The 122,255-nt window shown below is 41.2% G+C and overlaps 3 protein-coding genes across 5 annotated transcripts; 2 read left to right on the top strand and 1 right to left on the bottom strand.

The window, feature by feature from the left end:
• Nucleotides 1–37,113: 37,113 nt before the first annotated feature.
• On the top strand, nt 37,114–46,495 carry LOC101431935 (acidic mammalian chitinase). Its single transcript, XM_023582969.2, has 10 exons — nt 37,114–37,168; nt 37,738–37,939; nt 39,107–39,163; nt 40,309–40,474; nt 42,741–42,865; nt 43,652–43,775; nt 44,068–44,253; nt 44,776–44,895; nt 44,978–45,119; nt 46,082–46,495. Exons 2-10 carry the CDS (start codon nt 37,863–37,865, stop codon nt 46,387–46,389), a joined length of 1,305 nt encoding a protein of 434 aa, XP_023438737.1. The 5' UTR covers nt 37,114–37,168; nt 37,738–37,862; the 3' UTR covers nt 46,390–46,495.
• Nucleotides 46,496–50,733: 4,238 nt separating this feature from the next.
• On the top strand, nt 50,734–81,942 carry CIMAP3 (ciliary microtubule associated protein 3). Of its 3 annotated transcripts, none has more exons than XM_058303052.1 (6): nt 50,734–50,932; nt 75,356–75,498; nt 76,614–76,709; nt 77,421–77,548; nt 80,547–80,664; nt 81,702–81,942. In XM_058303052.1, exons 1-6 carry the CDS (start codon nt 50,752–50,754, stop codon nt 81,768–81,770), a joined length of 735 nt encoding a protein of 244 aa, XP_058159035.1. In that variant the 5' UTR covers nt 50,734–50,751; the 3' UTR covers nt 81,771–81,942. The 3 variants fall into 3 exon arrangements, with proteins under 3 accessions (XP_058159035.1, XP_058159036.1, XP_004473107.1); XM_004473050.4 differs by lacking the exon at nt 50,734–50,932 and adding an exon at nt 75,017–75,140; XM_058303053.1 differs by lacking the exon at nt 76,614–76,709.
• A 1,775-nt stretch (nt 81,943–83,717) lies between these two features.
• On the bottom strand, nt 83,718–100,692 carry LOC101437822 (acidic mammalian chitinase-like; the record flags this gene model as incomplete). Its single annotated transcript, XM_058302949.1, has 11 exons — nt 83,718–84,091; nt 85,410–85,548; nt 86,575–86,691; nt 87,409–87,591; nt 87,757–87,880; nt 88,507–88,631; nt 88,901–89,066; nt 93,645–93,701; nt 94,063–94,267; nt 95,272–95,301; nt 100,674–100,692. Coding segments are annotated over 11 exons (1,539 nt in total), but the record flags the coding sequence as incomplete, so codon positions are not given.
• Between the last annotated feature and the right edge of the window lie 21,563 nt (nt 100,693–122,255).

Below are 122,255 nucleotides of genomic sequence, written 5' to 3'. Positions count from 1 at the left end.
CTCTCCTTTTGGGGCACACTCCTTGCGTATGGGGCTTCCCTATGCGGGGGACACCCTTGCATGGCACAGCACTCCTTGCACGCATCAGCACTGTGTGTGGGCCAGCTCATCACATGGGTCAGGAGGCTGGGTTTGAACCTTGGACCTCTCATGTGGTAAATGGATGCCCTATCCTTCGGGCCAAATCCACTTCCCTGGAGATACTTTATGAAAGTAAGAGAGGAAGTGGTTTGAGCAGGAGTTTGAAGAAGCAGGAAAAATGGTGAGATGGAAGGATGTGGTGCTAAGTGCAGGCAAAACCGAGTGAACAGCCGGTATACAAGTATGAAGGTTGCTTGCATCAGAGGTCTTAGTTTTTGACAAGAAATTATACTCTGGCTAATTTAATCAAATAAGAAATTTATTAAAAGATATTTGTTAGCTCACAGAATGTCTGGGAGGGCAGAGAATTGGAAACAATGGCTGTCTTTACATCTAGTTAAAACACTACTGAGTTGACTGTCTGGAACCCCTGGCTATCAGGCCTGATGGCAGATGCTCAGCACTGCTGCCCTGGAGACAAGTTGTCTCCATCATTGTACTTCCTAGGCGTGGCTTCCTTAAATGCCGCCAATTCCTCCCGTGGCTTATTTTGAAATCCAAGACTCACATGGAAAGGCAAAATCTGGGTCAAAGGCCTGCTGCCTCCAAGCTGTGGGGGAGACAGGAAATGTGGGTTTTCTGACTTCATAAAGGGGAAATTATCAAAAGATAGGGAGGGCGTGCAAAGAGTTGGAGGACCACAAATGACAAACGCTGACTATGGTAATAAAAGGATTGGAGTTGGTGGGTGTATTTCAGGTAAACGGCCCTTTCTGACTCTCGCAGAACTGAAAAACCTTCTCAGCCTAGGGAGTAGAACTCTTCCCAGAAGGGAGATTAATCCCGAGGATCGCAGATCTGGTGAGACGCTGACCCCACTGTGGCTGCCGTGGTTTTGCACCAAGGAGCCTCCCCGATGGGAATAAAGTCATTAGGAAGGATGTAGAAGACGGCCTGTTTTTTAAATTTTGCCCATGTTTACCACCAACATCTCATCTCATATAATCAGCAATGGTCCATATCATTGAAATAGCTTTACCTTAGGGGTTTTGAAGATAAGAAAGATCTATTGAAATCTGGGTCAATTTAACCATTATTATCGCCCCCCCCCCTCCTTCTTTGGTAATTTTCACTGTTTTCCCTTCATCCTTGATGTACTGCAGTTCAACTATTTTAGTTTATGTCTAGCTCTATTTATGTTTATCTTCATTTTGCTTGGTACTCAATATCTACCTTCGATCTGAGGTCTCATCTCTTTTTCCAACTTGTCTTTATTGCTTCCTAAATTTAAACTTTAGTTTTGATCAAAATAATGCAATTATGTAATTATAAAGTCAAGTCATAATGCATGGTTACAAAATGAAAACAGCAGTTCCCTGGAGAATTAAACATATCAGCTATATTACTTGTGTTTATTAATATTATGTAGCAATAAACCATTATATGTACAAGTGAAAGAATAACCAGAGAGAAATAATGTTTAAATCATAGTGAAAATGTTCTTTTTAACAAAAAAAAAGTACATACTTAATTGCATTTGAATTTAAGCCAGAAATATGAAACAAAATAAGAGTAGAGTATTTGCTGAATTTCATATACTTTTTTCAACAGGATTTATTCAATACTTTTTTTAAAATTCATTTTTCTAAATATATTACATTCAAAAATTATGAGGTCCCTTCACCCCCACTCCCCCCACCCCACCACTCCCCCCACAGCAACACTCTCCCCCATCATCATGACACATCCATTGCATTTGGTGAGTACATCTCTGGGCATCACTGCACCTCATGGTCAATGGTTTACATAATAGCCCATACTCTCCCATGTTCCATCCAGTGGGCCATGGGAGGATATACAATGTCCAGTAATTGTCCCTTCAGCACCACCCAGGACAACTCCAAGTCCCAAAAATGCCTCCACATCTCATCTCTTCCTCCCATTCCCTGCACCCAGCAGCAACCATGGTCACTTTTTCCACACCAATGCCACATTTTCTCGATTACTAACCACAATAGTTCATACCTAGAATATCAGTAGGTCCACTCTAATCCTTACTGTATTCCTCCTTCCTGTGGACCTTGGCTTGGTTGTGTCCATTCCACATCTATGTCAAGAGGGGGCTTAGATTCCACATGGATACTGAATGCAATCCTCCTGCTTTCAGTTGTAGGCACTCTAGGTTCCATGGTGTGGTGGTTGACATTCTTCAACTCCATGTTAGCTGAGTGGAGTAAGTCCAATAAACCAGAGTGTAGGAGCTGAAGTCTGTTGAGGCTCAGGGCCTGGCTATGATATCATCAGTCCAGAGATTCAGATCCCCTAGATACATCTTAAACCCCAGCACCAACTACAATTCCAGTAAAGTAGCAGCAAAGGCATGTGAAAAGAGATCAACTCTGAGTCTAGCTCCATCATGCAGAAACACCAACTCCAGAGAAGGGCCAACTGACATGGCAGTGAACTCCATCTGCCATGACCATAAAACCTGTGGGTCTCTTTAGCCCTGAAAAGAACTAATACCTGGGGTTGTATCTACTTTATCTGTCTCTGAGACTCTGCTCTGGTGTGCATAAGGGCAATCCTTCTGACAACCTCCAGACTCTTTTTTAGAGACTCATAGCCATATAAACTAATTTGTCCTTTCCATTTCCCCCTTACTTTAGGTGAAACAGCACTTTTAACTCCTGTTATTATATGTAGACAGGGATATTCTGTTGGTCCACGTTGAACCTTTAATTCAAGGTCATTTTCTAGTTATGTCATCAGCTGGTACTTGGTAGTGATCCCTCGGCACCAGGGAGGCTCATCCCCGGGTGTCATGTCCCATGCTGGGGGGAAGGCAATGAATTTACATGCTGAGTTTGGCTTCAAGACTGGCCACATTTGAGCAACACGGAGGCTCTCAGGGGGTAACTCTTAGGAACACTGCTGCTCTAGGCCTTGTTCTTATTTCAGGTGTATAGGCTCACAAGCATAGTCATTAGTATCACGGGCTCACTGTTGGACCCTCATTCCTTCCTGGTCCTTGCCGTTGGACCCGGGGGACTGCTGCTGCTCCCCTATAGACCATGACAAAGCCCCCCCAGCCAGGAACCCAGTACCCCCCCAGCTGTTGTTTTTAATTGTTTCCACTATGAGTATATCCAAACATTCCCATGCACCCTGGACACATTCCCTGTATAACTCCCTGTCAACCATATGTCCCCTGTTAATAACATCCCATACCAGAATTCCTCCACTGCCATTGTTGAAGCACTCTGTGATCCAAAACTTCCTGAAAATTGAAGCCCAATATAATGTCAGGTTCCCTTACTAGTAAAATGTAATATAGCGATGCATTTAAAGGTTAGATATAGAATACATATTGATTTGGAAAAATTCTACATCTTATCTTTTTCTTTTCTTGTTTCCTAATTATTGAGCTTCTCTTCACAAGAGCCCTAGATCACAGTAATTCGTATATACAATATACAGTACTCCCACATATCCATATAAAACCTTTTCTCTTCCACAGCGATAATCTTTTAACTTATTCATATCATATTTACTGAAACTGACTTACAGATATTGAGAAAATAGCTTTCAAACAAGGTAACATTTTGTTTACATTGTGGTTTATACTTTAGGCTATACAGTTTTCTAAAGTTTTAGTTATCCTATGTTTTACATTATGGTTTACATTATTAGTCTGTCAGCCCCTATATGTTTTTGGTGTAATATTACATGTTTTATATCCATCCTTGTGTACTCTTATGAAACACTTCTATTGCTCTCATAGTTATGTTGGTTCCATCTATTCAATATCTATTTCCCCCTCCCTTGGGGCCCACAGTGACAGTCAATCTTCATTTCTTGAGGAGCCATGTTCAGAGATAATTGCAATAGTGTTGAGGGCTTGACTTGCTCAACTGCCCTAATGCCCTGGGAGCCACCATTTCTCTTGAGAGATACAGTTCCCTCTATTTGATGGCATTAGTCCTCCCCAGGATGTGGATCTACCTTCACTCTCATTATATGGGTCTCTACCCAATGGTATAACCCACTCTGGCAAAATGAGCATTCCCATATTCCCTAGGAGTCTGTCCTACATTAGATTATCCCCTTTAAGTATCTTAAACAGGTAACTTTCCTAATTATATTTTGAAAAGGTTTTCTCAGCATTATACTCTCAACCAACACCTGACAATCTCCTAGGTTCATATGTTGCCCCACCTTCCCCCCAATTTCTTGGGCAATATTACCCATCTGCCCATCCCTAGCCCCCCTCAATCCCACAAAGCCCCACTCAAAGGTAACCCTATGCCCCCATTTTATCCCTTCCTTGTACATATACTTACCTCCAGCTTATCATAGATTTCACCCATGTAGATGTCAGCTTACATCCTTCCTCTACCCCCTGATTTCCTGTAAGCCTATCTTACAGTCTCTAGCTCTCTGAGGCAGCTTGATTTACTTATTTTATATCATTGAGGTCATGTAGTATTTGTCCTTCAATGCCTGAGTTGCTTCACTCAACATAAGGTTCTCAAGATTCATCCATGTTATTACATGTGTTTGTAGTGTATTTGTTCTTAAAGCAGAGTAATATTCCATTGTATGTATATACCACATTGGATCCACTCATCTGTTGATGGGCATTTGGGTTGATTCCAACTTTTGGCGACAGTGAACAATGCTGCTATGAACATTGGTGTGCATATATCAGTTTGTGTCCTTGCTTTCAGTTCTGCTGGGTATATACCCAGCAGTGGAATTGCTGGGTCATATGGCAAATCAATGGTTAGTTTTTTGAGAAACCGCCAAACTGTCCTCCAGAATGGTTGGATCCTTTTGCATTCCCACCAGCAGTGGATGAGTGTTCCCATTTCTTCACATCCTCTCCAGTATTTGTATTCTTCTGTTTTTTCATAGCTGCCAATCTTATGGGAGTAAGATGGTATCTCATTGTAGTTTTGATTTGCATTTCCCTGATAGCTAAAGATTTGGAGCATTTTTTCATGTGCTTTTTAGCCATTTGTATTTCTTCTTTGGAGAAGTGTTGTTTAAATCGTTTTCCTATTTTTCAAATGGGTTGTTTATCTTTTTATTTTCAAGATACAGGAGTTCTTTATATATGCAAGTCATAAGTCTCTTACTGGATATATGGTTGTCAAATATTTCCTCCCATTGTGTAGGCTCCCTTTTTATTTTCTTGACAAACTCCTTTGAGGTGCAGAAGGCTTTAATTTTGAGGAAATTCCATTTATCTATTTGTTCTTTTGCTGCTCATGCTTTTGGTGTGATGTTCATGAAGCCATTTCCTATTACAAGGTCTAGTAGATGTTTCCCTACACTGTTTTCCAAAGTCTTCATGGTCTTGGCTCTTATATTTGATTCATCTTGAGTTGATCATTGTATAAGGTGTGAGATGGTAATCCTCTTTCATTCTTCTACATATGGATATCCAGTTCTCCAGGCACCATTTGTTGAATTCTCTCCCAGTTGAGAGGGTTTGATGGCTTTATCGAATATTATATGGCTATATATATGAGGTTCTACATCAGAACTTTCAATTCAATTCCATTGGTCTGTGTGTCTCTCCTTATGCCAATACCATGCTGTTTTCATTACTGTAGCTTTGTAGTATGTTTTGAAGTCCGGTAGTGTGATTCCTCCAATTTCGTTTTTCTTTTTCAATATGTGTTTAGCTATTCGGGGCCTCTTTCCTTTCCAAATAAATTTCATAGTTAGTTTTTCTAGTTCCTTAAAGAAGGCTGTGTTGATTTTTATTGGGATTGCATTGAATGTGTAGATCAGTTTTGGTAGGACAGACATCTTAATAATATTTAGTCTTCCTATCCATGAGCAGGGAATATTCTTCCAGTTATTTAGGTCTTATTTGATTTCCTTGAACAGTCTTGTATAGTTCTCGGTGTATAAGTTTTTTACATCTTTAGTGAAATTTATTCCTAATTATTTGATTTTTTAATTTACTATTGTGAATGGTATTTGTTTCTTGATTTCCTCCTGATCTTGCTCATTATTGGTGTACAGAAATGCTACTGATTTTTGCAAATTGATCTTATAACCTGTGACTTTACTGAACTCATCTATGAGTTCTAGGAGCTTTGTTGTAGACCTCTCAGGGTTTTCTATGTATAGGATCATGTCATCGGCAAATAATGAAATTTTGACTTCTTCCTTTCCAATTTGAATGCCTTTTATATCTGGTTCTTGCCTCGATGCTCGAGCAAGTACTTCTAAGACAATGGTAAATAGAAGAGGAGAGAGTGGACATCCTTGTCTTGTTCCTGACTTTAGAGGGAAGGATTTTAGGATTTCTCCATTATAAACTATGTTCGTTGTGAGTTTTTCATATATACTCTATCATGTTAAAAAAATTTCCTTGTTTTCCGATCTTTTGGAGTGTTTTTATCAAGAAAGGGTGCTGTATTTTGTCAAATGCTTTTTCTGCATCTATTGATATAATCATGTGATTTTTTTTCCTTCGATCTGTTTATATGGTGTATTACATTGATTGATTTTCTTATGTTGAACCATCCTTGCATACCTGGAATGAATCCTACTTGGTCTTGGTGTATAATTTGTTTAATGTGTTGTTGCATACGATTAGCAAGTATTTTGTTAAGTATTTTTGTGTCTAGGTTCATTAGAGAAATTGGTCTGTAATTTTCCTTTCTTGTGGTGTCTTTGTTTGGCTTTGGTACTAGGATAATGTTGGCATCATAGAAGGAGTTAGGCAATGTTCCTTCTCTTTTGATTTTTTGGAATAGTTTCAGCAGGATTGGTGTTAGTTCTTTCTGGAATGTTTTGTAGAATTCACCTGTGAAGCCGTCTGGCCCTGGGCTCTTCTTAGTTGGGAAGTTTTTAATGACAGATCCTATCTCTTTACTTGTGATTGGTTTGTTGAGATCATCAATTTCTTCTTTCATCAATATGGGCTGCTTATGTGTTTCTAGGAATTTGTCCATTTCCTCTGAATTGTCATTTTTGCTGGAATATAGTTTTTCAAAGTATCCTGTTATGATAGTCTTTATTTCTGTGGGGTCAGTGGTGATATCTCCTTTCTCATTTCTTATTTTGTGTATTTGTATCTTCTCTCTTTTTTTCTTTGTTAGTCTCACTAAAGGTTTGTCAATTTTGTTGATCTTCTCAAAAAACCAGCTCTTGGTCTTGTTTATCTTTTCAAGTGCCTTCTTATTTTCTATTTCATTTAGTTCTGCTCTTATCTTTGTTATTTCCTTCCTTCTTCTTCCTGTGGGATTACTTTGTTGTTTTTTTTCTAATTCCTCCAAATGTGCAGTTAGTTCTTCAATTTTTGCTCTTTCTTCTTTTTTGATGTATGAATTTATGGCTATAAATTTCCCTCTCAGTAGTGCTTTTGCTGCATCCCATAAATTTTGATATGTTGTATTATCGTTATCATTTGTTTCAAGGTAGTTATTGATTTCTTTTGAGATTTCCTCTTTGACCCACTGTTTTTCTAAGAGTGTGCTGTTTAATTTCCATATCTTGGTGTGAAATCTGGGCCTCTGGCCCTTGCAGATTTCCAGCTTCACTCCACTGTGGATACTATTTTGCATGATTTCGATCTTTCTGAATTCATTAAGCCTTTCTTTGTGGCCTAGACTATGGTCTATCTTGGAGAATGATCCATGTGCACTTGAGGAAAATGTATATCCTGCTGTATTCGGGTGTAATGATCTGTATATGTCTATTAGATCCAGATCCTCTAATATACTGTTCAAATATTTTGTTTCTTTAGTGATTCTCTTTTGAGATGTTCTGTCCAGAGTTGATAGTGGTGTATTAAAATCTCCCACTGTAATTGTAGATGCATCTATTCTTTCACTTAATTTTTCCAGTGTTTGCCTCACATATTTAGAGGCGCCCTTGTTAGGAGCATACATATTTATGACTGTTCGCTCTTCTTGAGAGATTGTCCCTTTAACTAATATGTAGTATCCTTCTTTGCCTCTCACAATTGTTTCACATTTAAAGTCTGTTTTGTCTGATATTAATATAGCTACTCTTGCCTTTTTTGGTTATTGTTTGCTTGTAAGATTGTTTTCCAACCATTCACTTTCAGCCTCCATGAATCTGTGGGTCTAAGATGTGTCTCTTGTAGACAGCATATAGATGGGTCATATTTCCTTATCCACTATCCCAGTCTGAATCTTTTGATAGGTCAGTTTAATCTGTTGACATTCAGTGTTATTACTTTCAAGGAATTATTTATGTTAGCCATATCTTGATTGGACTTGTGTTTGTCATTTTTTTTTTCCTTCTCTCTTTGTCTTTTTTGTTGCTCTTACGCTCTCCTACAACTCTGCCTGTCCTGTTTTTTCCTTTTTTCCTGCAGAACTCCCTTTAGAATTTCTTGAAGGGGAGGTTTCTTGTTGGCATACTCTTTCAATTTCTGTTTATCTGTGAATATTTTGAACTCTCCATCATTTTTGAATGCTAGTTTAACTGGATAGAGTATTCTTAGTTGGAAATTTTTTTTCTTTTAGTACCTTGACTATATCATACCACTGCCTTCTTGCCTCCATGGTTTCAGATGAGAAATCAGCACTTAATCTTATGGAGCTTCCCTTGTATGTGATGGTTTTCTTTTCTTTTGCTGCTTTTAGAATTTTCTCTTTGTCTTGAGCGTTGGATAATTTGACAAGTATATGTCTTGGGGTGGGCCTGTTGGAGTTTATGACGATTGGGGTGCGTTGTGCTTGTTGGATATGTACATCTATCTCTTTCAGTAGATTTGGGAAGTTTTCAGCCATTATTTCCTGCAACACTCCTTCTGACCCCTTTCCCTTCTCTTCTCCTTCTGGGATGCCTATAATATGTATGTTTCAGCGTTTTGCATTGTCATTCAGGTCCCTAAGTCCTAGCTGGATTTTCTCTATCTTTTTATCGATCAATTCTATATCTGATTGATTTCCGACATACTGTCTTCCACATCGCTAATTCTCTCCTCTGCCTCTTCTAATCTGCTGTTATTTGCTGCGAGTGTATTTTTGATTTCTTGAACTGTGGTGTTCATTCCCATCATATCTGTTATCTTTTTGTGTATGTCTGCAATTTCCTGTCCAAGTGTTTTCTTCATATTGTTAAACTCTTCCTTTACTTCATGAAGTTTGTCTCTGATATATGTTCTGAGATCTTTAATTACTTGTGTGAAGTTCTGCTCCCCTTCCTGGTTTTTAGTTTGTTCATTGGATTCAGCCATGTTTTCCTGATTACTGGTTTGGTTTGTAGTTTTTTGTTGCTGTCTGGTCATCATTTTATCTTGATGGGTTTAATCAGTTCCTTAGCTTCTTTGTCTAGTCTTGGGGATTAATTAGCTGTTGTTCTTGCGTAAGTGTTACATCTTCTCTTTGTCACTTTGCTCTTCTTATTCTAATTTCTTGTTGCTGGCTGAGTTCACTTTGAAGGAAAATATTAGGGCCAGGGAAAGGCAATTGTGTAAAAAAGGAAAATGTGTAAAGTAATATTGGTAATAAATGTTAACAGAGCAACAGTATGAGATCTGGGAGGATGGATATTAGATTCATGTAAGTTGTGTAGAGTTATAGCAGTAATTAGAGTACCTATAATGAGGTAGTCGGCTGAATATGGGAGGAATATGGTATGAATTAAAAAGCCAGTGTTTTCATGAGAGAGGGAAAGAGAAAAGAAAGACAATAGTATCAAGAGTGGATAAAAGATAGAAAACAAAACAAAGGTATTAGTAATTAAAAGTTAGACAATTTGGGGATCAAAGAAAGGGAGGTGGAATATAGGAGAGACAGTAGATAATGGAGGATATCAAGATGTGGGGGAAAGGGGATAGTGTAGGTGGCCAAAATCAATTCACACAGAAATGAGGCAATGGAGGATGAGGAAACTCAGCAAGTGTGAGGTGTTCCCTGCAGCACCTATTGTATAATTAAGATAAAATAAAATAAGAAGAAAAAGATGGAAAAGAGGAAAAAAAAGAGAAGAAAGAAAGAAAGAAAAAAGGGGGGGTGGGTAAAGAAAAGGGAGGGAAGCAAGTAAGGAAAAGAAAAGAAGGAGGAGAACAACAACAACAGCAACAGCAAAAAAACCCTAAATAAATGAAAAAAAGACCTTGGGGGATACAAGGGGAGAATAGACTAGGAGATAATGCAATATTAGCAACCAGGACAATAAAAAAGAAAAGAGAAAAAGGAAAGAGGAAAAAAAATGCAAACGTTGAGGGCTAGTACAATCAAGGACCTCAGATGGACCTTAGGGCATGGTGGATTCAGGGATGGGAAGTCTATGCTATTGCAGACTCAAGAGGTGTGCATCTCTGGGGTGTGGGCCACCAGGGTTTAGGGGACACAGACCTGGCAACCTCAAATCAGGTTAACAGGGAACCTGGGAGCACCGCAGTGCAACACAGCCTTCAGGGATCCCCGCAGCTGGGTGCCAGCCCTATGCTGGGGGGGGGGGGGGGGGAGGGGGGAGTCACATCCGCAAACTCTGACCTCTGTGTCAGAAACCCAAAATTGCCCCTCTCACTAGAGTCTCTTCTGTCGCTGTATCACCAATTTGCCTTCAGGACACCTCCTGCCCTGCTGTCCCCTGAAACAGCCTGCTGGGGGCGCCTCTATATTGCAACCAATTTAAGGATGCTGCAGATCAGCAGCCAGGTCTAGGGGGCGGGGCTCTAGCCGGAAGCGCTGATATCAGTATTAGAAACCCAAAATCTCACACCTCGCAAAAGATTCACCTAATCGGCTGCCAGACCCGTCCCACCCTACAAGCCCCCAAAACAGCCTTCTGGTGACACTTCTTTATTGCGAGCGATTTAAGGACGCTCCAGATCGGCAGCCAGGCCTAGGGGGCGGGGTTCTAGCTGGAAGCGCTGATATTCGTGTCAGAAATCCAAAATTCCATGCCTCGCAAAAAACTCCGTCTGTCTCACCAAATCGGTTTCCGAAGGCCTCCTGCCCTGCAAGCCCCTGAATAGCCTGCCCAGGGCTTATGAATTCCCCACCACTGCAGAGCCTCCAGAAATCACTGCTGCAGTGCTGCGGTGCCGCCCGCCCAAGGCGGGAGCGTCCTGCTCGCAGCCCCTATCTCTGTGTAAGAGAGCCTCAGTTTTACCTTTTACATGAATCTTCTCTGTTACCGTCCCACCAAATCGATGTCCAGACACCTCCTGCCCTGCAAAATCCCGAAACAGCCTGGTCCTGAAGAATTTCCAACACTGCCCCTATTCAGTACTTATTGAGCACATTTCTATATTCCAGGCACCGGTCTATATATTTGGACATAGCAGTAAAGGAAACAGAGAAAGATCCCCACCCACATGCAACTTATATTTTAACACAGGGAGACAGATATTAAGTAATAAATATAATAAATAATAAGTCATCAAGCATGTTGGAAGATGAAAAGTATTATGGAAAAATGTAGAGAGAGTAAGGAGGCCCAGGGGTTGCCAGTTGAAGTTTTAAGTGAGGAGACCCATGAGAGGACGTGAGCAGGACAAGTTTCATAAGCATTTAAATCTGCACTTTCTTACCTGCTCTGCTGCTGACATTTTGGAATTCATAGTAACTTTCAGTCAGGGGGAAACACTGGGCCTTGCATTATCATTTTGCAGTAGGCCCTGCAAATTACAAGAGCAAATACATGAAGGAAGTGAAAATGTCAGCTGTGTGGCTATCTGGGGAACAGAGTTACTGGCGGAGTGTCACATCAGTGCTAAGGTCCTGAGGAAGGAGAATTTCTGGCATATTAGAGGAAGAGCAAAGAGGCCAGCATGGTTGGAGAAGAGGAAGTCAAAGTGTAGGTGTGGTGGGGGAAGTTACAGGAGAGTTGATCCTGAGGGGACAGATTGTTTAGGGGGCAGGCAGGCACAATAGTTGAAGACTGTATGGACCCCCAAAAAATCACATTTTTGAAACTGGTCCATTCCTGTGGGTGTGAACCTATTATAGGTGGGACGTTTTTATTCAATTACTTCAGTAGAGCATGGTCCAGGGTGGGCCTTAGTCCTCCTGCTGGAGTCCTTTAAAAATGGGTGAATACAGAGAAAGAAGGCAGAAACAGAGAGAACCCCCCCCCCCAGAAGCTGAAGTAGAAGGCCCCGGGACCCAGAAGCCAAAAACAACGAGGCCTGGAGGAGAGAAGAGAGACGGGTGGATGCTGCCAGGTACCCTGTGCCTTGCCATATGAGAGAGGAATCTAGACCTCCAGCAGCCGGTCCTCAGGGAGAAGAGCATCGCCTGGTGAAGCCTTGATTGGGACACTTTCGCAGCCTCAGAACTGTAAGCTTATAAGTTAATAAATCCCCGTCATAAAAGCCAACCCATGTATTAGCTTGATATATTATCTTGGCAACCTTTAGCTAACTACAACAGCAGGGGTTGGCAAATTGTTTTCAGAAAGGGCCAAAGAGTAAATATTTTAGGTTTTGTGGACCTCACAGTCTCTACTGCAATTATTCAACCCCACCATTTACTCTGACAGCATCCAGAAACAATAAGTAAACAAGTAAGCGTAGCTGTGTTCCAATAAAACTTTATTTTACACGGAAAACTGAATTTCATACTATTTCACACGTAATGAAATATTGTTCTTCTTTTGATTTTTTTCACTCATTTAAAAATGTTAAATCCTTTCTTAGATCGTAGACTATGCAAAAACAACTGGTGGGTCGGGTTTGACCCATGGGCCACGCTTAGCTGATTCCTGGTTTAGGGCCTTGTAGGGCTTTATAAGGACTTTTGCTTTTACTCTAAAAGAATAAGAAGACTTTGAAGGGAGCAGATGTAGCTGAAGTGGTTGAGTACCTGCTTCTGATGTATGAGGTCCTGGGTTTGATCCCTGGTACCTCCAAAAGACAAACAAACAAGCAAAACAAATGAAAAAGTCGACCCTCTTTGGGGAACAGTCCCCAAAGTCAATGGTTGACTGCCTGCTTCCCATGTACAAGATCCTGGGTTTAATCCTAGTACTTCCTAAAAAAAAAAAAAAGGAACACTTTGGACATTTTCAATTGGATGACTAATTTGATTTGATTTGGCTTCTATTTTATTATTTTTCATTTTTTATAGATTTATTTATTTACTCCCCCCCTTGTGGCTTGTTCCTTTCCTTTGCTGTCTCTTCTCTGTGTCCATTCACTGCGTGTTGTTTCTGTATCTGCTTGTCTCCCTTTTGTTATGTCATCTTGCTATGCCAGCTCTTTGTAGTGCATGGGCCGTCAGCTCTCCATGGTGCACGGGCCAGCTTTGCCTTCACAAGGAGGCCCCAGGATGCGAACCCAGGGCCTCCCATATGGTAGACAGGAGCCCAACTGATTGAGCCACAGCTCTTCCATGGCTTATATTTTAAAATGATGAGTGTGGCTGGTTTGTTGAGAATGCAGTTAGGAGGTCATTGTAGTGGCCCAGGAAAGAAAGGATGGCAACAAGAGATGGTCAGAAGTGAATGAATTTAGGCTGTATTTTTAAGAGAATCTTAAGCTAGCAGGATTTCTTTATGGATTGTATATGGAGTGTGGGAAAGAACAAAGAGAAGACAAGGATAATTTCAACATTTTGGCCCAAGAAGCTGAAAATACAAAGTTGCCACCAATTGAAAGGGGGAAAGCCATAGTTAGAGTGATTTTGGGGGGAGAATTAGGATTTCAGTTTTGGACATGTTGATTTTAAGGTGTCTATTGATTTCTAAGTGGAGCTGTTTTATGTCGGACATAAAAATTTTTAGAGATAGTTTTATATGGTTGGTATTTAAAGCCAAAAACAGGATAAAATCACTGAGGAAATAAGTATAGAATAGGAAAACAAAGAGTCCAAGGGCTGGGCCCTGGACATTCCAACATTCAGAGGTTGAGGAGAAGAGTAGAAACAAGTAATGAAGACAAAGAAGGAGGGATGAGTGAGATGGAAAGAAAATCAAGAGGGTCCAGTGTCCTGAGAGCCAAGAAAGAAAGATATCAAAGAGGAAAAAGTGATCACCTGTGTCAAATACAGTTGAAAAGTCAGGTAAGATGAGGACATTAGATTTAGCAACAAATAGGTTATCAGTGACCTTGAAAAGAGTGCTCTTAGTACACAGACTACTGATGAAAGTCCAACTGGAGTAGGTTTATGAGAAAATGGAAGGAAAGAATTGAAGATGGTAAGAATACACAACCTTTTCTATGACTATGCCTCAAAGGAAAGCAAAGAAATAGGGTTAAGAAAAAATATTAAGGCAAATAGAATCTGGATTTATGCCTTTATTTTTTTTGGCAATTGATTTTTTTTCAAGATTTATTTGTTTATTTTATTTATTCCCCACATCCTGATGGTTCCCTCATCTGCCTGCTCTTTGTTTTGCTTGCTGGGTCTGCTCATCTTCTTCAGGAGGCACTGGGAACTGAACCTGGGACCTCCCACATGGGAGGCAAGTGCCCCACGGCCTGAGCCACAGCTGTGACATCTCCAGGTTGTGGTACCCAGCTCATTGTGGTGTCTAGCTCATTGCGGCAAGTTATGGCATCCAGTTTATTGCAATGGGTTGTGGCAGGTGCAGCATCTGCTTGTCTTCTTTAGGAGGCACCAGGACCAAACCTAGGACCTCTCATGTGATAGGTGGGCACCCAACTGGTTGAACCACATCTACTTCCCTATATATTTTTAATAAGAGGTACCAGAGATAGAACCCAGAACCTCATACACACAAAACAAATGCTCAACCAACTAGCTATACTTGCTGTGCTCCAATTGACTTTTTAAAAACAAATCAATTATACTGATACATATTAATAAAACATATAATTCATCTAAAGGGTATAATCTGTGGTATTTGGTATAATCACATACCAAATAGTTGTGCATTCATTGCGTCAGTCATTATTACAGCACTTTCATTATTTCAATAATAATATACAAAAAACAGACAAACAAGAAAATTCTTCACCTTTCATCTCTTTCTGTTTCCCCTGCTGTACATAGCTGCTATTTCTGGCTATTCTCACACAATTATTTATTTATTTTTTAAGCAATTTCTTTGAAGTGTATTCACATACCATACGAAGTATTCAAATTGTACAATCAATGTCTTTTAGTATAATCACAGTGTTGTGCATTCATCACCACAAAAAATTTTAGAACCATTTCATTACTCTGGAAAGAAAAACTCCACACCTGTTAGTATGACTTCCACAGACCTACATAACCACTAATCTAATTTCATCTTTATAAATTGATTTACATTTACAATTTATATAAATGGAATCATACAATATGTTGCAAAATATACTTAGTTCATAGTAACACAATCATACAGTATTTGTCCTTTTGTGTCTTTACGACTTCATTTCTTCTTACAGTTGCATAATATTCCATTGAATGAATAAACCATGGTTTGTTTATCCATTCATTGGTTGATGGACACCCGGGTTGTTTACAACTTTTGGCAATTGTGAATAATGCCACTATGAACTGTGGTGGACAGATGTCTGTTTGTGTAACTCCTCTCAGTTCTTCTGGGTATATACCCAGTAGTGGTATTGCAGGGTCATGTGGCAAATCTATATTCAACTTCTTTAAGAACTCCCAAACAGTCCTCCACAATGGCTGTACCATTCTACATTCCCACCAACAGTGAATAAGTGTTCCTATCTCTCCACATCCTCTCCAACACTTGTAGTTCTCTGTCATTTTAATAGTGGTCATTCTGAAAAGTGTGAAATGATATCTCGTTGTAGTTTTCACTTGCATTTCCTTAATCATTAGTGATGTTCAACATTTTCTCAAGTGTTTTTTGCAATTTGGATTTCTTCTTTGAACAAATGTATATTCAAGTCTTTTGTCCATTTTTTAATGGGGTCATTCGTATTTTCATTGTTAAGTTCTAACATGTCTTTCTATATAACGGATATTAAACCCAATCAAACATGTGATTACCAAATATCTTTTCACATTGAGTTGGCTGCCTTTTCACCCTAGTGCTTAATTTTGAGGAGGTCCATTTACCTGTTTTTTCTTCTGTTGTGCATGCTTTGGGTATAAGATCCAAGAAACCACCACCTACCACAAGGTCTTTAAGATGTTTCTCTGCATTTTCTTCTATTCGTTTTATGGTCTTGGCTTTTATATTTAGGTCATTGATCCCTTTTCAGTTGATTCGTGTTTAAGGAGTGAGATAGGGGTCCTCTTTCATTCTCTTGGTTATAGAATCCAGTTCTCCCAGCATCATCTGTTGAAGAGACAGTTTTCCCCTATTAACATGGACTTGGTATGTTTGTCAAAAGCCAGTTGGCCGTAGAGGTGAGGTTTATTTCTGGACTCTCAGTTCTATTCTACTGGTCAATGTGTCTATCTTTATGCCAGCACCATAAAGAGTATCTTTATGCTGTTTTGACCACTGAAGCTTCGTAATATGTTTCAAGGTCAGGCAGTGAAATTCCTCCCATATAGTTAGAATGTCCTGCTTAGCAGCTTGGAGAAAAATTTCAGCCCTGGGAAACCTGTACAATCCTTTGCTAAAGTTATCCAAGGAGTAAATGAGCCATATGTAGAGTTTGTAGCTAGGCTATAAGATATTATTCAAAAAACTATAGAAATTTTGGATGCTATAGACTTGATTTTATTAACTCTTGCATTCAATCAAGCAAATAGTGAATGCAAAAAAGCTATTAGACCCATTAAGGCAGCAGGAGGGTCAATACAAAACTGTATTAAAGCTTGCCAGGACATAGGTTCCACCACCCACCAGATGGCAATATTAGCTGCAGCAATAAGGGGCAATCAGAGACCCCAGACTAAAAGAGGAAGTTGTTTTAAATGTGGGAAATATGGTCATTTTCAAAGGGATTGCAGAGCAAACTTCGCTCAACCACAAAATAATGGGGGAGGAAAACCCCCTCTAAACTGTGGCCTATATGTCAAAAGGTCTTTCATTGGGCTAATGAATGTAAATCTAGATTTCATAAAAATGGCTCTCCCATTTCACCGTCAGGAAACTGCTTTGCGGGTCTAGCTCAAGGCCCTCAGACAAACAACATGAGCCTACAGGAAAGATACCCAGTCAGCAATGGCCAGCAGCATGCATCCCAGTTTCTGAATTAAGGGCTGCTACTCGAGGGAGCGCTGCTGTTGATTTACCTTCTACAGAAACTAAACTTATTACTCCTGCTATGGGTATGCAAACTATATTTACAGGTGTAAAAGGCCCATTACCCCCTGGAACTGCTGGCTTAATTGTAGGTACGAGTAGTTTAACTATGAAAGGACTGCTAGTACAAATTAGCATTATAGACAGTGATTATAAGGAAGAAATTAAGGTTATGGTGCAAGCTGTTAATCAAGTACAAGTTATTTTGGGGCAATGTATAGCTCAATTATTACTCCTGCCCTATTACAAACCATGCACTCTTCCTTCTGCTAGAAATGGGGGGTTTAGGTCTATGGGGAATGAAATTTATTGGCAAACTTTTGTAGGCAATGATCGGCCTGAAGTTACTATTACTATTGATGGAAAGTGTTTTTGGGATTAATAGACACAGGAGCTGATGTGTCCATCCTTGCTAAACAATATTGGCCTCAATCATGGACATTACAAAAAGTCCCAACAGTTTTACTGGCATTGGCACTATGACAGATATTTATCAGAGTACCTCTATTTTTGATGTATTAGGACCTGATGGGCAAAAACCTACACTACAACCTTATGTGGCTGATATTGGACTTAATTTATGGGGCCGTGATTTACTTAGTCAGTGGGGAGCTTTTGTTCATATTCCTACATTATCTGAGCAGGCAAAAGCTTTATTTATGGATATGCAGTATAACCCTAACATACATCAACAAGAGGATCGTAGAGGACTTGGTTCTGTTACACTGGGACAGGATTCAGAGATGCAAAATTTAACATAGGGGCCATTGCAATAAAGGGCATTACTATTCCCATAACCTGGCTTACAGAAGCACCAGTGTGGGTTGATCAATGGCCCCTACCTGTGGAAAAACTCAATGCCCTTCATAGTTTAGTAAAAGAACAATTATCTCAGAAACATATTGATCCCTCAAATAGTCCTTGTAATTCTCCAGTGTTTGTAATAAAAAAGGAATCTGGAAAATGGTGAATGGTAACTGATCTAAGAGGTGTTACGAAGGTTATGAGCCCTATGGGGGCACTGCAACCAAGGGTTCCACAGCCCTCTATGATTCCTAAGAATTGGTCTTTGATTATTATAGATTTGAAAGACTGTTTCTTTACTATTTCTTTGCAGCATTCTGATAAAGAGAAATTCACATTTTCTGTTCCTGCTATAAATAATCAATCCCCTATGGAGAGATATCAGTGGTGTGGGTTGGCTCAGGGCATGATGAACAGTCCTATCAGGAGTCAATTATTTGTTCATCAGCCTCTACAGGTGCTAAGAAAAAGGTTTAAGCAAATGTTATTCAAACAAAAAGGGGGAGATGATGGCATTATAGTACCAAAGGACCAATTGGCAAAAGCTTTATTCACTTTAAATTTCCTTAATGTATATGATTCAATAATACCTGCTGAACAGCATTATGCATTGAATAAGAATAAAGAAAAGGTATTGCGTGACTCAGCTAAATATCAGCCAATATATTGGAAAGATGTACAAATTAACACTTGGCAAAAGGAAAAGGTTAAAGTATGGGGGGGAGGATATGCTCTTGTCATTACAGAAGACGGGGAACAAATTTGACTGCCAGCTCGACGGATTAAACCACGGATAGAGAAGAAAGAGAATTTTGACGATGATTTCTCCTCTTCTGGTCATGTTAAAGGTAACTCTGGGTCATGCTGGTGAAAATCACACTTATTGGGCATGTATTCCTAACCCACCTCTAGTACGTGCTCTAACATGGAGAGACCCATCATTTCCTGTATTTTTGAATAAAACACATGTGTTTCCTGGACCTATAGATGACAGACTACCCTTAAAACCTGATGAAGAAGGGAAGGAAATACATAATCTTATCCTTCCTTTTTATCATAGACCATTATGTATTAGAAAATGTCCCCCTTGCATGCAAAAAAAAATCGGACTATGGTTACCATGAAAAATAATGGTACAAAATTATTAATAACTTTGTTTCCTTCATATAATTCTTCAGTAACTAAAAAGCAAAATTATAATTGTCCACCCCAAAAACCTGAAAAGAAAAAGGGATGACAGGAATGCCGTATAGAAAGAAGATCTGTCGTTTTTAATGATTTCTATGGAATAGTGTGGGAAAGTGCTCCTATGGAGATCCCCAAAAAATATAATGGCAAATTTATATGGTATGGACTTAACAACAAGGATCAATGAGTTAGTAATATGCAATATCCTTTTTCAGAACCTCTATTCTTGGGTGAACAAGTGGTATATACTAACAATTTTACTATTTGGAAATGTAAAGGAAAATGGTTACCAACCCCTTGGATTAATGACACCTATAATCTTAATATACATAAAAACTTGTGGAAAGTATTTCTTGGAATTGCCCCTACTTATGAATGGATTGGTAATTACAGTCAAGAGGTCAATATCTACAATTAAATCAAACCTATCAATTGAAAGCATGTGTCAGGGATCCTTTCGTATTCATTACTGGAAAAGTAACCATAAAAGATAATGCCTTGTTTTATTTTATTTTTAATTTTTATTTATTTATTTATTTTAATTCATTTTTTAAAATATTACATTAAAAAATATGAGATCCCCATGTACCCCCCACCCCCCTCACCCTACTTCTCCCCCCATAGCAACATTCTCCTCCATCATCATGACACATTCATTGCATTTGGTGAATACATCTCTGAGCATAGTTGCACCTCATGGTCAATGGTCCACATCATAGCCCACACTCTCCCATGTTCCATCCAGTGGGCCATGGGAGGACCTACAATGTCCAGTAATTGTCCCTGCAGCACCACCCAGGACAACTCCAAGTCCCAAAAATGCCTCCACATCTCATCTCTTCCTCCCATTCCCCACACCCAGCAGCCACCATGGCCACTTTTTCCATACCGATGCCACATTTTCTTCCATTACTAACCACAATAGTTCATGAATAGAATATCAGTAAGTCCACTCTAATCCATATTCTATTCCTCCATCCTGTGGACCTTGGATTGGTTGTGTCCATTCCACATCTATATCAAGAGGGGGCTTAGATTTCACATGGATGCTGGGTGCAATCCTCCTGCTTTCAGTTGTAGGCACTCTTGGCTCCATGGTGTGGTGGTTGACATTCTTCAACTCCATGTTAGCTGAGTAGGGTAAGTCCAATAAACCAGAGTGTAGAAGCTGAAGTCTGTTGAGGCTCAGGGTCTGGCTATCATATGGTCAGTCCAGAGATTCAGATCCCCTGGGTATATCTTAAACCCCAGCACCAACTACAATTCTGGTAAAGTAACAGGAAAGGCTTGTGAAAAGAGATCACATCTGAGTCCAGCTCCATCACGCAGAAACACCAACTCCAGAGAAGGGCCAACTGACATTGCAGTGAACTCTATCTGCATCTGCCATGACCATAAAACCTGTGGGTCTCTGTAGCCCTCAGAAGAACCAATACCTGGGGTTGTATCTACTTTATCTGTCTCTGGGACTCTGCTGAGGGCAACCCCTCTGATAACCTCCTGGCTCTTTTTTAGAGACTCGTAGCCATATAAACTCATTTGTCCTTTCCATTTCCCCCTTGATTTAGGTAAAAAAACATTTTTAACTCCTGTTATTATACGTAGACAGGGATATTCTGTTGGTCCACGTTGAACCTTTTATTTAAGGTCATTTTCTAGTTACATCATCAGCTGGTATTTGGTAGTGATCCCTCGGCACCAGGGAGGCTCATCCCTGGGAGTCATGTCCCACACTAGGGGGAAGGCAATGAATTTACATGCTGAGTTTGGCTTCAAGACTGGCCACATTTGAGCAACACGGAGGCTCTCAGGGGGTAACTCTTAGGAACACTGCTGCTCTAGGCCTTGTTCTTATTTCAGGTGCACAGGCTCACAAGCACAGCATTTGTATCAGGGGGCTCATTGTTGGACCTTCCTTCATTTTTGGTCTTTGCCATTGCACTTGGGGGATTGTTGCTGTTCCTTTAGGGACTGTGATAGAGCTCCCCTGGCTAGAATCTCAGCACTCCCCCAGTTGTTGTTTTTAATTGTTTTCATTATGAAAATATCCAAACATTTTTATGTACCCTGGATATATGCCCTGCCATATAGAACTCCCTGCCAACCATGTGTCCTCTTCAATAACATCTCACACTAGTATTCCTTCACTGCCATTTTTGAACCTCTCTGAGATCCAAAACTTCCTAAAAAGTGAAGCCCAATGTATTGCCAGGTTCCCTTAATAGTAAAATGGAATATAGCGATGAGCTTAAAGGTTAGATATAGAATACATATTAATTTGGAAAAATTCTACACCCTCTCTTTTTCTTTTCTTGTTTTATAAGAATGGTACCTTGTATATATGTCTGTCAGAAAGTGTGTTGCAGGATGGAGACACTGTCACAATAGCCAGAAGACGATGAGGCATATGGATTCCTGTCCAAATGAACTGAATATGGCAGTCATCACCTGGAAGTCAGCTATTAATCCATATGGCGCAAGAAATCATGAAATGGACAAAAACATTTATTGGACTCCTAATAATTAGTATAATGGGACTAATTGGAATCATTACAACTGCTGCCACTGCTGCTGTTGCCTTGCATGAGACTGTTCAGACTCAACAATACGTGCATGATTGGCATAAAAATGAGCACAAATAATCGGGTTAATGATTTAGAATCTGCTGTTTCACATATTGGAGATCAATTGTATAATTTAAATTTGTTAAGGGGGTTGAAATGTGATTGGAATGAAAGCACCTTTTGTATTACTCCTCTTGCCTATAATTCATCTGATACAGAATGGGGAAAAATTAAGAATCATTTGCTAGGCCATAAAAGTAATATCTCTCTGGAAATAATGGCATTACAAAGAAAAATATTAGAAATGTCTCAAAATCAAATTCATGTAGCCAATGATAAGGATATTTTCTCAGATATGATTTCACATATTACAAAATTTAAACCAGTTAATTGGTGGAAATCACAGCATTTCCTGTCAGCTTTAGGAATAGGGTTAATCATATTTGTTCTGTTGCTCATGATTCTTGGCTGTGCCGGTCAGTGCTTTTGAAGAAAATTGCAAAGTGTAACAGCCATGGGACATGTGAATAATCTGGTGCTAGCAAAAGCACTTCAATAATTTCCCCAAGTCGAATAGCTTGGCCAGTAGTCAATGATGGGTAAGACTCTCAGAGGAGGGCAACCTAAGACAGGCACAGTCACCTCGACAAAAAAAGGGGGAAACTGAGGCACAGTGGCCTCTCAAGGAGAGACGTGCTGTCTCCATGGCTATGCTTGCAATCTAAGGAATGTGATAATTAAGAGTTCCCAGCAAACAGGATGAAGCTGTGAAAGGCTGAAAGAAAAGATGAGCAGATAACATTTGTGTAGTAAATAGAACACTTATCTTTGTACCTTGAGATAAGATTGTTTTAATTCCTTATACTATGAGTACTGTTGATGGTTAACTGCATGTTGCTGCTTCTACCCATGTGGACTGGGGTATATACAGACCCCTTGTGAACAATAAAGTTGTCTGAGGAGTCATTACTCACAGACCCCCTGATCCCCATGTCTAGAGGCCACTGTGCCTCAGTTTCCAACAGGCTATAAATTTCCCTCTCAAGACTGCTTTCTCTGTATCCCATAAGTTTTGATAAGTTGTGTTCTTGCTTTCATTTGTCTCAATATATTTACTGATTTCACTTGCAATTTCTTCTTTGACCCACTGATTATTGGGAGTGTGTTATTTAGCCTCCACACATTTGTGAATTTACCTCTTTCCTGTCTATTATTGATTTCTAGTTTCATTCCATTGTGATCTGTGAAGGTGCTTTGTATAATTTCAAATTTTTTGTATTTATTAAGATCTGCTTTGTGATCTAACATGTTGTTTCTCCTGGAGAAAGATCCATGGGCTCTTGAGAAGAATATATAATCTGCTGAATTTGGGTGCAACATTCTGTATATGTCTATTAGGTCTAACTCATATATCATATTGTTTAAATTCTCTGCTTCCTTGTTGATCTTCTGTCTAGTTGTTCTGTCTAATGATGTGTGTGATATACTGAAGTCAATTATTGTAGAGATGTTTATTTCTCCCTTCAGTTTTGCCAGAGTTTGTCTCATGTATGTTGGTGCACCCTGGTTAGGTGCATAGATATTTATGACAGTTATATTTTCCTGGTGGATTAACACCTTTATTAATATATAATGGTCTTCTGTATCACCTAACTTTTTTTTATTTAAAGTCTATCTTGCCTGATATTATATAGCTACCCCTGCTCTTTTTGGTTACTCTTTGCAAGGAGTATCTTTTTCCAACCTTTCACTTTCAGCCAGTTTGTATCCTTGGGTCTAAGGTGAGTCTCTTGTAAGTAGCATATGGATGGCTCATCTTTTTAAATCCATACTGTCAGTCTGTATCTTCTTTTTTTTTTTTTTTTTTTTTTTTTTTTAAGTACTGGACCTGGGAATTGAAACCCTGACCTCCTATGTGGGAACCTGGCCCTTAACCACTGAACCACATCAGCTCCCCTGATTTGGTTCCCTCATTCGTTTGCTTGTTGTTTGTTTTTAGGAGGTGCTGGCAACCAAACTTGAGACTTTCCATGTGGGGAGCAAGTACCTAACTGCTTGAGCCATGTCCTCTCCCCAGCCTGTATCTTTCATTTGTTTTATTTTTATTTATGTGTCTCCCCACCCTCCACCCCCAGTTGTCTGCTCTCTGTGTCCATTCACTGTGTGTTCTTCTGTGTCAGCTTGCATCCTTGTCAGGGGGCACCAGGAATCTGTGTCTCTTTTTGTTGCATCTTCTTGCTGCATCAGCTCTCCATGTGTGCAGTGCCACTCCTGGGAGGATAGCACTTCCTTCATGTGGGGTGGCTCTCCCTGCAAGGTGCACTCCTTACATGTGTGGCTCCCCTACACAGGGGATACCACTGCATGGCACAGCACTCCTTGTGCATGGCAGCGCTGCACATGGGCCAGCTCACCATGTGGGCCAGAAGGCCCCAGGTACTGAACCCTGAACTTTCCATATGGTAGGTGGATGCTCTATCAGTTCAGCCACATCCGCTTCCCCCATCCCCTATCTTTTAATTGGGGAGCTTAATCCATTCATATTCAGTGATAGTGCTGTAAATGCATTATTTACTTCCACCATTTTATTCATTGGTTTTCATATGTCATATTATTTTCATCTGTCTTTTTACTTTTGATTATCCTTTCTGTTAATCTTTCTTCTAAACTATCCTCCAAGCCTCTCTCTTCTTACTTTTTCTTTCAGGCTCTTAGACTTCCTTTAATATTTGCTGCAAAGGTGGGTTCTTTTTTATGAACTCACTTATTTTCTGTTTGTGACTATTTTAAACTCACCTTCATATTTGAAGGAAAATTTCACTGGATAAAGAATTCTTGATTGGCAGCTTTTCTCTTTCAGAATCCTAATTGTATTACACCACTGCCTTCTCACCACCATGTCACCTCCATGGTTTCTGATGAGAAATCCTCACTAGTCTTACTGGGCACCCCTTGTATGTGATGGTTTCCTTCTCCTGGGGTTCTTTCATTTTCTCTTTATCTTTTATGTTTTATATTCTAAGTAGTGTGTGTCTTGGGGTAGATCTATTTGCAATTATTCTGTTTGGAGTATGCTGCACTTCTGGAACATGTAAGATCATTCATTTCTTGTGTGAGAGTTGGGATATTTTCAGCTATTATTTCCTCAAATACTCTTTCTGCCCCTTTTCCCTTCTCTTCTCCTTCTAGAAATCCCATGACATGTATGTTGTTGTGTTTCATGTTGTTCAACAACTTGAACCCCTGTTCAATTTTTTCCATTCTTTTATCTCTCTTCTTTTCTTTCTTAAATTTCAACTCTTCTCTCTTTGGTATCACTTATTGTTCCTTCTGTCATTTTGAGTCTTTAATGTGGTTTTTATCTCACCTATTGTGTCTTTCATTCCCTTGAGCTCTGTTACTTTTCTAATTTAGGTTTTCAAATTCTTCGTTGTGCTTGCTTGATATCTTCTCGATGTCATTTATCTCTTTAGCCATATTGTCTCTCAACTAATTAATTTGATTTTGGAAATTTGTGTACATCTTGTTAATTAGTTGTCTCAAATCCTGTGTCTCTTCTTGGGCTTTGGTATATTCCTTTTCTTGAGCCAATTATTTCATTTTCTTAGTGAGGCTCATAACGTCTAGGCACATGATCAGGATGGTGAGTTTACTCAGTCACTCAATTTCTCTCTCTTTTGTAAGGATTTAGTGGCAGAAGGTTGTGTGTTACTGCTGTTCCTTGATTCTAGGTTGAATTTAGTACTGTCCCTCTTAGTTGCCCTAAAGTGGGTTCTGGACCTAATAATGGGTTGCAGACCCACTTCCTTGGGGCCCTGGGGGAGGGAGGCTATTGAGACCAGTAAAAGTCTCTCTTACTTATTTACTTTTAATTTCCTCATGTGCATTTCCTTGGTCTGCCAGCAGATGACACACTTTGACAGCTATCTCAGTTCAATGCCTATTCAGAGTGCTTGCTGCAACATGGACTGGTAGAATGTAGCATAGGTTCCTACCTGGAAGCTAAGAGCTTCATAATTCAAACTGTCTCAGAAACAGTTCTCTAATCTTCACTGCCAACCCCTTCCTTTTCATGGGTAAGAAGTAATTCTCCTCCCCTCTGCATCCTCAACAATCAGTCACAGTTAGTAGAGAGGGAGATTGAGAGGGTCAATCTCTTTAGTCCTGTGCTGGCTCCCAAGGCAAACAATTGCCCAGCCCCATCCAGCCTGGAAGAGCTTGTGGTTCACAGCAGCCGAATTTGTGGGTCAAAAGCTGAGTCAGCCAGCTTTAGACTGTGTCCCTCTCCCTCTCCTTTCCTGGGGCTGTGGCTCCCTGGATCCCTGAAGCCGAATTTGTCTGGAGCCAGCCCAGAGGCCTGAGAACTCTAAAGTGTTCTAAAGGAGGAGGGTGCCTGAAATGCTTTTCATTCATAGTTTTGCTTTCATGATTCTTTTCCTTCGTCTCGCTCTCTTCTGGGCAGTGTCCAGCCTTCCCCTGGTGTCCTAAACCCTAAAAGATTTTTTCCAGGCCATTTCTGCCTGTCCCCTAGCTATTTTTTCTGGGAGAAAATAGAGTCCCGTGTCTTTCTAATCTACTGTCTTCCCGAAAGTCTGTGGATTTATGCTTTTAAATGCTTCATTCAATTTCAGAGTTCTGAAAGATGAAAATTTAATACTCTTTCAATGCCCCTCATCTCCTGATTTTTGTTATATTATTTTCACTTAATCATGATTTGTAATATTTTACAGAGGAACCAAAGTCTTATATTGAAATTAAGGCAATGGTCATCACCAGTACTTTTACAACAGCTTCTTAACACTAGGTTCTTTGCTTTAATTCATCTCCTCTTTTTCTTATTTCCCAAGAAAGTTTGCAGTTGTTGTCTTCTATTTCTTGCATGGTTGAGAATACTGATCGTTGCCTTTTCACTTGATCAACAGCTTGTTGGACATTAAACTCTTGGCTCACTTCTTTCCTCAAAATTTTGGAAATATTGTTCCTTTTCATTCTGGCATTGGATATTGAGCTAGTTCTTTTCCTATGACTTTATCAGTTACTTTTTTTTTGTTTGATTGGCTGATTTTGCAGTTGAAAAGTTTTTTCAAGTAGTGCTGTGGCTGCTACAGCCCTTGAGTTTCATATTTGAGACTATTTTCTGTTCCCTTTTGTACTTGAAAAATGTCTTGACAGAGTAAAATACGATTGGCTCATAACTTTCTTTTCCTCAAAACTTTGTAGGTATCAATGAAAAGGTCGTATATACAATTTCAAATTCTCTCTGCTTTACCCTTTACTTCCTGCCAAATCTACAATAACCAGTTCTGCAGAAACTTCGTTATAGAGTTTAGTGTCGTGCACTTCTTGCTTCCTACCCTGGAGCTTCTCAGATACAGGCATGTGCAACCTAGAAATGCAGAGGCATTAATGTCACTACTGGGGACATCGGCACTTTTGTGTCTACAATTTTTCCATGGATTATCCAGAAACACATTCCGAAAGACTTGTAAGATAGTCCCAAGGGATTGAATACCCATTTGCCCATAGCAGTAGTCAGCCGGATATTGCGTTCTTTTATCAATCCTCCCTTCTTCCCTGTTTACTCTCTCCCGCAGTCTCTTACTCCTGCTCCCTGGAGTCCACTCCTCAATAAATTAATTTCACATGAGCTTTTGTCACAGCCCCTGCTACCAGGTGAACTTAGCCTTAGATAATAAACATTGCTCCATTACATTCTTGGTGTCTTTACTGTCGTGGGGGTGTTTGAGACCCACTGGTACTCATTCTCTCTCAGCCTATTCCTTCTAAGGTATTTGTCTCTTTTCCTTTCTGAAACCTGAAGAACTCATTGCTTATTCTTGAATTTCAGTAACTTACCCAGGATGTGCCTTGATATGACGTGTCTTTGTTCATTTCTCCTGAAGGGCATTTGAGGGGTAAGGGTTAACTTGACTGATGCTCTGCAGACTGGCGTCCTGGAGAGGAAGTTGGCCTGCTGACTCAGGAAAACAGCTATAGCTTATAGCCTAGGACTTAAGACAGCCAGTCCTGGCAGAGGAGTGAGTTGGCAGATTAGGAACCCAACCAAGTTTCTTCCAAGTAACAATACCTTAACCACAATGGTTGTATGGCACCAGGGAAGGGCCACGATCAGTGAATGCAGTGAATGCTGAGGTAGTAGATAGGGCTGAGGATCTTCTACATTATCCTGCTGTTAGATCCCATTCCCCAATGTCACGAGGGGAAGGCTTGGTTCTTTAGTAATTAAAGGAGCTTAAAAACCCCAACATCTCAGGCCTAGGGAGGAGTGCTCTGCTAGATTGTTCCATACTGTCTGAGAATGATGGTCATTGGGGGACCACTCATCTGCTATTGCTTCATTCTCTGGAATACCTTCCAACAAATACTCTTCCTGGGAAACGGATGTGGCTCAACCAATTGGGCTCCCATCTACCTTTTAGGAGGTCCAGGGTTCAATGACCAGGGCCTCCTGGTGAGGGCAAGCTGGCGCACACAGCAAGCTGGCCCACACAGAGTGCTGGCCCACGTGCGAATGCGACCCCATGCAGGAGTGCCACCCTGCGTGGGAGTGCTGCCCCACATGGGAAAGCCACCTCGTGCAGGAGTGCCAGCTGATGCAGGGAGCTGGTGCAGCAAGATGACACAACAAGAGATACAGAGAAGAAAAAAGAAGAAGACGTAGCAGAACTGGGAGCTGAGGTGGAACAGGAGTGTAATCGCCTCTCTCCCACTCCAGAAGGTCCCAGGATCGGTTCCTGGAGCTGCCTAATGAGAATACAAGCAGACATAGAAGAACACACAGTGAATAGACACAGAGAGCAGACAACAGGGGGAATAAGAGGGAAGAATTAAACAAAATAAATCTTTTTTAAAAAAATACTGTTCCAGAAAGCCTAGTATGAATGTCATTTAGTCTCACCCTTAATTGCTAGACAGTTGGTGCAGGGAGCTGGATGTGGGCTTGGAGACCACGGTGGCCTTCTGAAAGTAAACCAAGGGACCAGAGCTCCAAGGCTCACACTGGGGATTGGAAAAGTCTCTCTGGGGTATTGTGGCCTGTCACCTTCAGAGCTTGCTATGGCATCCATGGACACTAGTTCCCCAAATTCCTGAGGATCCAGAGTGGTGAAATGTTACTGAGTATTAAAGATCAGTAATTCCATGATGGTCATTAATGGCCTTGAGTGAAGTTGCCCAAATGGGAATGGATTCCTCTGAGGGGAACCTAAATGAGCATCTGATGAAATTACACTTTGAAAACCCTGTTTGGATGAATTTGAAAATATTTTTATGTGGTCTTATCCAAGCAGGATGAAACAAATAGGTCACTTCTCTGTCTCTCTTCCTGTGACTGGTAAGGTCACAGGTTGCCAAAATGTAAGGTTGCTCAGTTCCCAGCTAAATGGGAGCAAGGAGAGGGAAGACTGACAGCATGTGCCTTACATAACTAGCCCCCATCCAACAAGTAGATAAGATAACCCCAAATAGAGCCAATGGAACCAACAGAATTGCTGGGTGACTCTCATGGAGACTCCCTCTTAGAAGCCTGTGTGATTACGGATTTCAGATAAAAGTTTCAAACCTGATGAAATAGACAATGGTCCCTATCCTTATTTATGGAAAATTGTATCATCTTGTGAGAGCCATCTCAGTGACTTCCAAAAGGATGGGTACAACTGGACTGAGCACTAAATGTGTAAGTTAGAGGAAAGATTAGGGAATGGCAAATCCAGAATACATGATGATGAGGAAGTCAAGATCGTGCTCCTTTTCTATAAGAGTGGGAATAAAGTGGTTGATCACTGGAGGAAGTGGGGGGGGGGGGAGTGGTCATAGCCACCCATCCGCTGAGACTCATTGGCTTGGTACATTAGAGGCATTGGCTGTCCTACCAGAGACATCCTCCACACAAATCAGACATTGAGGGGATAATTCTATTTATTATTACAGTACCAAACCTAATTTGATGGCTATTTCCTGTCTTTTATTAGCTACATGGGATGGAAGCAAGAGAATGCTCTAGCAGCCAACTCAAAGACAAATTGTTGGAAGCAGATATGGCTCAACCAGTTGGATACCCACCTACCACATGGGAGGTCCTGGGTTTGGATCCTGGTGCCTTCTTAAGAAGAAAAGTAGATGCCACAATGAGCTAGACACCACACATGCCACAACCAGTTAGATGCTGCACACACTGCAATGAGCAGATGTCGCACACATTGCATGAGCAGATGCCTAAATGAGCGTATCCCATAAGCCAACATGCTGCAGCCCATGGGGAGAGGATATGGCTCAGCCACTGGGCACTCACCTCCCATGTAGGAGGTTCCGGGTTTAGATCCTGGTGCCTCCTGGAGAAAGTGAGCAAACAATGAGCAGACAGATGAAAGAAACATCTCGGAGATGGAGGGATATATATATTTTTTTAAGTAAATAAATAAATCTTTTTTAAAAAGGGGAGGATGAATTGTTTAAGACTGGGCTCTGTCCCAACTGATAGACTGGCTGAATTGCTTGCCCAGTGCTAAAAATGCCCTGAATACAACCATTCCTATCAAGAATCCATCTGTTCTCACCATCTGTTAGGAACCTAGGAGTCTGAGGGCTGGAAGCTTTCTGGTGCTGAACAACTGTGATTCATGAATAATACTAGGCATCCCTTCCCATACCTTTCTTTTTTTATCCACCAGACCTGCTTCTCTTGGTAACCATGAAATCAGGACTGCATCCTGTACTAAGAAATAGGTGGATACTAACCTGGGTCTCCACTACCTCTACCTGGCCGTTAGTGGTCTACCTGACTGGGGCTGTTCCCATTACCTTTACCCTACTCTGGGCCCAGAAATCTACCATGTGGACCCCGAGTAGCCATTCTTATTCTGGTGCAGATGAAAATGAAGTGGTCCAACCATCACATGACAATGAGAAGAGAGTGGTAGTCTCATCTAGGTGATGGCCCCAGGTATGGACAAATGCCATGGATACTTCTGTAAGAAGAGAAAGCCACTTGTTTTGGTAAGAATTTTCAAATGAATTAATATTTTATTAATTTAAACATCTTTATTAAAAACAGTAATCCATACATATTTGAAACATATTAGTTATTCAATCCATACACAATTCTTGGTGTGCAAAGTCCAGCCTCCCCTCTTAATTAATCTTCAGCTACCTGAGGATTGGGATCCTCAGTTTGGGAATAATAATAATAATACCTAAAATTTATTAAATATCTAATATGTGATAGGCACAGTGCTAGGTGCTTTACATAGGTTATCTCGCTTAATCCCATAACAACCCTATGAGATAAGAACTATTACCCACAGGTATTAATGAAGAAGTTGAAGCTAACAGATGAAATAACTTATTTAATATTGAACATTTAGTAAAAGGGAGAAGCAGGATTGGAATTTAGATCTGTGACTCAGTGGTCCACACTGATATTCTGCTCTGTTACATGGAAACCACCCTATCAGTAGGTATGGAAGGTTCTCTATGCAGTTGGCTGGCACTGGTTATTCTGCCAGTCATGCCCATCCTTGTACATGAATAAGCAGGCATTCTGACTTAGGTGACTGCATGGGTCAATCTCCCATTGTACTCTCATATGGAGCTTCTTTAAGTCATTCATTTTGGAAATGAAGAAATAAAATTGTCATTACTCTCAGGGTATATGATTCACTTGAAAACCAAACAAATATACAGAAAAATAGTTAAATTAATGAGTGTTTACTAATAAAGAGGATTTAATGAGTGTAGTAAGATTGCTGAATTAAGATTCTTATATAAAAATTAATTGCATTTATGTATGCTAGCTATAAACAAAAAATGATGTTCAAAATTATACCATATTTAATACAGGCAAAATATATGAGACCAGGCAATACATTTTTTTTTAAATGTGAAAGACATGATGGGGAAATTTAAGTTGTTTTATTAACAGACTTCTTAAAAGATCTTAAAAACCTGAGAAGCAGGCTATGTCGATAGATAGAAAGACAATATCACAAAGATCTCAACTCTCTCCAAACTTGTCTAAAGATTAGATGCATTCCAATAGAAATTCTGATGGGGCATCCTTATAAAACTTAAGTGGATTATAAAATTGAAACGGATATTGTAGCAGTTTGATATTACTGTTGAATTCCAAAAAGAAATACTGGATTATGTTTGTAAACTGATCTTTTCCTCTGGGCATATTAGATTATATTGCATTTTAGGTTTACTTGATTAAGTAATTATGTAAACCTCTTATGCCAGTAAGGCATTGAGTCCCCACCCTTTGTGGAGTAACTAAGGGAAGTAACTTATGCTTTACTGCCTGGTATCTGTAATCTCCTACACCACATAAATACCCTTTATAAAAACCAACCCATTTGTGGTATTTTGCATCAGCGCCCCTTTGGCTGACTAATACAGATGCGTAAAAGGCTCAGATGACTAAGATATTCCTGAAGATGAAGGGCAGCTTGTGTGTTTTCAGGGTAGAGGCAGGCCTTGACTACTAGATACCGTTACATATGACAGGGCTGAAGTATGATAGAAATGGTAGTTCAGGTTTGTGTGGAAAAAATGGATTATCCATAAATGATGTTGGGACAATTAGATATCCAGGTAGAGAAAAATGGAATTAGATAAAGTCTATACACTACATAGAGAAACAGATTTGATGACTTAAGGACTTAAATTTAAAGTTAACATTTAAACTTTTAGAAGAAAATATGAAAGGATATTCACATCCTCAGGGTAGAGAACAGTTTTTATTTCCAACAAGATACAAAGAAAAAAAAAGTCATAAAGAAAAGCTGCATATATCTGACTACATTAAAATTAAGAACTTCTTTTTATGACACCACAGAGAGGAAAGACAAGCCATAGTGTGGGAGAAGATGTTTTCAAAGTATGTAAGTGACAAAAAAATTAAAATACAAAATACACAAAGAATTCTGTAAAATATTAATAAATTTATGAATAACCCAATAGAAAAGAGGGCAAAACAAAAATGGTCAATGTTTTAAAAGTGCTCAATCCCATTAGTCATCTAAGAGATGTAAACTAAAACGATCTACCACAAAGACAAATTTTGCAGTCTGACGATTCTAAACTTTGGCAAAGATGTGTAGTATTAGGAATTTTCATACATTGCTGTTGGTAGTACAAATTTATATAACTACTTTGGGGGAAAAATTGGCTTGCTAAGTAGTATATTTTAAGGTGCATATACTGTTTAATCTAGCAATACCCTTCCTAAACATAAACACTGGAGAAATTCTTGCATATGTGCACCAAAAAAAATATGTACAGCAATGTTTGTAGAAACATGCAGGGGGAAACATGGAAATAAACTTCATGTTGTTCTGTAGAGAATGGATAAGTGAATCAAGTGAATACAGCATCTTCACATAATGAAATAACCTACAACTGTGAAGATAAATGAATAGCTGCTACTTGTAATAACTTGGATGGATTTCATAAATTTAATGTTGAGCTAAAAAAACAAGAAACAGAGTACATACAGTGTTATTTCACTTATATAAAATGTCAAAACTAATGAAACTACAATAAGCAAATATAAAGCATATGAAAATATTATTTTGGATACAGACATATGTGATAAAATTCTAAATAAGCAAGGGAATAGTTAGTACAAAATTCAGTATAGTGCTTACTCCAGAGAAGTGAGAGTCATATGGGGCCTTCAACGGTAACCTTTTTCTTACGCTGGGTGGTGGGACAGGGGATTTCATTTTAACAATTTCTTTAAATATATTATCTAAAGTCATGTGTATGATAGATTTGACATAGCATGGATATATACTAAAAATAATATAGGCTTATTATTTAAAGTAAACATTATAGGAGAATATACAAAGCTGTCAATTTTAAACCTTTATTTATTCTATGACTCTTACAGTGGAGGTAATTTTTTCCAGGTACTCGAGTGCTCAGATGGGAGGCAAGTTTGTTGGGAACTCAACTGAAGCACTTAAGGAGCTCTTAAGAAGGCATGTTTTATTTGCAGGTCATTTATTTAGAACAAGGGGTGCCAAATTTAGTAGAAAATACATCACCAAATATAACAGCACCTGGACCTGATTGTGCTGAATAAGATAAGCCTGGAACTACTGGCCTTGCTACTTGTTTTAGTGTATCCTTGACTTAACCTTGATTTGACACAATTCTGGTTTTTCATCTGAATTGTATTCTCCCAGGATGCCTCTCTGAGTTTAACCTGGACCAAAAATAGGCCTGTGTCATATAGGGACGCAGTGCAGTGTAAATATTGGGAGATTTCCATTTTGCAGGTAGCTGGTCTTGGCATTGAATCTTGGAACTGGTGTTTAATAGCTGTTTGATCAATTTCCTCATCTGCAAAATTGGGGTGATTGTAATAATCCGCTTACTACTACATCCCTCTGAGGAACATTCATTGTTTGTTGCTGTTGTTGTTGGTTGGTTGGTTGTTTTTGAGGTACTAGGGCCAGGGATTGAACCCAGGACCTCATATGTGGGAAGCTGGTGCTCAATCACTGAGCTATATCAGCTTCCCTGGGTTGATTATTTCATTTGTTTTTTGTTTTTAAGAGGCACCAGGGATCAAACCTGGAACCTCTCATGTGGGAAGCAGGCGCTCAACTGCTTGAGCCACATCCACTCCCTCATTGTTTTTCAGTCACTCAGCAATCACTCTCCATTCTTTTAGAATTTCATTTTGTGACCAGTCCTGTTGGAAATGGAAATCTAAGCACCCTACTCTTTCTCTGTCCAGGGACTGGTTTCAAAGCTAAAACAACCAGACTATCCCTCAGGATTTGATTCTTACGTGGAAAGATGTATGGATGGAAGATGAAATTAGAGTTATCGTAAGTCCTCCTCCCACTCTTCACCTCCAGGAAATGCCTGGTTTCTGTAATTTCAAAGGCAGGTTTTAGATTTTTATCTTTGATTCTAGGAGCTTCCTATCTTTCCAATATACTGATTTGTGCTTATTAGTCAGAGTTGTTCGGGGTTGCTTGCAAAACTAAATCTTAAGTGATATAAATGCCAATCCAATCTCTGGCATATAGGAGGTGCTTACACTGTAGGTTGATATTATTTTCACAATTGAAATTCCCCAAGGAAGAAGTACTTCAACCAGACTTTCCCTGACCCTGAGGGAGGGAACCAAATACCCAAGACCTAATTACTATTGAGGGAATGGATACAACTTAGTTTCCAAATATGATAAATGGAGAAATTGGTTCTGGACTCACAAAAACTCTGCTAAGAGGCCAACATCCCATAAAGCAGGCACCATCCATATGCCCATCACATGTATTCAAGGTATTGTCACAAGGCAGTACCGTATAAGTAGTGCAGGCAATATGTAGTAGAGTAATTCAGAGGAAGGAGAGACCACTGTGACCCAAAAAGATAATCTGAGCTGGGTTTTGGAGGTTTGCTGGGATTGGAGTGAGCAAAGAGGAGAAAGGGAAGACATTACAGCCAATGGGCAGAGGGATAGTTTGAGCAAGGGCTTTCAAGGCATGTTTGGGGACAATGAGTAGGCCATTTTGGCTGAAGCGTAAACTTATAGGATAATGGTAGTGCACAATGTTTGGAAAGGCAGATTGGAATTAATTTTAAAAACAAAATTCTAGAAATGGGCAAGTTGCAAATATTTCTATGAAAAAAAGACTTCAATATCAGCATCAGCATCATCAGCATCTCTGTTCATCATGATAAATATTTTTTAGCATCTCCTGGATGAATTTGAAACTATGGAACATTAGGCAGTTCTTGGCGGCCTTCAGAGGGGATATTTTGGGAATAATACATTTTTAGATTAAAAATTATCATATAATCACTACTTGAAGTCATTCCAAAGAATAGGTGTAAGTAGAGGGTTCAGAAAGTGTCACCTAAAGAGGGAAAGTTCTTCAGGCACTGATTGTATATCAATAATTCCATGAAGGAAAAAAAAAATGTTTAAGAACAGCTAATAACTTCCAAGAGTTTGTATTATTTACTTTCCAATAAAGATAGGCTTTGATTCCAGGCACAAAATGTCTACAATATAAAATTGAACCACAGTTTCTGAACAGATGCTTATCAGCCCTGTGAACTGCCAAAAAAGCTATTAAGCTGGCACTTTCCATGGTGATGGTCTCCAGCTCCCTTTCAGGAGACATCACATTGCTTTGCCTTTATCTGGCAGGGAGTGTGATGGTGGTGGAAAGATGTGGGTTGGAGGTCATAGGAAGGTGGCTGTAGGGGCAGAGTTCTGTTGATTTATGGATTATCTACTGGCAAACCCTCATGCTAACCATGGACTCAGATGGTATAAAAAGGAAATCCAGGCTTTGCTGGATCAGTACAGATGGCAGCCATGGCAAAGCTTGTTCTCCTCTCAGGTGAGTTTGTAATCAAAGACAGAGCCTCGTTCTTACCTAATTTCTTTTTCTCTCTGGTCTGAAAGTCATAAAGCAGTACTCCACTGCACTACACCTCCGTACTTTTTCATTTTTCTTTCATTACTTCTAATTTTCAAGAGAACTCTTAGAAATCCGTCTGCCCCTTGTTCTGTTAATCTCAGTTGCCTCTGGTATCATTTCTGCCTTCATCGATACCACAGACATGTCCTTAAAAGAAAATTCATTTTATGCCAATCCTTGACTTACTCTTTCATTTCTTGTTAGAGTGTTTCTTTTCATCCATGCATCTTCCTGCTCTAGTAGACACCAGGGAGTGTCGTCTGGAGTCTTGCTTCACAGTTCCTAGTGCTTCTCTCCTCCTGGAAAGTCTAAAGGGAAGTTTCTAAGGCTCCAGCAGATACTGAATCCACTGACTGAGAGGATTCCTTGTGTGTTGGAAGGCTGTGCTCCATCCAACTCGGGGAAGTGAATCTTGGATGAATGTGTAGTCATTGAGTAGAGTGAACCTTGAATAATTTCAGTAAGGAGATCTTCCACAGATTGTGGACTTCTGACTCATTCTGCATTTATTTCTTACATGGAAGATGGAAGAAGAGGGCTCTACGGCAATTTTTTAAAATTAGATTTATGTACTTCATTTATTTTTATATACGACCCCCGCCCAATGGCTCTCTCTTTTCTGTCTGCTCATTGTTTGCTCACTTCCTCCAGGAGGCACCAGGACCCAAACCTGGGAACTCCCATGGAGCAGGTTGGTTGAGCCACATCCACTTCCCTCTATGATAAATTTTCACTAAGGAAAGGGAAGGGTATATCTGTTGGTACAATTACTGGAAAGCCTACTCTTTGGCATAACCAAAAGTGCCATGGGGTCAATAAAACTCTACAGTAAAAAGGAAGGAACCCGTGGACTCAGAATTAGATCCTGCAGAGTATAGACATATTTTTTCTTTCTCTTTCTAGGTCTGGTCCTTCTGCTGAATGCATATCTGGGTAAGTCTGGACTCTGTTTTATCTTTGACATAATATTTTCCTATCATAAAACTCAAATCCCTATAAATATTCATACACAAATGATCTGCTTTATATATTAAATGTGATTTATTTTTCTTTCAATATTACTTTTTAAAAATCAAGAGATAAACCATACTAGGGAAAGAGAGCTGCTGTCTATGTCACAGACAGATGGGCTTGGCTTGGGAGGAGGCATATTTTTGGATTCGGCATCACTGCAGTCCTCTTCAGCATGACCACTTGAGAGTTATAAACTGGGATTCATTGGACTTCATAGGATTACTAGGCATCTTTTCTCAGAAGGCTCCTAGGTTTATCCAAGATCTGCCAAAGTTAAAAAGAATCAATTTCAGGACACTGATCAGTGCTCACGTTAGAATCGTTGAACTCATCTGCAAGATTGTTCACTCTAATCACTGCCATCTCCCCCACACACACAGATCAGGCATATGAGGCACAGGGAGAGAAACCGAGGCAGGGCCAAAACTCAAAGCACATTTTCATGGCACATAAATCAGGCGATTGTCCTGGCTCCTTACTGCACACAGGTTCTGCCTACCAGCTGACATGCTACTTCACCAACTGGGCCCAGTACCGGCCAGGCCTGGGGCGCTTCAAGCCCGACAACATCGACCCCTGCCTCTGTACTCACCTGATCTACGCCTTTGCTGGGATGAGCAACAACCAGATCACCACGATCGAATGGGATGACTTGACTCTCTACCAATCCTTCAATGGGCTGAAAAACAAGTAAGAGAAGAGGGAGCTATATGACTTGGTATCTCCTAGATCAGAGCTTCTCAAATATTAACGTGCAAACAAATCACCTGAGGATTTTCTTAAGATGCAGATTCAGATTTAGTGGGTCTGAGGTGAGGAAAAAGACTCTTCACTTCAATGAAGCTACCGGGATGATGCGGATGCTGGAGGCACACTCTGCATAGCAAAGATAAGGCACATAGCACATTGCCTGGTAGAGCAGGTATTTGAAAATATCGGTTCTGTTTCCTCCATTCTCTGTCAATATCATTTTTAATGATCAAGGAAACTGCAAGCCATCTGGGCTACTCACATTAGGGATAAGGCAACAAAGGTTCCTAAAAATTATACATCATTGAACCCAAGAGTCAGAATGTTTTCCTGGATTTTAATAGAGTCCTATTTGTGTTTAAAAAATAAACAAGAAACAAAACAACTGATATCTTTTTATTTCTGATTTCTTTAAGTTAGTCATAGCTAGGAGAAGGCTACTATCCAGTGCTACATCAGTAGCAGCACTATCTTCAGTGTAGTTACTGGGATTTAAGTTATTATACCTAAGAGAAAATAAACCCCTTTAGAGTGGAGTTTCTTGAAGTCTACATCATTGACTACTTGAATCAGAATCACACGGGGATGAAAATGCCATTTTCTACCCCAGTGCAAATGAATCATTAACTCTGGGGAGGGGCTATAAATATGAAATTTTAATGTCCCTCCAACACTTATCCTTCCACTTAATTCTTGGGTACACAGATGTTTGAGAACCACTGTTCCAGAGAGTATTATTCCATGCCAATTAAGTTATGGTGTTTGTCATAGAGACTCATTATGCTCAAGTGAAATTTACCATCTCATCTGATGGAATAGGATATGTGCTAATTATGCTTTCAAGTACTATGTATCAAAAATATAGTCAATGCATTCATTTTTTAAAAATTGGTCCCATAATTTAGATTTCCTTTAGAAACCCTGTGTGCATTTATGATGATAAGGACACAAAGACTCAAAAGTTTTCAGCAGTTGAGGAAAATTGTTGTACAGTTCACCATTTGAAGGCAACCCCAAAGTATATGACCAGGCCAGGACCTAAAGCAATGCTCTTTTAAACAGACGGATTCATATGGATTTTGAATTTTCTTTTTCTTTGCTTTTTAGGAATAGCCAACTGAAAACACTCCTGGCCATTGGAGGCTGGAACTTTGGAACTGCCCCGTAAGTCCTCTAAGGGAAAGCCTGTTGTTCATTTGCTATTTGCTATTGAAAACAAGTTAGCTCAGTGTAATTTCTGTCCTTTTAGACTTTACAATATAAGACAGGGCATTAAGGATGATCATTAAACAACTCTGCTAGCTAAATAAATCACTATACAGAACCTCAATATTAAGTAGAACACAAAATATTTTAAATGTTTAAATTTGGATGAATATGCTGGAACCCCATCCACAGAGATTTCATTACTGCAATTCCAGAACAATGTCTTAAAATATTTCTGGAGCACAAACCCTGAGGAGGGTGTTACAATGCTTCTCTCTACACTTTGAGGAGGGAAAGAGTAGTCATGAAGATAAACAGGAAGACTTTTCAGAGAATATACAAACATGGGGTCCTTCTTTGGAGGGAAAATAGAGTGAGCTCTGTTAGTCAGGGGTTCAAAGGTGCAACTTGAGAGGAAGAGCAAGGTTGGAGGATAAAGAGAACAGTGATGTACCATCACTGGGAAGAGCAGAAATAACAAGGTAAGGACAGGAGAAAATCAAAAGCTTTAATCTGAGCTGTGTGCCCTAGTGAACAGGCTCAGAGGCATGATTTTGTGGAGTCTGACCTACAACCATGGAAAAGAGTGGTTCAGGAAATGTGTACCTGGACACCTGGAGAATATCTGCTTTAGGTGGCAAGTGAGAGAGCCGAGTGTCTGGGGAGAGCTGATTGCAGTGCATCAGGGCTGACCGTCAGACTTGAAGGATGGAGAAGAAGGGGTGTTTCTGGAAAGACCATAGCCAAGAAAGAGCAAGACTTGAGGATAGATACAACCAGAATAGAAGGAACAATGGTTAATTCACAATGAGCTGAAGACTTCCAGACCAGAAAAAAGTAACGGAGCTGCTTGCTTCTCCGAGAACCTTGAGCATAAGGGAATGTAATGAAGTGAGGAGGAGCATCAGTTCACCAAGCTTAGTATGAGCTTGAGATGGGACACAAGAGCTCACATCCTTGGCGAGTGACCAGAGCTGCTGGGGGAGTTTCTGGGAGTTTCAGATGACAGGGGGTATGTGCCATGTACACATGCATAACATCAACAGTAACGGGACACCTGGCCATGCTGGGCTTCTCTCAGTCCATCCCCCTCCTTCCCCCAGTTTCACCACCATGGTTTCCACTGCCGAGAACCGCCAGACTTTCATTGCCTCAGTCATCAAATTCCTGCGCCAGTATGAGTTTGACGGGCTGGACTTTGACTGGGAGTATCCTGGCTCTCGCGGGAGCCCTCCTCAGGACAAGCATCTCTTCACAGTCCTGGTGCAGGTGAGGAAGGACGTGACAGTTTCTAGGCCAAGAAAGTCCAAAGCCTATTCTTCCCAAGGGGAGTCAGGTGGTTCGAAAGTAAAACTAAACCGTAGGAAGTCTATCATCTTAGCATTGCAAAGATTTCGTGCTATGCTATGTGCCAGGTGCTATTTCAAAAGCAGTTTTACAAACCATAATTCTATTCATCTTCACATTGCCTCTGTGATATAGGTACTATGATTATCACCATTTTTATTTTTTACAGTTGAGGGAACTAAGATACAGAGAGTTAAATACCTTGCCCAAAGTCATACGACTAGCAGGTCTCAGAACTACCCGTGCAGTCAAACTAGAGTTCATTGCTTCTAGCCATTAAACTAGACAGTCTATTATTACTGAACATTAACTGTGCCAGACACTGGGTTAGGTGTGGGGGTAAAGATGAGAATTATGTATTATTCTTAAAGCTTTAAAGAATGCACAATCTCAAGTGGAAGACTGGAAAATAAACTATGATTATAGTACATGTCGATAAGTGTCGTGATAGACATACGCAAAATGAAAAGACAGGAGAAGATTCTGAAGTCTGCCCTGAGGCAGGATCAAGAAAGACTTTCTAGAGAAAGTGACACTTGAGCTCAGGGTTGAAAGAAACTGGTGTTAACCCATTAAGTAAAGGATGGAGACTGCACCAAGACTTATAAATAAGTGTGAGCAAATGGGTGAGTGAGGGATGGTGTGGTAGCATAAGTGGTAAGAATCAGGTCATGTGGGGACTTTTACATTATGTTAAGGAATTTGGACTTTACCGCCAAGGCAATGGGGCAGCTTTGAAGGAATTTACACATTAGAGAGATATGGTGAAACTTAGGTTTTAGAAAGATGTCTCTATCTTTACTAGGGTGGATGAATTAGGCAGAGCTGGGAGGCAGGAATACAGTTGAGGCCATGACAGTAAATCAAGCAAGAGATGCTGTAGTTGAGAATAGAGAGCAAATGGACATAAGGCATATCAAGGGGGTAGCATCGATAGTAGTTGGAGACCAACTGGAAGTGGGGAAGACAGAGGGGACCCCCAATTTTCCCACTTTGATTGGTTTGATTGGGTGCTATTAACTAAAGTGGTAAATACAATGAGAAGAGTAAGACTGGAATTAAAAAAAAGGATTGACTGATTCAGTTTTGAAACTGTAGATCTTCCTAAAAGAATACCCAATAGGCACTAGATAAATTCTAATCTGGAATTCAGGATAAGGACTTGACTTCGTAAACTGTATTGAAGTTATCAGCAAGGGTAGTTGATTAAGAGATCACCAAGGAAATGGAGTGGGAAAAGCCAAAGATCAAGGATGCTTATTTAAATTTACTCTCTCTCAAAACAGAGATTCTTTTCTGTACCATTTCTGACACATTGTTAGCCCACCTCTGAATAGTCTCAATGCTAAAAATTCACTAGTTGAAAGATAAATCTACTTATTTGTTGAGCAACTGTACTTATCAGAAGGAATGTCTTTGTTTTGAGCTGAAACTTGCCTCCATTATAGTTTATAACGTCCGATATTGGGTCTAGTTCTGGTCCCTTTGCTATACATTTGTTAAATATTGGAAGACAGCTATAATATATTGTCCATATTATCTCTTTTTCCAGTTAAATATCCTAGTTCCCTCAGCCAGTTCCCACATGATAATTTTCAGAGCCACTCTTCGCTTGAACACACAATGTCACACCATAATAATACAATTATGGAAACGGAACCTAGTTACTCCACGTAAGATTAGAGTCGGATGGAATACCGTTGGAAGATATGCCTCTAGCAATAGATGGGAACCTGCCATCTGGCTGTTACCACATTCCTCACTGGTCAAAACAGCATTTCATTTGATGTGATGTCAGTATGACAAAGTAGTTTATCTATTGGGCAAAGGAAAGGAAATTTCTAAATTGTTAAGAGCTGGATGTAGGTTACTGCAGCAACGGTGGCTTCAGAGGGTAGGACTATAAGTGGAACTTCTGACTGGTCATCTGAGACCTGGCTTCTAGTCAGGACTAGTATGCTAACTTGCCATGGGACTTTGCTGAAATCATCTAACTTCTCTGTTTATTAGATAGCTTTACAACGGATTAAAGTCTATCTTATCTATTTTCTAGGGATGTTGAAAGACTAAAGAGGAAAAAAAATATGTGAAAGCACTTTGAAAAAGAAAACCTGTTTATTTTATACAAACATGTTTATTTATTATTTAAGAAACTGAAAGCAGCTTCCTCGGTTTTATTATTCCACAGGAAATGCGTGAAGCGTTTGAGCAGGAAGCCAAGCAGACCAACAAGCCCAGGCTGATGGTCACCGCGGCAGTAGCTGCTGGCATCTCCAACATCCAGTCTGGCTATGAGATCCCCCAGCTGTCCCAGTGAGTGGTGCACCTCAAACTCTTGAAAGCATCACTGAGCAGGGTACCCTTTTCCTTGGTCTGTCTTGCTGTTCAGGGACCTTTTTTTTGGAGTTTTTGGAAGTGGTAGCCTTTGCCTAAGTGGGTGTAGGAAATGACTATCAACAGACTCCTGCACCTACAATCTGATTTATTGGACTTACCACACTCAGCTAAGATGGAGTTGAAGAAGGACAACCACCACACCATGGAGCCTAGAGTGATTACAACTGAAAGTGGGAGGATTGCATCCAACATCCATGTGGAATCTGAGCCTCCTCTTGACATAGAGGTGCAATGGACACAACCAATCCAATGTCCACATAGAAGAGGTGGCATTGGATTGGGAAAAGTGGACATGGTGGCTGATGGGTATGGGGAAAGGCAGGAAGAGATGAGAGGTGGAGGCTTTGGGACATGGAGCTGCCCTGGATGGTGCTTCAGAGGCAATCACCGGACATTGTAAATCCTCACAGGGCCCACTGGATGGAATGGAGGAGAGTATGGGCCATGATGTGGACCATTGACTATGAGGTGCAGAGGTGCCCAAAGATGTACTTACCAAATCCAATGGATGTGTCATGATGATGGGAACGAGTGTTGCTGGGGGGGGGGGGGGGGAGAGGTGGGGTGGGGGGGTGGGGTTGAATGGGACCTCACATATATATTTTTAATGTAATATTATTACAAAGTCAATAAAAAAAATAAATAAAATAAAATAAAATAAAAAAAAAAAGAAATGATTTTAAATCTTTTACCTCTGCTCAGGTATCTGGACTACATCCATGTCATGACCTATGACCTCCACGGCTCCTGGGAGGGCTACACTGGAGAGAACAGCCCCCTCTACAAGTACCCCACTGACACGGGCAGCAATGCCTACCTCAATGTGGTGAGTCCCTGCCCAGATGCACATGCAGCCTATCTATGATGGTGTAAATCATATGGACATTTGGGGACAAAACATACATGAAGTCTGCAAATGTCTCATTTGGGCAACTGTCCTCTTAAGTGCTGAGCAGATCTCATTAATTATAATTTCACAACTATTTTGGAAAATGCTAGCTAATCCATCTGTCAGCAACATCACACAATTTTGCCAGTTAGAACAGGAGACTAAGATAACTTAGCATCGGGCCGTCAGTGTGGGAGTGGGGAGCTCTAGCTAACCCCTTCCTTTGCAGGACTATGCCATGAACTACTGGAAAGACAATGGGGCCCCAGCTGAGAAGCTCATCGTTGGATTCCCAGCCTACGGACACACCTTCCTCCTGAGCAACACTGCCAACACGGGCATTGGTGCCCCTACCTCTGGCGCAGGTCCTGCTGGACCCTACACCAAGCAGGCTGGATTCTGGGCTTATTATGAGGTAGGTTGCTTGGGATGAGCAGTAGTCTGTGAATTCCAGGTACAGTGCTGAGTAGTATCAGGGCTGGAATCTGCAGAAGTCTTGAATGTCCATTCTGTGCCCTGCCTACCTGCCTTAAACACAGAGTATCACTTCTAATGCTTAAAGTGTTATTTAACAACTCATTTATTAAATACCTAATCCAGTAGGAAGAGCACTGAAAAATGTGCAACATCCCTTCAAGCGACAAAGCACAAACATAATGTCATTTGTATTAGCAAATAAGGGAATAAAATAAATATATCTTTGAGATTACTGTGGGCTTCAAACAATCATTCACTAAGAGTAGGGACAACGTACATGTATTTGCAAAGTAACTTGATCATCTTTACTGCAGACAGAAACCCAGAATCACAAAACTAAGGAAAACCCTAATGGGAGACACAAAAGGCGAAAAAACAAAGTAACAAGTGTATGTTTGTTTGTTTGTTTTCTTTCATGGGAGTTATATTTTAAAGATTTGAATTTCTTAACATTTTAAAGATCTGCACCTTCCTGAAAAATGGAGCCACTCAGATGTGGGATGCCCCGCAGGATGTGCCTTATGCCTATCAAGGCAACGAGTGGGTTGGCTATGACAATATCAAGAGCTTCAATATCAAGGTAAGGTCAGCCCATCAGATATGCTGAGGTCCCAGCCCTGAGTCCCAGGAAATAAAATGACTCGTGTTTTCTGCTTGAACAGGCTCAATGGCTTAAGCAGAACAACTTTGGAGGTGCTATGGTCTGGGCCATTGACCTAGATGACTTCACTGGCACTTTCTGCAACCAGGGCAAGTACCCCCTGATCTCCACCCTGAAGAATGTGCTTGGCCTGCAGAGTGCAAGTAAGTAACAGCAGGAGCTGTCAGGGCACAGAAATGTTCCCTCTCCAACTCAAGAGACAATCTTAACACATGCCCATGCCCATGGGCCAGGGAGCCTCTTCCTAGCTCACCGCCCTGCTCTCACCTAGCCTAGAGATAGGTGCTGCATTCTACCCTACCGCTGAATGCCCGTGTCAGGAGCTTTGTGCTCTTATGGGAAACCAAGCCCACCTGGGTAGGTTTTTCAGGTCTGATAAGTTATAAAGGTGTGGAAGAGCCTCAAGAAATGAATGCCCATGGAAGGCATGCTATTCTTCAATATAAGCTTCTACTTCTCTACAGAAATCTTTTTTTAAAGCAGTTTTATTGAAATCTATTCACATAACATACAATCCATCTAAAATGTATATTAAATGACTTTTGGTATAATCACGGAGTTGTGCATTCATCACTGCTTTTCATTCTCTAAAATCTCAAATATTTCAAAAATTTCAAGATATTTTATTAAAATTTTCTCACAGTCCATCTGGGAAGATTTAACAAGAAATCGCCACTACTGCTCACACATTTCTAATGTGTAATTCAGGGAAAGTACTAATTCCTGAAAGTTTTTTCAGCAGTGCCAGAGATTTTTCTCTTACAGCTTATTTGCTCACCTCTTATAGCCCAATGCTGGAAAAGTGTTTTTGCAATACTGGGTGCTCAGTAATTTTTTTTTTTTTTTTTTTTTTAATGATTTGGACAGTATAAGGGGGAAAACATTTATTTCAAGCCAGGCTGACTTGAAATAACAGGTTTTCCTAATTCCTGGAGTTTTTGTATGATCATCTCAGTTCCAGAGAGAGGTAACTGCACCCCACCTCCTAGCAGTCTTATAAGGTAGACCCTCTCCAGCCTCCACAAATCCCTTCGCCTCTGGGCAAAGCTCAGAGTCTCTAGTCTCTATTAGGTCCACTAGTCTGCTCTTCGTGTTGTTGTTTCAGGTTGCACCGCCCCCGCTCAGCCCATTGCCCCAGTAACCCCTTCCAGCAGTGGAAGCGGAAGTGGGAGTGGAAGCGGAAGTGGGAGTGGAAGCGGAAGTGGGAGTGGAAGCGGAAGTGGGAGTGGAAGCAGCAGTTCCGGAGGCAGCGCTGGGGGCAGTGGCTTCTGCGCTGGCAAAGCCAACGGCCTCTACCCTGTGGCTAATAACAGAAATGCCTTCTGGCACTGCCTGAATGGGGTCTCGTACCAGCAGAACTGCCAGTCGGGGCTTGTCTTTGACACCAGCTGTGATTGCTGCAACTGGGCTTAAACATGACTTGCGCCACCTTTCTCCAGGGCTCTGAACACTCTCCCTTGCCTAGGACATCTTGCTCTGACCTAGAGTTCTGCAATAAAACGCAACAGTAAAAACACGAGTCTCCTGGGTTTTGTGTGACTTGGGTGGAAACTTCTTCTAAATGTGAAAATGCAGGTCGTGCACGGGGGTGGAGTGACCCAGGAGGTTGCGTGGTGAAAGGGTGGAGTCTTCTCTCATCCTGAGTTTATTTGCCCAAAGGTTGGAGTCTGTAAGAAAGAAATAGTTGAACATCTGGTGTAGGGATGAGATGAGGATATGTCTGTGGCCTGGCAATTGTCCTCGGGAAGGAGCCAAAATGATTCCGGGAGACTCGGGGCACAGGCAGTGCTGCTCGGCTGGCCCGAGGAGCGGAAGGCGGAGCATTCTCTCCACTTTGCTAAGGACCCAAACCTGGACCGGCACCTCCTAGACGGGTGGCTTCGGGTAGATCTGTACAGTGGACTCCTTTTGGGGTGTCTGCCCAGCCCTAGGGCCGGTATCACACCTTTCCCAGAATCCCTGACACCTCATCCCTAAAACACCCCATACGGGAGCTCGTTCTGCAAGCTCCCCTGTCCTGGCTTGGCAGAGTCGCTGTGGTGGATGGACATCAGACTCAAGGCCAGTCAGAGCGTCACCCTCAATTTGCAAGTGAGATGAAAGAATTATCTGTCAATCCCTGAGAATAGTTGGGTCTATAACATTTAAGCTCAGGGGAAGTAGTGAGGCCCAGTTCTGCCATGGCTTTGGACATGGGACTGGGGAAAAGGGAAAGTTGCCTGGATGCAGAGCAAGAAGACTAAAGCAGACCTGCAGAGAAAAGCTGCCATGTGAGATGGGCAGGGAAAGCACGCCTACCAATGGCATTCCAACTCCGATTCTAGTTCCTTTCTAAAGCCCAGGTGTGTTTCTGCCTTTGGGTCCTATGAAACACCTTCATAATCATGTAATAAGTTCCTCTTTGCTACTTAAGCTGACTCAAGTTTGTTTCTTTTATTTGCAACTAAAAGAACCCTGACTAATATAATCAGAAAATAATAGCTAATATTTTTCTGGCTTATTATGTACCAGACTCTGCTTTACATATATTTTCTTGTTTAATCCTCCCAGCAACCTTATGAAGTAGATAACATTAAAGTGTAGAATACACTTTCCAGGCATCAGCCCTGCACGGAGAGACAAGAGTGCAGAAATACAGAGTTGTTCTGAAGCACAGAGGGTTTAGGTAACCTTCCCAACACCACACAGATAGTAAGTTGCATGGCCAGACTCAAACTCTGGCAAACTGGCCCAGGGCGCAAAGTTTTAACTATGTTTTACTGTGTCCTTTGATGTAAACATCAGTGTTCTTACGGAATTTTACAGCACAGGTGACAGTGGTGAGGCACACACAGCTTTCTGGATATTGGCCACTCACTCATTAGTTGACAACATTTATTGATTATTTTTATGGGTCAGGTAATTTTCTATGCAATGAAGATAGGGTTAAAGACTCTACTTTCATAGAGATCATACTTTGCCAGGGAGAGAGTTAGATGATAAATAAGCAAACACAGAAACAATGATAGAAATGACCAGAGGAAGAGACTGTGTTAGCTTGGCAGTCCAGAAAGGCCCCTCTGGGGAGGTCCCTTGTGAGATGGGCCTTGACATGCAAGAAGAGCCTGCCATTTTGAGATCTGGGTAAAGGGCAGTTCAGGCAGACACTACAGCAAGTTCAAAGCCCTTGACATGGAAATGAGCTTGGCATGTTGGAAAAAAGAAGACCAGCGTTGCCAAGCAAGGGCTTGAAACATAGTTATAAGCTTGGATTTCAGTGTACATGAGCTAGGAGTCATTAAATGATGATAAGCAGGGATGTTGGGGGGTGACCTGCTCTAAATTCAACATTGATGAGAAGGGGCTGGAATGGGGGTAAAGAACATGGGAAAATAGGAGTCATGCTGATTATAGCTGACAGATTGACTCCTGAGTACTTGTATGACCTGACTTGGAGATCAAAGACATAAAAGCAAGGGACTAATGTTCCCAATGAGCAGGTAAAGGTGAGTCAATAAAATTGGGTATTGTTATTAATTATATTTCTAGCCAAAGAATTATAAAGCCTGGGGTGAAACAGGGCAAATGAGTTTGGGTAGCTCTGTTGAAAGGAGATTTTTTAGGTCACTACTAGGGCAAATGGCACTGAGGGAAAGGATATGGGGGTGTGAGTCTCTGGGCTTGGTGAATAAAAGACATAAAAGAGGCTGTTGGCTCTGAAGAGCAGCATCTTTGAAGAGCAGCATCTCTGAGCAATACAGTGGCCAGTGGCTTTGGCCATATCAGGTGGTTTCCCAAACTATTGCCTTTTCTAATACCACTATTTACCCACAAAGATAAATCCACCTGCCATTTCTAGAATGCAGAAATTATTGCAACATAAAAACATAGTGCACTCCTTCATCTGATCCTCCCTTATTTACACATTGGTCATTCACACAAATGTTTGCTGTACACCTACTATGTGCAAGGAAAGGGCAGGCAGTGGCTCACCCCCATGACCTCCCTGACCTCACCTCTTAACACTCTTCTCACTCACTCCACTGCAGTTATGTTGGCCTGCCAGCAGCTTCTCAAATATTCTAGGCATGCTACTACCATGGGATGTTTCCAAAAGCTAGAAGACTCTTTCCCCAGATTTCCATGAGACTTCCTCACTCCTGCAGTCCTTTCCTCAAAGTCACCTGCTCAATGAACTCTTTCCTGGACACTATCTAAAATTGAAACCCTTTTTTTTCCTTCTCCTCCTTCTGTGTTATTTCCTCAGCACTTTTTAAAAATACATATTTCTTTATGGGGTTTGTTTTATTTTGTTTTAGTTTCTTTTCTTTTTTTTTTTTCAGGACTTTTATTACTACCTAACATACTATACATTTTACATACTTCTTTTATTGTCTGTTTACCCAACTTGAATTAATCTCCGTTAAGGCAGGGATTTCTTTTTTTTTCCCCCCAAAGATTTACTTATTTATTTATTTCTCTCCACCCCCCACCCCCACCCTGGTTGTCTGTTCTCTGTCTATTTGCTGTGTCTTGTTTCTTTCTCCGCTTCCGTTGTTGTCAGCGGCACAGGAATCTGTGTGTCTTTCTGTTGCGTCATCTTGTTGTTGTTGTGTCAGCTTTCTGTGTGGGTGGCACCATTCTTAGGCAGGCTGCACTTTCTTTTGCACTGGGCGGCTCTCCTTACAGGGTGCACTCCTTGAGCGTGGGGCTCCCCTATGCAGGGGACACCCCTGCGTGGCAGGGCACTCCTTGCGCGCATCAGCGCTGCGCGTGGGCCAGCTCCACACGGGTCAAGGAGGCCCGGGGTTTGAACCGCGGACCTCCCATGTGGTAGACGGACGCCCTAACCACTGGGCCAAGTCCACCGCCAAGGCAGGGATTTCTGTTCACTGCTATATCCCCATCGCTTAGAACAGTGCTTGCATATTGTAAGAGTTTGTATTAGTCAGGGTTCTCTAGGGAAACAGAATGAACAAGAGATATCTGTCAATAGTATGCAATTTTATCAGAGTCTCTTATGGAACCATGGGGATGCACAAGTCCAGGTTCCACAGGCAGGCTGCAATGAGGAGCTGCAAAGACAGTCCAATGAAGGTTCTTGACGAGTTCTGGGAGATGGTGGCTGTCCAAAGACAAGCTGGGAAATTCTCACTCAATGCTGGAATCATGTCCCCTTTTAAGGCATTCAACCGATTGGGTTAAGTGTCACTCATTGCTGATGGCAATCTCCCTGATTGATGTAACTATAACCAGCTATCTGTGATTTACCACTGCCATAAAGTCAATGGTGACTACAGTCCAAAAAGCCCTTGTATTATAGTTAGCCCAGTGCTTGCTTGACCAAACAGCTGGGCACAATTACCCGGCCAAGTTGGCATGTTAACCTAACCATGACAGAGTTTAATAAATGCTTGTTGAATGAATAAATGAATACATGCAGGAAGGGAGCTAAATGATAAAGGGAGCTAAACGGAATAAACAAGCTGTGTATTCTAAGCTTTGGACTACGTATTTTACATAGGTCATCTCCGTGGCGAATATTGTCCCCTTGTGATGGTGAGGAAGTGAGACTTTGTGAAGATAAATAACTTGCTCAGGATCTGGTAGTTGGCAAGTAGCAGAGCTGGTTTTTTGCCTTTCTGGCTGCCTTTTCACTACAATGCTGCCTCCCAAAAGCAATGTCACAATGACTTGAAGGGATACTTGCAGGGTGGGGCTGTTGCTTAGCAGCCAGTCTTATTTACACCCTTTAGTATCTTGGGTAAAGTCTTCATAAAAAGTGGAGATACTATCATGGAGATGGTAAATGAGAAAAACAGGCTTATAGATCCCATTGAGTATCTACTCCAGTCCAGAATTCAGAAATCTACAAAGCTCATGCTACCTGGCCTACTAACAGGGAACATCAAGACCAACAGAAACACGCTGTTGACAAGAGAGATCACCCAGCCATTTCTTTGGGAATTTACTCATGGTAATCAGGTCCTGGGGCTCTAGTAAATATATGGACACTCACTCCCTCAGCACTGGGGTTGTAGTGGGGAAAGGTGGGGTGTGGTCAGGATTACATAAGTGTCCCGATCCAAAGTGGGAATTGGGGAGTGCTCTGCTCTATCCATGAAGGGACATGGATTTCTGCTTGCACAGGTGCTCTTGGAGCTAGCTGCAGCCTTGTGCATGGAGGTGGTGGACTGGGAGTGCATTACCATTGGTTAAGTGCCAATTTTAGGTTAGTCACTCATCCATGCAAGGTTTGTCCCTATGCTATCTCCTAAATTCTCAGCGCAGACCTAGGAATGATTAGTTCCATTTTACAAATGAACTAAGGCTTAGGTTAAATATGTTAGGAGGCAACTAACCAATATTTATTGAAAAACAATTGTGAGGGCATCAAAGCCTATGCTGATTCCTCTACCACAGATGGGAGAGGCTAGTATTTAAGTCTAGAAGGTGGGATTTAGAAAGTCTGTCTTCCTCCCCCATCTCCCTTCTCTAGACACATCATTTTCTAGCAGAATCTCTGTTCTCTGAATCAGGGCTTCTCAACCTTGTTCAGACTCAAGGCTTCCTTTGAGTAACAAATTATTTGGTAACACCCCATTTATCATCCTAACATTAAATGCATGGATAATATAACCAACCATGCATAATTTCACAAACAACCTTATTTAATGACATAACTATAATATGAAGGGGGAAAATGTTCCTAATAAAACAAATAATTCAAATACTACTTCTTTAGAAGGCAAGACGTAATCAGGCTCTTGCACAATATAGGGGTATAATGAATAAGTTTAGGATTAAGAGAAGGACAAAAATCACTTCTTATAAGCAGTTCAGGAATATAGAAGAGCAGCGTTTTAAGGGAACACTAGAACAAAAACTAGTTTTTTACTTAATAACACTCCAGACATACTGGTATCTGATAACAGAAAAAGGTAAAAAAATTTAGTTGAAGTAGGGATGATACACTGCAACAAATTATAGACCATTAAAGTTTTTAAAAAAAGGAGTGAGCATGAATACTTTATTCTTGAAGGTAAGTAAATAATGTTCATGTGCTTCTTCTAGGTTTACCAGATTGAAAAAAAAATTTTTTTTGAAGTTTATCATACATATCAAAAGGGCCCAAATTATAAGTGAATAGATTAACTTAATGAAATATTGTAAGGTGAGCGTGCTGGGACAGCAGTATCCAGCTGAAGAAATGAAACACTACAACTCTCCGAAAGCCTTCTCTCTTCCCCTCACAGTTTCTTGCTACACCCTTCTCTACAAAGGAACGCCCTATACTGACTTCTAACAGATAGGTACATTTTGCCTGTTTTTTGAACTTTATATAAATAGGCTCACACAGTCTGGAATATTTCATTCAACATTGTGAGTTTAATCTATATTATTGCATGTGCAGGATTTTTTCATTTTCATGACTGTATAGTATTATATGAGTATTCCACAGTTAATTTTTCCATTCTATTGTTAATGGACACTTGTTTGTTTCCAGTTTGGAGCTACAATGGCTAGTGTTGCTTTCAGTGTTGTTGTACATGTTCTTTGGCGTACAACTGTGTGCACTCCTGTTGCATTAAGACCAAGGAATAGAGATTATTAGGTCATAGGGATGTTCACCTTTTATACAGACTGCCAAACAGATTTCCAAGATGAGTGTATCAGCTTACATTTCCAGCAGACGTGTATATGTTACTAGAATATTTTCTTTTTAATTCATGGAATTGCATAACACAAACAATAAACCCTAAGTTAAAGTATGGACTATGATTATTAGTAGACAATTATAAAAATGTGCTTTCATCAGTTATCACAAATGTTTAACATACCAATGCAAGTTGTTAATAATAGGGTAGAGTATGAGAACCTGGTATTTTTGGCACGCTTTTTTTCTGTAAACCCACAACCTCTTCTTCTTCAAAAAAAAACATATTCAAAAATTCAGTTGTCTCACCTTCCAACACTAGGTGTAGTCCATCTTTACAATTTTAGCCATTCTGGTGGATACCTCATTGTGGTTTTAATTTTCATTTCCTTTATGACTACTAAATCAAACAATTTGCCTATGTTTATTGGGTATTTGGGTATAAAAATTTTATTTTCAAACACTGTAGACTTTTTGCAGATAATATTTATCAAATTAAGGAAGCTATTCCTAGTTTGTCAAGGCATTTTAAAAATCAGGAATAGATATTATATATCATTTGTGTTTTTTCATCTATTGAGATGGTCATATATTTTTACTTGTTATGTTAATACAGTGAATTATATTTATTTATTTTCAAATATTATATCTACCTTACATTCCTGGGATAAATCCAACTTGATCATGATGATACATGTACACACACACATACATACACATACATACACACACTGCATGTTACTAAAATTTTGTTTAGGATTTTTGCATCTATTTTCATGAGAAAGCTTGACCTGCAATTGTTCTTTTCTTGTAATGTCATTGTCAAGTATTATCATTATGATTTTGCTAGTCTTACAAGGTAAATTAGGAAATGTTCTTTCTTTTTATATCTTGAATTGCTCATAAAAAGTGGTGTTATTTCTTCCTTAACTATTTTGTAAAATTCCATGGAGAAGTCGTTTAAGTCTATAACTTTCTTTGTGAGAAGGTTTTTAATGTTTTAAATTAAGAATTCTATTTCTTTTTAGAACAGTTTTGATTCTATACTTTCTAGAAATGCATCCATTTCATCTAAATTTTCAGTTATTGGATATGTTTGAAATTTCAGCTTAATACCAATTTTTAATCTCTGTAGAATCATAATGATGTCTCCCTTTTCCCTTCTCATATTGGCAGTTCATATATTCTTTCATTTTTTTCATAATCATTCTTATCAGGGATTTATCAATTTTATAGCTTTTTTTTCTTAAATAACCAACATTTAGTTTTGATTATTTTCTCCATCACATATTTATTTTTCTTTCTTAAATATCTATACTTCCCTTTATTATTACCTTCCTTTTACTTCTTTAAGTTTAATTCAATATTCTTTTTCTAATTTCTGGAAATGGGTGCTTAGATTAATTTTTTCAGGCTTTCTTGTTTTCTGATATATCTGAACTTAATGTTTCAACTTTCCACTAGCCATGGTTTTTGGCTACATATATCATATTTTCTTTATCATTCACAGAGTGCTTACTAAATTTCTTATCTTTTTTCAATAGAATCTTTTTTTTTAAAGATTTTATTTATTTTTCCCCCTTCCCCTTCCTCCCACCCTGCTGTTTTTGCTGTCTGTGTTGTCTTCTCATTTTGTCTCTTCTAGGATTCACTGGGATTCAATCCTGGAGACCCCTGATGTGGAGAGAGGTTCCCTGTGAATTGCGTCACCTCAGTTCCTGGTCTCTGCTGCGCTTCACCCTGACTCTCCCCTTGTCTCTTTTTTGATGCATCATCATCTTGCTGAGTGGCTTACTTGCACAGGCACTGACTCATCACGTGGGCCCTTGCACAGGCACTGGCTTGCTGTGCAGGCATGCTTTCTCTTCTTCTTTTTCACCAGGAGGTCCCAGGTATCGAACCCAGGTCCTCTCATATGGTAGGCAGAAGCTCTATCACTTGAGCTACATCCGCTTCCCTAAATTTCTTATCTTTTGATCATTTATTTTTAGTTTATTTTCATTATCTTTAGAGAACATGCTCTATGTGACTCAAATTTCAATCCTTTGAAATTTGTTAACTCTTTCTTTATAGTCCAGCATACACTCAGTTTCAGTAAATGTATTCTATGACTTAAAAATGTGTGTTCTGCAGTTAGAGAGTGTAGCAGTCTGTATCTGTCAGTCTAGTTACATTTGATAGTAGCATTGACCAAATTTTCCACATCCTTACTGATTTATTTTTAAAGATTTATTTATTTACTTCTCTCCCCTTCTCCCCCAGTTGTCTGTTCTCTGTGTCTATTTGCTGGGTGTTCTTTTTTTTTTTTTTTTTAAGATTTATTTATTTATTTTAATTTCCCCCCCTCCCCTGGTTGTCTGTTCTTGGTGTCTATTTGCTGCGTCTTGTTTCTTCGTCCGCCTTTGTTATCGTCAGCAGCACGGGAAATGTGGGCGGCGCCATTCCTGGGCAGGCTGCTCTTTCTTTTCACGCTGGGCGGCTCTCCTCACGGGCGCACTCCTTGCGCGTGGGGCTCCCCTACGCGGGGGACACCCTTGCATGGCACGGCACTCCTTGCGCGCATCAGCACTGCGCATGGCCAGCTCCACACGGGTCAAGGAGGCCCGGGGTTTGAACCGCGGACCTCCCATATGGTAGACGGACGCCCTAACCACTGGGCCAAAGTCCGTTTCCCTGCTGGGTGTTCTTATTTGTCCACTTCTGTTGTTGTCAGCAGCACGGGAATCTGTGTTTCTTTTGTTCCGTCATCTTGCTGTGTCAGCTCTCCATATGTGCGGTGCCATTCCTGGGCAGGCTGCACTTTCTTTCGTGCTGGGTGGCTCTCTTTATGGGGCACACTCCTTGTGCGTGGGGCTCCCCTACGCGGGGGACACCCCTGTGTGGCAGGGCACTCCTTGCGCACATCAGCACTGCACATGGGCCAGCTCCACATGGGTCAAGGAGGCCCGGGGTTTGAACTGCGGACCTCCCATGTGGTAGACGGATGCCCTAACCACTGGGCCAAGTCCGTTTCCCCTTACTGATTTTTGTTTGCATGTTTTATCAGTTACTGAGAGTTGTGCATTAAAATCTCTCATTATGATTGTGGAATGGTCTCTTTCTCATTCTATTCCATTTATTTTTTGCTTTATATATACTGAGGCTACATTGTTAGACAGATGCATATACATTTAGAAATGTTATGGCTTCTGATTTAAAACATCCCCCTTTATCTTTAGCAATGCCTCTTGCCTTGTTTGTGAGTCTTCATATGGAATATTCCATATTCCATCCTTTCACTTTTATTTCTTTAAGCACTTAGAGATACCATCCCATTGTCTCCTATTGTTTCTGTTAAAAAGTCAGCTGGAAGGCTTATGGTTTCTTCTTTGAAACTAACATGCCCTTTTTATCTGGCTGCTTTTACAATTTTCTATGTGTTTTTGGTTTTCATGAGTTTCACTATGACATGTCCAAGTGAAATTAGCCTTATATTTATCTTGCTTGAGATTGTAGCTCTTGTTTAATCTGTGGTTCGATGTCTTTCATCATTTCTGAAATCTCTTCAACTCTTACATCTACCATATTCGCTTTCCATTACTTCAGGAGCTCCAAGTACATGTGTATCAGACCTCATTGTTTCTCATCTCTCTTACACTCTTTTCCAGATTTTCTATCCTTTGCCTCTCTAAGTGTCAGTCTGGATATTTTCTTATCCATTTTCCATTTTATTCATTCCATTTTTAAAGGCTTTTCTAATCTGCTGTCAAACCCATGCATTGAGTTCTTATTTTTAATTATGGTACTTTTTATTTCTAAAAATCTGTTTTGATTCTTTTTTTCTAAAATTCTCCATCTTGTCACTGAATTTCTTGAATAATCAGTTTCATCTTTCATGCTGAACTTATTTTTATTAATTCAATAAATTTTTAATGAGACAAAATTTATTTAAAACTGTACCAAAAGTGAATCTACTTCTCTCCATTCAATAGGACAACTGTAATAGAGCAAGTGATTCCCTAGAATAATAATTCTTATAATATCATGAGTTTCAAAAATTGGTTTCAGAGACCAATGAGGAAAGAGGTAGCTGTCTCATAAAGCTATAATAGATTGCATAAACATCTAGTGCCCTCTAGAAGCTACATCTATGTTTAGAAATGCACATGATGGGAACTGCTGAATTCTTTACTTTAGTTCTTGGTCAATGGTGGCCACAATATAAAACTTTGGCAACGTATTTCTCTGTACTAAGCAGTCATCTGCATAAGTCCCTTTGTTCATGGTCACCACTTAAATATTGGATTCCTCAAAATCCTTAGTGATACCTGAAATTCTGCCTTAGCTTCTCAACTTTACCGTTACACAATTGATCATACAGGGGATGCTCTCAGCACATAGGCAGTTCATCTTTGACTTCACTAAATTCAGATTGGCTCTGGTAAAAATTTGCTAAAGTTGGTATCAATCAGGATGTAAATGGGTCCAATGTTTATTATATTGGTAAAATGAACAGGAAGACTAATAGGAGATTTCTTTTCCCTCGAGTACACTGGGATATTGCTTTGACTTTCCTTTTGGAATCTGATGTTTTTCCAATAGTCTCTTACCACAGAAGTCAAGCTGTTGCTTCATGGTCATACTTGTTTTCTTTTGTTTTTTATGTTCACACTGCAGTCCTTTTTTATTATTAGACAAGTTTTAGATTTAAAGAAAAATTATGCAGAAATAGAGTTCCCATGTACCACCTTGTTATTAACACCTTGTGTTAGCACTTTAGTTTCCTAGGCTGCTCCAGCAAATACCATGAAATTGGCTGGGTTAAATAATGGGAATTTACTAACTTACAGCTTTGAGGCTGAGAAAATGATCAAATCAAGGCATCTTCAAGACAATGCTTTGTCCCCAAAGACCAGCTGCTGGTAATCCTTGGCTCCTCAGCCACATGGCAAGGCACATGGCAGCATCTGCTGGCTTCTTCTCTTCTGGGTTTCATTGTTTTTGGCATCTTGCTTCCACAGTGTTTGTGTTTCTCTCTCTCTCTCTCAGCTAGAGGTAGAAATAACCCTATTATTCCAGTAATAGGATTAAACCTCATCTTGAACAAGGTGAGTCTTATCTTAACTCAAGTGGCCTCATCAAATGGTCCGACTTACGATGGGTTTATACCCACAGGAATGGATTAAATTTAAAAACATGATTTTGGAGGGTACATATAGCTTCAAATCACCACAGTTAGTGTGGTATATTTTTGCAATTTATGAAAGAACATTTTTATAATTTTACTATTAACTCTAGGCCTTTGTTTCCTTTAGGGTTCGCTGTATGTTTTGTATAGTCCTATGTGGGTTTTTAAATGTTATCCTAGTAATTTATATATATATATATAACCTAAAAGTTCCCCCTTTAACCACATTCAAATATATAATTCAGTGCTATTAATTACACTGACAATGTTATTCTACCATCATCACCATCTAATACCAAAACTTTTCCAAAAACCCAAATAGAAACTTTGTAAAATTTAAGAATTAATTCCCCATTCCCTACCACTACTCCATCCCCTGGTAACCTATAATCTAGATTCTAACCCTCTGAATTTATCTAGAGTCTGACCTATGAGCTTATTCCAATTATTTCATATTAATGAGATCATACAATATTTTCCCTTTTGAGTCAGGCTTATTTCACTCAACATGATGTCTTCAAGGTTCAGTCATGTTGTTGCATGTATCAGACCTTTAGTCCCTTTTATGGCTAAATAATACTCTGTTGTATGTACATACTTCATTTTATTTGTCCATTCATTGGGTGATGGACCGTTGGGTTGCTTCCATCTTCTGGCAATTATGAATAATGGCAATATGAACATTGGTGTGCAAATATTTGTTCAAGTTCCTTCTCTCAGTTTTTATGGGTATATACCTAGCAGTGGGATTTCCCAGGTCATATGGTAATAGTATACTTAAGTATCTGAGGAACTGCCAAACTATCTTCTACAGTAGCTGCACCATTTTACATTCTCACTTTTAATGAAGGTTTCTTTTTCTCCACATTCTCTACAACACTTATAATCTTCCATTTAAAAAAAAATAGAAGTTATTCTGAGGGATGTGAAATGGTATTTCATTGCAGTTTTGATTAGCATTTCCCTGGTGACTACGTAGGTTGAGTATCTTTTCATGTGTCTTTTGGCTATTTGTATCTCTTCTTTGGTGAAATGTCTATTCAAATCTTATGCCTATGTTTTAATTGGATTCTTTTTTGTTGTTGTTAACTAGGATTTCTTTATAAATTCTTGATATCAAACAAGTATCATCAGGCATGTAGTTTCCAAATATTTTTTTCTATTGTGTAGGTTGTCTTTTTACTTTCATGATTAAGTTCTTTCAGGCACAACAGTTTTTTAATTTTGATGAGGTTCCATTCATCTATTTTTTCTTTTGTTGCTTGTGCTTTTGGTCTAAAATCTAAGAAACAAGGTCTATCACAAGGTCCTCAGGATGCTTCCTTGTGTTTTATTCTAGAAGTTTGATAGTTGTGGCCATTATATTTAGGTCTTTGATCTGTTTTGAGTTGAGTTTGTATAAAGTGTGAGGAAGGGATCCACTTTCTTTCTTTTGAATATGGAGATCAAGTTTTCCCAGCATGATTTGTTGAAGAGACTATTTGATCCCAAATGAGTGGTCTTGGTCTTCTTGTCAAGAATCAGTTGGTCATAAATGTGAAGGCTGAGTTCTGAGCTCTCAATTCACTTCCACTGGTCAAGATGTCTATATGTGTCAGTATTACCCTGTTTTGATTATTGTGGCTTTAGCAATACGTTTTAACATCAGGAAGGGAGAGTTCTCCAATTTTGTTCTGCTTTTTCAAGATGGCATGGATTATTTGAAACCTCTTACCCTTCCATATAAATTTAACAATTGGTTTTTCCCCTTCTGCAAAGAAGGTTGTTGGAATTTAGATTGGGGTGGCATTGAATCTGTAAATCACTTTGGATAGAATTGACATCTTAACAATATTTAGTCCTCAAATCCCTGAACATGGAATGTCCTTCCACTTCTTTAGGTCTTCTTTGATTTATTTTAGAAATAATTTTTAGTTTTATGTGTACATCCTGGGTTAGATTTATTCCTAGATATTTGATTCATTTAGTTGCTCTTGTGTGTTGTGGGAAACTGACTTACCTGTTAGTTGCTTCCTGTTAATATAGAAGATGTTGTAAGTTGCTTCCTGTTATTGTAAATTACCTTATTGTAGATGTCCCAAGTTGCTTCCTGCTATTGTAGAAAATGTTGCAAGTTGCTTCCTGTAGCAAACAGCTGCTCCTTAGCTTTCAAATAAATACGATGTGGAAACTAGGGTTGAGGCTCTCAGTTTCAAAAGCTGTGAAGTCCCCTGGTCCCATCTTTGTTTCCTTTCTTATGTCTTTCTTTCTGTCCTTTTATTTTTTCAGTCTGTGTCACCTTCCCTTCATGCAGACCTATTGCTGAGCTGGTCTCAGCAACCTTACAACATCTTCTACAATAACAGGAAGCAACTAATAGGTAAGCCAGTTTCCCACAACACTTGTGAATGGAAATTTTTCTTCATTTCTTCTTACGATTGTTCATATCTTGTATATATAAAAACCACTGATTGTTGGGTATTAATCTTGTGCCCTGCCACTTTGCTGAATTCATTTCTTAGCTCTAGGAGCTTTGTTGTGGATTTTCAGGATTTTCTATATATAGGACCATATCATTTTCAAATAGGGAAAGTCTTCTTCTATCTTTCCAATTTGGATGCCTTTTATTACTTTTTCTTGCTTAGGCAAGAACTTGCAATACAATGATAAATAACAGTGGTGACAGTGGGCATTCTCTTCTTGTTCCTGATCTTAGAGAGAAAACTTTTTCACCATTAAGTAGGATTTAGCTGTGGGCTTTTAATATATGCCCTTTATAATGTTGAGGAAGTTTTCTTCTATGTCTAGTGTTCTGGTTTTTATAAAACCAAGAAAGTGTGCTTTAGTTTGTCAAATGCCTTTTCTGCATCAGTTGAGATGATCACATGGTTTTTTCCCCCTTCATTGTGTTAATGTAGTATATTACATTGATTTTCTTACGTTGAACCAGCATTGCATACCAGGTATAAGTCCCACTTGATCATGGTATATAATTCTTTTAATATGTTGTTGGATTTGGTTTGCTAGTATTTTGTTGAGGATTTTTGTACCTATATTATATAAGTGATGGTTCTCTAGGGAAAGAAAACTGACAGAATATATCTGTAAATTCCATGAGATGTTATAAAATTCTCTCACATGACCTTGGGGCTGCACAAGTCCAGATTTTTATGTCAGGCTGCAAGGTGGGAACTCCAGTGAACGTTTTCAAAGAGATCCCCATGAGAAGCTGGCTGGCTGAAATATAGATGAAAATTCTCTCTTCTGACTGCTGAAATCATCACTTCTCCTTTTATTTTTATTACCCCCCCCCTTGTGGCTTTTTGCATGCTGTCTGCTCTCTGTGTCCATCTGCTGGACATTCTTCTGTGTCTGTATTTATTTTATTTTCCCTCCCCACTTGCAGTTTTCCTTGCTGCCTGCTCTCTGTGTCCATTCACTGAGGGCTCTACTGTGTTCTCACTTGTCTCCCTTCTTTTTGTTGCATCACCTTGCTGACGCTCTCTGCGACATCTGCAGGCTGGGTGGCGCTCCACAGCACTCCACAGTGTGTGGGCAACCCTGCCTTCACAAGGAGGCCCTGGGACGTGAACTGAGGGCTTCCCATATGGTAGATGGGAGCCCATCTGATTGAGCCACAGTCGCTTCCCCATCACTTCTCCTTTTAAAGCCTCCAACTAATTGGAAATATCTCTCATTGCTGAAGGCAATCTCTATATAATTGATTGTAGATGTAATCAGCTGTAGATGCAACCAACTTACTGAAAAATTAAGTCCATGAAGTATCTTCACAGTAACAATTAGGCCAGGACTTGCTTGACCAAACAACTGGCCTGGCAATCATACACATCACCTTAAATAAGCCTTAATCTCTAAATTAAAAGACAGAATAACAGTAATATTTTTCACCTCACAACACTCAACTGCCCTGTGTATAATCAGAAACACACTAAATCTCCGAGAATAGGGTACAAGCCCTTGGAACCTATTCACACTTAAACTTGATATCTATAACTTAAATATTAAGACATGAAACTAATGGGATAAGGGAATGAGATAAGGAAGATAAAAATGTGTGCTTTATGTACGTATACAGACATACTCATAACAAAGCAAGGAAGAAATATTCATAACCATTACGGTCCTTGTTTCTGTAACTGGTCATGTGGTCATACATTTACCACTACTGTCTTCCACTACCCATTCCATGTTCCCTTTACCCTCAGCAAGCAACTCAACTGTCCGTGTTTCTTTGCCTGATGGGGTGACCCAAACCTTCATTCCTGAAGTTTCTGGGCCATTTGTAGTCCCGCCTCAATTGGGTTGTTGCTGTTTTCCATTGCCTTTAATCATAGGGCATGGTAGTACTAAGAGAGGTGCTAGGGGCTCTCCTGTATTCCAGACAACCTCTTCTTTACCCCCTTTGTGTAGGTGCAGTCCAATTTCCTCTTGATAGTTAGAATCAATCACCCCAGTCCGTACAGTCATTCATATATTTGCTTGTTGATTTAGAGATATGAAGAGCCCAAAGTGGCCAGGTGACAGTGTCACCTTCCAGTTCAATGGAATCATTGTTGTTTCTCCTGGTGGAAGCACTCCTTTTGGAACTAAGACCTATAGACTAGCAGGGCTTAAGGTTGCAGGGATGGGAAGTAAAAATTTTCCTAGTCAATCACTAGGGGTAATAGTGAGTGGCACCATTCCAATCTCCACTCCTTAATTCCTGAACCTGTGAATTCTGACTATGGTAGAAAAAGCACCATAGAATATATGCTGGTTTAGATTATATACAGTCTACCGGGGAACATTGTCCCATCCCTGCTAGGTATTGCCACCTTACTAATGCTGTAAATAAGTCTTCAAAAGGTCATTCCATCTTTCTATCAATCCACCTGCGAGTTGTCGCAGTGGGTGGGCAGTAGCAAAGCCAAGATGCTGAGGAATGTGCTGGCTGTTTGTCAAACTGCCCAAAGGACCATAAGTACTGCTTCATGCAGGCAATTTGAAAATAAAGTTCCAGAAAAACAGAAATTATTTCAGGAGGATAATGGAATTCCAGTGCATCTGAAGGGAGGGATAGCTGATGCCCTCCTGTACAGAGCCACTATGGTTCTTACAGTTGGTGGAATGGCATATACTATGTATCAGCTGGCCATGGCTTCATTTCCCAAGAAGCAGGACTGACTTCACTTTATCATTCCAGCAATCAGTTGTGCAATTTCATTTAGCTCTCTGTGGACCAATAATCTGATAAATAAACGAGCTTTGGGGGAATCAATATTTATTGACTTGTACTAACTGCCAGGAATAAAGCAGTCTTTACCATGAAAAAAAAAAAATTCAGCCGCTTCAGGATGATGAGGAACATAGTAAGACCAGTGAAGTCCATGAGCATGCACCCATCCTCACAGCTCATTTGCTGTGAAGTGGGTTCCTTGATCAGAAGTGATGCTGTGTGGAATACCATGACAGTGTGTAAGGCATTCTGTAAGTTCACAGATGGTAGTTTTTTCAGAAGGATTGCATGCAAGGAATGTAGACACATATCCAGAGTATGTGTCTCTTCCAGATAGAACAAATCACTGCCCCTTCCATGATGGAAGTGAAGTGGACTAATGTATTCAACCTGCCATCAAGTAGCAAGTTGATCAACTCAGTGATTAATGCCATATCTGGAACTGAGTTTGGGTTTATGGTTTGGTGGGTCAGACAACACCCAGCTCATGATAGGCGACTCAGGTCTCATGGGAACTTGGTGATCCATGGTTATGCATTTGATCTCTACTAATGTCCAGTAGCAGGCCAAAAGCTGTTTCTCAAAAGGAGAGTAGTCATCTGAAGAGGATGGCAGGGCTTTGCTCCAAAATCCTAAGGGTCTGCCTTGTGATTCTCCTATAGGGGCCTGCCAAAGGTTCCAGATGACATCTCTGTTTGCCACTGAAAATTCCAACACTCTTGGATCTACTGGATCATATGGCCCAATTGGCAGAGCAGTTTGCATAACAGGTTGGACCTCCTTTTGTGCTGGTCCCCACTCAAAACGATCAGCTTTTAGTGAATTTTCTGGTCACTTGGTAAATAAGCCAGAGTAGCACATCCAAATGAGGAAAATCTTGTCTCCAAAATCCAAAGAGGTCAACAGGCATTGTGCCTCTTTTTTGGTTGAAAGAGGGGCCAGATGCAACAGGTTATTCACTTTAGAAAGGATATCTTGAAATGCTCCACACCACTGGACACCTAAAAATTTCACTGAGGTAGAAGCCCCTGTATTTTTCTTGGATTTACCTCCCATCCTCTGACATGAAAATGCTTCACCAATAAGTCTAGCATAGTTGCTACTTCTTGCTCACTAGGTCCAATCAACATGATGTCATCAGTAAAATGGATGAGTGTGATGTTTTGTGGGAGGAAGAGATGATCAAGGCCCATGGGGACAATATTATGACATAGGGCTGAAGAGTTAACGTACCCTTCAGGCAGGACAGTGAAGGTATATTGCTGGCATTGCCAGCTGAAATCAAACTTTCTGGTGGTCCTTACTAACAACAATTGAAAATAAAAAGCACTTGCCAGATCAATAGCTGATACTAGGTCCCAGGGGATGTGCTGATTTTCTCAAGAAATGATAATATATCTGGAACAGCAGTGGCAATTGGAGTCAATACCTGGTTAAGTTTATGATAATCTGCTGTCATCCTCCAAGATCCATCTGTTTTCTGCACAGGTCAAATAGGAGAGTTGAATGAGGAAGTGGTGGGAATCACCACCCCCGCATCCTTCAAGTCTTTGATGGTAGTACTGATCTCTGCAGTCCCTCCAGGAATCCAGAATTGTTTTTGATTTACTATTTTGCTAGGCAGGGGAAATTCTAGTGGCTTTCATTTGGCCTTTCCTACCATAATAGCCCTCACTCCACAAGTCAGGGAACCAGTGTGGGGGTTCAGCCAGCAGAAACTGGCTGGCTGAAGTAAAGATGAAAATTCTGTCTTCTATCTGCTGAAATTATCACTTTTCCTTTTAAAGCCTCCAACTGATTGGATGAGATGTCTTTCATTGCTCTAGGAATCCCCTCAGTTGATTGTAGATGTAATCAGCCAAACATGGATTCAATGTACAGATTATTTAACAGTCCCATGCCTTGGACAATCCATTCAAAATATACACTCAGTAGTTGTCACTTTCATCACAGAGTTGTGCAGTCATCACCTCAATAAAATTTTAATATTTTCCTTAGTCCAAAAGAAAAGCCCCATACCCCTCTTAGCAATGAGATAGTAACTTCTTTGACATTGATTCATGAATATTACAATATTGTTGTAAACTATAGTCATAAGTTACATTAATTGCATTTTTCCCATGCATCACCATATTATTACCATTTTGTAATAGTGATGTACATTTGTTCTTACTAATAGAAGAACATTCTTGTATTGGTACTATTAATCACAGTCCTCATCCACTGCTGAGCTATGTTATTCAGTTCCTAGATTATTCTCTAGCCTTCTTTCAATTGAAATTTACATTCCTAAACTACCCCTTTCAGTCACATTTATAAGCCAGCCATGATAGTTATATACACTGTAATGTGTTACCATCAACTCTATCCATTTCCACACTTTTACAGTCAAGATAATTAAAATATCTGCATACATTAAGCATCAGTTTCCCTTCGCAACCCTCATCCTATCTCCTAGTAAACTATACTCAAGGTTTTAACTGCATGTGTTTATTCTTCATATTTCATTCATATTAGTGAGATCATACCATATTTATCCTTTTGTGACTGGCTGATTTCATTTAGCACAATGTCAGGGTTCATCCATATTGTCATATGTGTTCCAATTTCACTTCTTCTTACAGTAACATAGGATTCCATCATATGTATATACCACATTTTGTTTATTCATTCATTGGTTGATAGACATTTGGATTGTTTCTGTCTTTGGGCAATTGTGAATAATGCATCTATGAACATCAGTGTGCAAATGTCTGTTTCTGTCCCTGTTTTCAGCTCTTCTGGATATATTCCTATTAGAGGAATTGCTGGCTCATACAGCAGTACAAATTTAGCTTCCTAAGGAACAATTTTACACAGAGGCTGCAGAAGTCTACATTTCCAACAAAAGTAAATGAGAGTTTCTATTTCTCTACATCCTCTCCAGCACTTGTAGTGTTTTTTTTTTTAATAATGGCCGTTCTATAAGACATGAAATGGTATCTTATTGTAGTTTTGATTTGCATTTCTCTAATAGTAGTGATATTGAACATTTTTTCAACTGCTTTTTTTTTTTTTTGCCATTTGTATTTCCTCTTCAGAAAAATGACTATTTAGGCCTTTTGCTCATTTTTAATTGGATCGCTTGCCCTTTTATTATTGTGTTGTATGATTTCTTAATATAGCTTGGAAATCAAACCTTTATCTGATATGTAGTTTCCAAACATTTTCTCCCATTGAGTAGGCTGTCTTTTCATCTTCTTGACAAGGGTCTTTGAAGCAGAAAAATGTTTTAAGTCCCAGGTATCCATTTTCTCTTTCACTGCTCATGCATAATGTGTAAAGAACAACTACCTACCATCAGGTCTTGAAGATGTTTCCTTACATTTTCTTCCAGGAGGTTTATTTTATTTTACTTTTAAAAATTATTTTTTTTAAAAAATACACAAATCACACAAAATGTTATAATAAAAAATATGAGGTTCTTATATACCCCACTCCCCACACACCCTACTCCTCCCACACTGACAACTTCCCTCATTAGTGTGGTATTTTCATTGCATTTGATGAATACATTTTGGAGCACTGCTACACAGCATGCATTATAGTTTACATTGCAGTTTACACTCTCTCCCAGTCCATTCAGTGGGTTATGGCAGGATATATAATGTCCTGCATCTATCCCTGCAATAAATCATTCAGGACAATGCCAAGTCCCCAAAATGCCCCAACACCACACCTCTTCTTCCCTCTCCCTGCCTTCAGCAACTCTTGTGGCCACTGTCTCCACATCAATGGTATAATTTCTTCTATTGCTAGAGTCACAATAAATCTATAGTAGAATACCATACCAGCAAGTCCACTCTAATACATATTTTATTCCTCCATCTTGAGGACCCTGGGGACGGTGATGTCCACTCCACCTCTAGATTGAGAGGGGGCTTACACCCCACATGGCTGATGGATGGAATTCTCCTGCTTGCAGCTGTAGACTCTCTCAGCTCCCTAGTGTGGTGGTTGACCATCCTCACCTCCCTGTTAGACTTGCAACTCCCTGTTAGACTTGAACCTTGAGGTTCAGGGCCCAGCTGCACATGACCAGCCCAGAGATTCAAGTCTCCTGAGCATACACCAACCCCAGTGCCAACCGCAGGTTTGGTAAAAGTGACAGAAGAGGCATGTGTAGAGAGGTCACATGTGTCCAACTCTAGAAATTTTATAGTTCTAGCTTTTATTTAAGTCGATCCATTTCAAGTTAATTGTTGTATAACGTGTGAGATAGGGATCCTCTTTCTTTCTTTTAGCTATGGATATCCAGTTCTCCCAGCACAATTTGTTGAAGAGACTGCTCTGACCCAGCTGAGAGGGCTTGTCAGCCTTGTCAAAAATCACTTTACCATAGATGTGTCTGTTTCTGAACAATCCAATGATTTATATGTCCATCTTTATGTCAGTACCATGTTGCTTTTATCACTGTAGCTAGGTAATGATTCAATGTCTGGAAGTGAGAGTCCTCCAACTTCGTTCTTCCTTTCTAAGATGTTTCTGACTGTTCAGGGCCCTTTACCCTTCCAAATAAATTTGATAATTAGCTTTTCCATTTCTGCAAAACAGGTTGTTGGAATTTTTATTGGGATTGCGTTGTGTCTATATATCAATTTGAGTAGAATTGACATTTTAATAATATTTAATCTTCCAATCCATGAACATGAAATGTTCCTCCTTTTATTTGGGTCTTCCTTGATTTCTTTTAGCAATGCATTCTAGTTCTCTGAATAAAGGCCCTTAATGACTTTGTTTAAGTTTACACCTAAATATTTTTTTTAGTCACTGTAGCAAATGAAAATTTTCCTCTGACATCTTTGCTTATTACTAGTGTATAGAAATATTACTTATTTTTTGTATTAATCTTGTATCTTACCACTCTGCTGAACCTGGTTACAAACTCAGTTTCTATTTATCTGTGAGTGTTTTAAACTCACCCTCATTTTTGAAAGACAATTTTGCTGGCTATAAGATACTTGACTGGTAGTTTTTCTCTTACAGTATCTTAAATATATCATACCACTGCCTCCTTGTCTCCACAGTTTCTGATTGGAAATCATGACAATCTTATTGCATATAATGAATTGCTTTTCTCTTGCTCTTCTCAGGATTCTCTCTTTATCTCTGGCATCTGACATTCTGAATAGTATGTGTTTCTGAATAGGTCTATTTGGATTTATTCAGATTGGAGTACATTATGCTTCTTGGACATGGATATCTAAGTCCTTCAGTAAAGTAGGGGACTTTTCTTCCATTATTTCCTCAATCCTTCTGCCCCTTCTCCTTTCCCTTTTCCTTCTGGGACATCCATGGCACATATGTTTACACATCTCTTGCCATCATTTAGTTCCCTGAGACTGTGTTCAACTTTTTCCACTCTTTTCTTTATTTGTTCTTTTGTGTATTCTCTTTTGGAGGTTATGTCTTTAAGCTCACTGATCCTGTCTTCTGCCTCTTCAAATCTGCTATTATATGCCTCCAGTGTACATTTTTTAAAAGATTTATTTATTCCCCCCCAGCCACTTGCTTCCTGTCTGCTCTCTGTGTCCATTCGCTGTGCATTCTTCTGTGTCTGCTTGTCTGCCTTTGTTGCATCATCTTGCTGTGCCAGCTCTCAGTGGTCATGGGCTTCAGCTCTCCATGGGTACAGACCAGCTTGCCTTCACAAAGGTTTGCTTCCCAGGGCCTCCTATATGGTAGATGCAAGCCCAATCAGTTGAGCTACATCTGCTTCCCCCTCCAGTGTGTTTTCAATTTCATTTATTGTGTTTGCATTCCCATAACATCTGCTACTTAGCTATGTATGCTTTCAAATTTTTCTTTGTGCTCTCCCAGTGTCTTCTCAATATGCTTAATCTCTTTAGCCATGACATTGAATTTATTAAGAAGTTTTGTTTGAACATCTGTGATTAGTTGTCTCAAATCTTTTATGTCATCAAGAGGTTTAGTTTGTTCCTTCGACTGGTCCATCTCTTCCCTGTTTCTTGGTAGGAATTGTAATATTTTTGTTGGTACCTGATTTACTTGATATATTTATTCTGAGTTCAGTTACTCTCTTTGGTCTAGGACTTTCTAACTGATTGGCTTTGTGTATAGCCTCTCTTTGATACTTGGTTCAATCTTTTTTAAAATTTTTAATTTTTTTAAAGTTATTTTTTAACTTTATAGTGGGTCATATTTATTCAATGTGAATTTTTCAACTCTTTTTCATTTCTTCTTGCCCTTTCTCTCTTGATGGTGGTAGAATAGGCGCCAAGGCTGCAGTTGTTACAGTAAGCCATGGAGGCTGAAGCTGCAGTGTTGCCCCAGCAACTGATGACGCTTTCCCACCTTTTTCTTCTGCCAAGCATAGGGATGGTTCCACTACCATGTTCACTAACCCAAGTCATGAAGGCCATAATCATCTGTAGTTGATTGCAGAGACTGATGAAGCTTCATGCCCCTTCCTCCCCTGCCTGGGGTGGGGTGGAGGTGCAGGTGTGGACAGCAAACTGAGCTATTCTGGTTAAAACTGACTGCAATATTATAGGTAGACTGATGACATAAGTCCCCCTTCTCCTCTGTCAGAGGTGGGGATGGAGCCATCAATGTGTGCAACAATCTTATCCATGTGGGCTAAAAGTGGCTGCAGTTTCCCAAAGGGTGAGGGAGCACTGTCTCTCCTCCTGCTCTGTCAGAGTCAGGGATGAGCCACAGGTGTGTCCAACAGTCTAGTATGTACAGGCTAAGGCAGCTATATTTGCCTGGAGAGGTTGAGGGAGCATTGTCCCTACCCCAACCCTGTCAGGGGTGGGGATGTAGCCACTGGTGTGCCCAACAATGTAGTCCATGCAGGCTTAAAGCAGCTGTGTTTGCCTGGAGTAGTTGAGGAAACACTGCTCCCCCTCCTGTCTTTGGGAGCTGGAATGTAGCCATAGACTTGCCCAACAATGTAGTCCATGTAGGCTGAAAGTGGTTGCAGTTTCCTGGAGAGGCTGAAGGAGCACTGTCCCTTCTTCTGTCCTATCAGAGGCTGGGATGGAGCCACTGGTGTGCCCAACAATCTACTCTGTGCAGGCCAAAAGTGGCTACAGTCACCCAGAGAGGCTGGTGCAGGTCCCCACAGCCCCTTCCCTGCTGGAGGCAGGGCTGGAGCACAGACTGGGGCAGCAATCTGACCTGGGAGGAAACAAGCCAGTCCTTATCCTCACTGTGATTTTCAATCAGCCCCACTTCCCCTCATGCCAGGGGTGGAGTTAAAATGGAGGCTACTGGCCTCTTTCTAACTTGAACAGGTTCAAACTTCAGCACTTAGTTCAAACTTTAGTACTTTGTATTGGCCTTCAGTCAGCTGAATTTACTAATTAGTAGCTGAAATCAGTGCTCAACCAGCTCCCCCATTTTGGGGATATGGGGCTTCCAACTTCAGACTCTGTGGCATAGAGTGCTCTACTCATGAATTCTGGTCTTCTGGGCCCTCCAAACAAGTGGTTTGGATAGTTCTCCTTGATTCCTTTTTATTTTTTTAGCATTTTAAACTTCTTTATTATATGCCTTTTTTTCTTATTTTCTTTTAAATGTTACATTAAAAAAATATGAGGTCCCCATATATCCCCCATCCCCCCTACCCCACTCCTCCCACATCAACAACCTCTTCAATCATCATGGCACATTCACCGCATCTGACGAATACATTTTGGAGCACTGCTGCACCACAAAGGCAGTGGTCTACATTGTAATCTACACTCTCCCCCATTCCAGTCAGTGGGTCATGGCAGGATACACAATGTCCAGCATCTGTCCCTGCAGCACCACCCAGGACAACTCCAAATCCTGAAAATGCACCCACATGATATCTCTTCTTCCCTCTCCCTACCATCAGCAGCTACTGTGGTCACTTTCTCCACAACTATATTACAATTTCTTCTCTTACTAATCACAACAGTTCCCCAGCAGAACACCGGTAAGTCCACTCTAATCTATACTCTATTCCTCCATCTTGTGGACCCTGGGATTGTTAAGTCCAGTCCCCCTCTACATCAAGAGGGGGCTTAGATTCCACATGGATGATGGATGCAATTCTCCTACTTGCGGTTGTAGGCACCCTTGGCTCCCTGGTGTGGTGGTTGATCTTCTTCACCTCCCTGTTAGCTGTCTGCCTGACTACTAACTGCAGTGTAGGATAAGCTTACTCTTGGAGCTCCCTACTCTGCCTCCATCTTGTCCTTTCCTCTGTCATTATTTCTTGGAAATTCCTTCTGTCCCTGTTTTAGTTTGCTAAAGGCTGCCAAGGCAATATACCAGAAGTGGGTTGGTTTTTAAAATGGGGGTTTATTAACTTATAAGTTTACAGCTCCAAGACTCTGAAAGTGTCCAAATCAAGACATCATCAGGAGATGCTTTCTCCACAAGCTGTAGCTGTGGGCAATCAGGGACTTGGTAGCTTCCACTCATCTCAACCCTCACCTCCAGGCCTCTTTGTTTTCAGCTTCTGTGTTCCCTTGATCTCTGCTTCTGGGTATTTCTCTCTGTTTCTGCAGCCTCCTCTCTCCTGTTTATTATGTACTTCAGCAAGAGAACCAAGACCCACCGTGGGCTACACCCCACTGAAACAGTCAAATCAAATGGCCCTCAGTTGAACCCAATCCAATCAAAGGGTCTCACATCCATAGGAATGGACCAATTTAAGAACACAATTTTCTGGGTTCCACAAAAGACTCACACTACCACAGTCCCTTTCTCTCTTTCTTCTCCTTCTGGGACTTCCATACTACATATATTTGTATGCTTGATGGTTTCGCAGAGGTCTCTTAGGCTATTTTCACTTTTTATAATTTTTTTTTTCTTTCTGCCCCTCATCCTGACTCATTTCAAGTGTCTTGTCTTTCAGTTCACTGATTCTTTCTTCTGCCAGCTCCAGTCTGCTCTTGAAACCTTCCTGGGAATTTTTCATTTCAGTCGTATTCTACAACTCCAATAGTTCTGTTTGGCTCCTTTTTAAAATTTCTATCTCTTTACTAAGATTTTCATATTGCTGATCCGTTGTTTTATAATACCTTTTAGTTTTTTCTCTGTATTTTTCTTTTTCCCATTGAGCATTTTAAAAATAATTTTTAAAAGGCTTTGCTCATATGTCTACATTCTGGTCATCTTCATTGGTGTTTTCTGGACTTTTATCCTCTTTCTTTGGATACGTCATTTCCTGTTTCTTTTTGGTTTTGTCTTGTACACTTTTGTTGCATGCTGTGTATCTTAATATTTTAACATTTTAACTCTGGGGTATATTCCCTGAGATGTCTGTTCTTCATTTTGTAACCAGCTAATTATAAGAGATTTTCTTGGGCTTCAGCCACCTTTCAGGTTGGTCTGTCCAAGGTAAATACAGTGTCTAGGGCTTTCCCTGTCTTTCTTGGCCTATGTCTCATCCCGGGCTTTTGCTTGTTGGTTGTTTTAGGATTCCCCTGTTTACAGGACTTTGATTGTCACTTGTTTCCCATAAGACAGTCTTTCTTCTCCTAAGTGTTTGAAGTCAGCAAGCTTTTGCCCCAGACTGTCTGCCGCTATAGTTTATTATACTTTTTTTGTTATCTCAATTTGCCATCAAGGCAAATTCAGGGAGAGGTAGGAATGGCACACCATAGGGGACTTTCCCAGATGAAACAGGTCCAGGGACCCATGAAGGGGGCACAGACCAGTTCCAAAGTGCCCTGAAGAGGCTCCCCAAAGCTGAGTTTTCTTGGCCTGCCCCAGCAAATGCAGCCCTTCAACTGACTGTCCCTCACACAGTCTTGAGGAAGTATAGCATCTTTAAGTCTTCTTTGCCAAGGCCTGTGTCCAGGTGGGTTGAAACAATGGTGGTCCTCAAAGCCAGGACCCAAACAATCCAAATTTGCTAACCAAAAGCAATGGGGCTCAAGTAGTTGAGTGCCTGCCTCCCACATGGAACGTCCTAGGTTCGGTTCCCTATGCCTTCTAAAGAAAACAAATGAACAAGGAGCAAACAACAAGCAGACATCAAGCAGAAACAATAAGCAGACGGCAAGCAAAGAACAAAAACAAAAACAAAAACCCAAGAGCAGACAATAAGAAAAAGCAATGAGCAGACAAGCAAAAACAAGCAGGGAGTGCATATGGCTCAAGCAGTTGAGTGCCCACCTCCTACATAGCAGATCCCAGGTTTGGTTCCTAATGCCTCTTAAAAGAAAAAAACAAAACAAAACAGACAATGACCAGACAATAAGTAAAAACAAGTAGCATATGAGTGCAAACAACAAACAGAAACCAAGAGCAAAAACGATGAGCCAACAGATGAGGGAATCATGGGGTGTAGGGGCAGGGAAGGCTGCGATTAGCCATCAGCCACGCCCACCCCTGGTCTTGGGAAAGAGGATTTTGGCATCCCTTTCTGAAATGAATGAGTTAGCCAGGAGCTGGACCTCACAGCGGCCTGCTGGAAAGTGGGACTTAAGTTTCAGTAGCCACTGTGCACAGAGAGCAACTTACTGTTCTTTACCATAATTTATCACCTTCTTCCTCCTGCTCTTCCTTGGATGCTGTACAGTGTTCCTCCGGCCTCCAGAATTTCAAAATAGTTGTTTCAGACCGTATTTGTCTACTTAACAGTTGTTCTGGTGGAAAGACTAAATCCTGGGGCTCCCTAGTCCATCATCTTCCCACAATCCTCCTGCAATTTTAGTGTAAGTAAACAGAATACTTGGAGTAAATTAAACAATAACTTTCAGACCATATCTTTATTCCATTTAATCTTTGTTCCTCATAATGACCTTCTATATTACTGGGTTTTTTCATTATTTCTTTTTTTTTCCTTCATTATTTTCTTTTATTTTTTTTCTTTTGTTTGCATTATTTCTGGTAAAAAAAAATTTCATTGTTATTGTATAGTCAAATACTACCAATTAATTTTGTAGAGTTCAGCAGGACATTGGAATGTTATGTAGGATATGGGACAGTTCACTGTGTGATAGGGCAAAGAATGGCATCCCCCCCAACAATTTTTAACAAGCAAAAATGCATGAATTTTCAAAATACCTCTAGGACTCAGTGTCATCTCTGCTGGAAACCCTCCTTTAGATCTATAAAACCATGCCTGAAGACAGTACTAGTCCAGAGTGCTTGTGGATCCTTAGGGGTAAAAGGGTAGTGTGTCATAGCTGGACAACTCCTAAGGCCATCCTAAAATCCAGTGAAGACAAGCCAGTGTCCGTCTCTAGAACAAAGGTAAAGAGGGTTTTCTTGTGTGAGAAGTGGGGTTCTCATGAACTGGCTGAATAGTATCTTCGGTAATACTAACCTCTTGTATTGTCCCTTCCAAGTACCAAACACTGAATCATTTTAACCCTTAGTTATGCCTCTCAACAATCCTATCGAGGAATTATTATTCCCAATTTAGTGATGAGGAAACTGAGGCTTGTAAGTTTGAGTATCCAATATTTTTTTTTAAACTTTTAAGCACTTCTATGACTCTGTTATACTCTTATGGCTCCACCCAAAGCCTCTGGCTCCTTTCAAGATCTGAGTGTCCGGGTAGGGGTAGGGATTGAAAAAGGAGTTGAAAGGACAACCTGATCGAAGTTTAAGGAAAAGGAAAAATGAATCCGAGGGGGTCCAAATTTAGAATCATCTATCCTCTTCAACCTACTCCATCCCCTCAAATGCCTCATTTACCAAGAGAGCCCACCACAAACGCAACCACTGAAGGGACTGCATTTTCCTGCTTCCTTGAGCCGATCCTCCCGCGCTTGGGGCATTCCGAATCCCCCGTCCCCACCCCGCGCCCCCCGCCTCCACAGCATCGCCTTCCCTGCTTTCCCCTAGCCATTTCCAAAGCTCTTCAGTCCAACCCATCACCCCAGCATCCCCTAGAGCCGCGGCTCCAGCAATCCCTCTACCCCTCCAGCTGCTGCAGGTACATCCCCGCCAGCAAAACGCGGGTTCACCCCCCGCTCGCCCGCAGCGCAGTCTGGGCCGCTCCCCGCCCCCTCCCCTGCTGCGCAGGCGCGCTCTGGGCCCGCCCCCTCGGGGAGAGTCTGCTGCTCGCCTACCCGGCTGTCCAGGTTGCCTTGGCAACGCGGTACACAGCGCTTGCTCGAGCTGCTCGTGCGCCATGTGCTTCGGCAAGGCTGGTGAGGAGGGCTGTGGCCGAGGACCCTCGAGTAGCGGGGTAGGGGAAAGGGGAAGGACCAGGACAGGGGGAAACGCAGTTCGCTTTCCCTCCGCGGGGGTCGGTCTGGCTCCTGTTAGCGGCGCCTGTGGGTCCAGGCCCAGCCCCCGCGTCCCCAGCTCACGTGACCGAGGTGCCTTCCTTCACACGGAGTTTCTCCTCTCGCTTGGTCTTCAGAGACGCTGATCGACTGTCCTTTTGGAACATGTCAACAGAGGAAACTCTTCCCTAACTACCGTCCCACAAGCTTACTGGGGAACAAGTTTCTACCTCTTAGGGGAGCTCCCAACAGAGGGCCTGGATGTTACATAACGGAAGATGTGAGTATTCATCTCCCTTTTGTTGGGTCCCAGTTCCCGGGCTGCCGAAGGATACCCAGGAAAACTCTACGGGATTTGTGATCCTTTCATCTTCAGGCACCCACGTGAGAAGGTACCCTGGACACCTGTAACCCGTTTTTGGGGCCAGTGCCAGAGATCGAGAGACCATTGCCTCTCCCTTGCCACCCCCACCAAACACAAGCCTTTGCCTCGTATAGTTCCCACCCCATGCCCATGGCCAAAGGCTTGGGAGCCAATGCCACTTACCCTCCCCTTAGTCCAAATCCGGGCTGTTGATATGCACACCGGTAATTTTATAAATAACAAAATAATCAGGCAGTATTAGCCAAACGGGTGCTGATGCAAAATACCAGAAATTGGTTGGTATTTATTTGGGGTAGGAATTTACAGATACCAGGCCATAGAGATAAGTTACTGCCCTCACCAAGGTCTATTTGGATTAAGATGGCTGCCCACGTCTGCGGGGGTTCAGGCTTCCTGGGTTCCTGTGTCCCGGGGGCTTGCTTTACTCTGGCTTCAAGGTTCTTTTCTTCCTGGGGCTGGCTTCTCTTTCCTCTGCGTGCTGACTTCCCAGGGCTCCAGTTTAAGACTTCAGCATCAAACTCCAAAATCAAAACCCCAACATTAAAAGCCCCAACTCTTCTTTTCTATGGCTTTTATCTGTGAGTTCCCACCCACCAAGGGGTGGGAGTCAACTCCCTGATCATATCTCAATCACACCCAGGTACAGATCAGATTACAAGCATAAACCAATATTTCTTTTTGGAATTCATCAATTTTATCAAACTGCTACAGGCGGCAGTTGCACTAAAGCAAGTTCTGCACTGTCGGATTCAGAGGACAGGACTCAGTGGTACAAAGCGTCAGACGTAGAAATGTCATTTACTCTGCCTATCCAGCCCCATTTGCCAAATTACCTGTGTCACTTAGGTAATTCTTTATGGTGCTCGGGTTTTGACCCTGAAGGAGTCAAGACAAGGAAGAAAGAGTAATTTCTTATAGAGAAGGTTCAGCTAGAAACATCCAAGTTCCACTAACAGTCTCTGACTATGTGTTTTTTCTTTCTTTCTTTCAATGTATGTCATCCAAAGAAGTATGGCATGATGTACAACCTCGCTAAGATCCCAACCAGTAAAAAAGGATATGCTTTTGGAGCCAGAACAGCCACAAGGTTTAAGTCAATCAACAAGGTTAGAAATGGCTGCATGTGCTTGAATTTTAGTGTGGTTCGTGTTGCTGCATGTAGCTGATGGAGAACAAAGGGCTGAGAGCAGGAAGGTACCTGAAAATATATGCCTGGAAGTTCAAGAAAAGGAGGCACTTAGGCCAAAGCAATTAAAGAAGAAACCTATCTGAAAGTGTAGTAGCATTGCAGATGTGTGTATGAGTGTCTGGGGAGAGTGGAAAATGATTCATGGAAATAGACCCAGCATAGGGCTTTAGTGCTGAGGTTGAAACACTAGAAGCTGTGTTTCTGTACATCAAATTGTCCTGTCAGTTAAAAAACAAATCCCAACTTTTCCACCTTTTTGTGAGTTGATCTCAAGCCGAAACTCCTCTTCAAGTCTAAAGGAGCCTAATGTGTTGCTGGACATTTTCCTGAAACTTCAAGCTCAAGGAGTAGAGGTGCAAGAGTGCTGACTCTACAAATCTGAGTAGAGTGATGAGGGTAGTAGCTACAACTAGTTTCCTTTTCATACTAAGTATTATATATCTTAAGGTAGCTGAACTGTAACCATATCTTGGTTTTCTCCCTACCGTAGGCCTATTTCTGTAGCCTTGAGGTGGCTATGAACAGCAAGAGGATGAGTCTGCTTTTTCCTTGTGGAAGGCTTTATGTGTGTGTGTATACATAGACACATCACCCCCTAATGTGATATTGTTCCTTTTTTTCGAAACAGGATATAACACCTTATACAGGCATGTACCAGAAAATAAAGCCAACAGAGGAAAAACACATAAAATCTTTTGCTCCATTTAATGTCTTGATTCCTCGATTTGGGAAATACACAAAGGACACTTATCCTGGGTATGTCTCCTCTTTTCTGGTGCAATTCTATAAAACGAAGGAAGGAAAAGAAAGTAGATAAAAGGGGCTATATTCAAACCATCCTAGCTAAATAAGAAACCACCTCATCTTTAGAGATTTACCCTCTTTGCTCCCAGACATCTACCATTGTAGAATTATAGAATCCTACTCTTTCATTCAATAAATATTTATTAATGTATAGGCTTTTTGGCAGGTTAGAGATTTAGCAATAAACCCATCACCCAAGATTCCTGATTTCCTGGAGCTTACATTCTAGAGTACAGACAAGTGAGAAACAAATAAACAAGAAAATATCAATGATAGTAAGTAGAATGACCATGTAATTTATTAGCCCAACTAGGATACTTCTCAGAATTAAAGGGGGCCTTATTAATAATTATGCGAGGAAAGTGAATATGGTTCAAGCAGTTGAATGCTTGCTTCCCACATGGGAGGTCCCAAGTTTGGTTTCCAGTGCCTCCTAGAAATAAAAAAAACAAATAACAAGCAAACAAATGAAAAAACAAACTCAGGGGAGCCAATGTAGCTCAGTGGTTGAGAGCCAGCTTCCTATATACAATATCCTGGGTTCAATCCCTAGTCCTGATACCTCAGAAAGAAAAAATAAATGCCAGGTGATAGGACTATTATGGGCAAACCAGGAAGTATGATGACCTGGGGATGTGCTATAAAGAAAATAAAAACAGGATGATGATAAAATAGAGAGTGACGGGCTGAAGACTACTTTAGAGAGAGCTCTCAAGAAAGATGTCTTTTCAACTCAGACCAGCAGAATATCTCAGCCTACATGTAATATCAGGTGTTAAAAATGCTTTTTGACCTTGAATAAAAGGGGGAAATGGAAAGGACAAATGAGCTTATATGGCTATGAGTCTCCAAAAAAGAGTCGGGAGGTCATCAGAGACGTCGCTCTTACGCACGCCTTGGCAGGGTCCCAGAGACAGCCAGAGTGGATACAAGCCCTGGTATTTGATTCTTCTGAGGACTACAGAGACCCACAGGTTCTATGGTCATGGCAGATGGAGTTCAGTGCCATGTCAGTTGGCCCTACTTTGGAATTTGTGTTCCTGAGTGTGATGGAGTTGAACTCAGATGTGATCTTTGTTCACAAGCTTCTCCTGTTACTTTTACTGGACCTGTGGTTGGCACTGGGGTTTGGTGTATGCTCAGGAGACCTGACTCTCTGAACTGTCCATGTGATAGCCAGGCCCTGAGCCTCAACAGACCTATAATTCCTACCCTCTGGTTTATTGGATTTACCCCAGACAGCTAACAGGGAGGTGAAGAAGGTCAGCCACCACACCACGGAGCCAAGAGTGCCTACAACTGCAAGCAGGAGAATTGCATCCATCATCCACATGAAATCTAAGCCCCCTCTCGATATAGAGGTGGAGTGGACATAACCATCCCAGGGTCGACAGGATGGAGGAATAGAGTGTGGATTAGAGTAGACTTACTGATATCCTATTCTTTAACTAGTGTGATTAGTAATAGAAGAAAATGTAGCATTGATGTGGAGAAAGTGGCCACAGTAGCTGCTGAGGGTAGGGAGAGGGAAGAAGTGATATGAGGAGGGCCATTTTCAGGACTTGGAGTTGTCCTGGGTGCTACTGCAGGGACAGTTGCTGGGCGTTGTATATCCTGCCATGGCCCCCTGGGTGGACTGGGAGAGAGTGTAAACTACAATGTAAACCACTATCCATGTGGTGCAGCAGTATCCAAAATGCATTCACCAAATGCAGTGAATGTGCCATGATGATGAAAGAGGTTGTTGATGTGGGAGGAGTGGTGAAGGGGGTGGGAGCTATTTGGGAAATTCATATTTTTTTAATGTAACATGTAAAAAAATTAAAAAAGATTCTTTAAAAAAAAAAAAGATATCTTTGAGGAAATGACATTTGATCAGAGATTTGAATGAAAAGGATGACCCAGCCTTAGGAAGACATGGGGATAGAGCTTTCCAAGCAGAAGGAGCAGCAAATGCAAGGGCCTGAGTTGGGAAGATATGTGGAATTAGGAAGAAAAGTATGGCTAGAGTACAGTGAGCAAGGGGGAAATGAGGTCAAAGAGGCAAGCCGAGGTAGATTAGGTAAGTCTTGTATGCCAAGGAGATTATAAGTGTCGGGATTTATGGACAAGCAAGGCAAAGGGTCAAGGCTTTTCTTTTGCTGGCAAGAAATCCAAGGATCAGAGTGAATATAATTTTCTAAAGGTTGCATTATGGAAATGGTAGTGTTGAATCTTGTTGCTCATGTCCACTCTAGGTATTATTTCCTGTGCAGTAAATAGTCCACAACAAAAGACAGTTTTGTGAACAAAGACAATTTCAGAATAATCTCTTTGTCAAGAAAATTTAACTGGTTCTGCTTTTCCATCCCATGAGGAACTTTTTTTTTTTTAGGTATTGGGGGGTGGGGATTGAATCCAGGACCTCGTATGTGGGAAGCCAGTACTCAACCACTGAGCCACAGCAGCTTCCTTGTGTAGGTTTTCTCTTTTGTTTTGCTTGTTGGTTCTTCTTTCAAAAGGTACCAGGAACTGAACCCGGGACCTCCCGGGAGAAGGTAGGAGCTCAACAGCTTGAGCCACATCTGTTCTCCCCTAGAGGAACGTTTTATTGCTGATAAATTAAGCAATCACTGCTCTTTTATCCCCAATTTCAAATCATGGACAGTACTATAATTCATCACTGTCCTAGGTCTCTTTCTTCACCACCCACCACTTCTGGGATCTTCTGGTCTCTCAGCTAAGTATACTGAATTGTTAAACTAGGGCCGATTTTACCCTAGCTCGATATCCAAGATAAGATCATCTTTAGCACCAGCACCTAATTAGAAACAGTCTATCAGGCAAAGGAACCCCATGCTTGTCCAGCATGAAAAAGCTCATCAGTTTGTCGCCCTTTCCCATGGTACTGATGGAGTTCGTGGATGGTCACTAACTCATTAGACACCATGTTTGGCATTTTTCTTTCTAGTCCTGGCACATACAACCCAGAAATAAACCCACCACGGAAAGTCGTTTGGCCAATGAAATTTGGATCTCCAGACTGGGCTCAGGTTCCATGTCTACAGAAAAGAACCCTAAAAGCGGAGGTAATGATAGTGGGCACTTGTTGAGTACTTTATTTAGTTCTTTCACACATATCAAAGGATCTTAACCAGGAATCTGTGGATGAGCCTCAGGAAGTCCTGACCCCCCCTAAAATTAATTGCACAGTTTTGTGTGTATATGTATAAGGGAATTTTTTGGGAGAGTTAAACATATAATTAGAAAAAAGTGTGTATGACCTAACAAAGGTCATTTTTTTCTTACTTGACCCTCAATCTTCTGTAGTAGATATAAGAGAATTATGCCTATCTCATAGAGGAGGAAACTGAGGCTCAGGTGGATTCAGTGACTTTTGCAGGTTGCACAGCTCGAATCCAGAACTTGTAACATCTATTCAAGTGCTCTTTCCACCATAACACATGAATATTTGATAATGAGGGAGTTACAGTGTATTCTTGTTAAGAGCATGGCTTCTGGTGGCAGGATGCCTGGGTTCAAATACTATCTCCAGTATTTATTTGCTGTGAGATCTTGGGCGAGTCTAATTTTTCTGAGCCTCAGTTTTCTTATCTGTAAAAAGGGTGTAATAATAGAATCTATCTGCTAGGATTGTGGAGATTAATTGAGAAAAACATTTAACACGGCATCTGATAACATAGTAAGTGTTCAATCCATGTTAGATATTATAATTACTCAGAGCTGCCTTTTTCCTTAATGGCGCTTTAACACCAGAAATATTCATTACATATCTAATTTATTGACAGCACTGTGCTAGGGCCTCTGGTGGCACTCAAAAATTAAATGTATGATTCTTGTCTTTAAGAAGCTTACCAACTATCTGGAGAGAGAATTCATACAAAGAATTAAAATGATTCCTGGCATGATATGAACCAGAGTGAGATAATAACGCATAGATATATTTATAAACCTTGAGAGATTCACTAAGGCTAGATAACTGGGGAATTGGGGTTCGGTTGGGCCTCACAGCTACAATGCGTGGTTCTACATTGCAGAGCTAGGAGGACCAGAGGCAGACAGTTCTCATTAGCATATGGATCTAGACTGTATTCTTTCATTGCAGCTGTCCACGGACAAAGACTTCAGGAAGCATCGGAACCGCGTGGCCTATTTAAGCCTGTATTACAATTGAAAGTTGGTGACTGCAGTCACATACTCCCTTCTAACCACGGAATCTCCAGGATTGGTGGTGGAGCTACTCTTACCTCTGTATCACTGTTGCCCTCTTCTCTGCCAGCATGGGGCTCAGGGAGGGGCAAGAGGCTCTTAACTGCTGAATGAGAGCATAAAACCAGCTCAGAATGTCCTGTCTCCATGTGCTCATTTGTGATATATGCATAGGTAGAGGAGTTTGGAGCTTCTTGTTGGGTATGTGTGATGGGATGATTTCATTTGAATGAAATGCTGGTAGGTCTCTGCCCTCTAGCTCTGATTCCCAGATGCCAATTTTATATATTCTGCCACTAGCCCCAGGCAAGAGGAGGCTGTTGGCCTATACCTCTCAAGGATTTGGGCTTGCTTACGCTTGTACTTTGACTTGCTAGATATAGAAGATACTTAAAGTCAGGGTAAAACATTTACATTTTAAAAGATATTCCAAACTTCTGAGTCTCCCAGTGTGGTGTGGGAAGGTCCTGATTTGGTTGCCTTTTCCAGATTGATATAAAACTCATAGAACTAAAAACTCCCCCCCTCGTAGTACGTTATGTACATATATCTATTCAACATATATTTATTGAGTTCCTACTAACTATTAGGCAGAGTGGTGAGCATTGTGGATGTAACTGTCATCAAAATAAGCCCATCTACTGGCTGCCTGGGCTTGGCCTCACATATGAGGAGGACTGCCCAGGGTGCTAGTGACTTGGGCATTCTCCCCAAAGAACTCTTACCAGGGAGTCTGGAGGTATAAAGGTCAGAACTCAGAGCAGACACATTCAAAGTCCTTATCCAGACACTGGCCTAAGAGGTAGGCCCCTTTTCCTTCCAACTTTAACTGAATTAACTCAAGTAGGTTCCTTCAGGATGAGTGTTAAGTGTGATCTACCTTGTTTTGAATGAAAAGGTCCATTAGTACTCACTTAGACATCTTAGTAATTACCAGTAAAGTGGCAAGTTTGCATCCAGCTAGATACGAAAAAGTGAGAAACTGCCAGTGGCTTCAGAAAAGCTCTGTACTTTTCCATTCTGGTTGACTGACAGCATGTGTGACTCCAGGCCAACCCATGGGAAGTGTTAGCTGGAAACAGCAGGAAGAGGTGAAACTGCCTGGGCATGTGATGCTGAGGGGCCTAGATGCTTAGGGGTCAGTGCGAATGGTGACAGATAAAAAAACACATTGGGAAATCAAATTGGAATATTAAGATAATGATATGTCAGGCTAGAAACTTTTGTCGATATGTAGGTTTCTTTAGTCTGAAATGTAATGATCTCTATGATCTATCAAGAGGTATTAATGACATAAGACTAGTCAGGATAAATTCTTCCACCTCTCCCATACACCTTCCATCCTTGGCTCACTGGGGTCCATAGTGCGTGTGTCTACACACACACAGGCATGTGGTTTGTTTGTGTTTGTTTTTTCAGAGAGAAGGTGACATTTTAGCATTAATTAATTTTTTCTGTCTGAGGGTCTCGGTCCCCTTTTTGGAGGATATTGACAGGGGTCACAAACTACTTTCACACTGATGTTTGACACCTGTGCTCAAGCCTTTTCCCAGGGAAGGGAACTTTATTTTCTAAAATAATAATCTAGTTTGATAAAAATAAATTTTTACTGTAGTTTCAGTTAATCTTCAGGGCCCCTCAAAATGCCAAATTGTATACACCAGTACTTAAGAAAGAGTACAAATGAATACAAAATTATGATACTATGCCATATTTATTTTACATTTGGATTTGGTTCAAGGGGTTTACAGTGTTTAGGTTTTATTTGTAAAACCTTATTATAGTGCTATTTTAGTAGATTAGGATTTCCCATGTGACAACTCGATATGTTACACAGATTACATGAAAAGAGTGTAGTTTGACATAGCACAAGGGAATCTAGGGCAAAGTTAGATTTTACCACATTTTTCATTTAAGGCCAATTGCAACACTTGCAGTTTTGGTCAAAGACTAGACCTTGGGCACACTGCTGGTGGAAGGTCCTGCCTCCTGCACACTGGTAGAATTTAGTGTGGTCTTCAGGATCACTGTAGATACCATCTGCTTTACCAGTACAGAAGCCATTATCTCCACTGCCTCCATCACCACCACCTTCTCCTCCACTGCCTCCATCACCACCGCCTTCGCCGCCGCTGCCCCCCTCACCACCGCCTTCGCCGCCATTGCCCCCATCACCACCTTCGCCGCCGTTGCCCCCATCACCACCACCAGTGTTGGCACAGAAGCCTTCACTTCTCGGTGTCATAGGTGGGTTATACCAAGTATTGGTGGCTGATGGGGTACATTCTAAAAGAAGAAAAAGAGTATTTCAGAGCACTTATCATAAACTGTTATGCTTTTTTTTCCCCCCTAAACAGAAGCAGCAGGGTATAGACTTGCCCCTATATCAGGTCTGTTCTCAAGAACTTGAGACCCTTTCCCGAGTAGCAAGGCCCATCTCTAACCCCTGAGGATTCTGAGTTATAGTTTGGAAGAATGCTACGAAGAGGAAATGCTCGAAGTGTGGGTTGAAGGAACAAGCCACTGGAGTCCAAGTAGGATGCCCACCCTGGGATTCCATTCTAGCTCTATGCTAGGTAAATGGCAAAGGATTTTATTGGGGACCTACTTAATTAATATTTGCTTTTCATTAGAGGAGGTTGATCTATTCACATTTCTGTTATAAGTAATATATTTGGGTTTTGTCATCTTGTCAACCTTCCTTTCATGAGGAATATACTTTGGATTTTCCTTCCTTCTTATATTCTATTTTCACTTGTTTCCTGCCAACTTTATTTTCATTTTTCCTTTCTCTGGTAATTCAAAAGTTTCCCATTTCATTTTACTCCACTAGTAGAATGCTTTCAATCACACTACAATTTTCTCCCTCTTATTCACTAGCTGTTTGATTTGAGCAAGTCATTTTATAATCATCTCTTAAAGGTTTTGCAGTTCTAAAAATCAAATGAATCTATGAATTTCTTGAATTTTCCTAGAGGAGAGAAATAAGGAACTCATATCTTGCACTGCTTCCCCATCATTTCTAGCTATCCCTTCCAGGAATTCTTAACCCAAGGAACTTATAAAGCTGCACAAAGAGCAGAAGTTTCTTTCTTCATACGTTGACCGAGGTGAGTCTTGTCCCTGCCTTTCTTTACAACTTCCAACGCTCCCCACCAGCCCCAAAACCCAGAACCTATGCATCTGAGGTGGGTAGGGAGTGACTAATCAGGCTTGATTATTTCCAAGTTAGAATATAAGGTACCCTGGTGAGAAGGAAGTGGTCCTCCTTAGAGATTAATGCCCATACACAGCCCAGACAGGCTTTCAGGAGTTTTGAATTCCTCCCTAACAGCCCAAACTTCCCTGAGTAGCAAAACTCACCTCTAGCCCATAATGTATTTCAAAATCTTATCCATGAGAGCCACTGAAGTTAACACTGGCCCCTTGACTGCAAGCTCAATTTATAAAAAGCCACTTCCTGTCAGTCTGTCCCTTTCCTCAGATGTGAGGTCCTAGGAGTTCCCTGGCTGTCTCTCTGTACTCTGGCCCCTCTGCATTCACTATTCTTTTCAGTCTTGACCTGCCTCCTTTTTAAAATGAGGTTGTACAATGTGTGAGATACCTGAGGACAGGCCCAGGAGTGACTTTAGTTTGCTGATGAGTGGGTGTTTGCCCTCATTGCAGAAGGAACCTGAGAAGTCATCCAGATCAATGGCCCAAACCATAGCCCCACCAAAATTGTTCTCCTTGAGAAAATCGACCTGTGGACAAAGAGAACACTTGGTAACCACAGTCAGATGGTATCTATAAAACATCTGACAGCTGAGTGTGGGTGGTAAGTGATATTAGGGAGAGAACTGCATGTAAGTGGGGACCTAATAATTTTTACCATTTGTGGGTTTTTTTAAAATGCATATCATGTGGATTCAAGACATATAATCAAATAATTCAGTTCAATTCTTATTTCCTTCTCCCAGCGGATAAACACTTGGGTAGTAATAATAAACAAAGCTAAATACTCATTTAATAGTGGTATTCCAGACTATGCTATGTTTTTGCATTTATTGCCTCACTTAATCTCCACAAGAACTCCAAGAACACGTTTACAGATTTGTCAGAACTCATGTAGACTCAGACTGAGAACCAGGTATACCTCTCTCCAGCATCTGAGCTCTTAACCACCATATCGTACAGTCCTTTTCTTCTTCCTTTCCTAGCTTCTTTCTCCTAAGATTTTGTAAAGATGAACTGACAGTAATGTGGAAAGAATGTAGGCTCTGAGCCAGACAAAGTGCTCAATTCTTGCCTCCACCATTTTCCAGCTATGTGACCTTGGATGAGGCACAGCATCTGTGATCCTCAGCTCACATATATCTATAAAATGGAGAGACTGTGTCCCACTTAAGTGGACTATAGCATTTAGGTAAAAACATAGAGTTATTTTTATTATCATTGAAAATGATGGTCTTAGGCGAGCCTTATAACCATTCACATAGATTAGTAGAGATTTATACTGGACAAAAAAGGAATAAATTTTTATCACAATTAAAATATTCTAATATATATCAGTGTATTGTAGCATATATTGCAACAGTACTATTAAATATTACATCATGTTTAGTCATATTGTTTTCCCTGTCTTGGGGAAAAGGTAAGTCGTAATGAGGTTGGTTTACTATCCCACTGTGCATATTTAAAACTTTGAAATCACAGATCTTAATAAAATGGGCACGTTATGAACTTAGGGTTCAAAGCCAGAATTATAAATTTTTTAGTAATGTTCATACCTTGTACCCATAGCTCTCAACGTTGTCATAGCCAATCCACTCAGTGTTTTTGTAAGCATATGGGACTTTTTGGTCTTCAATCCAAACTTGTGTGGCTCCATTTAAGAATGTGCAGATCTATGGCAGGAATAAAGAAGGCAGTTTTGAGCACATCCCAGATCTTTGTCATACATTGGAATGGATTGGACTTAAACGAGGAAAAATAGGAAGAAATGGGAGAGGAATAGAAAGGCATATACTATGAAATCTCTATTAGTGACATATGTCCAGAAAATGATTTTGTCTCACAACATAAAGACACAAGTTTCTACATAAATCAGTCTGTGAACAAGTGAGGTTCTAATGAATTCTGTACTCAGGTTATTTGAGAAGTGGTAAGCATGGCCATCTGTGCTGTGGCCACTCTTCCTTCCTGAGTCTCTGGCAAACCATGCAATTCACTCCCTTATCAATCTCAGAATCCTTCTCAGCACGGGATTCAAGTAGTTTCAATTGATTCAAGTTGGAAGGATGAGGAAATCCTTTGTCATCCCTGGGATGGACTTTTGAAATCCTTCTCCAGTTATTTATATGGGTGTAATAACATTCAGTATTGCCTTAGGGCTATGGAAAAGATGGTGCTATACATTCCAAAAGCAGAAGAAGGGAGTAAGGCTGAATGTTTTAAACATGAAAACTGTTCCACAGCCCTCAACTTGCCTTTTTCCAAGTTTTTGCTGAGGGTTATGAGAAGCCAAGCTGTAGGGACTCAGGAAATAAAGGGTTGTAGGTGACTTGGAGAGTGAGAGAATTTCCCTAGGGCACCTTCAAGCTTTACTTAGCCATGTGGGTTACCTCGTAGTAAGCCCAGAAGCCAGCCTCACGCGTGTAAGGACCAGATGACCCTGCTCCAGAGACTGGGGCACAGACTGAGGTGTCTGAACTGCTGAGCCGGAAGGTCCTTCCATAGGTGGGGAATCCCATGATGAGCTTCTCTGCAGGGACCCCATTGTCTTTCCAGTACTTCATGGCAAATTCCTGAAGAAGGCAACACAGACATTATTTCCTCACCAATATTTGTTGCATTTGACTGACAGTCTAACAAACTGTCCTCTGAAGAGAAAGCCTTACTCTACAACCAGGACTCTCCAAACCCTTCCGCTATCTCCCCTCTGTTTATGGCTTGAGGGTTTTCTTTCTTACACAGTTGAAATAACGCACGTCCCCGTGATCCTTGGATCCTACATGCAAGGGACTGTTGTGTCCTGTACACGTGTCCCAGCCACCATGGAAGTCATAGGTCATCACGCTGATGAAATCGAGGAGCCTGGAACAAGAAACTTTGAGTCAATAGAATCCTGGGGGCATTTTCTTACAGACAATTTGAGTGAGAAATGGAAGCTGAGGAAAACCCATTATGTCAAATATGTATTATATGCCCCTGCCAATGGTGCATTCCATGGAGTAGGTTATCTTCTATGGTCCCTGCAGGGCTAAGCAGAAAGTCTCCTTATCTCCTTGACAAAAACAGGGCAAACCTAAAGCAGAAAACTAAGAAATGTGGGTTCTTAGAGCATGTATCTCAGAAACATACATTTCTAGGGCCATGGGAATCACAGGTGAATAGCTCCTCTATTACTTTGCCAATAATAACTTTCTTGATTTTACAACTTTTTTCAAAAGAAACTGCTAATGGGAATTGTTATTATGAGGATTTTTCATGGTCTTAAACCCTGCCCTTCTTCTCCTCAAAGGCCACTTGACCACAGTAACAATTTAAAGAGTCCATCACCTTACCTTGAGCCACTAAGTCCCTAAATCTCTTTGGCAAATGAAGGTACCAACTTTCTCAACTCCACATATTTACATACCCAGTGACTGTCATACTCCATCAAAAACTCTAGGAATTTCTGCACTAGGATTTGGAGGCCGCGAGAGACACAGCACACTTACCTCCCAATCTCTGCAATTTCATATCCTGCATCAATTGTCCCTTTGCCAGCAGATACAGCTGCCGTGATAAGCAGCCTGGGGCGTCCTGTGTCTTTGGCCTCTTCTTCAAAAGCCTTTAACATTTCCTGGAAAGAGAAGAGGGTGGATTCAATTAGCCATCTTCATTATCTATTTCCTATAGTAGATACCTCTGGGTCCTTCCAATAAATTATTTTGGGGCTATAGCTAGCCAGAGAGAGGCTGGTTCTATTGCTTGTGGCCCCAAACACCTTAACCAGTGTATTGTCTGAGGGCAGCACCCTTTGCTATATCCCCAAGAAATGCAGTTCACAGAAAATCCCCGAAGGCACCAGCTTCTCTGTGAGATGACCCAAGGCTAGTGCTCCATTCTCACCTCAATCAAGATGGTAAATCGCCTCTTGTCCTCAGGAGGGCTTCCCCGGGATCCTGGGTATTCGAAGTCCAGGTCAATGCCATCAAATCCATGTTGACGAAGGAAATCGATGACAGAACAGATAAAGGTCTTGCGGTTGGCAGCTGTGGCAACCATGGTGGTGAATCTAGGCAGAAAACTTGTCTGTAATAACACCAACAGACCCCAAGAAGCCTCCCACACCATCTCTGATTCAAATGGTTCTTACAGATTTCTTCATAACTTCTGTTGAATTTTTAAACAAGATAAAGGAACTCAAAAATGTTCATGTTAATCAATGGTGTTTTCATAATTTTTAAAAAATTCTCCACTGTACCTTATTTACAAAAACTATATTCCTTAGAAGTTGGGCCTAAGTAAAAAAAGTATTCGATTGAACAGTGTTTTTTCTATTTATAATCTCAAAGTTACAGGTATATTTTATTTATTATTGGGATCTTTTGGGGGGCAGTTATTCACATACTGTATTTCTGTGATACTAAGATGCTGATTTTTTATATTTATTGTTTACAAAATTAAGATGTAACATACAATCTGAATATACATTTTATAGAGTGCTTCTGACGCCCCGAAGAATATACTATTAAATTTATGCTAACTTCTATATTTGAAGATGCCTTACTATATAGAAAATATAGTTCCTCTGCCATAGTCAAGTATTTTACATAAAGTCTAGAAACACATGTTTAAACACTCTTTAAGTTTGTTCCTAATTAAAGTAAACCTGTGATGAATCCTTTTTAAAATAGGGGGAATTGTGGGAAGATGGCAGAGGAGGAAGCTCCAGGAATTAGTCCCTCCACCAGAGCAAACAAGTACTGACCAGGCAGGAACTGTCTGAATCAACTATGTCAATACTTTGGAGTCCAGTAGATCACTCTACAGCATCCAGGGAAGAGCAGGAGGAAGAGGCTGGCAAATTAGAGGAAATGTCTTTCTCTTCATGGCCGTTACTGGTGCCCGTCCCCCAGGCTCACAGCTGACAACAGTGAGGTCCAGCCCCTGGCAAAGCTCTCTAGTGCCAGAAAAGATGGGAAAATCTACTTCCCCAAGATTGGGGGAGGGGGGTGGGGAGGCAGAATAGGGGGAGAGTGTTGCCAGTTGCCTGGCTCTGAGGGCAGCCAATGTTCCAAATGGCCCTGGACAAAGTCAGTGGAGTAGACGTAAAGGTGGTTCACTTCCTCAGAGCTGCAGAAGACAGTTGAAGGGCCGCATGGGCTGAGCAGGGCCTGAATCAAAGAGGCACAGCTTTGGAGAGCAATGGAAAAAGCCTCTGGTGCCCTTCCTGACCCCTTCTTCATCCCCTCTCCAAGGCAGTTTTGAGCCAGGGACTTCCTTTGTGGGTCTGGGAAAGACTGGCTTGGGTAATTATTCTGGCCTGCCTTGCTGCTCCCAAAATTTGCCTTCCAGGCAAAAGCCGCTTGAAACAGGAAATCAGTATAAAAATTGATTGAGGTGGCTGGTCTGGGTTAAAGGCTTACCTGTTTTAAGTCCTGTTCTGGCAGACCTGGGAGGGGGAGCAGATCTGTTTGCTAGGAAGTAGAGGGGGCATTCAACTCCTGTAAACTGGGGGACTCCTAAGGCCACTAGCAAGCACAACCCCAGGACAAGACACAGGCCCAGGCGAGGCCAGCAGGATCCTGCACTTTGCATTCGCCTTAGGCTGATGTTCCTGAGAGGACGGCTGAACACTGACAGAGTACCAAACAGCAAAAGTTGAATTTGCAAAGATAGTGAAAGGTATTTTTTTTTACTTAGATTTGCTTGGTTTTGTTAGCTTCTGATACTCAATAAAATCTTGTCAGCTGATTACAAGCTCAAGAAACAGATATTTCAGGGAATAAATTCCAGGGTTAACATTTAAAATATTAAAATGTATACTCCGCAAGAAAAATTATAAGTGAAACAAAGAAACAGGAAATGATGGCCCATCAAAAGGAATAGGATTAAAATCCAGAAAACATAACAAAGACCAGACTGTGGGTATACTGGACAAAGACTTTTAAAAAAATCATCTTCAGTATGCTCAAGGAGATGAAGGAAAATACAGAGAAAGATCTAAAGAATATTAGGAAAGCTGAATGAACAATATGAGGATCTTAATAAATAGAATTTTTAAAAAGGAAAAACAAACAGAACTACTGGAGTTAAAGACCACAATAACTGAAACAGAAATTTCCCAGGAGGGTTTCAATAGCAGATTGGAGCTTCCAGAAGAACGAAGCAGTGAACTTGAAGACAAGACAATTGTAATGAATAAGGCTGAGGAGCAGAAAGAAAAAAGAATTATAAAAAATGAAAATAGCCTATGAGACCTCTGGGACACACCATCAAGCCTAATAATATATGTGTTATGGGAATCCCAGAAGGGTAAAAGAGAAAGTGGCAGAAGGAATGTTTAAAGAAATAATGGCAGAAAACTTCCCAAACTTAGCAAAAGACATGAATATGCACATCCAAGAAGCCCATAGAACATCAAACAGGATAAATGTGAAAAAATATGCCCTGTCACATACTGAGCAAACCATTGACTTCAAAGGACAGGTGATAGTTCTGAAAGCTGCAAGAGAAAAGCAATGTATTATGTACAAAGGAGTCCCAATTAACTTAATTGTTGATTTCTCATCAGAACCCATGGAGGCAAGAAGACAGTAGGTTGAAATACTTAAAGGTGCTGAAAGAAAATAATTGTCAAGCAAGAATTTTATATCCAGCAAGACTGTCTGAGAGCAGCATCCTTTGCTATCCCCAGGAAATTCAGCTCAAAGACAATCCACTAAGGCACCAGCTTCTCTACAAGATGGCATAGGCTGGTGTTGCATTCCCACCTTAATCAAGGTGATAATGTCCTCAGGTGGGCCTCCCTGGGACTCTGGATACTCTATGTCCTGGTCAGTGTCATCACATCCAGAGATAGGGTAGGCTAGAGACTAGGGAGTTAAGACTTAAGTACAGAGTTTCTATTTGGGGCAATGAAAAAGTTTTAGTAATGGATGGTGGTGATGGTAGAACAATATTATGAGTGTAATAAACAACACTGAATTATGTATTTGAATGTGATTAAAAGGGAGGAAATCTTAGGTTGTATATATGTTACTAGAATTTTAAAAAGTTTTTAAGGTCCATGGAGCTGCACCATGCAGTGAACCCTAAGTTAAACTGTGGGCTCTAGTTAATAGAACAATTATAAAAATGTGCTTTCATCAATTGTAACAAATGTACCACACCACTGCAAGGTGTTAATAATAGGGTGGTGCATGGGACCCTGCATTTTATACCTGATTTTTCTGTAAACCCACATCTTCTCTAATTTAAAAGAAAGGGAAAAAAAATCACACCCTCTCTATCAATTTTTTTTAAGTTCAAGTATTTAATATCCATTAAATTTGTTGTTTTTCTTAAGTAGGAGTTAACTGACTAACAAGAACTAAGTAGCTTTAAAAGGAAAAAAAATTAAATGCTGTTTGGTGGGTTTGGGATTGACTTGCAAAGATTTTCTAATAAATTATTTGAGTAAATGAGTTGTGGGCAAATTGAAAAAAGTTTTATTGATAGTTTGGAGAAGGCCCCTCAGGCAGAGGTAATACAGGTGAAATGTTCTAGGTGAAAATTAGCTTGTAACCTATTAGGGAATTGCCAGAAGGTTCACTAGGTTCTTACAATGAGATTTTAAAAAACTCAGTTGAAACCTACTCTAACACTGCACAGTTATCGGTGGCTACCTCTGAGGAATTGGGCAGGGCAAGAGGAGAGGGGCAAGTTATTTTTTATGTCAAACAACTGTGTGCTGTTGATTTTTAAAATACTCATGGAGAAATGTTGCTTTCATCATTGAAAAAGTAACTTGCCACTGATTTGGACAACTTTTTACAGGCAAGTCAAGTCTAGTATCACCATCTTTTTTCTAGCTGAAATGCCTATGAGGGAAGTGGACTTGGCCCAATGGATAGGGCATCCGCCTACTACATGGGAGGTCCACGGTTCAAACCCTGGGCCTCCTTGACCCATGTGGAGCTGGCCCGTGCGCAGTGCTGATGCGCGCAAGGAGTGCCGTGCCACACAAGGGTGTCCCCACATAGGGGAGCCCCACGCACAAGGAGTGTGCCCCGTAAGGAGAGCCACCCAGCATGAAAGAAAGTGCAGCCTGCCCAGGAATGGTGCTGTACACACAGAGAGCTGACACAACAAGATGACACAACAAAAAGAAAAACAGATTCCCAGTGCCGCTGATAAGGATAGAAGCAGTCACAGAAGAACACGCGGCAAATGGACACAGAGAGCAGACAACTGGGGGGGGGGGGGAGGAGAAGGGGAGGGAAATAAATAAAAAATAAATCTTAAAAAAAAAATGCCTATGAGATCACCCATTGTTTCTCACTGTTTCTCAGCAGCAAAGCCAGTGATCAACCCAAGGTTCCCACTGGGCTAAAGCTCTTCTCCACCACCAATCCCCTTCTCTACCACTCATTGGTCTCTATTCCTTTGAGTTATTTGACCACTCTAAATACCATTGCTCCTTTTTCATATCTGCTGTAGCCAGCTCTTCCTTTCTGCAGGCATCAGTGTCCCTTTCACAGTTCCCGGCTTCCTTCCACTCTGAAATATTCATTTTCGCCTCTTCCTCTGGCATCAGTTTGCCACCCCAGCCTAAGGAGTACTTTCTCTTGCCTCCACCCTCTTCCCCAATCAATGGGAAGCATCTTACTTCTGAGTGCCAAAGTTCCAGCCGCCAATAGCCAACAGGTTGACCAGATCTCGATTGCTGCAGAAAGAAACAAAGAACATTTAAGGGAGCTCTCTTTGATTCTGTAGGTTACAGATACTGTAGAAAGCAACTCCACTCCTCCCTCATTCCTGACTCTCTGGGGAAATGGCAGCTGCCAAGTACAATCTCTGAAGTCCCCATGGCAAGTAGTTGCCTGCCATCTACCCATGTTAATGTTTACATCATACTTTAACATATGTGTCAGAACTCTGCATATTCTTTTTAGGAAGAAACTTATCTGCAAAGGATTTTTCCTTTAAGCATCTTAGGATATTTTAAGAATGAATTGGAGACTGAACTTGGGCTCTCCAATATCCATCCCCATCTCCCACTCTCTGTGGACTCAATTCCTACTGACCGTTGTTTCAGGGCTCGGAACTGAGGATACAGGACATCAATATCATTCCATTCATAGGGAGCAATCTTGTTTTCATTCATGGTGGCAAAGGCATATATCAGATGTGTGCACAGACATGGGTCCACATTCGTGGGGAAGAACTTGGCTGGTTCTGGTCGGTACTGAGACCAGTTGGTAAAGTAGCACACAAGCTTGTAGGCTGAGCCTGAGAAGAGAAAGCAGGAGTCATTGTGGCAAAGCCCCACTGTCTGTCTGTCTCATTTGTTGATGACTCTTTAAGGGGAAGGGCTACCTAAGTGTTAGGATGGCCTATTCCTAGCACATGCTGCTACACTCCTGTGCCTATGGAAGACTTTGCTCCATAGTCATGACACTGTGTTCAACAGAATCTGAGCAAGACCTAGGCATCTTTCATAACCCAGAAAGCTGTAAGAATTGATCAGGGTCAACATATAAAATAAATCAAGTTCCCATCACAAAAGTAAGTGGTCAGAGTAATTATGCTACTTGGGTTCTAGACTGAGTTTATTAATAATAAAATAGCTACCTTTCATAGATGGCATGTGGTGCTTTATTCAGAGGCATGCATTAGTGCACTTCAATTTTAATTATTGCTATGAGGGAAGCACTATTCTCATTTTTAGTTGAAATCCAGAAAAACTGACTTGCTCAGAGCAAGGTTAGGATTAAGACCAACTCATCTATTCTCCAAATATTTATTGTGCATCTACTCTTTCCAGGCAATCTTACTCCAAAACTCATGCTCTTCCCACTAACCTCTGCTGGGTACCCTATCTGGACCTTAGTCATGTTTCATATCCATAGCCCAATGATCAAGAATTAGAAAAAAGTTTAGAGACTTTTGAAGGAAAAAAAAATAAAAAGATAAAAAGCAAAGTATAGACTAACTGGTGAAAGAGACTGCACCAGATTTAGTGTCAGGACATAGCTTTAAGCCCTGACCCTGAGTAGTGATGAAGGACAAGTCACCTCCTCTCTCTGCCTTAGTTTTCTCATCTATAAAGTGAGGTGTTTTGGACTGTGTCCCCTCCCAGTTCTGACATTCTGAAATCTGAAAAACAAGATGGCAGCTTGGAGTTCTGGTTCTGACTTCATCCTAGAGGGTGAAGGAAAGGCAGAGTTGAGAGAAATGAGAGAAAGAAGAATATTAGGAAGATTTGAGTGTAACAGGAGGTTGTTATTCCTTACCTAGTTGCACCTGCAGCAGAACAGCCAAGCCTGAAACAAAAAATACAAAAAAAAGTTCTCAGACACGCTTCTCAGTAAAGACCTGATGCTACCCAAAAGACCTTCAGTTTCAGCCGCCTAAGGGATCTTTGGACTTGAGCGTCTCACAAATTCAGGAGCCTTGCCCAGGGTCCATTTCTTCATTCCCAGGCTGGAGCTCAAGTCTAGAGGCACGAGGGGGACCCCATGCAGACGCCTTCCTCAAACAGATGTCTGTGCTCCCTCCCGATTCCCATGGACACCCCACAATCCGTGGGAAGGAAGAAGGACAAAAAGGGTGGGATACTCACAGGCCCAGAGCAGCATCCTCCCCATTGTGCCTGCACACCTGCCACCCTATTCAGACTCTCGCCCGAGCCTTATATAAGGAAGAAACCCCTTTTATCAGTGTGGGAGCAGCACAGCTGCCACCTCATGACCTCAGGTCCAAAAGGCATTCATGCTCCCATCTCCACCCATCCCAGATTCGTGATAGTCAGCACCCTGCCCCTAGAGGGAGAGGAACCCAGCAAAGCCCCATCACCAGCCCAGTCCTGGCCACCAATGGCAGAACTACGTGCAGCTGGAGGCCTTGACCCTGCACTATGACCTAGTCCCTTTCCTCTGGGGCTATGGAAGCCCACGGAGAGAATGAAGGGCACTATGCTGGGATATCAGGGCACTGCCCCAGGGTCAGGAAAGCAGTTGAGAGGTTGGGTCAAGATATTGAAGCCCTCTATTAAGGTATGCACTCTTCTCCCTATAGGACTAGGCCCTGCACTCCAAGACTGTGGCAAGTGGCCTAGAAGGGATCTGGTTCAGAAAAGGGGGCATCATCCCCCCTGTTCATCATCTCCCCCTGGTCAACTGTGCTTTTGCTACCACAGTTCTGGGAAGGAAGCAGAGGAGTGGCCATGGGATGCTGCAGCTGCCACCTTGCTTCCCTTGTTCCAGCCCAGGGCAGTGATGGGGAGAAGGCAGCTGCTACCAGAGAAAGGAGCACCTTGAGCCCCTGCCCCCCTTCTCCTCATCCTGGGAAGGGTAGCAGCAAGGAACATTGTGGCCTACTTTTGCCAGGTCCCGACTCCTTAGGAAAAACAGCCTAGAAGGGGGCAGGGAGGAAGAGGTGTGGTTGGGAAGGAAAGTCAGTGCTCCGTGGGAGGCAGGAACTGCAGGTGTCGAGGTCTGTTCTATCTCACTTCAGTGCACCCAAGGCTACAGATTTGTCACTGCCAGCAGGCATACCCCTCAGAACTGGGGCTAAGCCAGGAAGATAAGCATGGGTACAGGTGCAAGGTCAGTTGCCAACCTTGGCCAGAAAGCAGATCCTCAGGCTGGGCCAAAATTTCCCCAGCACATCTCACCTCCTTTCAGCCTTCTCAGAAAGTAGCTGATCCTTGGATCCCTGGGACCTGGCACAGACAAGGCACGGGATTAAATTTGATTCTGATGTTGGACTATTTGTAACCAATTATCTATCAACCCCCAATTCCTGACACAATTAGTTATCTATTGCTGGATAATGAATTACTCTAAAACTTAGCCACTTAAAACAAATATTTATTATCTCATAGTTTCTGTTGAACGGGAATTGAGGAGCGGACCAACTGGATGCTTCTGGGTTGTTTTTTTTCATGAGGTTGTGCTCAAGATGTTGCTAGGGCTGCAGCCATGAAGGCTCAACTGGGTCTAGAGGATCCTCTTCTAAGATGACTCACTTACAAGGCTGGCAAGCTGGTGCTGGCTGGTGACAGGAGGCCTTAAGCCCTCTTATGTAGACCTCTCCATGGGACTGCTGGAGTGGTAGCTGGCTTTTCTCAGAGTAAGTGATCCAAGAAAGAACATGGTAGCATTCACACTCCATCATCTCCACAATGTCCTACTGGTTACAAGGGCCAGTCTTATTCATTGTGAGAGGGGACTACAAAAGGGCATGAATACGAGGAGGTAAAAGTCAGTGGGGGCTGTGTCAGCTCTCCGTGTGTGCAGCACCGCACACATGGAGAGCTGACACAGCAAGATGACACAACCAAAAGAAATACAGATTCCCGGTGCCACTGATAAGGATAGAAGCAGTCACAGAAGAACACGCACAGTGAATGGACACAGAGCAGACAACTGGGGGAGGGGGGAGAAACAGGAGAGAAATAAATAAAAAATAAATATTTAAAAAAAGAAAAGTCAGTGGGGGCTATTCTGGGAGCTGGTTCCTACACTGACACAGCAGTTGTCGAATGCCCACTGTATGATGATATTGTGCTAAATACTGAGGATTCAACTCTTGGTAGCCATCATCACTGCCTTCTAGGAACACAGACTAGAGGGAGAGAAAAAGATACTGTGAGGGGGAGGACAAGATTGTGCTTACTATGGTTGCTTATGAATAGCTCTCCAAGTCCCTGATCCCACCCAACTGGGGTTTTTAGTAGGGTTTTCAGATTTTATCCACCTACGCACTGATCTCCAGGTACATATGTGTGGCACTTGGAGAGTGCTCAATATATCCTTTCTCCAGACCTGAAACCTGCCTCAGGCCCACCTTGTTGGAAGTGGATCACATTGGACTCACTTCCTCTGTTTGCTGACCTGACTCCACCTAGCTGCTTTGCTGTCCAAGTTGCACATACCTGCAACACAGGAGAGGTCTTGCTTGCTTCCAGCCCACATCTGTAGAGCTTCCATCAACCTACACACAAGCAATGAGCCAAGCTGCATCTTTCAGATTAAATGGTGTCTTTTATTTTTCTCTGATAGGTAAAAAGATACGTTGGCATAGAGAAAAGCAGATGATCTAGCCCAAGGTATTGTTGGAAAATTCAGTAAAGTTTTAAAAGTCCTCAAGATCCTCAAAATCCTCATATCTTATTACTTAACTGACCCTTAAGATATGCTTTATTCTCTAAAGGGAAAACTTTTTTTTTCCATCTTAGATTAACTTGAAAATTGGCCTGGAAATCTTGCTGATCCCCTGGAGTAGAAACACTTGGCTTACATTTGTCTCCTGCTTCCACCGCTGCCTGAGAGCCCCCATAGTCTACCCGGCCTGAGCATGAGTCACACATACCCACTAACAGGGTGGGAAAAAAAGAGTAAGGAACTCAGAAGACAGAAAACCAAAGGAACTTCTAGGAAGGAGCTTCCTAGAAGAAGGAAAGCCAAATACATTATTATAAATGCAAAAGTATTTCTGAACTTTTAATTATTTTCCATTAATACTTTATACAACATTTTGACATCTCGTAGGACAAGTCTTTACTTTTCTTTTTTTCTTTTTTAATAATATCAAGTTCTCTCACCCAAGGAAACAATTTATTTCTGATGAACTGTAAGAGCTATGCAAAAAAAGAAATGTGTATATTTTATTGACTTCTAATTGCCAGGATCTAGCACAATGTCTGCTGCCCTACAGATGTTTGATAGGAATGTCTGGCTCTGGTGGCTGTTGGGGAGACTATTTTTTTTTATTAGAAAGGTTATAGGTTTATGGAAAAATCATGCAGAAAACACAGAATTCCCATATACCCTCCTGTTATTTGCACCTTGCATTAGGGTGGTACATTTGTTACAATGAATGAAAAAATATTATAATTATACTATTAACTGTAGTTCATGGTTTACATTAGAGTTCCCCATTTGTGTTGGATAGTCCAATGGGTTTGTAAATTTTTTATTCTAGTAACATGTATACAACCTAAAATGTCCCCCTTTTAGCCACATTCAAATATATAATTCAGTGCTGTTAATTACATTCACAATTTTGTACTACCATTCCACCATCCATTACCAAAATTTTTCCATCACCCCAAATAGAAACTCTGTACAATTTAAGCATTATTTTCCTCCATTCCCTATCCGTACTCTGGCTCCAGATAACCTATATTTTAGTTTCTGTCTCTGAATTTGCGTATTCTAATTACTTCATATCAGTGAGATCATGCAATATTTGTCTTTTGCTGTCTGGTTTATTTCACCAAATATAGTATCTTCAAGGTTCAACCATGTTTCACGTGGATCGCAACGTCATTCCTTTTTATTGCTGAACAATATTCTGTTGCTTGTTTATATCACATTTTGTTCATCCATTCATTGGTTGATGGACCCTTGAGTTGTTTCCATCTTTTGGCAACTGTGAGTAATACTGCTAGAAACATCATTGAGCAAATATCTGTTCAAATCCCTACTTTCAATTTTTGGGACATATACTTATAAGAGGGGTTGCCTGGTTATGTGGTAATTCTATACTTAACTTTCTGAGGAAGCACCATGCTAAATTCCACAGCAAATGCACCATTTTACAGTCTCACCAATGATGAATGAGCGTTCCTATTTCTCCACATCCCCTCTCACACTTATATTCTGCTTTAAAAAAACATAGTAGCCATTCAAATGGTCATGAAATGGTATGTCATTGTGATTTTGATTTGCATTTCCTTAATGGCTATTATTTTCCATGATTATTGGTGTGTTTAGCTTTTCTGTCTTCTATGCTATTATGGTAAAAAACTCACTCTGGCCTTACCTGAATTTGGAATTGATGAATTGTTTTCCCTTCAGAGATCACTTTTGAAACAAAGGTGATTCAAATTATAAACACAGAGTTAGAAAAGGCATATCTTCGGGTTGAGTGAGTGCACCTGATAGGCTCTCCTGCAAAGAAGCAGCTGGGCAACGTTAGAAATTCTTCAGGACCAGGCTGCTTCGGGATTTTGCAGGGCAGGAGGAGTCTGGACATCGATTTTGTGGGAAGGTGCTGCAGGGAACACTTCACATTTGCTGGGTTTTCTCATCCTCCTTTGCCTCATTTCTATGTGAATAGATTTTGGCTACCTACACTATCCCCTTTCCCCCACATCTTGATATCCTCCATCATCTACTGTCTCTCCTATATTCCACCTCCCTTTCTTTGATCCCCAAATTGTCTAACTCTTAATTTTTAATACCTTTGTTTTGTTTTCTTTTATCCACTCTTGAAACTATTGCCTTTCTTTTCTCTTTCCCTCTCTCAAAAAAACACTAGCTTTTTAATTCATACCATATTCCTCCCATATTCAGTAGACTACCTCATTATAGGTACTCTACTTACTGCTATAACTCTACACAACTTATATGAATCTAATATCCATCCTCCCAGATCTCATACTGTTGCTCTGTTAACATTTATAACCAATACTACTTTATACATTTTCCTTTCTTACAAAATTGCCTTTCGCTGGCCCTAATATTTTCCTTCAAAGTGAACTCAGCCAGCAATAAGAAATTGGAATAAGAAGAACAAAGTGACAAAGAGATGATATAACACTTACACAAAAACAACAGCTAATTAATCCCAAGACTAGACAAAGAAGCTAAGGAACTGATTAAACCCGTCAAGATAAAATGATGACCAGACAGCAACAAAAATCCACAAACCAAACCAGTAATCAGGAAAATATGACTGAATCCAATGAACAAACTAAAAACCAGGAAGGGGAGCACAACTTCGCACAAGTAATTAAAGATCTCAGAACATATATCACAGACAAATTTAATGAAGTAAAGGAAGAGGTTAACAATATGAAGACAACACTTGGAGGGGAGATTACAGACATACACAAAAAGACAACAGATATGATGGGAATGAACACCACAGTTCAAGAAATCAAAAATACCCTCACAGCAAATAACAGCAGATTAGAAGAGGCAGAGCAGAGAATTAGCGATGTGGAAGACAGTACATCGGAAATCAAACAGATAGTAGAATTGATCGATAAAAAGATAGAAAAAATCCAGCTAGGACTTAGGGACCTGAATGACAATGCAAAACATACAAACATACTTATTCTAGGCATCCCAGAAGGAGAAGAGAAGGGAAAGGGATCAGAAGGAGTGTTGCAGGAAATAATGGCTGAAAACTTCCCAAATCTACTGAAAGAGACAGATGTACATATCCAAGAAGCACAATGCACCCCAAACATCATAAACCCCAACAGGCCTACCCTAAGATATATACTTGTCAAGTTATCCAACGCTCAAGACAAAGAGAAAATTCTAAAAGCAGCAAGAGAAAAGAAAACCATCACATACAAGGGAAGCTCCATAAGATTAAGTGCTGATTTCTCATCTGAAACCATGGAGGCAAGAAGGCAGTGGTATGATATAGTCAAGGTACTAAAAGAAAAAAAATTTCCAACCAAGAATACTCTATCTAGCTAAACTAGCATTCAAAAATGATGGAGAGTTCAAAATATTCACAGATAAAGAGAAATTGAAAGAGTATGCCAACAAGAAACCTCCCCTTCAAGAAATTCTAAAGGGAGTTCTGCAAGAAGAAAGGAAAAAACAGGACAGGCAGAGTTGGAGGAGAGTGTAAGAGCAACAAAAAAGACAAAGAGAGAAGAAAAACATGCAAACAAACAAAATATGAAAAACACAAGTACAATCAAAATATGGCTAACATAAACAATTCCTTGAAAGTAATAACACTGAATGTCAACACATTAAACTCACCTATCAAAAGATTCAGACTGGGACATTGGATAAGGAAATATGACCCATCTATATGCTGTCTACAAGAGACACATCTTAGACCCAGAGATTCATGGAGGCTGAAAGCGAATGGTTGGAAAACATTCTTACAAGCAAACAATAACCAAAAAAAGGCAGGAGTAGCTATATTAGTATCAGACAAAATAGACTTTAAATGCGAAACAACTGTGAGAGACAAAGAAGGATACTACATATTAGTGAAAGGGACAATCTCTCAAGAAGAATGAACAATCATAAATATGTATGCTCCTAACAAGGGCGCCTCTAAATATGTGAGGCAAACACTGGAAAAACTAAGTGAAAGAATAGATGCATCTACAATTATAGTGGGAGATTTTAATACATCACTATCAACTCTGGACAGAACATCTCAAAAGAAAATCACTAAAGAAACAAAATATTTGAACAGTATATTAGAGGAGCTGGATCTAATAGACATATACAGATCATTACACCCAAACACAGGAGGATATACATTTTTCTCAAGTGCACATGGATCATTCTCCAAGATAGACCATATGCTAGGCCACAAAGAAAGGCTTAATGAATTCAGAAAGATCGAAATCATACAAAATAATATCTCTGACCACAGTGGAGTGAAGCTGGAAATCTGCAAGGGACAGAGGCCCAGATTTCACACCAAGATATGGAAATTAAACAGTACACTCTTAGAAAAACAGTGGGTCAAAGAGGAAATCTCAAAAGAAATCAATGACTACCTTGAAACAAATGATAATGATAACACAACATACCAAAATTTATGGGATGCAGCAAAAGCATTACTGAGAGGAAATTTATAGCCATAAATTCATACATCAAAAAAGAAGAAAGAGCAAAAATTGAAGAACTAACTGCACATTTGGAGGAATTATAAAAAGAAAACAACAAAGTAATCCCACAGGAAGAAAAAGGAAGGAAATAACAAAGATAAGAGCAGAAATAAATGAAATAGAAAATAAGAAAGCACTTGAAAAAATAAACAAGACCAAGAGCTGATTTTTTTGAGAAGATCAATAAAATTGACAAACCTTTAGCAAGACTAACAAAGAAAAAAAGAGAGAAGATGCAAATACACAAAATAAGAAATGAGAAAGGAGATATCACCCGCTGACCCCACAGAAATAAAGACTATTATAAGAGGATACTTTGAAAAACTATATTCCAACAAAAACGACAATTCAGAGGAAATGGACAAATTCCTAGAAACACATAAGCAGCCTATATTGACGAAAGAAGAAATTGAAGATCTCAGCAAACTAATCACAAGTAAAGAGATAGAATCAGTCATTAAAAACCTACCAACTAAGAAGAGCCCAGGGCCAGACGGCTTCACAGGTGAGTTCTACAAAACATTCCAGAAAGAACTAACACCAATCCTGCTGAAACTATTCCAAAAAATCGAAACAGAAGGAACATTGCCTAACTCATTCTATGATGCCAACATTACCCTAGTACCAAAGTCAAACAAAGACACCACAAGAAAGGAGAATTACAGACCAATTTCTCTAATAAACATAGACACAAAAATACTTAAAAAATAATTGCTAATCGTATGCAACAACACATTAAACAAATTATACACCACGACCAAGTGGGATTCATTCCTGGTATGCAAGGATGGTTCAACATAAGAAAATCAATCAATGTAATACACCATATAAACAGATTGAAGGGGAAAAATCACATGATTATACCTATAGATGCAGAAAAAGCATTTGACAAAATACAGCACCCTTTCTTGATAAAAACCCTCCAAAAGATCAGAATACAAGGAAATTTTTTGAACATGATAAAGAGTATATATGAAAAACCCACAGCCAACATCATTTACAATGGAGAAATCCTAAAATCCTTCCCTCTAAAGTCAGGAACAAGACAAGGATGCCCACTCTCTCCCCTTCTATTTAACATTGTCTTAGAAGTACTTGCTCAAGCACTGAGGCAAGAACCAGATATAAAAGGCATTCAAATAAGAAAGGAACAAGTCAAAATTTCATTATTTGCAGATGACATGATCCTATACATAGAAAACCCTGAGAGGTCTACAACAAAGCTTCTAGAACTCATAAATGAGTTCAGTAAAGTCGCAGGTTGTAAGATCAATGCGGAAAAATCAGTAGCATTTCTGTACACCAATAATGAGCAAGATCAGGAGGAAATCAAGAAACAAATACCATTCACAATAGTAAATAAAAAAATCAAATAATTAGGAATAAATTTAACTAAAGATGTAAAAAACTTATACACCGAGAACTATACAAGACTGTTCAAAGAAATCAAAGAAGACCTAAATAACATTATTAAGATGTCTATCCTACCAAAACTGATCTACACATTCAATGCAATCCCAATAAGGAACTAGAAAACCTAACTATGAAATTTATTTGGAAAGGAAAGAGGCCCTGAATAGCCAAAGACATATTGTAAAAGAAAAACAAAATTGAAGGAATCACACTACCTGACTTCAAAACATACTACAAAGCTACAGTAGTGAAAACAGCATGGTATTGGCATGAGGAGAGACAAACAGAACAATGGAATCGAATTGAAAGTTTTGATCTAGAACCTCATATATATAGCCATATAATATTTGATAAAGCCACCAAACCCTCTTAACTGGGAGAGAATGGCCTATTCAACAAATGGTGCCTGGAGAACTGGATAGCCATATGTAGAAGAATGAAAGAGGATTACCATCTCACGCCTTATACAAAGATCAACTCAAGATGGATCAAAGCCCTAAATATAAGAGCCAAGACCATAAAGACCTTGGAAAGCAGTGTAGGGAAACATCTACAAGACCTTGTAATAGGAAATGGTTTCATGAACATCACACCAAAAGCATGAGCAGCAAAAGAACAAATAGATAAATGGGACTTCTTCAAAATTAAAGCCTTCCGCACCTCAAAGGGGTTTGTCAAGAAAGTAAAAAGGGAACCTACACAATGGGAGAAAATATTTGGTAACCATACATCCAATAAGAGACTTATAACTTGCATATATAAAGAGCTCCTATACCTTGAAAATAAAAAGATAAACAACCCATTTAAAAAATGGGGAAAAGATTTAAACAGACACTTCTCCAAAGAAGAAATACAAATGGCTAAAAAGCACATAAAAAAATGCTCCAAATCTTTAGCTATCAGGGAAATGCAAATCAAAACTACAATGAGATACCATCTTACTCCCATAAGATTGGCAGCTGTGAAAAAAACAGAAGAATACAAATGCTGGAGAGGACGTGAAGAAATGGGAACACTCATCCACTGTTGGTGGGAATGCAAAAGGATCCAACCATTCTGGAGGACAGTTTGGCGGTTTCTCAAAAAACTAACCGTAGATTTGCCATATGACCCAGCAATTCCATTGCTGGGTATATACCCAGCAGAACTGAAGGCAGGGACACAAACAGATATATGCACACCAATGATCATAGCAGCATTGTTCACTATCGCCAAAAGTTGGAATCAACCCAAATGCCCATCAACAGATGAGTGGATCAATAAAATGTGGTATATACATACAATGGAATACTACTCGGCTTTAAGAACAAATACACTACAAACACACGTGATAACATGGATGAATCTTGAGAACCTTATGTTGAGTGAAGCAACCCAGGCATTGAACAACAAATATTACCTGACCTCAATGATATGAAATAAGCAAGCTGCCTCAGAGAGCTAGAGACTGGAAGATAGGCTTACAGGAAATCGGGGGGTAGAGGAAGGATATAAGCTGACAACTACATGGGTGAAATCTATGATAAGCTGGAGGTAAGTATGTGTACAAGGAAGAGATAAAATGGGGGCATAGGGTTACCTTTGGGTGGGGTTTTGGGAGTATGAGGGGGGCTAGGGATGGGCAGATGGGTAATATTGCCCAAGAAATTGGGGGGAGGGTGGGGCAACACATGAACATAGGAGATTGTCAGGTGTTGGTTGAGAGTATAATGCTGAGAAAAACTTTTCAAAATATAATTAGGAAAGTTACCTGTTTAAGATACTCAAACGGGATAATCTGACACAGGACAGACTCCTAGGGAATATCTGAATGCTCATTTTGCCAGAGTGGGTTATACCATTGGGTAGAGACCCTTATAATGAGAGTGAAGGTAGACCCACAACCTGGGGAGGACTAATGCCATCAAATAGAGGGAACTGTATCTCTCAAGAGAAATGGTGGCTCCCAGCGCATTAGGGCAGTTGAGCAAAGTCAAGCCCTCAACACTGTTGCAAGTATCTCTGAACATGGCTCCTCAAGAAATGAAGATTGACTGTCACTGTGGGCCCCAAGGGGAGGGTGAAATAGATATTGAATAGATGGAACCAATATAACTATGAGGGCAATAGAAGTGTTTCACAAGAGTACACAAGGATGGATATAAAACATGTAATATTACACCAAAAACATACAGGGGACGACAGTCTAATAATGTAAACCATAATGTAAAACACAGGATAACTAAAACTTTAGAAAACTGTATAGCCTAAAGTATAAACCACAATGTAAACAAAATGTTACCTTGTTTGAAAGCTATTGTCTCAATATCTGTATGTCAGTTTCAGTAAATATGATATGAATAAGTTAAAAGATTATCTCTGTGGAATGGAAAAGGTTTTATAATGGATATGTGGGAGTACTGTATATTTTATATATGAATTACTGTGATCTAAGGCTCTTGTGAAGAGAAGCTCAATAATTAGGAAAAAAGAAAAGAAAAAGATAGGATGTAGAATTTTTCCAAATCAATATGTATTCTATATCTAACCTTTAAACTCATCACTATATTCCATTTTACTATTAAGGGAACCTGACATTATATTGGGCTTCACTTTTCAGGAAGTTTTGGATCACAGAGTGGTTCAACAATGGCAGCGGAGGAATACTGGTATGAGATGTTATTAACAGGGGACATATGGTTGACAGGAAGTTACACAGGGCATGTGTCCAGGGGGCATGGAAATGTTTGGATATACTCATAGTGGAAACAATTAAAAACAACAGCTGGGGGGGGGTACTGAGTTCCTGGCTGGGGGGTGGGGGGCTCTGTCATGGTCCCTAGGGGAGCAGCGGCAGTCCCCCAGGTGCAACGGCAAGGACCAGGAAGGAATGAGGGTCCAACAGTGAGCCCCTGATACTAATGACTATGCTTGTGAGCCTATACACCTGAAATAAGAACAAGGCCTAGAGCAGCACTGTGCCTAAGAGTTCCCTCCTGACAGCCTCCGTGTTACTCAAATGTGGCCAGTCTCGAAGCCAAACTCAGCATCTAAATGCAATACCTTCCCCCCAGTGTGGGACATGACACCCAGGGATGAGCCTCCTTGGCACCGAGGGATCACTGCCAAGTACCAGCTGATGACGTAACTAGAAAATGACCTTGAATTAAAGGTTCAACGTGGACCAGCAGAATATCCCTGTCTACATATAATAACAGGAGTTAAAAATGCTGTTTCACCTAAAGTAAGGGGGAAATGGAAAGGACAAATGAGTTTATATGACTATGAGTCTCTAAAAAAGAGTCTGGAGGTTGTCAGAAGGATTGCCCTTATGCACACCTGAGCAGAGTCTCAGAGACAGATAAAGTAGATAGAACCCCAGATATTGGTTATTTTGAGGGCTAAAGAGACCCATGGGTTCTATGGTCATGGCAGATGGAGTTCACTGCCATGTCAGTTGGCCCTTCTTTGGAGCTGGTGTTTCTGCGTGATGGAGCTGGACTCAGATGGGATCTCTTTTCACAAGACTTTCATGCTACTTTACTGGAATTGTAGTTGGTGCTGGGGTTTAAGATATATCTAGGGGATTTGAATCTCTGGACTGACAATATGATAGCCAGGCCCTGAGCCTCAACAGACTTCAGCTCCTACACTCTGATTTATTGGACTTACCCCACTCAGCTAACATGGAGTTGAAGAATGTCAACCACCCCACCATGGAGCCTAGAGTGCCTACAACTGAAAGCAGGAGGATTGCATCCAATATCCATGTGGAATCTAAACCCCCTCTTGACATAGATGTGGAATGGACACAACCAAGCCAAGGTCCACAGGAAGGAGGAATACAGTAAGGATTAGAGTGGACTTAATGATATTCTATTCATGAACTATTGTGGTTAATAATCGAGAAAATGTGGCTTTGGTGTGGAAAAAGTGACCATGGTGGCTGCTTGGTGCGGGGAATGGGAGGAAGAGATGAGATGTGGAGGCATTTTCAGGACTTGGAGATGTCCTGAGTGGTGCTGCAGGGACAATTGCCGGACATCGTATGTCCTCCCATGGCCCACTGGATGGAACGTGGGAGAGTGTGGGCTATTGTGCGGACCACAGGCCATGGGGTACAGTGATGCCCAGAGATGTACTCACCAGATGCAATGGATGTGTCATGATGATGGGGGAGAGTGTTACTGTGGGGGGAGTGGTGGGGTGGGGGCGGTGGGGGTAAATGGGGACCTCATATTTTTTAATAATATTTTTTTAAAAATGAATAAATAAAATTTTTAAAAAAACACATACTAGAAAAATTTTTGCAAATTTTTGCATGTAAACTGATGATCTAGATGAAATCAGTTGAACTGAGCAACTAATTAAATTGACTTGCTCACCACACCGGCACTCAGCTCACCATGGGGGGACTACTGCAGGCACTGGCTTGCTGCATGGGAACTTGGCTCACCACGTGGGCACTTGTGTGGGCACTTGGGCTCTCCACACAGGCGCCCACATGGGCACTCAGCTCACTGTGAGGGCACTCAGTTCACCACTTGGGCACTTGACTCACTGCACGGGCACTCGTCTTGCCACGTGGGCACTGGCTCACCGTGCAGCCATGCTTTCTCCTCTTCTTTTTCACCAGGAGGCCCCGGGGATCAAATCCAGGTCCTCCCATATCGTAGACGGAGGCCTTCACTTGAGGCACATCCGCTTCCCTTTCATTGTTTTTGAGACTCACAGTGAAAACCTCTCTCCATACAACCCCTCTGAGAGCCATTTTTCAAGAATTAGCAACTGTGCTATAGAAGGAGAACTGTTTTTCCAATTATCTTAGAAATGAAGACAGTAAATCTCATTGTATTGTTTCTAAATAAACTGGATTTTAAATTTGGGTCCTGGTGGAAGTCAGGTGTGTCTGAAAGGAAGAAGGAGGCTGTAATACATGAGAAAAAATAGGATATTACTCACCAATTCCAAAGACAGAAAAGGGGATGCCATAAGGGGTCAGCGGAAAACACAACAGGCTCAGGTGGATCGCCCAGCATTCTGGGGAGCACACAGACAGAGTGGGAGGGGTCGTGGATTTGTGATTTATTGTGGTCCAGGGCTAGAGGATAGTAGATTTCTCATGGGAGTTGAGAATTGGTTAGTTTAAAACAAGCACACTTTAAACTATAAGGCTGGGGGTCTGAGGGTGGTGGGGATGGTTACCTCATCATTTGGGACCAGCTGTGGATTTTGAGTGACGGGTGTGGCTGGGTGGGTAATGGCCTCTGGGGGAGTTTTTCCCCTGGGCTGGAAAGCTGTTCCTTAATGAGGCCAAAGGTCAGAGTCAAGGCAAGGGGCTTAGCCAAAGTAAAATGGATGCCAAGCACACACAAAATTATTGTAGTTATAAAAAACCATCCCTTGATGATTCGGCATCATTAATTCGGAGGATTTTGGCATTTGGGTGGCTGATATATCTCCCACCATGGGCATAGCATTACCAAGCCAGTGCATAAGGCACTCAAGGATATTGGCTATTATAAAACATGTCAATAAATAGTAAAATCAAGAACGGATCGGGACTCGGAGTTGTACTGGGTGATGCTGCAGGGACAGTTACCGGACATTGTAGGTCCTCCCATGGCCCACTGGGTGGAACGTGGGAGAGCGTGGACTATGATGTGGACCATTGACCATGAGGTGCAGCGGTGCTCAGAGATGTATTCACCAAGTGCAATGAATGTCTCATGATGATGGACGAGATTGTTGCTATGGGAGAAGAGCGGGGTGAGGGGGGTGGGGGGGTATATGGGGACCTGATATTTTTTTAATGTAATATTAAAAAAATAAAGACAAAAAAAGGAAATTAAAAAAAAAAAAAGAACTGAAAGCGTTTGCATAGCCATTCCCCCCACCTTTCAGGGATAGCTAGGAAGAAATCTCAGAATTATTTTAGGCTCTAAGGTATTTGTTGAAAAACCTTGGTTATATCATGGAACACCTTGATCTCTTCAGTCTTATTTGTAAGTTAATTACATGCAGCGGGAGGTTTCTTATGGCACAGACACCCCCTTTAATGACCAAGAGGTAATCGAAGGCTAGGTGGTTATCTCAGGATACCTGGGCATGGGAATCTATTGATGTGTTAGCCCTTATTAGCATGTATAGGGACAGGAGCTTAGCAAAGGAACTGAGGGCAAACGTGGGCTCTAGATGTTGAAAGGTTGTCCCTCCCGTGTGATAGCAAAGATAAACACATAGCTCCTCAGTAGGGGGCGGCAGAGCTCGGGGCAGGGCTTTAAGGAAGAGGGGCCATGTAAGGCAGTCATTTTGGCTGAGTAGTATTTTGACAGCTTTCCTTCTCATTTCTCAAGGCAGCATCTGGGTTCTTCATTAGCAGCTCAAGCACAGGGGTGGCTCTGGTCTATCAGGGTGATAGGAGCAGTAGTGGGTGACTCTCAGAGGTGGTATTGGGCAGTACTATTCCCATCAGTGAACTCGTGGGCTGGGGTAAGCAGTCAGCGGCCAGGTGGTGGTGGCTGGGCATCCCTCCCAAGTAGCAATCCAAGAAGGGTGAGGGATTTTATCATGGGGCTTTAAATACAATTGGGCATCTCTAGCCATGCTGTCTCAGGAGGTTTCTGTAAAATGGTTGTTATCACAGAGATCCATGACTTTTAGGTGGTCATCTAGGATGTACTAGCAAAGGCTTTGGCTATGATTACACACATCCCCTTCCCTCCTTCCCTCCACAAATAACATGTTTTGAACACACTTATATACTAATTGGGTGTTAATTTTTGTAGCTCTTTCCAATCTAAGCTCTTATCTTAGAATACTATGTCCAGCAGGCTGGGTTAGAGGACCATTAGCCATGCAGGTTTGATGTGATCACACTCACGAGGCCATTGGTGCTGTGTGAGAATCTCATTCAGCTTACTCCAGGGTTGAGAATCAGTTATGCATTGGTGCCACTGGGCCCATTTGATATATGCAGGCTGGATATTTTCAGGTCATCAGCCATGCTTTGTGGCATGCTGATGCAATTGTTGAGGAATGATATCCAACATCTCTTGTGTCCCATCCCTGGGTACAATTTTAAAATTAGCCGAGTATTGTTTGAGCCTTCCTGGACCTGCATGGTGAGGCCTTGTGATTCAGTAAGTACGCCTGAGACCCATGTCACCAGCAAAATACTAAAACCCAGAGCTGGGTGAACATTCACATTGAGCCAGTCGGTAAGGATCAGCTTCTGGGGCCGCTATTTGAATCATGACAGCCGTGCTTGGAGTTGTTTTTCCTTTCTGAGAGATTGGATAATGCTTTCTCTCAAGGCTTGCTCTATGTCGAGCTTGCCAGCCTGGATGTTGTGCCTTGTGTGGATAATAGGCACTCATGGCAGGATAAAAGGAAGTCATTTTTTTATATGACTGCATATAGCGCAGACATAGCTTTCCTTCACCTCTAAAGGTGACCCAGACTGTTCCACTGCTTGGTTGGGAATGATAAGCTCCATTTCCTGGTGGCTCCACCAGTGATGGAAGTGGTCCTATGTAATTAATATGGCAATGGGAGAAGGGTTTTTTCACCCAAGACTCCCCTGCAGAACACAACCCCATCAATGGGATCCCAAAGTTTGCTTTTAGAGCACAAGTCATAGCCTTTGGTAATGATTTGGGACAGTGATGGATCTAGAGGCAATCTCTTTTTATGTGCCCACTCCACCAGGGCAGAGAAACCTCTGGGGTAAGATGCTGTGGAACCAGACCATTAGTAGGGGAAGCACGGGGTGGGTTCTTAGTGGGCAGTCTCCAAGGGACCTGCAGAACATGCTGTGTAGGAAAGTATTTTAGGTAGTTTACCTGCAGTGTACAAGGTTATGGTGAGTCAAGCATATATGGAAATGGGTGAGGCGGCAAATTGTTTTCCAATGTGGAACCCCCTACAAGAGCCTTCCTTGTAAAAGAAAATTATTTTGTTTCCATTGGCCTGACCTCCCTGCCAGATCTTTGGCTACTACTCAAGAATCAGCAGATTTGGAGGTGCCCAGATGGCTAAAGGGATCACTTCCAGATCTGCCAACTGAGCAGACCCTAAACAGTCATCTTAGGTAAGCCATCTGATGCGCTGTGACCTTCTGTGTTGCATACAATGATAGCATTGCCATGGGTGAGATATATCAACTCCCTTACCAGGTCAGTTGGTCCCAAAGGGCTCCCCCCTTGGTTAGAGGAGGGGGCGATGGAGACCCCATGGCCAGCATCTCAAGATCTGTGGGCATGGGCTGCACATGGAGGAAGCCAGCCACATCCTCCTGCAATTTGGAAAAGTCCTGTTTGTCAGGTTTAGCCCTCTCCTGTAGGTGCCATTTCCATAGTACCAGTCAGGCTTCAGTGGCAATGCTGAGCTCCTGCTGGGAATTCTCTCTCACCCATAGCAGTATGGGAATCTGCAAGTGCAGGCTGACTGGCTGTGTCCCTATGATCACCTCCACTTTTTGCAAGAGCCCAATAAGCAGCTGGGATTTGCCATGCTTAGTCCAAGGACTCCAAGAGGCATAGTTGGAGGTAGCCACGGCCTCTAATTTAAGATGTATTCTGAGTGAGAGAAGGGGCATGGCTTAGAAATGGCCTCTTGTGTCAATTCTGAGACACATTTTTGAGACTCTCCACAACTGAAAAAAGCAGATGAAAGTATGATTTTTTGTAATGGGCTGTAATGAGAGTGAGAGATGTGGGATGTGTTATCTTCAGAACATGAATAAACCTCATAAGGATTGTGTGTGTCATAGTGTCTGAGGTGGGCTTGTGTTTGATGGTGGAAGGAATCTGTCTGCCCTTAGGGGACCAGATGATGCCTTGGAATGACAGTTTGATGGCCCTTGTAAGTAATGGGTGCTATTCCCCAGCCTCCTTTCTGTAAATGATGTACGAATGTGGCTAGGTCCTCTGGGATGCCCTCCTTAGAGTCGCTCCTTAATCAGATGTTAGCTATATAGTGTCAGCATTAAGCAGTTTAAAAAACCATTTGTTAAGGTCTTGGCAGTTGTGGTTAGGAGGTTTGTTAGTTGTTGTGTTTTTTTTCAGATTTTGGCACTGAGTAAAAAATGTTGACCAAGTCAGTTATGCCCATGACCCTCTCTATATCTTTTGTTAATTAGATGATGTTAGGAAGAAGAGCTTTTACTGGCAGAACTTGTGCATTAAGGTTGGCATAATTGGTCGTCAATCACCCTTTACTGGTGGAGCCTTTAAGAAATGGCTGAATGGGGATATTGGTCTTTTGAGGAGATCGTGGATTATAGGCCACATCCCATGCCACCTTGTTTCAGACATTTTGTGGCCTTTCTCACCTTTATTAGCAGGAGCAGTTCCACAGTGGTCCTGTTGGTCACGGTCCACCAAGGGCCCCAAAGACCTTATTCCAGATGTCATGTTAAAGCATCAGTACCTCTAGTGGGAAAAATAAGAACGAAAGGTGCCACCACTACGAGTAGCTATTTAATAAGAATTATTTCAGTATTCCAAAGATCACATCTCCTGGCAGGGCTGGGGAGGGGGGCAGGGAGTGGTGAACAGGGAGGTACTGGGCCTTTCAAATGCAGGAGAGGGTCCAGGCCCCTGCAAGGTGGCCAGCTGGGCCTGATAAGCCAGGATATGTAACTCTAATGTGAGTCCCTTATCCCTTTCCAGCGCTCCACCCCATCCACAGCCTTGCTGATATTTAGAGTCTTGCTGATAAGATTGACCAAGTTTGCCCTGTAAGCTGTGGAAAGAAAGCTCCTCCCTGTAAGAAAATTTTCCATAGGTCAGAGTCAAAGGGGACCTCCCCAGGGCCAGAGGCAAACCCTGGCTCTCTTTTGTCTGAATGCACAAAGAAATGCTATGGCTATTGCATCATCTCAACCTTTTAGGTAATAATCAGGCCTTATTAAGTGTTTGCCAATGGGCCTCTGCCTTCTCTGTGGCCTGGGTCTTTGTTGTGTGTTGTTGTTTTAGTCAATGGGGAAGGGTTCCGAGTCTTTTAGTGGCAATATAGCCAACTGTCTCATGTTGGGGCGACAAGAGTGACAACTTGGCCCCCATGTTAAAGACTATCAGCACCCAATGTGCTCCTCTCTCCTTGTCTCCTTGAACCAAAGTACATATGGCTTGAAACTCCAATCAAGTGAAATTTTGAGTTTTAGTTTCCAATTTGGGCCTTTATTCGTGGTTATGGGGAAATTTAATGGTTCCCACCAGGGAAGATTTGTGGTTCCCGCTGAAGGGACTCATAGGGACTCTCTCTCTCTCTCTCCAGGATGTCCCAGGTGACCTTGTGGGGGGCTGGGCATGTTTTCACTACTGTCACAGTGGTGTGATAATCAGATGTAGCCCCGGACCGTGGGAGCATTGCACCAGTGCTTGGTGGGCTGAGATGCGAAAGCTTTTATTGGGGCCCATGCTCATTTCACGAGCATCTTACATTTCTTAAGCAACTTAGAAACTTCCTCTGGTGTCTTAGGGGGTGTTGGCACAATATGCTCAGGCCTGTTTTTTTGTTTGTTTTGTTTTTTGCTCAGTATTTCCTTAGCCAGCTCGCGCTAGGGGTTAGATGTTCATTATCCTATTGTTACTGGATTTCATTCGGTTCTTGGCTATGCTGCAGAAATGAATTTCAAGAGCACACCAGGTGAGTTAGGCCAGTAACTTATTTAGGTAGGGAAGGAAGAGAAATGGGAGAAAATAACAGATCAGGGGTCCTAGGTAGAGAGGAAGGGGCTGAAAAGTGATAAAGAGGGCTGATTTATAGGCTACAATTTCCCATTGTAGGTTATAAATACCCAGGTTTACTTGTGTGGCCACAGGGCAGAAGAGGAATGGTGAGAGCAGAGTGCAGAGGGCAGGAACAGGTCCAGAAGCAAGAGAGTGGAGCCCAAGAGTGCTAGTTCAGGCCCCACTTGGTTTTTTGAACTGTTAATTATTCCACCCCTTTGCTAATGGCAGGGGAGGGGTTCCAGCTCTTTGCTGTTTTGATTACTCCACCCATCAATTCCCTGTGATGGCCTAATGATAAAGTCCCTAGGGAACATCCAGGGCTTTTCTTAGCTTCCAGAAGAAGTCTTTGTTCTGGATGGCAGAATCTTGGGGATAGGGGTCTTCCAGCAGCCGTCTTAGGGGTTACTGATGTCCATGTGGACTCTCTGCCAGGTTCCAGATCCATCTATTGATTCCTTATCTTACTAACCTGCTTCATTTCCTCAGAGAGTTTACATCTTTAATCTTAAAGGGGTGCTGAAGGGAAATGATCTTCCTTCTGTAGCTACTTCCTGCTGGTTAGGGGCTGTAGGCCCTACCTAACAAGGTGTAGAACTCTTTTGCTATTCTATCTCGACTGGAGGAAGATGGATCTGGCAACCTGTGTGAAGCTGGATGAAGTCCCTAACTGGCTAACAAGATGTTGATTCTGAAAGAAATAAACTTAATTAGAATTTTGAGAATATATGGTTCCACTAAGAGGACACAGGACCACAGAAGGAGAAAAACCAGATGTTTGTAAAGGCTGCATTTTCCCAAAGTTGGTGGGAAACAGTATTTTTCCTTCAGTTATTTTATGTCATTGGTTAACTTTGGGGGGAGATTGCAATAGACAATGGGGTTAGGTATAAATTGTTAATCCCAGTTCCTATGGTAGAGAAGAATGAAAAGAGGCATTACCCTTTTTAGCTGAGGTACAGGAGATGAAAACAGATAAGGTTTTTTAAAGGAAAGTTTGGTTTGGTTTCCCCCTAGCAATAGGTATTTAGGCTAGAGTTAGAGGGAACAGCTGACCTTGACATCGACACTACTTTGCTCTATTTCTTGAAGAGGTATTTCAGGCCATGCAGTGACTGGCATTTGTACATCCCATCAGGTGCTTCTGGTGAACTGGCACTTTCTTGGGCAATTGGCTTCATTCCGGATTGTGCATCAAGCCAGACATTCCTTTAACTTTAATAGCTGTGGAAGTGATCAGAACTACAGAGTAAAGTTTTTTACATTTTGCCTCTAATTGAGAATGAGGCTTGTTTTGTTTTGTTTTGTTTTTTTGCCCAGTTTTGATCAGAACTTGATTTTCAGGTCCTGGGTATGGAAAGGTTGCCCATGGACCATTTTAAAGGGGCTAAGTTGAAATGGGTCCTAGCCACCTTGTTTGCTGTTTCCCTTCTGGTGGGAAAGTGCTTAGCCCGGATAGGATGGCATGTGGATCTGCCAGTTCTCCCTAGGGTATGAATGGGACAGGTTCTGGTATAAGGGCTAGGAGGGAGACCTGGGTTGAGCACGTTCATTAACTATTTAGAAAATGAAGTTTACCAGGACTTTTAACATATTCAATGTCCTTCTACATGTGATCTAGAATAAAAAATATATCACTATAATCATCAGGCATACAGCTAGAATAGGATATAGGTACTGTACTTAATACTAATCCATGTACTACTTAATGCATAAGTTTCTCTTTGAGCTGTAATTAATAGATTTAAGTTTCAGGTTTGCAATACCATATGTGTTATCTCTCCATGGGAGCAGGCCATAATGCCAATTTTGTTTAAGTTCTACGCACAGTACTCTGGTAATCATTGCTCCACTTGTTATATCCTTTACACAGTGAGTAAGCCATAGTACCATTGACCCTAGAGAGTCTAGGAAAGTAATTGCCAGTATTCCACTGGTTTGGTGCATAGCACTCTTTGGCACTATGAAACAATGCCAGTCCAGAGGTGATATACAGTGTACATTTGACTGTATGGAGCCATCCTTGGCTGCTGCAGGAGTTTGAAACTGCAACATAGTTTCCATCAACTTCAGGAGCACAACTAGAAATGTAGTAGATACATTTATTGTTTTAGGGGTCAGTGACCAACCTAGCCAATAACTCAAAGGGAGAGGCAACCTGCATTGTATTCAAGGACTGGTTTGAGTGCACCAGAGAGTTTGACAATGCTGAAGTCTATCTCTTGATTTTTATATGCCTTTTAAACATTTCCAATGCAATGTGTAACTTATTAAATGAACTTTTTAGTACTTTTGTTTACTTTCACACTTTTACCATGAAGATCTTAATTAGCAGGATTTTACTTTAACAGTAGAGGAAAAACTACTTTTTCCATTTTAAAAATGAAAACTGAAGATTCCCAATAGAATCAAGGTAACTTTTCATTACCACCACTTGAATATGCACATTGAGGTGACTTCCAGAGAGATTTCATTGCTATGAAGTTACTTTTTGCCATTAACATCAATTTAGGTTTTTATTTAATAATAACTTCTTAGAACTAGCCATTTAAATGCTTCAGTTTAGAAGATGCTTTTATGAACTTTTTATAATTGATCACAACCACATAGGCTGGCTAATTTACCTTAGATTACAATTAACAATGAATGGAATTCACTTTATGCATTTAAGGGAGTGCAGCCCTGCATTTCTTTAACTTAATTTCATTAAATATGAACTTAGAGTTTTCATTTGTTAATTTGATATTATCATCCTGATGTATGAAGTTACACACTGAGCAAATAAGCAGACATGAATAGTTTGACACAGAAACACAACTTAGTAACTTAAAACTTTCATTTTTTTACAAAACAAGTTCAGCTGTAAAACAACATTTGAAAGATCTCCTGGAAGGCCTTTTCTTTAATTTTCACTATGAGCATGCAGTTTTGCACAAGAATTTTGTTTTTTAATTAATGGCTTATAACCAAAATGTCTCCAATGCTGTAATACAATTTTCCTTTGCTTTGGAACTTTAGTTTTACTTTGACTTTAGCAGACCTCAGATGAGCAAGACTAATTCTACATATATTCACTGAGGCTATTGGAGCCTCAGGGAAACTGCTTTCTCTCATGAACTGCCACTTTTAGGAACCCTGACAGTCAAGGCAGAAGGCCTCCTTCACTTCCTAGTCCTCGGAGATAACAGGACTCTGGCAGCCACTGGACTGGAAGAGTGAACATTCAAACCCAAGGGTCAAGAATTCCACCAGGCAGCAATTTAGTCCACACTTGGAGCCATGAGAGAAAGCAGGGTTACTAATACTAGTAGACAGGGATGTCTCAAGTTTGCTTTCCCCTGAGCCATAGAAGCTGAAGCTGTTATGAAATAACCATAAGCAAAGGCAAGGGGGTGAGGCCAGGTTTGAAGTGACCATAATTGAAGGTAAAGTCAGTTTAGAATTTACACTTACAATAGTAGGTTTAGGCTAAATCCACCCAAATAAAATTTTAGTTATTGTCCTTCTGCTGTTTTATAATATAAAGGCATCTATAAATAATCTTAACTTTGAATTACAGTTTCTAGTAATTTTTTACCTTAAGGTGAATTGGGTACCTTTATTAACTAAGCCACAAGAATTTTATTAGTAACAACTTTGTGAAGTTTCTTTGCTTTTCTAGCAATTAAATAAATTCCACTTGTGATTTGTGCATTAAACCTACTAGCAAGACAGTATTGACAAAGACTCATTTTTAGGTTACCTTTCACCATTATCCATTTTGTAGCAGGTGAACCCCAAATCTGATTTCCTAGGCACAAGCAAACTGACAAAGGTAAACAGATTTCAAAGTTGAACACAAAGTTAAGCACAGATTAAAACAGAAGAGAGAATTTTATACCTTTAGCATTTCTAGGAAATCTTTCATCTTAATTGATAGCACATGATGTTTCTTTATTTTTCAGGAGTTCGATTTTGATCTGTATTCACACCTTTTATAGGCACAACTGAGTTTAAACTAATGGAAATTTGAGGTTTATTTCCTCATTTCTTTAAGGAAACAAGACATGAGTTTTCTGGGCCTCAGATTGATCTCTTTTCTTTTCTTACACTGATTTACCTGGAATTCAGGGTCCTATACAGAGGCTGCTCTTGGCAATACTGTGACCATGTAGGCCAGTAGTAAGTAGAATTTCCTGATTCCTGAGAAGATACTCCTATGGGGATTTTACTGGTGGGCTAGAGACCATGCCCATTATTCTAGGAAGAATGAAGAAGCACCTTTTTAGTTGACTGATCTGATGTTCCAGAGTCCTACTCTGACTAAAGTTCACTATTCCCTATAAATTGGAACTAATGCTCTGTCTCAGCATTCTGAGAATTTTTATTCAGAGCCAACCTGGCCCACAGGCATCCCTGGGTGGGCAGGTATCCTGGGGGATACCTGATGCTTCCTCTGACAATCAGATCAATGCACCAGGCCAAATTGGTGGGAGACTGAGCCGTGGCCCCAAATCAAACACCTGAGATGTCTGTCTCAGGGGATATTTGGCTGCTCTCTGAATGGATGGGCCCAAAGAATGGGGGCCATTCAGTTTCCTGCTCTGGTTCTCAGCACCCCTGACCATTACAGGGTCCGAGACCAACTGCACTCTTACCCAAACAGAGTTCCTGAGTTAAATCTCAGGAAATGTTTGGTTGCTCTCTGATTCCTGCCACCCCAGGGAATCATAGAGCACCTGCTTCCAGGCATTCCCAGAGTTGGACTTGGGAGACAGGCTGACTAGATGTCAACCTGAAGTTGCCAAGCCAAATAGTGTTTCTTCCTCAAATATTGCTCCTTCTTCTGAGAAGGGGCAAAAATTAGGCCATCCTAGTTTCATGACTTTACTGTCTGATAGTTTCCTAGTTAAACCAGATTTCAAAAGACCACTGAGTGGTTAGAGATTAATTGCTCTAGCTAATAGGCCTTGAGGCCCTGAGGCAACAGTTTCTTTGCTAGACAAAGGCACTTGCCCAGTTTTATAGTTATTAAAACAGTCCAAAGCATTCTAACACAAACCTGTAAAGAGAAATTCAGTGGCAAGAAATAGGAAGGTAAAAATGTGGGTAAAGGTTAGTTATGCAAGGGTATCCTGGCCTGTGACACCCCTGGGGAAGGGAACTCTCGTGGCATTATTTTGGCTCTACCTGCCACTTTCCTACTTCATTCCCCCAAGGTGGTTGGGTGTGGTCAGATAGGAATGCCACTTGCAAAAGCATGGACCCTACCCGAGGGGTAAGCCCTCAGCTCTCAGCCATTGCCATGCACCTCCTAGTGGAAAGGGCAGGAGAAGGCAATGTCAGGCAGTCTCCAGAACAAGGACTGGCTGCTAAAATGGCTTAAAAAAGCTTTGCAGGGCCTGGTGCTCTGCTGGGGAGCCTCTGTCTTGGCAGGTCCATGATTTAAGCCACTATCCTATGACCCAGTCATCCTGGCAAGGGTCAGATTTCATAAGCCTGGGTGGGTGGTGTGGACACAGAGAATTCCCAAGCCCTGGCCCCTTCCCTCCTGGGATTATGACCTTTGAGGGCTCATTGGCAAGCCCATTTAAAATAGAGAACCAAAGGAAGGTATTAAACAAGTTGTAGGCCATAGTTTCACTCATCAGTAAACTCCTGGCTGGCTCACCAAATATGTTACCAGTTTTCATTTAGGTTTTTGGCTATGCTGCAGAAATGAACTTCAAGAACACCCTGGGTGAGTTAGGCCAGTAACTTATTTAGGTAGGGAAGGAAAAGAAATTGGAGAATATAACAGATCAGAGGTCCTAGGTAGAGAGGAAGGGGCTGGAAAGTGATAAAGAGGGTTGATTTACAGGTTACAATTTCCCATTATAGGTTATAAATGCCCAGGTTTGCTTGTGTGGCCACATAGCAGAGGAGAAATGGTGAGAGCAGAGCTCAGAGGAAAGGAACAGGTCCAGAGGCAAGAGAGCAGAGACCAAGAGTGCTTGTTCAGGCCCCACTTGGCTTTTTGAACTGTTAATTATTCCACCCCTTTGCTAATGGCAGGGGAGGGGTTCCAGCTCTTTGCTGTTTTGATTGATTACTCCACCCATCAATTCCCTGTGAGGACCCAATGATAAAGTCCCTTGGGAACATCCAAGGCTTTTCTTAGCTTCCAGAAGAAGTCTTTGTTCTGGATAGCAGAATCTTGGGGTTGGGGGTCTTTCAGCAGTCACTTAGGGGTTATTGATGTCCACGTGGACTCTCTGCCAGGTTCCAGATCCATCTATTGATTCCCTATCTTACTAACCTGCTTCACTATGGGGTCAGGGGACAAACAGCAGCTGAAAGAGCAGCAACATAAGGATTTCAGACCCTAGCAGATCCTTGCTTGCAGGGTGCTGCTATGCTTCCCATGGATGGGGCACCCCTCAGGCTAGGAGTGGGTTTCAGCCCTGGAAGCACAGTCAGCAGACACAGTAGCTAGAGATGCTGTGGTCCAGGTGCGGGAGGATCTAACACCCTCCCTTTCTGCCCATGCGCATGTAGCCCTTAGTCATCTTACTGCAATCACAGCTCTGAGCAGGGGGTGCCCATCTCCTGTCTTGTGGGTTCCAACTGTGTGAGCTGCACTGAGAACTTCCTTATGCAGCTGATGTGACTCAGTGTTGGTGCCGTCCAACCCTCTCTCTTCCCATTTGGGGGAGTGCTAGGAGCCACAGGGTTTTCCCTTCTTGCTGTCCTAGTGCTTGCTGTTGGCAGAGCCTGGAGAGGACTCAGATCAGCTGCCAGTTTGGGGTGGGAAGCTTCAGCCACACCTGGCATTGGCAACAGGCCGGTGCACAAAGCAGCACAGATGTACATCAGCAGTCTGTGGACCCTTCCCAGATAGTATTCGCTATCTGAGAGAGCCAGTTAGTAAACCACGAGCAGCCAAAAGGCATTATCCCTCATTTCCCCTGGTCAGGACCAACACAGCCTGCTCACTGCCCCACTTATTTTGAAAGTTGGATTTTAAATTTGGGTCCAGGTGAGGTCAAGTGTAAAATAATGGGAGACAGAGGCCATATGCATGAGAAAAGACAGTGTGTTCCCAGAGAGAGGGGTGTCTGGAGGGGTCAAAGGGAAGCATGATAGGCTCGGTGGCTCAACCAGCTGGCGGGGAGCACACAAGCAGATCGAGAGGGACCGTGAGCTTGTGCTTGTATCATGGTCCAGGGATGGAGGCTAGTAGATTTCCCGCGGGAGTCAAAGATTGGTTCATTTAAAGCAAGTGCTCAAAAGGGAAAGGGACTAGGGGTCTGAGGGCAGTGGGGATAGTTAGTTTATCATTTGCAACCAGCTGTGGGTTTGGGGTGACAGATGCAGATGGTACAGGTAGTGACCACAGATGCAGGTTTTGGTTCTGGGTTGTTTATGCCCCAGGACTGGAAAGCTGCTTATTTATTAAACTGAAGGTCAGTGTTGAGGTAAAGTGGCTTAGCTAATGTAAGATGAATGCCAAAACAGCAAACGT

Source organism: Dasypus novemcinctus, chromosome 9 (assembly GCF_030445035.2).
Source record: "Dasypus novemcinctus isolate mDasNov1 chromosome 9, mDasNov1.1.hap2, whole genome shotgun sequence".
NCBI classification, from domain to species: Eukaryota; Metazoa; Chordata; class Mammalia; order Cingulata; family Dasypodidae; genus Dasypus; species Dasypus novemcinctus.
Note: the sequence above shows the minus strand (reverse complement) of the source record. Positions and strands in the feature narration are given on the sequence as shown.

Coding starts and splice junctions, on each gene's coding strand:
- LOC101431935 (XM_023582969.2), top strand. CDS start 37,863: ATGAGCAACAACCAGATCACCACGATCGAATGGGATGACTTGACTCTC. Junction 37,940..39,106: donor TTCAATGGGCTGAAAAACAA/GTAAGAGAAGAG, acceptor TTTGCTTTTTAG/GAATAGCCAACTGAAAACAC. Junction 42,866..43,651: donor GAGATCCCCCAGCTGTCCCA/GTGAGTGGTGCA, acceptor ACCTCTGCTCAG/GTATCTGGACTACATCCATG.
- CIMAP3 (XM_058303052.1), top strand. CDS start 50,752: ATGGAGATGGTAAATGAGAAAAACAGGCTTATAGATCCCATTGAGTAT. Junction 75,499..76,613: donor GATGTTACATAACGGAAGAT/GTGAGTATTCAT, acceptor CATCCAAAGAAG/TATGGCATGATGTACAACCT. Junction 76,710..77,420: donor GGTTTAAGTCAATCAACAAG/GTTAGAAATGGC, acceptor TTTTCGAAACAG/GATATAACACCTTATACAGG.